This window comes from Mytilus californianus, unplaced genomic scaffold (assembly GCF_021869535.1).
Source record: "Mytilus californianus isolate M0D057914Y unplaced genomic scaffold, xbMytCali1.0.p SCAF_11, whole genome shotgun sequence".
Taxonomy (NCBI): Eukaryota; Metazoa; Mollusca; class Bivalvia; order Mytilida; family Mytilidae; genus Mytilus; species Mytilus californianus.
The window spans coordinates 1,399,167-1,521,062 of record NW_026262593.1 but is presented as its reverse complement, the minus strand read 5'-3'; the positions used below and the strand labels follow the sequence as shown (position 1 = coordinate 1,521,062).

Below are 121,896 nucleotides of genomic sequence, written 5' to 3'. Positions count from 1 at the left end.
TTGTTATTTTTCTTTCATATTATTTATTTATTGGAATGATTGGGGTTTGTCAATGGAAAAGAAAATGTCGTATGCAGACGTCTAAAAATAGACGAAATGAAATCGTGCAAAATACCGAAAATAATATAAACAGTAATTCAACTATGCGATTCAGGGAACTGGAGGAACGACAACGATTGACCAACCCAGTATGTTCAATTGAAGAATCACGCATTTAAAAACGCATTTAAAAACGCGTGTCTATATCTACCCAGTATGTTCAATTGAAGAATCACGCATTTAAAAACGCGTGTCTATATCTCCTCAGGGTATACCAGCTTACCAGTAATAAGTCAAAAATTTCGTGTCATAGTGTCATCCGAAAAGCAATTTGCATTTGATATCTGGCGTGTGAATATACATAATGTTGTTTGTAATGAGTAAGATATTATTTGTTGTCAACTTAATTGGAAAAGGAACTTGATGAATTTGAGAAATGAACAAAGATTTACGTTTTTGTATTGGACTATATATACTCAAGAAACCCAAGATATATGAGTTCAGTTATTCCTAATACTACAACAAAAAATATTTTAATTTGAAGTATTGATTTCTTGGATCACCTCTACGCAGTAGTGGGACGAGACTCAGATGTGCAGTTTCCGTAGTCGACGACGACGGTTTGTTAAAGTTTGTGATTAGGTCATTTTAGGGGAACCACTGAATGTAAGGCAATGATATTTAGTATTATTGGTATAGGCATTGACACATATTATTTCCAAGGCGATTATTTGGTTTTGCTCCATCAGTCATGCTCTATCGCCCTTGAAAATTTTGTTGAGGTTAGATACAAAAGTTTGTGATTAAGTCAGTTTAAGGTGAACCGTTAATGGTAGTTCAATGATATTTGGTATGCTTCTATGTTATTTGGTCTCTTGTGGAGAGTTGTCTCATTGACAATCATACCACATCTTCTTAGTCTCATAGTCATATCAGCATTTTTAGATATCATTTCCATTTGGATTAAATGGTTCTGCCCCTCAGTCGTTGTCTATTGACTTTGAATTTTTTGCCTAGTTTTCATGTAAATTGTAGTGATTAGGTTAGTTTAAGATGAACCACTTATGTTAATTAAGTCAATGATATTTTGTCTGTAGTTGTACAAGTATAGTATATCGTATTTCCAGGGCGAATATTTGGCCATGCACCTTCAATCATGTTAGATTGGCCTTGAGTGTTTTGTATAGTTTACATGTCAACGATTGCCATTTTAATTTCAACATTTGAATTTTCGATAAAAATTCATACAGGCGAGACCTATTCCTTTGTCAACAGTTCAATATTTAACTATTTTAAAAGTTTCATTGAAAGAATATTAGTACGATTTACACACAATTTTTTTATGATCAAACTCAATTTAGATAATTTATTGTTTTAAGGCTTAGATGCATTGCTTTTATTGAATTTTAACAAATCGGATTCATTTTAAGAATGTAAGTTTTAAACGGATTTATCCAGATGGGTAATCAGTATATTTATAAAAAAAAATGTTCTGTGTTAATCATTGTGGATAATGTTTCCTAGTTAAAACAAAAAGCCATCAATGGTTGCAGTCAATATACAAATGTATGTTATCAAAGTATCCATTTTGTCGTTCATTGTTCTTGATATAATTTAAGCATGATATAGTTCAAGATATTTAGTGGCCTTCATTGATTTACGGATGTCTAGACTCAATTTACTTTGGGATGTTACTTCAATGTAAAATACATTAATGTATTTAATGCATAAAATGGCCTCATAGGAAAGTTTCAGCATGTATTGACTAAGATAATAGACACTGTACATACTGATACCATCAGCGATTTATATGACAATCATCATGCAGATATATATGACAACATACAACAAAATAACAATGTACTAATATTTTTATATTGTCTATAACCTATAAATGTCGTTGTCTCTAACATAATATTAAAAAAATGCAGTATTAAATTAAGTGAAAGTAATTGGTTATTTTTTTTGTAAAAAAAGTGGAATTGGAGTTATACATTATTTCCCGAAACTGGCATATATTATGTGAATATTTCTTAAATGATAGGTCGAATTAATACAACTTTCCTTCTATCTGCTTTTCACAGTTTCGGACATGTGCTTAAAAATAACAACATACATGGAACAGTAACAAAAACATTGACGGTAAGAGATACGAAGGGGCACGGCGATATGAATTAGAACATTAGGTTTCTGGTTGAAGGTTGTCTTATTGGCAATCATACCACATTTTCTTATTTTAAAAAATTAAACCATAAATACTATACCGTGAAGTTGTTTGTAATAACGTTATTAGATTGTTCGATATTCTGATAATTGCCATATTTAGTCAAACTCAGTTCTCTGGTGTTTTAATCTTGTAAATCGATAAAGGAGAGACAAATCAAGGTAACAATCACAAACCCCAAAAGAAGCGAGCCCGAGTGTGCCGACAGTGTAAATGTCTCCTGTTATGCATGCATACGATAGCCCACCATTTACTAAAAGTCAACAAAAAATGAATACTGTTTATCAGAAGAAAAAAAAATAATTGTCATCTCTGTTGATGAGATTATAAAATTCTTTTGTATGAACAGCGGTATACTACTATTGCCTTTATTTATTCATGTTCATGGCATACATTTCTTGCATATTGACGACGATAATAAATTAACAAATAATCCAAAAATTTTGGTTATTAAGCCTGACCGGGAAAAAAATGTTGAATTACCACGAGCAAATAGGCAGATAGTTGTGGACATTTAACCTTGGAAAAGAGAGGCGAAGGATATCAAAGGGACATTCAAACTAATAAATCGAAAACAAACTGACAACGCCATGGCCAAAAAAGAAAAAGGCAAACAGACACACAAAAGTACACAAAACAACATAGAAAACCAAAGACTGAGCAACACGAACCCCATTAAAAACTGGGAGGGATCTCAGGTGCTCTGGAAGGGTAAGCAGATCTTGCTCCACATGTGGCACTTGTTGTGTTGCTAATGTAAGTACAAACCCGGTGATATGTCTAATTCGGTAGGTCACATTCGGGTGAAAAGTAACGATATTGTAGTTACGACAATTTGAACATATCCGTTGTCATCTGTTTAACAGATATTCCGTAACGGTCAACCAACTCGTGATGGAGTCCGTAAAATTTACGTAGAAATGATTTCAACTTCACTACTTGGTGCTCTTGGTTTAATAGCTTCTTTGTGAGCAGCAAACCTCTATCAAGGAAATCACGATAGGCATCATACAAGACCCTCGACGACATGTTTGACTGGATCATGAACATGTAGATAACATGGCATATTAACTACATTATGCATTGCATCTGATTGGACGATACTGCGTATTTATACATCTTGCAAAGCCAATTGGCCGCCCAATCTGCCACGAGTGAAATACCGGACGGGAAATTGTCATGGGAGCATATGTTTACACCAAAGTCAACCTTTGGCGTCTTTTGAGTACACAGGCGTGCCTACAGACTAACAGGCCAACTATTTTCTTATCTCCTTTATGCTATAATTAATTTATGAACTGCCTGTGGAACCATAATTCACTGATACAGTTTGATTTTTCTCCAGAGAAAAACGAATAAAATATCTAAAATACTATAATGTCATGTTTAATGCTAAATTCGAAATGTACATATGTTGCATCGAATTAATGATGCAGTTTTGTAATATCAATAGTGGTGGTTATAGAATTTATATAATACCTAAATGTACCAGATGTCAATCAAAACACGATGACTAACAATTGAACATCAGAATATAGCGCAATTATAATTTAGTAAAGTACGAATTCCAAAGTATGAATGGAACTTTTAAAGAGTAATTTCTGCAAAGTAAATTCTTTTCCCAATTGAGAAAGGTTTGGCGTTTTCAATGCAAAATGTTATCAATGTAGAATATCATTGAAAGATTCAAACATTGGATGTTTGACACGTGTTGATCTATTATAAAAATAAGAAGATGTGGTATGATTGCGAATTAAACAACTATCCACAAGAGACCAAATGACACAGAAATTTATGACTATAGGTCATCGTACGGCTTTCAACAATGAATAAAACCCATACCGCATAGTCAGCTTTAAAAGGCCCCGAAATGACAAATGTAAAACCATTCAAACGAGAAAACAAACGGCCAGATTTGTGTGTTCATTATTCTATTGTGCTGTATTTGTGTTGTGTCGTAAATTAATTTTAGGTGTTCGTTATTATTCTGTGGTTAACATGTTGAAATGTACTTTTATAATATTTATTTATGTATTTCTCTGCCCTAATTGTTCTTGCATTTATTTGTACTGCATTCCTATAACGTATTATGTCATTTTATCGGTATTTTTAACATTGCCATATAAGCGGGAGGTTTGGCTAGCCATAAAACCAGGTTCAACTCACCATTTGTTCTTAAAATGTCCTGTACCATGTCAGGAATATGGCAGTTGTTATCACATTGCCGTTTCTATGTATGTTGGCGTCTGTTTTTGTAGCAGTTCAGTGTTTCTGTTGTTCCGTTTTGTTTCCTCTCATAGTTGATGTGTTTCCCTCAGTTTGGTTTTTGATCCGGATTTGTTTCAGTTAAATCGATTTATGACTATTGAACAGCGGTATACTACTATTGCCTTTATTTATGTACAAAATAATGTACGAAAAACAAATATGATATACAGCAACAAACGACAACCACTGAATTTACAGGCTCCTGACTTGGGACAGGCACATATAGAATGTGGCGGGATTAAACTAGTTTAAAGGCGTCAACCATCCCCTAACATAGGACGGTTGTGTTACAGTACAACATAAGAACAAACTATAGAAATCAATTGAAAACTCGTCAGATGGATACAAAGCAGAAATACATCTAACATCAACATAGGCTGGACGTGGCAGGGTACTTATACACCCCCACAAGTAAAAATAAGTTTGCATTGTGAAAAAAAATAACACTATCGACAATATATATCATGTAGTCCTCAAAAAGGTGTCCAAACAATATGTCAACTCTAAATCGTACCGAGTCTATACACGGTTGTGAATGAATAGCAGTACAAAAGATCTGCCATCAAGTTACAAAAATATTTAATTATGACATAAGACAACCACTGACGAGGATCCGGACTTTGGACAGGCAAATGAATTTAAGACGGGGTTAACCTTGTTGTTACCCTCTTCCTATTACTTAGATCAGTGGAACTGAAAAAATACACACAAGAACATTTGAAAATGCTCTTTATCATGACAACATCCGTTCTGTCCGAGGATGAATATTTCGCAATCTGAAGAGTTCTCTGAATTTTCTGATTTTAATGCCAAATATGCTTATTGTTAGACCTTTCATTTAAATTAGAATATATAAAAGATTTTATTATTTCTTATCTCAAAAATACAGAAATTTTGTTGGTTGATTACACATTGAATCAGATAAGTTTTTTCTGAAAAGCAATCTTCATTTCTATGTATATTTTTAACAAGAACTCTTTTTCTTTTATTTCTTGCAAACAAGTTATCAGAGTTACCTTCTCATATTTTGTTTCAAACTTCTGTAATTGAAGATTCATTGTCAATAAAAGACAAATGTTATTTTTTAAATATCGATATATGCGTGACAGCATAGCTTTCGAAAATGAAAAATGGTAACCTGATGTATGATTCACGCAATGTCACAGCTTGAAGAATATAGAAAAAGTTTTATTAACAATTTATATTTTTTTGACTTTTTAAAAAGACATATCCAACTTCATCTACTCCTTCACACTGGTGCAATCTTCTAAAATATTTATAATCTTTATTAAAATTGTGTCCTGTGTTTACTGTGAGGTCCTTACAACAGTATATCATATTTCGGAAAGCAGATAGTAAAAACGTCTATTAGTAGACACCCAGCAACAGGTTGTTTACGCGCGTCTGGCGCTAATACAAAATTTCTATACTGGTATCTATGATGAGTTTATTCAGATAACGTTGTATTGATGAAGACTGTTCTGTGAACTTTATTTTTTATGTGTGTCGTTAGGTTGCTGTTTCATTGATATATATCCTATATCTATAAAAAAAAGTATATTAAACCGTTGCTACGTATAATTCACAGAATGTGTTCCCAAAGATGTTTTATTCTAAATACCAAAACATATACGTTTGTTAGTGTTTTAGAGTCATCTAACCACGATGATTGTTTGCGTAAGATGTGAACATAAAATATGGAGTTGTCGCATCAATCCCACTGAGACAACTACCCAACATAGAAAATAAAGTAAAGAACTGCATTTATTATTAAGAATCTAAGGTTCAAACTCCCTCAAGGAAACTTGACCTAAGATAAAATCGCCTATTATATGAAGGTCCAGTTTTGTCATACATATAGATTATACATATCGTATTTACACATCACTGGCTGTTAAATGTTTGTGTTTGAGTGTCCTTGATGAAGGTTAATACAGAAAAACGCGTCGTAAGCACGCCATTGATAAAGTGTTTTTTTTTTCATGTAACAGAACTTGGTCGATACCGCTGCTGGTTAACTGTTTGTTTCCGAGAGTATTATCAGCTAAGAAGTTAGTGGTACGTACTAGAATGATATATAACTTTCTTATTTGAAATTCCCAGTAGATAAATTCAGTATCACGAAACGAAGGTTCCAATTTCCCCAAGGAAAGTTAATCTTAGATACATTGACTATTCTGTCCAGGTCCTTTTTGGTCATATAGCTCCTAGAGTTTCTTCCTGTTTACACATCCCTGAATTTTTTATGCTTAGGTTTTGGCGTTCCCGATTAAGGTAAATATTGAAGAAAGCTTCGAACGCAAGGAAAGAATCAATGATTGTTTCATCTACAGGTCATTATACGGCCTTTGACCATTGGCAAAATTCATACCATATAGAAAGCTACAACAGGCACATATATTACAAAATTTGAAACAATTAAAAGTAAAATCGAAAGGTCTCAAATTAGCTAACAACGTTAAGCAAATAGATATGTCAGATAACAATTAACGACAACCACTTGACTACACCTGACTCGGGACTGGCACATTGAAAATGTGGCGTTAGCAAATATGTTTGTAAACGCTCAGCCTTTGACAGTAATGTAACGTTTTGTTGATATCAGTTGTCAGTTTTCTGTGACTTATGGCGTTTAGGACGCGTGGTAACCCGCAGATATCTATTTTGGTTGAGTTTTATTGTTTATTTGATAAGCCGTTGACCGAAAGTGTTCACTGTACATATCCGTTTATCAATAATCATAACAATATACTTTGAAAGCAGAACCGTTTATTCTCATGGAAACAAAGACTTAAAAAATCTGGATGATGAGAACAAAACGTTCACAAAACAGACTAAATTAAAAACAAACTAATTGGAATTTTTATATTCACGTGCACATTCATGGTTCTACAATCTGTCGATACCTATATCTTGGCATTGCACAAGCTCATGTCGTTCTCAGACTGTTAATGAAGTCCTTACATTAAATAAATTGGATGTTGGATGTGTACTGATTGATATTTTAGTCTTAGACGTATGATATGTTTATTGATTGTTATTTGCTTTGAACTAGCTGCTAGTAACTGTGAGTACTCTCAGATTTGAACGTAGTATCTTTTTTAGTTGTGGGATGTATAAAAACCCTGCCACGTTCACTCTGTGTTTTTGTTAAATGTTTTTCTGCTTTGTATCGATCTGATGAGTTTAGCCATTTTCAACTGATTTTTATAGTTTGTTCTTATGTTGTGATGTTACATCAATGTCCCAGGTTAATGAGGGTTTTGTGTCAACAAACTATTTTAACCCTGTCACATTATATATGGGCCTGTCCTAAAGCAGGAGCCTGTAATTCGGTAGTTGTCATTTGTTGCTGTATATCATATTTATTTTCGATATTTTTTTGTATATAAATCAGGCCGTTAGTTTTCTCGTTTGCATTGTTTGACATTTGTTCTTTCGGGGCCGTTTATAGGTTACTATACGGTATGCGTTTTGCTCTTTGTTGAAGGCCGTACGGTTACCTATAGTTGTAAACTTCTATGTCTTTTGATCTCTGGTGGAGGGTTGTCTACTTGGCAATCATACCACATCTTCTTATTTTTATAAACTTAGCTTATTTATCTTTACTTGAGATAGAGGACTGGAACATGAGGAAGCAGTTTGTTACATATTATAATACGTTAGATTGATCGATGAACGGTCTCTAATCGATGTCTGTTTCTTGAAATCGCAGTCTATTCTGACGTAACAGGTTCAAATCGAGGTCAACAAATTTAATTCTCTAATAGACTTCAAATTGAATGTCAGTGTTGCACCAGAACAAAGACTGGTTGTATTCTCCAAAAAATGAGACCCACAAAGCTTAAATATTTATATCATAGTAGTAATGATTTTAATATTTTTAATTTTCTCAATCTTTTATGCCAAAGGCTTGAGTAAAGGTGATCTTGGGATCAATCAGTTTAAATCGAAGACTTTAACACTAGTATTTGCAGCTTCTCTTTCTTTAACGCGGCGGTGTTTGGGAGTTAGAGCATAGGCCTATTGAATCAGGGTTATGCTAATGTGTCCAAATGTGTTAAAGTAAAATAACAAAAATACTGAAGTCCAACGAAAATTCAAACTGGAAAGTCCCTTTACAAATTTCTAAATCAAAAGGTCAAACACATCAAACGAATGGAAAACAGTTGTCATATTCTCGACTTGGTACGGGCATTTCCTTATGTAGAAAATGATGGACTAAACCTAGTTTTATAGCTAGCTAAACCTCTCACTTGTATGACAGTCACATAGAATTCCATTATATTGACAACAATGTTTGAGCAAACCAAACAGACATAATAGATAAAAATGTCAAAATTCGGGTACAGCAGTCAACATTGTGTTATAATTTTAATCCTTATAAAAACAAAGAACTATGTCAACAAAGAAAAACAAATTGGCATGCAGATACTCTATAGAAAAAGCACTTGAACAAAAATGAAAGACATTAATACCAAAAATGACCATAGCACAATAACACAATGGCGGAATGTGTAAATACCGAGCCACACGAAAAGGATATTACCAAAAACAGTAAAGGTTAAAAATATACAAAGACAAATAAAAAGATCACTTTAACACGTAATTAAGATGATGAACAACGTCAGTTCCTAGAATCTATACTTTAAGACCATCATGTATTATGTGTGAAGTTGATACGGAACAAGATCTTGGTATCGTCCGATGGACTTTTTTTTTCGCAAAAAAACGAGACGTTCTTTGACATAACCCTGGTTCATCGACTTGTATGCCCAGACACTGGTGACGTTTTATAAAGTCTGAGTAGCAGCTGCAAGCTCTTGAATACCGAATGAGTTGGGAAATGCATATCCAAATTGCAGGTGAAGTTGGTATGCTGCTAAGGTGGGGAAAATTTTTAATTTCAAAATTAAAATCGTCTCGTTTGTCATAGATTCTGGTACTGAGATGACCGCTTATGTCAAATTCGAGATATAAGTATAAAAGTTGTTTCTTGAATTTCTAGTTCTGAAGGATATATTAATGGAACCCAATCAGAAAAGTTTAAATTGTTAATGGAAAGAACATCATCAGCATATCTGAATGTGAAATTAAATGATTTGGTTCTTAAATCATTTTGTTTTTGACAAGTGTCTGAAGGAACTCACTCCGACTCATACGAAAATAAGAAGAGGTCAGCAAGGAGAGGCGCACAGTTGGTTCCCATAGAAATGCCAACAATTTGTTGATAAAGTCTACCACCAAATTCAACAAATACGTTGTCAATAAGCAACTCCAGCATACTAATCACTTGTTCCTCGGTGTATCATGATTTACCTTTTTGTTCACTATTAACATGTAATAATATTCTTATGTGTCTGTAATCTATCAATATCGTTGTCCCTAACATGATATTAAAAGAATAGGCGTATTTGATTTAATGAAAATAATCGGTAATAGTTTTCTCTCGTAGAAATAGGTTAAATCAGACAATTTTTTTATCCATCAAAACTAGTATATACTATGTGAAAATTCATGTATCAGATCGCTAAGTTAAAGATAATTTCTGAAATGTGAGGGCGAATTATAAACTTTCCTTCTATCCTGCTTTACAAAGTTCTGTCAACGTGCTTGAAAATAACAACGGACATGGAACAACAACAAATAAATTGACTTTAAAATATTACGACATCTGTAGTCAGTAATTGGAAATGAGATATAAGATAAAGAGTTGTTTGAAGGAATCATGAACGTGTAGAGAGCATGGCACTCTCACTTCATTATACATTGAGTTTGATTGGAGAATACTGCGTATGTATACATCATGCAAAGCCAATATGCAACGATTGAAATTTCATTTTGTATAAATATAAGGAGATGTGGTATGAGTGCCAATGGTATGAATATATTTTTTTTACCAGTTAAGTTAAACTTTACAGTGTTTTGAGTACACAGGGGATGCCCACAGGCAAACATGTCATTTATTTTCCTTCCGCCTTTATGCTGTAATAATTTATGAACAGCTTTTGGAAACATAATTTACTGATAAAGTTTGAAGACACTCCAGAGTCATCTACTATTTTGGTTTGAATCTCTATAATTTTAAATTCAGTGTCATTCATGGATAAATATAATGCTCTGAACTAAAATAAGTGTGACAACATAGCTTTAGAAAATAATAAATGGTAACTTGATATTACATGTAAGATTCACTCACTGTAACAGCTGGAAGAACATAGAGAAGGTTTCATGTGGAATTTACATATATATTTTGTGACTTTTGAAGAACGAAAGAGACAATTTCACACTATTGCAATTTTCTAACAGCATTGTATGTAGTTTGAGGTTCTGATAACATTATGTCTAATTTCTAAATAGCTGACGAAAAAATATTTAAAAAAAACCACCTAACGTTTTATCGTATTTATTGTTGAAACTGAAACTGTTGATTATTTTTTTTACTAGTATTTGTACCGTAAAATGGATGTCTCATTGATATGTAACCCGTATTTTAAAAAAAAAAAGTCCATTAAATAGTTACTCGGAATACTACCTGAATCAGTCAACCTTTTCAACTCTAGATACCACAATATTCTGACGTTTTTGTTTTAACCATGATGTTTGTTTGCATAGGATGTAAACATTAAAATCAAGGAGATGTAGTATGATGCCCACTGAGACAACTATCCAATGAAAAATAAGGATCTAAACGACTGTAGGTTAGTAAAAAGTCTCGACAATGAACAAAGCTTATATCGTATATAAAGCTACAACAGCCACATATATAACAAGGTGTGAAACAATCAAAGAAAGAAAACCTAAGACCGCATAAAATTAAAAGCACCAAGGGAAAAATAAAAATGTCTTATAACAACAAACGTAAACAACTTGACTGCAAATCTCTGGCTTTGGGATGGTACATTAAAAATTTGGTTAAGTCAAATATATTGTAAACGCTTCTCCAAAGCTTTGAAAGTGATTTTATGATTCTTTTATATTTTGACAGTTTGTTTTACCTTATGGCGTTTAAAGCTAGTTACGCAATGTAGTTATAAATAATTGTTCTTTGCGAACGTGTGGTGACATGTATTTGGTTACGTTTTGTTTTTTACTTGATGCACCGTTGACCGAAAGTGTTCCTTGTACATCTTCGTTTACTCATGATAATACGATTTATTCTGAAAGCGGTACCAGTTATTCTCATGGCAACAAAGATGTAAAAAATTAGAGAATGAAAACAAAACCTTCATTAAACAAACTGAATCTAATTAAATCATGTTAACTTGAGATATAGTACAGGACCTGTGAAAACAGATAGTTTATCTATGACTGATCTCTAATCGACGTCCGTTCGTGAAATGGAGCCCTATCCGACGTTAGAGTTAGAAATCGTGGTCCAAACCTTTATTCTCCAATAGACTTCAAGTGTATTGTCAATGTCATACAAAAAAAAAAAAAAAAAAAAAAAAAAGAAGTAAAATAACAAAAATACCGAACTCCAAGGAAAATTCAAATCGGAAAGTCCCTTATCTAAAGAGTCTCCCAAAAATAGTTTCTGAATTTAATCTATTAGCATTCTTTTTATTCTGCCTTGAAATAATTCGATACGTTAAGGTTTCTCTACACAAAAGCATATATATGATTTTGACGTATCTGGTACAAATTTTCAGAATCATTGGTTTTAAATGTTTTAGATTTAAGCGCCACTGATCAGTCTTATGTAGACGAATCGTTAAAAAAGGAGAAGAAACCAAAGGAGCATTCACAAATCATAAATCTTATAAAAACCGACAATACTATGGCCAAAAAGCAACCCTGACGAAATGAAAACAACAAAAACCTAAATCACATAGAAAACTAAAACACGAATAAGACGAACCATACCAAAAATCGGGCGAATTATAAGCCTAGTTAATTTGATGATTATTTTTGGCTTTTCAATACAATAAAACAAAATAAATACTTTGTAAGGTTTTATTTAGCAATAAGATATCCAGAGAAGGTACTGTAGTTATGATCATTACTAAAGATTTTTTGACCGTCATGACTTTTACACCTTATATAGATGCGATCACCTTTCTTTAAATTCAGCACAACATCAAAGGTACCAGTTTTATAACCATCGCCTTTCGTATAACTTCCAGCGGTCGTTGTATCATTGTGCCATAAATGGAGAAACAGTGATTTACCATCTACTGACATAACAACTGCTGAGAAGTGGTAAAGACCAGGCATTGAAGCAGTAAAGACACCTGTAGTAACGTCGTAAGCATTCAAATTATTTGTCCATAGCTTATCAAACTTTACAATAGCATTGGACGATAGAGTTTGTTGAGTATTCCTGTATGCTGTGAAAGCAGGTGTATCTTTTTTAGTCGATATATTTCCTTGTCCTCCATGCCCTGAAATTAGATTACAACAATTATTATTTTTATTTTGATATGGTCTTTTAAAGGAGTATAAAGTTGTCTTGTATAGTTATTATCCTAAGAATACATTCGTCTGATTTCCTTTACAGATAAACACTAAATCTGCTAAATGCTTTTTACTCAGCACGAATAATCGTTTATTTTCTCAAATTATATGCAACTTATTAATAGCGATTAGTATCATTTTTGATATTAAATGGCATTTTTTGAAAACAAACGTCGAAAAAGAGATTATGAAAAAGATGAACCAAATCAGAATTCGGTGTTTGATATAGGAATAAGGCATATCAGACATGATAAGGAAAAAGACAAGGAGAGGGGGATATGACCAAAATATATGAATTAAATCATTAGTACCTGTTCCTTTCAACTTTAACATCATTCCAATAAGGTCATCAAACAGTGAGTTTTCTGCAAATATTGAAACAAATGTTCAAAGATCAGAATAGTCAACATTCGTATTTGATTTGTTAAATAATATTTACGTTTATGCTTTCAAAAGTGATATTTCTTTACCTTAAAACTTCAATTTCTTTTGTTTTGCTAGACTATATCTTGCACAGTCTAGTAATTAAGAATACATATATTACTTGCACTTTGAAATATAAGATTAAAACTCATGATATAAATCCATCATGAAAACTATAGGTTATTTTATTATAAAACGCAATACTTTAAACCCGTTATACCCTAAGCAAGCTTACCGCTACATGGGCTGCTCACGAATCATATAAATAACCAAGCTAAAAGGAACACGAGCTGCTCATGTGACATATAACTTACCAAGCTTAGAGCTACAGGGACTGCTCACGACACATATGACTTATCAAGCTTTGAGCTACATAAGCTGCTCCCAATTCATATAATTAACCAAGCTTACAGCAACACGAGCTACTGACGACACATATAACTTACCAAGCTTACAGCTACACGAACTGCTCACGACAGATATTACTTACCAAGCTTAGAGATACATTAGCTAATTACGATACATAAAACTTAGCTTAGAACTACATATGCTGCTCAAGGCATATATAAATTATCCAGCTTAGAACTACATAAGCTGCTCAAGACACATATAATTTACCCAGCTTAGAACTACATAAGCTGCTCAAGGCACATATAACTTACAAAGCTTAGAACTACATAAGCTGCTCACGACAGATATAACTTACCCATCTTAGAACTACATAAGCTGGTCAAGACACATATAACTTACCCAGCTTAGCATTACATGAGCTGGTAACGACACATATCTGTCCGCTTAAAACAAGACATATTATTGGTAGATGCTGTAGTATGAACATTATTTCATTGGTCGACTGTACAGAGAATTAAACTGACGAGGTTATAACTTATCATTTCATTTTTGAAGAAGAGCTCTTTTATACATATGTACCTGTCTAAAGCTTTACTGTGTCATTAAATTGTAATTTGATATATATACCCTTTCCGTGTTTATTTGGAACAGCTGTAAAAAGATACTAGTATAGTTTGTATGGCACGTGTTTCCTGAATATCGGTCTCCAAATTACGGTTAAGCCTGAAAGTCAAACAGACTGTAAATTATTTGGTTTACAATATAAATAAACTCATCAAATAGATAACCACATTAAAATTATGTACGCCAGACGAACGTTTCGTCTAGAAAAGAATCAGCAGAGACACTCGAATCAGAAAAAAATATCAAGGCAAAATAAAATAAGAAGTTGATGACATAATGCTGTGAGGACCAAATATAATTGCTCTAATTAGTTCAGCGAAACTAGTTAGAACCATCATCTGCTTACCCTTTGGTGGTTTTACGGAACACTAGTTTCTGGGCTAGAGTGTCCATGTACTTTTACGTCCGTTAAAATCAGTACCGATCACTTGGTAGTAAGATAAACCGTCTTATACTTGTTACAGTACATGCGACATGTGTCATTTTGCATTTTACTTCATTAGATCGTCTGCAAAAGCAAAGGAAGTCAAATATATTAACTTTTAAATATATTAAACTTAATAGTTATATTAATACAGAGAAAAAAACTTTAAAGGTGAACTTTGTCTGATGGAGTTGCAACCCTTATTTAGGTCCAGTAAAATAATCGTCAACGCCATTACGCATTGTTTATAACAGTAAGACCAACATTATCAATGGTCATCTTTGCAAGGAGTTAACACTTTTATTTTAGTACATTTGTTTAATTTATGCTATGAATATACTAGATATGAAAGAATAAAACAGAAACGTTGTTGTGTTTCTATCTTATTATTTCTATGTATTATATGCATATCATGATATAACAATGATGCATGTACAATTAATTTGTCAACATTGTATATATCCTATAAGATGTACTTGATTTTGGAATAAAGTATTATTATTATTTTGTACGTTACATAGATCTTGAAAACATTAACTAGGAAGACTCGCGATAAAAAAATCTAATTCAAAATTATATTTTCCAAATTAAAGGGCCCATTGAGATTATATAAAATACAAATCAATACAATATTCAAACAAACATCACATGCAAGAAAACATTCATACTGGTTATTAAATGAGAATTTTGAAGATGGAAAATATTAGGAGAAGCGAGAACAAGTACAAAGAGGGATAACGCTAAATTTAATGTGTATCACTTTTTCCTGTCTCAAATAAAAGATTCTTTTCATACCAGACTAAGTATTGTATTAAATACTTAATCTTCTTTTGTATAGATCCAGATAAAAAGGTTGTCGAGATTGATGTTTCTCGTGTTTTGAAAACTTTTGAAATAAAGGTATTATAAAGAGGACACTTAAAACAAAAATAATTCAATTCAACTTCTTCAATGTTAAGTGAACAATGTTGATACAGTCGTTCACATCAGGACAGCAGCTCAAGTTTTTCAGAGCTATTGAGCTTTTTCCTATGCCTCCCAGGCTTTATTAGCGAACTGTGATTACTCAGACTAAATAAAGGTAAAATTCTAGGGTTGTTAACATTGTTCGTTTTTATGTTACTTTCGGATCTGAAACTTAATTTGAATTTTATTGATTGATTTTTGTTTGCTTTACGCTCAGTGGCAAGTATTTCATTCATGTTCAAGTCCAAACTGTTAACAATAGATATAATAGAACGGTCTTGAACATGACAGGCGGGTAATGTTTACTGACGATTGCAAAATATGATATATTAGTAAATTCAATAGGGAGAGAAATTTAGTTTTTCAATAGGCCACCTATGAACCCCCGAAGAGTTGTTGCAATGGTTCTCAACATGCTGAGACCGTTGCACTCTCTCACCAAGAAGCATCGGATTCTCAATAATGACCGGACATGATAATAAATGAACTCGTAATATATATCAGGCTTAAGATTATTTAAGCCAGACGCGTGTTTCGTCTACAAAAGAGTCATCAGTACCGCTCGAATCAAAATAATTAAAAAGGCCAAATAAGTACGATAAGTTATATGGTTTAGTAATATTGAAATAAGTGTTTAGAAAACACAGAAGTGTGAGCACAAAAACAACTAACTGAAATACTTGTGGAAACAATAAATATATGGTGACAGAAAGGTTAAACAACAACATAATAAATAAAAAAAAAAGATAAAAACGGTACAGCTTGTAACATTTGTCATTTTTTCACGAATATTGTGGCGATATTGATAAGGTCTCTTTGTCTGTGATGTCCAGGGAATTTCCTGATATTTATCTTTCTCAGCATTCTAATACTAATTTTGACCAAATTTGCAAGATACTAATATTATACATAAAACGTAAATATATTGTTGATTACATTCTTGTTTTCAAATGCAAAATGTTAACTACCTAAATTCTGATGACAAAAGGTTGTGTGCCTGCTTGGAACATTTAGACAGATCTATACCTGTTTATTTAATTCAAAAACTAATTTTATTCTAGCCTTTTCACAATTTGTATAAATGATCCTACCAGCATCACGAACGATAACGCAGATTCTATTTGATCAGATTACGAGATAATTCCAGGTTTTTTTTGTGCAAATGAAATCATTTTATAATCTGACACCAAACATGGATTTCAGCAAAAGCAAGCTAATTTATATGATTATGTCTTACTGGTTAGAATATCACACTGGAAACTTTATAAATACAAGAACCAAATTGTTAGTCTTTAAGTTGTCTGTCCTAGTTATTTGTCATAACATTCTAGTTTTCATCTACTAATGGTTATTTATTGACCATGTGTTATCTTCTCTAAAATTCTCTAAACATATTTAAGAATGATCTTAACTCTGATCAAATAAAGCAGTCATATCAGATTTTTGGACATTCCGATTATAATTAGATTTATTTGGTAAGGCCATTATTGTTTTAATAAAGCAGTCATATCAGATGTTTGGACATTCCGATTATAATTAGATTTATTTGGTATTGCCATTATTGTTTTAATAAAGCAGTCATATCAGATGTTTGGACATTCCGATTATAATTAGATTTATTTGGTAAGGCCATTATTGTTTTAATAAAGAAGTCATATCAGATCTTTGGACATTCCGATTATAATTAGATTTATTTGGTAAGCCCATTATTGTTTTAATAAAGAAGTCATATCAGATCTTTGGACATTCCGATTATAATTAGATTTATTTGGTATAAGGCCATTATTGTTTTAATAAAGAAGTCATATCTGATGTTTGGACATTCCGATTATAATTAGATTTATTTGGTAAGGCCATTATTGTTTTAATAAAGAAGTCATATCAGATCTTTGGACATTCCGATTATAATTAGATTTATTTGGTAAGGCCATTATTGTTTTAATAAAGCAGTCATATCAGATGTTTGGTCATTCCGATTTTAATTAGATTTATTTGGTAAGGCAATTATTGTTTTAATAAAGAAGTCATATCAGATCTTTGGACATTCCGATTATAATTAGATTTATTTGGTAAGGCCATTATTGTTTTAATAAAGAGGTCATATCAGATCTTTGGACATTCCGATTATAATTAGATTTATTTGGTAAGGCCATTATTGTTTTAATAAAGAAGTCATATCAGATGTTTGGACATTCCGATTATAATTAGATTTATTTGGTAAGGCCATTATTGTTTTAATAAAGCAGTCATATCAGATGTTTGGACATTCCGATTATAATTAGATTTATTTGGTAAGGCCATTATTGTTTTAATAAAGCAGTCATATCAGATGTTTGGACATTCCGATTATAATTAGATTTATTTGGTAAGGCCATTATTGTTTTAATAAAGAAGTCATATCAGATGTTTGGACATTCCGATTATAATTAGATTTATTTGGTAAGGCCATTATTGTTTTGATAAAGCAGTCATATCAGATGTTTGGACATTCCGATTATAATTAGATTTATTTGGTAAGGCCATTATTGTTTTAATAAAGAAGTCATATCATATCTTAGGACATTCCGATTATAATTAGATTTATTTGGTAAGGCCATTATTGTTTTAATAAAGCAGTCATATCAGATATTTGGACATTCCGATTATAATTAGATTTATTTGGTAAGGCCATTATTGTTTTAATAAGGCAGTCATATCAGATGTTTGGACATTCCGATTATAATTAGAATTATTTGGTAAGGCCATTATTGTTTTAATAAAGCAGTCATATCAGATGTTTGGACATTCCGATTATAATTAGATTTATTTGGTAAGGCCATTATTGTTTTAATAAAGCAGTCATATCAGATATTTGGACATTCCGATTATAATTAGATTTATTTGGTAAGGCCATTATTGTTTTAATAAGGCAGTCATATCAGATGTTTGGACATTCCGATTATAATTAGATTTATTTGGTAAGGCCATTATTGTTTTAATAAAGCAGTCATATCAGATGTTTAGACATTCCGATTATAATTAGATTTATTTGGTAAGGCCATTATTGTTTTAATAAGGCAGTCATATCAGATGTTTGGACATTCCGACTATAATTAGATTTATTTGGTAAGGCCATTATTGTTTTAATAAAGCTGTCATATCAGATGTTTGGACATTCCGATTATAATTAGATTTATTTGGTAAGGCCATTATTGTTTTAATAAAGCAGTCATATCAGATATTTGGACATTCCGATTATAATTAGATTTATTTGGTAAGGCCATTATTGTTTTAATAAAGCAGTCATATCAGATCTTTGGACATTCCGATTATAATTAGATTTATTTGGTAAGGCCATTATTGTTTTAATAAAGCAGTCACTTATCAGATGTTTGGACATTCCGATTATAATTAGATTTATTTGGTAAGGCCATTATTGTTTTAATAAAGCAGTCATATCAGATGTTTGGACATTCCGATTATAATTAGATTTATTTGGTAAGGCCATTATTGTTTTAATAAAGCAGTCATATCAGATGTTTGGACATTCCGATTATAATTAGATTTATTTGGTAAGGCCATTATTGTTTTAATATGAAACAGTCATATCAGATGTTTGGACATTCCGATTATAATTAGATTTATTTGGTAAGGCCATTATTGTTTTAATAAAGCAGTCATATCAGATGTTTGGACATTCCGATTATAATTAGATTTATTTGGTAAGGCAATTATTGTTTTAATAAAGCAGTCATATTAGATGTTTGGACATTCCGATTATAATCAGATTTATTTGGTAAGGCAATTATTGTTTTAATAAAGCAGTCATATCAGATGTTTGGACATTCCGATTATAATTAGATTTATTTGGTAAGGCCATTATTGTTTTAATAAAGCAGTCATATCAGATGTTTGGACATTCCGATTATAATTAGATTTATTTGGTAAGGCCATTATTGTTTTAATAAAGCAGTCATATCAGATGTTTGGACATTCCGATTATAATTAGATTTATTTGGTAAGGCCATTATTGTTTTAATAAAGCAGTCATATCAGATGTTCGGACATTCCGATTATAATTAGATTTATTTGGTAAGGCCATTATTGTTTTAATAAAGAAGTCATATCAGATGTTTGGACATTCCGATTATAATTAGATTTATTTGGTAAGGCCATTATTGTTTTGATAAAGCAGTCATATCAGATGTTTGGACATTCCGATTATAATTAGATTTATTTGGTAAGGCCATTATTGTTTTAATAAAGAAGTCATATCATATCTTTGGACATTCCGATTATAATTAGATTTATTTGGTAAGGCCATTATTGTTTTAATAAAGCAGTCATATCAGATATTTGGACATTCCGATTATAATTAGATTTATTTGGTAAGGCCATTATTGTTTTAATAAGGCAGTCATATCAGATGTTTGGACATTCCGATTATAATTAGAATTATTTGGTAAGGCCATTATTGTTTTAATAAAGCAGTCATATCAGATGTTTGGACATTCCGATTATAATTAGATTTATTTGGTAAGGCCATTATTGTTTTAATAAAGCAGTCATATCAGATATTTGGACATTCCGATTATAATTAGATTTATTTGGTAAGGCCATTATTGTTTTAATAAGGCAGTCATATCAGATGTTTGGACATTCCGATTATAATTAGATTTATTTGGTAAGGCCATTATTGTTTTAATAAAGCAGTCATATCAGATGTTTAGACATTCCGATTATAATTAGATTTATTTGGTAAGGCCATTATTGTTTTAATAAGGCAGTCATATCAGATGTTTGGACATTCCGATTATAATTAGATTTATTTGGTAAGGCCATTATTGTTTTAATAAAGCTGTCATATCAGATGTTTGGACATTCCGATTATAATTAGATTTATTTGGTAAGGCCATTATTGTTTTAATAAAGCAGTCATATCAGATATTTGGACATTCCGATTATAATTAGATTTATTTGGTAAGGCCATTATTGTTTTAATAAAGCAGTCATATCAGATGTTTGGACATTCCGATTATAATTAGATTTATTTGGTAAGGCCATTATTGTTTTAATAAAGCAGTCACATATCAGATGTTTGGACATTCCGATTATAATTAGATTTATTTGGTAAGGCCATTATTGTTTTAATAAAGCAGTCATATCAGATGTTTGGACATTCCGATTATAATTAGATTTATTTGGTAAGGCCATTATTGTTTTAATAAAGCAGTCATATCAGATGTTTGGACATTCCGATTATAATTAGATTTATTTGGTAAGGCCATTATTGTTTTAATATGAAACAGTCATATCAGATGTTTGGACATTCCGATTATAATTAGATTTATTTGGTAAGGCAATTATTGTTTTAATAAAGCAGTCATATCAGATGTTTGGACATTCCGATTATAATTAGATTTATTTGGTAAGGCCATTATTGTTTTAATAAAGCAGTCATATCAGATGTTTGGACATTCCGATTATAATTAGATTTATTTGGTAAGGCCATTATTGTTTTAATAAAGCAGTCATATCAGATGTTTGGACATTCCGATTATAATTAGATTTATTTGGTAAGGCCATTATTGTTTTAATATGAAACAGTCATATCAGATGTTTGGACATTCCGATTATAATTAGATTTATTTGGTAAGGCCATTATTGTTTTAATAAAGCAGTCATATCAGATGTTTGGACATTCCGATTATAATTAGATTTATTTGGTAAGGCCATTATTGTTTTAATAAAGCAGTCATATCAGATGTTTGGACATTCCGATTATAATTAGATTTATTTGGTAAGGCCATTATTGTTTTAATAAAGCAGTCATATCAGATGTTTGGACATTCCGATTATAATTAGATTTATTTGGTAAGGCCATTATTGTTTTAATATGAAACAGTCATATCAGATGTTTGGACATTCCGATTATAATTAGATTTATTTGGTAAGGCCATTATTGTTTTAATAAAGCAGTCATATCAGATGTTTGGACATTCCGATTATAATTAGATTTATTTGGTAAGGCAATTATTGTTTTAATATAAAACAGTCATCAAAGATACTAGGCTTATAATTTATTTGTGTGGACGAAACAAGTCAGGAAAATGGCCATTGTTATATTATAGTTCGTTTCTGTGTGTGTTACATTTTAATATTGTGTTTTTGTTGTGTCGTTGTTCTTCTCTTATATTTGATGCGTTTCCCTCAGTTTTAGTTTGTAAACCGGATTTGTTTTTATCTCTATCGATTTATGAGTTTTCGAACAGCGGTATACTACTGTTGCCTTTATTTATAGGTTTAATCATTCGCAATCATTACCTGTTGAGTATAACGAATAAAAATAATTTGCCAGTCAAAATATTTACGATTTTCGAAAAAAACTTGATACAGTTAACAATTGAATAAGATATAAATAGTTGCAACAAATTACACCATTTGCATTTCTGGGTATTTAAGTGAGCTTGTATATTTAAGGGAAAATGACTCCATTGTTCTTTCAAAATGTTTCGGAACTGAAACGATACTATACATTCGTAAAAATTCTATTTTAGTTCTTGTTATTTTACTTTCATATTATTTATTGATGGGAATGATTGGGGTTTGTCAATGGAAAAGAAAATGTCGTATGCAGACGTCTAAAAATAGACGAAATGAAATCGTGCAAAATACCGAAAATAATATAAACAGTAATTCAACTATGCGATTCAGGGAATTGGAGGAACAACAACGATTTACCAACCAAGTATGTTCAATTGAAGAATCACGCATTTAAAAACGCGTGTCTATATCTACTCAGTATGTTCAATTGAAGAATCACGCATTTAAAAACGCGTGTCTATATCTACTCAGGGTATACCAGCTTACCAGTAATAAGAAATAAGTCCAAAATTTCGTGTCATAGTGTCATCCGAAAAGCAATTTGTATTTGATATCTGGCGTGTGAATATACATAATGTGGTTTATAATGAGTAAGATATTATTTGTTGTCAACTTTATTGGAAAAGGAACGTGATGAATTTGAGAAATGTACAAAGATTTACGTTTTTGTATTGGACTATATATACTCAAGAAACCCAAGATATATGAGTTCAGTTATTCTTAAAACCTCAACAGAAAATATTTCAATTTGAAGTATTGATTTCTTGGATCACCTCTAGGCAGAAGTAGGACGAGACTCAGATGTGCAGTTTCCGTAGTCGAAGACGATAGTTTGTTAAAGTTTGTGATTAGGTCATTTTAGGGGAACCACTGAATGTAAGGCAATGATATTTAGTATTATTTCTATAGGCATTGACACATATTATTTCCAAGGCGATTATTTGGTTTTGCTCCATCAGTCATGCTCTATCGCCCTTGAAAATTTTGTTGAGTTTAGATACAAAAGTTTGTGATTAAGTCAGTTTAAGGTGAACCGTTAATGGTAGTTCAATGATATTTGGTATGCTTCTATGTTATTTGGTCTCTTGTGGAGAGTTGTCTCATTGACAATCATACCACATCTTCTTAGTCTTATAGTCATATCAGCATTTTAAGATATCATTTCCATTTGGATTAAATGGTTCTGCCCCTCAGTCGTGGTCTATTGACTTTGAATTTTTTGACTAGTTTTTATGTAAATTGTAGTGATTAGGTCAGTTTAAGATGAACCACTTATGTTAAGTCAATGATGTTTTGTATGTAGTTGAGTTAGTTTAGCATATCGTTTTTCCAGGGCGAATATTTGGCCATACACTTTCAGTCATGTTAGATTGGCTTTGATTGTTTTGTATAGTTTACATTTCAAAGATTGCCATTTTTATTTCAACATTTGAATTTTCGATAGAAAAATTATACAGGCGAGACATATTCATATGTGAACAGTTTAAGAGTTAACTATTTTAAACGTTTCTTTGAAAGAATATTAGTACGATTTACACACTTTTTAATGATCAAACTCAATTTAGATAAATTATTGTTTTAAGGCTTAAATGAATTGCTTTTATTGAATTTAATAAATCGGATTCATTGACCATATTAAGAATGTAAGTTTTGGACGGATTTCTCCAGATGGGTAATCAGTATATTTATAAAAAAACAAATGTTCTGTGTTAATCATTGTGGATAATGTTTCCTAGTTAAAACAAAAAGCCATCAATGGTTGCAGTCAATATACAAATGTACATTATCAAAGTATCCATTTTGTCGTTCATTGTTCTTGATATAATCTAAGCATGATATAGTTCAAGATATTTAGTGGCCTTCATTGATTTACGGATGTCTAGACTCAATTTACTTTGGGATTTTACTTCAATGTAAAATACATTAATGTATTTAATGCATAGAATGGCATCATAGGAAAGTTTCAGCATGTAAGATAATAGACACTGTACATACTGATACCATCAGCGATTTATATGACAATCATCATGCAGATATATATGACAACATACAACACATTACAATATACTAATATTTTTATATTATCTATATCCTATAAGTAACCTATAAATGTCGTTGTCTCTAACATAATATTAAAAAATGCAGTATTATATTAAATGAAAGTAATTGGTTATTTTTTTTTGTAAAAATAGTGGAATTGGAGTTATACTTTATTTCCCGAAACTGGCATATATTATGTGAATATTTCTTAAATAATAGGGCGAATTAATACAACTTTCCTTCTATCTGCTTTTCACAGTTTCGGCCATGTGCTTAAAAATAACAACAGACATGGAACAGTAACAAAAACATTGACGGTAAGAGATACGAAAGGGCACGGCGATATGAATTAGAACATTAGGTTTCTGGTGGAAAGTTGTCTCATTGGCAATCATACCACATTTTCTTATTTTTTAAAAATAAACCATAAATACTATATCGTGAAGTTGTTTGTAATAACGTTTATTAATTTGTTCGATATTCTAATAAGTGCCATATTTAGTCAAACTCAGTTCTTTGGTGTTTTAATCTTGTAAATCGATAAAGGAGAGACAAATCAAGGTAACAATCAAAAACCCAAAAAGAAGCGAGCCCGAGTGTGTCGACAGTGTGCCGACAGTGTGTCGACAGTGTAAATGTCTTCTGTTATACATGCATACGACAGCCCACCATTTACTAAAAGTCAACAAAAAATCAATACTGTTTATCAGAAGAAAAAAAAAAAACAGTTGTCATCTCTGTTGATGAGATTGTAAAATTCTTTTGTATGAACAGCGGGATACTACTATTGCCTTTATTTATTGATGTTTATGGCATACATTTCTTGCATATTGACGACGATAATAAATTAACAATTAATCCAAAAATTTATGTTATTAAGCCTGACCGGGAACAAAATGTTGAAATACCACGAGCAAATAGGCAGATAGCTGTGGACATTTAACCTTGGAAAAGAGAGGCGAAGATACCAAAAGGACATTCAAACTAATAAATCGAAAACAAACTGACAACGCCATGGCCAAAAAAGAAAAAGGCAAACAGACACACAAAAGTACACAAAACAACATAGAAAACCAAAGACTGAGCAACACGAACCCCACTAAAAACTGGGAGTGATCTCAGGTGCTCTGGAAGGGTAAGCAGATCCTGCTCCACATGTGGCACTTGTTGTGTTGCTAATATAAGTACACACCCAGTGATATGTCTAATTCTGTAGGTCACATTCGGGTGAAAAGTAACGATATTGTAGTTACGACAATTGGAACATATCCGTTGTCATCTGTATAACAGATATTCCGTAACGGTCAACCAACTCGTGATGGAGTCCGTAAAATTTACGTAGAAATGATTTCAACTTCACTTCTTGGAACTCTTGGTTTAATAGCTTCTTTGTGAGCAGCAAACCTCTATCAAGGAAATCACGATAGGCATGATACAAGACCCTCGACGAGTTGTTTGAATGGATCATGAACATGTAGATAACATGGCCTTTTAACTACATTATGCATTGCATCTGATTGGACGATACTGCGTATTTATACATCTTGCAAAATCAATTGGCCGCCCAATCTGCCACGAGTGAAATACCGGACGGGAAATTGTCATGGGAGCATATGTTTACACCAAAGTCAACCTTTGGAGTCTTTTGAGTACACAGGCGTGCCTACAGACTAACAGGCCAACTATTTTCTTATCTCCTTTATGCTATAATTAATTTATGAACTGCCTGTGGAACCATAATTCACTGATACAGTTTGATTTTTCTCCAGAGAAAAACGAATAAATTATCTAAAATACTATAATTTCATGTTTAATGCTAAATTTGAAATGTACATATGTTGCATCGAATTAATGATGCAGTTTTGTAATATCAATAGTGATGGTTATAGAATTTATATAATACCTAAATGTACCAGATGTCAATCAAAACACGATGACTAACAATTGAACATCAGAATATAGCGCAATTATAGTTTAGTAAAGTACGAAGGTATGAATGGAACTTTTAAAAAAGTAATTTCTGCAAAGTAAATTCTTTTCACAATTGAGAAAGGTTTGGCGTTTTTAATGCAAAATGTTATCAATGTAGAATATCATTGAAAGATTCAAACATTGGATGTTTGACACGTGTAGATCTATTATAAAAATAAGAAGATGTGGTATGATTGCGAATTAAACAACTATCCACAAGAGACCAAATGACACAGACATTTACTATTATAGGTCACCGTACGGCTTTCAACAATGAATAAAACCCATACCGCACAGTCAGCTTTAAAAGGCCCCAAAATGACAAATGTAAAACCATTCAAACGAGAAAACAAACGGCCTGATTTGTGTGTTCATTATCTATTGTGCTGTATTTGTGTTCTGTCGTAAATTAATTTTAGGTGTTCGTTGTTATTCTGTGGTTAACATGTTGAAATCTACCTTTATATTATTTATTTATGTATTTCTCTGCCCTAATTGTTCTTGCATTTATTTGTACTGTATTCCTGTCACATATTATGTCATTTTATCGGTATTTTTAACATTACCATATAAGCGGGAGGTTTGGCTAGCCATAAAACCAGGTTCAACTCACCATTTGTTCTTAAAATGTCCTGTACCATGTCAGGAATATGGCAGTTGTTATCACATTGCCGTTTCTATGTATGTTGGCGTTTGTTTTTGTAGCAGTTCAGTGTTTCTGTTGTTCCGTTTTGTTTCCTCTCATAGTTGATGTGTTTCCCTCAGTTTGGTTTTTGATCCGGATTTGTTTCAGTTAAATCGATTTATGACCATTGAACACCGGTATACTATTATTGCTTTTATTTATGTACAAAATAATGTACGAAAAACAAATATGATATACAGCAACAAACGACAACTACTGAATTTACAGGCTCCTGACGTGGGACAGGCACATATAGAATGCGGCGGGATTAAACTAGTTTAAAGGCGCCAACCATCCCCTAACATGGGACAGTGGTGTAACAGGACAAAATAAGAACAAACTATAGAAATCAATTGAAAAGGGCTTAACTCGTCAGATGGATACAAAGCAGAAATACATCTAACATCAACATAGAGTGGACGTGGCAGGGTACTTATACACCCCCACAAGTAAAATTAAGTTTGCATTGTGAACAAAAATAACACTATCGACAATATATATCAGGTAGTCCTCAAAAAGGTGTCCAAACAATATGTCAACTCTAAATCGTACCAAGTTTATACATGGTTGTGAATGAATAGCAAAGAAGTACCAAAGATCTGCCATCAAATTACAAAAATATTTAAGTGTGACATAAGACAACCACTGACGAGGATCCGGACTTTGGACAGGCAAATGAATTTAAGACGGGGTTAACCTTGTTGTTACCCTCTTCCTATTACTTAGATCAGTGGAACTGAAAAAATACACACAAGAACATTTGAAAATGCTCTTTATCATGACAACATCCGTTCTGTCAGAGGATGAATATTTCGCAATCTGAAGAGTTCTCTGAATTTTCTGATTTTAATGCCAAATATGCTTATTGTTAGACCTTTCATTTAAATTAAAATATATAAAAGATTTTATTATTTCTTATCTCAAAAATACAGAAATTTTGTTGGTTGATTACACATTGAATCAGATAAGTTTTTTTCTGAAAAGCAATCTTCATTTCTATGTATATTTTTAACAAGAACTCTTTTTCTTTTATTTCTTGCAAACAAGTTATCAGAGTTACCTTCTCATATTTTGTTTCAAACTTCTGTAATTGAAGATTCATTGTCAATAAAAGACAAATGTTATTTTTTAAATATCGATATATGCGTGACAGCATAGCTTTCGAAAATGAAAAATGGTAACCTGATGTATGATTCACGCAATGTCACAGCTTGAAGAATATAGAAAAAGTTTTATTAACAATTTATATTTTTTTGACTTTTTAAAAAGACATATCCAACTTCATCTACTCCTTCACACTGGTGCAATCTTCTAAAATATTTATAATCTTTATTAAAATTGTGTCCTGTGTTTACTGTGAGGTCCTTACAACAGTATATCATATTTCGGAAAGCAGATAGTAAAAACGTCTATTAGTAGACACCCAGCAACAGGTTGTTTACGCGCGTCTGGCGCTAATACAAAATTTCTATACTGGTATCTATGATGAGTTTATTCAGATAACGTTGTATTGATGAAGACTGTTCTGTGAACTTTATTTTTTATGTGTGTCGTTAGGTTGCTGTTTCATTGATATATATCCTATATCTATAAAAAAAAGTATATTAAACCGTTGCTACGTATAATTCACAGAATGTGTTCCCAAAGATGTTTTATTCTAAATACCAAAACATATACGTTTGTTAGTGTTTTAGAGTCATCTAACCACGATGATTGTTTGCGTAAGATGTGAACATAAAATATGGAGTTGTCGCATCAATCCCACTGAGACAACTACCCAACATAGAAAATAAAGTAAAGAACTGCATTTATTATTAAGAATCTAAGGTTCAAACTCCCTCAAGGAAACTTGACCTAAGATAAAATCGCCTATTATATGAAGGTCCAGTTTTGTCATACATATAGATTATACATATCGTATTTACACATCACTGGCTGTTAAATGTTTGTGTTTGAGTGTCCTTGATGAAGGTTAATACAGAAAAACGCGTCGTAAGCACGCCATTGATAAAGTGTTTTTTTTTTCATGTAACAGAACTTGGTCGATACCGCTGCTGGTTAACTGTTTGTTTCCGAGAGTATTATCAGCTAAGAAGTTAGTGGTACGTACTAGAATGATATATAACTTTCTTATTTGAAATTCCCAGTAGATAAATTCAGTATCACGAAACGAAGGTTCCAATTTCCCCAAGGAAAGTTAATCTTAGATACATTGACTATTCTGTCCAGGTCCTTTTTGGTCATATAGCTCCTAGAGTTTCTTCCTGTTTACACATCCCTGAATTTTTTATGCTTAGGTTTTGGCGTTCCCGATTAAGGTAAATATTGAAGAAAGCTTCGAACGCAAGGAAAGAATCAATGATTGTTTCATCTACAGGTCATTATACGGCCTTTGACCATTGGCAAAATCCATACCATATAGAAAGCTACAACAGGCACATATATTACAAAATTTGAAACAATTAAAAGTAAAATCGAAAGGTCTCAAATTAGCTAACAACGTTAAGCAAATAGATATGTCAGATAACAATTAACGACAACCACTTGACTACACCTGACTCGGGACTGGCACATTGAAAATGTGGCGTTAGCAAATATGTTTGTAAACGCTCAGCCTTTGACAGTAATGTAACGTTTTGTTGATATCAGTTGTCAGTTTTCTGTGACTTATGGCGTTTAGGACGCGTGGTAACCCGCAGATATCTATTTTGGTTGAGTTTTATTGTTTATTTGATAAGCCGTTGACCGAAAGTGTTCACTGTACATATCCGTTTATCAATAATCATAACAATATACTCTGAAAGCAGAACCGTTTATTCTCATGGAAACAAAGACTTAAAAAATCTGGATGATGAGAACAAAACGTTCACAAAACAGACTAAATTAAAAACAAACTAATTGGAATTTTTATATTCACGTGCACATTCATGGTTCTACAATCTGTCGATACCTATATCTTGGCATTGCACAAGCTCATGTCGTTCTCAGACTGTTAATGAAGTCCTTACATTAAATAAATTGGATGTTGGATGTGTACTGATTGATATTTTAGTCTTAGACGTATGATATGTTTATTGATTGTTATTTGCTTTGAACTAGCTGCTAGTAACTGTGAGTACTCTCAGATTTGAACGTAGTATCTTTTTTAGTTGTGGGATGTATAAAAACCCTGCCACGTTCACTCTGTGTTTTTGTTAAATGTTTTTCTGCTTTGTATCGATCTGATGAGTTTAGCCATTTTTAACTGATTTTTATAGTTTGTTCTTATGTTGTGATGTTACATCAATGTCCCAGGTTAATGAGGGTTTTGTGTCAACAAACTATTTTAACCCTGTCACATTATATATGGGCCTGTACTAAAGCAGGAGCCTGTAATTCGGTAGTTGTCATTTGTTGCTGTATATCATATTTATTTTCGATATTTTTTTGTATATAAATCAGGCCGTTAGTTTTCTCGTTTGCATTGTTTGACATTTGTTCTTTCGGGGCCGTTTATAGGTTACTATACGGTATGCGTTTTGCTCTTTGTTGAAGGCCGTACGGTTACCTATAGTTGTAAACTTCTATGTCTTTTGATCTCTGGTGGAGGGTTGTCTACTTGGCAATCATACCACATCTTCTTATTTTTATAAACTTAGCTTATTTATCTTTACTTGAGATAGAGGACTGGAACATGAGGAAGCAGTTTGTTACATATTATAATACGTTAGATTGATCGATGAACGGTCTCTAATCGATGTCTGTTTCTTGAAATCGCAGTCTATTCTGACGTAACAGGTTCAAATCGAGGTCAACAAATTTAATTCTCTAATAGACTTCAAATTGAATGTCAGTGTTGCACCAGAACAAAGACTGGTTGTATTCTCCAAAAAATGAGACCCACAAAGCTTAAATTTTTATATCATAGTAGTAATGATTTTAATATTTTTAATTTTCTCAATCTTTTATGCCAAAGGCTTGAGTAAAGGTGATCTTGGGATCAATCAGTTTAAATCGAAGACTTTAACACTAGTATTTGCAGCTTCTCTTTCTTTAACGCGGCGGTTTTTGGGAGTTAGAGCATAGGCCTATTGAATCAGGGTTATGATAATGTGTCCAAATGTGTTAAAAGTAAAATAACAAAAATACTGAAGTCCAACGAAAATTCAAACTGGAAAGTCCCTTTACAAATTTCTAAATCAAAAGGTCAAACACATCAAACGAATGGAAAACAGTTGTCATATTCTCGACTTGGTACGGGCATTTCCTTATGTAGAAAATGATGGACTAAACCTAGTTTTATAGCTAGCTAAACCTCTCACTTGTATGACAGTCACATAGAATTCCATTATATTGACAACAATGTTTGAGCAAACCAAACAGACATAATAGATAAAAATGTCAAAATTCGGGTACAGCAGTCAACATTGTGTTATAATTTTAATCCCTATAAAAACAAAGAACTATGTCAACAAAGAAAAACAAATTGGCATGCAGATACTCTATAGAAAAAGCACTTGAACAAAAATGAAAGACATTAATACCAAAAATGACCATAGCACAATAACACAATGGCGGAATGTGTAAATACCGAGCCACACGAAAAGGATATTACCAAAAACAGTAAAGGTTAAAAATATACAAAGACAAATAAAAAGATCACTTTAACACGTAATTAAGATGATGAACAACGTCAGTTCCTAGAATCTATACTTTAAGACCATCATGTATTATGTGTGAAGTTGATACGGAACAAGATCTTGGTATCGTCCGATGGACTTTTTTTTTCGCAAAAAAACGAGACGTTCTTTGACATAACCCTGGTTCATCGACTTTTATGCCCAGACACTGGTGACGTTTTATAAAGTCTGAGTAGCAGCTGCAAGCTCTTGAATACCGAATGAGTTGGGAAATGCATATCCAAATTGCAGGTGAAGTTGGTATGCTAATGTGGGGAAAATTTTTAATTTCAAAATTAAAATCGTCTCGTTTGTCATAGATTCTGGTACTGAGATGACCGCTTATGTCAAATTCGAGATATAAGTATAAAAGTTGTTTCTTGAATTTCTAGTTCTGAAGGATATATTAATGGAACCCAATCAGAAAAGTTTAAATTGTTAATGGAAAGAACATCATCAGCATATCTGAATGTGAAATTAAATGATTTGGTTCTTAAATCATTTTGTTTTTGACAAGTGTCTGAAGGAACTCACTCCGACTCATACGAAAATAAGAAGAGGTCAGCAAGGAGAGGCGCACAGTTGGTTCCCATAGAAATGCCAACAATTTGTTGATAAAGTCTACCACCAAATTCAACAAATACGTTGTCAATAAGCAACTCCAGCATACTAATCACTTGTTCCTCGGTGTATCATGATTTACCTTTTTGTTCACTATTAACATGTAATAATATTCTTATGTGTCTGTAATCTATCAATATCGTTGTCCCTAACATGATATTAAAAGAATAGGCGTATTTGATTTAATGAAAATAATCGGTAATAGTTTTCTCTCGTAGAAATAGGTTGAATCAGACAATTTTTTTATCCATCAAAACTAGTATATACTATGTGAAAATTCATGTATCAGATCGCTAAGTTAAAGATAATTTCTGAAATGTGAGGGCGAATTATAAACTTTCCTTCTATCCTGCTTTACAAAGTTCTGTCAACGTGCTTGAAAATAACAACGGACATGGAACAACAACAAATAAATTGACTTTAAAATATTACGACATCTGTAGTCAGTAATTGGAAATGAGATATAAGATAAAGAGTTGTTTGAAGGAATCATGAACGTGTAGAGAGCATGGCACTCTCACTTTATTATACATTGAGTTTGATTGGACTGCGTATGTATACATCATGCAAAGCCAATATGCAACGATTGAAATTTCATTTTGTATAAATATAAGGAGATGTGGTATGATTGCCAATGGTATGAATATATTTTTTTTACCAGTTAAGTTAAACTTTACAGTGTTTTGAGTACACAGGGGATGCCCACAGGCAAACATGTCATTTATTTTCCTTCCGCCTTTATGCTGTAATAATTTATGAACAGCTTTTGGAAACATAATTTACTGATAAAGTTTGAAGACACTCCAGAGTCATCTACTATTTTGGTTTGAATCTCTATAATTTTAAATTCAGTGTCATTCATGGATAAATATAATGCTCTGAACTAAAATAAGTGTGACAACATAGCTTTAGAAAATAATAAATGGTAACTTGATATTACATGTAAGATTCACTCACTGTAACAGCTGGAAGAACATAGAGAAGGTTTCATGTGGAATTTACATATATATTTTGTGACTTTTGAAGAACGAAAGAGACAATTTCACACTATTGCAATTTTCTAACAGCGTTGTATGTAGTTTGAGGTTCTAATAACATTATGTCTAATTTCTAAATAGCTGACGAAAAAATATTTAAAAAAAACCACCTAACGTTTTATCGTATTTATTGTTGAAACTGAAACTGTTGATTATTTTTTTTACTAGTATTTGTACCGTAAAATGGATGTCTCATTGATATGTAACCCGTATTTAAAAAAAAAAAAAGTCCATTAAATAGTTACTCGGAATACTACCTGAATCAGTCAACCTTTTCAACTCTAGATACCACAATATTCTGACGTTTTTGTTTTAACCATGATGTTTGTTTGCATAGGATGTAAACATTAAAATCAAGGAGATGTAGTATGATGCCCACTGAGACAACTATCCAATGAAAAATAAGGACCTAAACGACTGTAGGTTAGTAAAAAGTCTCGACAATGAACAAAGCTTATATCGTATATAAAGCTACAACAGCCACATATATAACAAGGTGTGAAACAATCAAAGAAAGAAAACCTAAGACCGCATAAAATTAAAAGCACCAAGGGAAAAATAAAAATGTCTTATAACAACAAACGTAAACAACTTGACTGCAAATCTCTGGCTTTGGGATGGTACATTAAAAATTTGGTTAAGTCAAATATATTGTAAACGCTTCTCCAAAGCTTTGAAAGTGATTTTATGATTCTTTTATATTTTGACAGTTTGTTTTACCTTATGGCGTTTAAAGCTAGTTACGCAATGTAGTTATAAATAATTGTTCTTTGCGAACGTGTGGTGACATCTATTTGGTTACGTTTTGTTTTTTACTTGATGCACCGTTGACCGAAAGTGTTCCTTGTACATCTTCGTTTACTCATGATAATACGATTTATTCTGAAAGCGGTACCAGTTATTCTCATGGCAACAAAGATGTAAAAAATTAGAGAATGAAAACAAAACCTTCATTAAACAAACTGAATCTAATTAAATCATGTTAACTTGAGATATAGTACAGGACCTGTGAAAACAGATAGTTTATCTATGACTGATCTCTAATCGACGTCCGTTCGTGAAATGGAGCCCTATCCGACGTTAGAGTTAGAAATCGTGGTCCAAACCTTTATTCTCCAATAGACTTCAAGTGTATTGTCAATGTCATACAAAAAAAAAAAAAAAAAAAAAAAAAAAGAAGTAAAATAACAAAAATACCGAACTCCAAGGAAAATTCAAATCGGAAAGTCCCTTATCTAAAGAGTCTCCCAAAAATAGTTTCTGAATTTAATCTATTAGCATTCTTTTTATTCTGCCTTGAAATAATTCGATACGTTAAGGTTTCTCTACACAAAAGCATATATATGATTTTGACGTATCTGGTACAAATTTTCAGAATCATTGGTTTTAAATGTTTTAGATTTAAGCGCCACTGAACAGTCTTATGTAGACGAATCGTTAAAAAAGGAGAAGAAACCAAAGGAGCATTCACAAATCATAAATCTTATAAAAACCGACAATACTATGGCCAAAAAGCAACCCTGACGAAATGAAAACAACAAAAACCTAAATCACATAGAAAACTAAAACATGAATAAGACGAACCATACCAAAAATCGGGCGAATTATAAGCCTAGTTAATTTGATGATTATTTTTGGCTTTTCAATACAATAAAACAAAATAAATACTTTGTAAGGTTTTATTTAGCAATAAGATATCCAGAGAAGGTACTGTAGTTATGATCATTACTAAAGATTTTTTGACCGTCATGACTTTTACACCTTATATAGATGCGATCACCTTTCTTTAAATTCAGCACAACATCAAAGGTACCAGTTTTATAACCATCGCCTTTCGTATAACTTCCAGCGGTCGTTGTATCATTGTGCCATAAATGGAGAAACAGTGATTTACCATCTACTGACATAACAACTGCTGAGAAGTGGTAAAGACCAGGCATTGAAGCAGTAAAGACACCTGTAGTAACGTCGTAAGCATTCAAATTATTTGTCCATAGCTTATCAAACTTTACAATAGCATTGGACGATAGAGTTTGTTGAGTATTCCTGTATGCTGTGAAAGCAGGTGTATCTTTTTTAGTCGATATATTTCCTTGTCCTCCATGCCCTGAAATTAGATTACAACAATTATTATTTTTATTTTGATATGGTCTTTTAAAGGAGTATAAAGTTGTCTTGTATAGTTATTATCCTAAGAATACATTCGTCTGATTTCCTTTACAGATAAACACTAAATCTGCTAAATGCTTTTTACTCAGCACGAATAATCGTTTATTTTCTCAAATTATATGCAACTTATTAATAGCGATTAGTATCATTTTTGATATTAAATGGCATTTTTTGAAAACAAACGTCGAAAAAGAGATTATGAAAAAGATGAACCAAATCAGAATTCGATGTTTGATATACGAATAAGGCATATCAGACATGATAAGGAAAAAGACAAGGAGAGGGGAATATGACCAAAATATATGAATTTAATCATTAGTACCTGTTCTTTTCAACTTTAACATCATTCCAATAAGGTCATCAAACAGTGAGTTTTCTGCAAATATTGAAACAAATGTTCAAAGATCAGAATAGTTAACATTCGTATTTGATTTGTTAAATAATATTTACGTTTATGCTTTCAAAAGTGATATTTCTTTACCTTAAAACTTCAATTTCTTTTGTTTTGCTAGACTTTATCTTGCACAGTCTAGTAATTAAGAATACATATATTACTTGCACTTTGAAATATAAGATTAAAACTCATGATATAAATCCATCATGAAAACTAAAGGTTATTTTATCATAAAACGCAATACTTTAAACCCGTTATACCCTAAGCAAGCTTACCGCTACATGGGCTGCTCACGAATCATATAAATAACCAAGCTAAAAGGAACACGAGCTGCTCACGTGACATATAACTTACCAAGCTTAGAGCTACATGGACTGCTCACGACACATATGACTTATCAAGCTTTGAGCTACATAAGCTGCTCCCAATTCATATAATTAACCAAGCTTACAGCAACACGAGCTACTGACGACACATATAACTTACCAAGCTTACAGCTACACGAACTGCTCACGACAGATATTACTTACCAAGCTTAGAGATACATTAGCTAATTACGATACATAAAACTTAGCTTAGAACTACATATGCTGCTCAAGGCATATATAAATTATCCAGCTTAGAACTACATAAGCTGCTCAAGACACATATAACTTACCCAGCTTAGAACTACATAAGCTGCTCAAGGCACATATAACTTACTAAGCTTAGAACTACATAAGCTGCTCACGACAGATATAACTTACCCAGCTTAGAACTAAATACATAAGCTGCTCACGACAGATATAACTTACCCATCTTAGAACTACATAAGCTGCTCAAGACACATATAACTTACCCAGCTTAGCATTACATGAGCTGGTAACGACACATATCTGTCCGCTTAAAACAAGACATATTATTGGTAGATGCTGTAGTATGAACATTATTTCATTGGTCGACTGTACAGAGAATTAAACTGACGAGGTTATAACTTATCATTTCATTTTTGAAGAAGAGCTCTTTTATACATATGTATCTGTCTAAAGCTTTACTGTGTCATTAAATTGTAATTTGATATATATACCCTTTCCGTGTTTATTTGGAACAGCTGTAAAAAGATACTAGTATAGTTTGTATGGCACGTGTTTCCTGAATATCGGTCTCCAAGTTACGGTTAAGCCTGAAAGTCAAACAGACTGTAAATTATTTGGTTTACAATATACATAAACTCATCAAATAGATAACCAGATTAAAATTATGTACGCCAGACGAACGTTTCGCCTAGAAAAGAATCAGCAGAGACACTCGAATCAGAAAATATATCAAGGCAAAATAAAATAAGAAGTTGATGACATAATGCTGTGAGGACCAAATATAATTGCTCTAAATTGTTCAGCGAAACTAGTTAGAACCATCATCTGCTTACCCTTTGGTGGTTTTACGGAACACTAGTTTCTGGGCTAGAGTGTCCATGTACATTTACGTCCGTTAAAATCAGTACCGATCACTTGGTAGTAAGATAAACCGTCTTATACTTGTGTCAGTACATGCGACATGTGTCATTTTGTATTTTACTTCATTAGATCGTCTGCAAAAGCAAGAGAAGTCAAATATATTAACTTTTAAATATATTAAACTAAATAGTTATATTAATACAGAGAAAAAAACTTTAAAGGTGAACTTTGTCTGATGGAGTTGCAACCCTTATTTAGGTCCAGTAAAATAATCGTCAACGCCTTTACGTATTGTTTATAACAGTAAAACCAACATTATCAATGGTCATCTTTGCAAGGAGTTAACACTTTTATTTTAGTACATTTGTTTGATTTATGCTATGAATATACTAGATATGAAAGAATAAAACAGAGACGCTGTTGCGTTTCTATCTTATTATTTCTATGTATTATATGCATATCATGATATAACAATGATGCATGTACAATTATTTTGTCAACATTGTATATATCCTATAAGATGTACTTGATTTTAGAATAAAGTATTATTATTATTTTGTACGTTACATAGATCTTGAAAACATTAACTAGGAAGACTTGCGATAAAAAAAATATAATTCAAAATTATATATTCCAAATTAAAGGGCCCATTGAGATTATATAAAATACAAATCAATACAATATTCAAACAAACATCACATGCAAGAAAACATTCATACTGGTTATTAAATTAGAATTTTGAAGATGGAAAATATTAGGAGAAGCGAGAACAAGTACAAAGAGGGATAACGCTAAATTTAATGTGTATCACTTTTTCCTGTCTCAAATAAAAGATTCTTTTCATACCAGACTAAGTATTGTATTAAACACTTAATCTTCTTTTGTATAGATCCAGATAAAAAGGCTTTCGAGATTGATGTTTCTCGTGTTTTGGAAACTTTTGAAATAAAGGTATTATAAAGAGGACACTTAAAACAAAAATAATTCATTTCAACTTCTTTAATGTTAAGTGAACAATGTTGATACAGTCGTTCACATCAGGACAGCAGCTCAAGTTTTTCAGAGCTATTAAGCTTTTTCCTATGCCTCCCAGGCTTTATTAGCGAACTGTGATTACTCAGACTAAATAAAGGTAAAATTCTAGGGTTGTTAACATTGTTCGTTTTTAGGTTACTTTCGTATCTGAAACTTAATTTGAATTTTATTGATTGATTGTTGTTTGCTTTACGCTCAGTGGCAAGTATTTCATTCATGTTCAAGTCCAAACTGTTAACAATAGATATAATAGAACGGTCTTGAACATGACAGGCGGGTAATGTTGACTGACGATTGCAAAATATGATATATAAGTTAATTCAATAGGGAGAGAAATTTAGTTTTTCAATAGGCCACCTATAGACCCCCGAAGAGTTGTTGCAATGGTTCTCAACATGCTGAGACCGTTGCACTCTCTCACCAAGAAGCATCGGATTCTCAATAATGACTGGACATGATAATAAATGATCTCGTAATATATATCAGGCTTAAGATTATTTAAGTCAGACGCGTGTTTCGTCTACAAAAGAGTCATCAGTACCGCTCGAATCAAAATAATTAAAAAGGCCAAATAAGTACGATAAGTTATATGGTTTAGTAATATATAAATAAGTGTTTAGAAAACACAGAAGTGTGAGCACAAAAACAACCAACTTAAATACTTGTGGAAACAATAAATATATGGTGACAGAAAGGTTAAACAACAACATAATAAATAAAAAAAAAAGATAAAAACGGTACAACTTGTAACATTTGTCATTTTTCACGAATATTGTGGCGATATTGTTATGGTCTCTTTGTCTGTGATGTCCAGGAAATTTCCTGATATTTATCTTTCTCAGCATTCTAATACTAATTTTGACCAAATTTGCAAGATACTAATATTATACATAAAACGTAAATATATTGTTGATTACATTCTTGTTTTCAAATGCAAACTGTTAACTACCTCAAATCTGATTACAAAAGGTTTTGTGCCTGCTTGTAACATTTAGACAGATCTATACCTGTTTATTTAATGCAAAAACTAATTCTATCCTAGCCTTTTCACAATTTGTATAAATGATCTTACCAGCATCACGAACGATAACGCAGATTCTATTTGATTAGATTACGAGATAATTCGAGGTTTTTTTTTGTGCAAATGAAATCATTTTATAATCTGACACCAAAAATGGATTTCAGCAAAAGCTAGCTAATTTATATGATTATGTCTTACTGGTTAGAATATCACACTGGAAACTTTATAAATACAAGAACCAAATTGTTAGTCTTTAAGTTGTCTGTCCTACATGTAGTTATTTGTCATAACATTCTAGTTTTCATCTACTAATGGTTATTTATTGACCATGTGTTATCTTCTCTTAAATTCTCTAAACATATTTAAGAATGATCTTAACTCTGATCAAATAAAGAAGTCATATCAGATCTTTGGACATTTCGATTATAATTAGATTTATTTGGTAAGGCCATTATTGTTTTAATAAAGCAGTCATATGAGATCTTTGGACATTCCGATTATAATTAGATTTATTTGGTAAGGCCATTATTGTTTTAATAAAACAGTCATATCAGATCTCTGGACATTCCGATTATAATTAGATTTATTTGGTAAGGACATAATTGTTTTAATATAAAGCAGTCATATCAGATGTTTGGACATTTCGATTATAATTAGATTTATTTGGTAAGGCCATTATTGTTTTAATAAAGCAGTCATATCAGATGTTTGGACATTCCGATTATAATTAGATTTATTTGGTGAGGCCATTATTGTTTTAATAAAGCAGTCATATCAGATGTTTGGACATCCCGATTATAATTAGATTTATTTGGTAAAGGCCATTATTGTTTTAATAAAGCAGTCATATCAGATGTTTGGACATTCTGATTATAATCAGATTGATTTGGTAAGGCCATTATTGTTTTAATAAAGCAGTCATATCAGATGTTTGGACATTCCGATTATAATTAGATTTATTTGGTAAGGCCATTATTGTTTTAATAAAGCAGTCATATCAGATGTTTGGACATTCCGATTATAATTAGATGTATTTGGTAAGGCCATTATTGTTTTAATAAAGCAGTCATATCAGATGTTTTGACATTCCGATTATAATTAGATTTATTTGGTAAGGCCATTATTGTTTTAATAAAGCAGTCATATCAGATGTTTGGACATTCCGATTATAATTAGATTTATTTGGTAAGGCCATTATTGTTTTAATAAAGCAGTCATATCAGATGTTTGGACATTCCGATTATAATTAGATTTATTTGGTAAGGCCATTATTGTTTTAATAAAACAGTCATATCAGATGTTTGGACATTCCGATTATAATTAGATTTATTTAGTAAGGCCATTATTGTTTTAATAAAACAGTCATATCAGATGTTTGGACATCCCGATTATAATTAGATTTATTTGGTAAAGGCATTTATTGTTTTAATAAAGCAGTCATATCATATGTTTGGACATTCTGATTATAATTAGATTTATTTGGTAAGGCCATTATTGTTTTAATAAAGCAGTCATATCAGATGTTTGGACATTCCGATTATGATTAGATTGATTTGGTAAGGCCATTATTGTTTTAATAAAGCAGTCATATCAGATGTTTGGACATTCCGATTATAATTAGATTTATTAGGTAAGGCCATTATTGTTTTAATAAAGCAGTCATATCAGATGTTTGGACATTCCGATTATAATTAGATTTATTTGGTAAGGCCATTATTGTTTTGATAAAGCAGTCATATCAGATGTTTGGACATTCCGATTATAATTAGATTTATTTGGTAAGGCCATTATTATTTTAATAAAGCAGTCATATCAGATGTTTGGACATTCCGATTAAAATTAGATTTATTTGGTAAGGCCATTATTGTTTTAATAAAACAGTCATATCAGATGTTTGGACATTCCGATTATAATTAGATTTATTTGGTAAGGCCATTATTGTTTTAATAAAGCAGTCATATCAGATGTTTGGACATTCCGATTATAATTAGATTTATTTGGTAAGGCCATTATTGTTTTAATAAAGCAGTCATATCAGATATTTGGACATTCCGATTACAATTAGATTTATTTTGTAAGGCCATTATTGTTTTAATAAAGCAGTCATATCAGATGTTTGGACATTCCGATTATAATTAGATTTATTTGGTAAGGCCATTATTGTTTTAATAAAGCAGTCATATCAGATGTTTGGACATTCCAATTATAATTAGATTTATTTGGTAAGGCCATTATTGTTTTAATAAAGCAGTCATATCAGATGTTTGGACATTCCGATTATAATTAGATTTATTTGGTAAGGCCATTATTGTTTTAATAAAGCAGTCATATCAGATGTTTGGACATTCCGATTATAATTAGATTTATTTGGTAAGGCCATTATTGTTTTAATTAAGCAGTCATAACAGATGTTTGGAAATTCCGATTATAATTAGATTTATTTGGTAAGGGCATTATTGTTTTAAGAAAGCAATCATATCAGATGTTTGGACATTCCGATTATAATTAGATTTATTTGGTAAGGCCATTATTGTTATAATAAAATAGTCATATCAGATCTCTGGACATTCCGATTATAATTAGATTTATTTGGTAAGGCCATTATTGTTTTAATATAAAGCAGTCATATCAGATGTTTGGACATTCTGATTATAATTAGATTTATTTGGTAAGGCCATTTTTGTTTTAATAAAGCAGTCATATCAGATGTTTGGACATTCCGATTACAATTAGATTTATTTGGTAAGGCCATTATTGTTTTAATAAAGCAGTCATATCAGATGTTTGGACATTCCGATTATAATTAGATTTATTTGGTAAGGCCATTATTGTTTTAATAAAGCAGTCATATCAGATGTTTGGACATTCCGATTATAATTAGATTTATTTGGTAAGGCCATTATTGTTTTAATAAAGCAATCATATCAGATGTTTGGACATTCCGATTATAATTAGATTTATTTGGTAAGGCCATTATTGTTTTAATAAAACAGTCATATCAGATGTTTGGACATTCCGATTATAATTAGGTTTATTTGGTAAGGCCATTATTGTTTTAATAAAGCAGTCATATCAGATGTTTGGAAATTCCGATTATAATTAGATTTTTTTGGTAAGGCCATTATTGTTTTAATAAAGGAGTCATATCAGATGTTTGGACATTCCGATTATAATTAGATTTATTTGGTAAGGCCATTATTGTTTTAATATTGCAGTCATATCAGATATTTGGACATTCCGATTATAATTAGATTTATTTGGTAAGGCCATTATTGTTTTAATAAAGCAGTCATATCAGATGTTTGGACATTCCGATTATAATTAGATTTATTTGGTAAGGCCATTATTGTTTTAATATAAAGCAGTCATATCAGATGTTTGGACATTCCGATTATAATTAGATTTATTTGGTAAGGCCATTATTGTTTTAATAAAGCAGTTATATCAGATCTTTGGACATTCCGATTAGAATTAGATTTATTTGGTAAGGCCATTATTGTTTTAATAAAGCAGTCATATCAGATGTTTGGACATTCCGATTATAATTAGATTTATTTGGTAAGGCCATTCTTGTTTTAATAAAGCAGTCATATCAGATGTTTGGACATTTTGATTATAATTAGATTTATTTGGTAAGGCCATTGTTGTTTTAATAAAACAGTCATATCAGATGTTTGGACATTCCGATTCTAATTAGATTTATTTGGTAATGCCATTGTTGTTTTAATAAAACAGTCATATCAGATGTTTGGACATTCCGATTATAATTAGATTTATTTGGTAAGGCCATTATTGTTTTAATAAAGCAGTCATTTCAGATGTTTGGACATTCCGATTATAATTAGATTTATTTGGTAAGGCCATTATTGTTTTAATAAAGCAGTCATATCAGATGTTTGGACATTCCGATTATAATTAGATTTATTTGGTAAGGCCATTATTGTTTTAATAAAGCAGTCATATCAGATGTTTGGACATTCCGATTATAATTAGATCTATTTGGTAAGGCCATTATTGTTTTAATATAAAACAGTCATATCAGATGTTTGGACATTCCGATTGTAATTAGATTTATTTGGTAAGGCCATTATTGTTTTAATAAAGCAGTCATATCAGATGTTTGGAGATTCCGATTATAATTAGATTTATTTGGTAAGGCCATTATTGTTTTAATATAAAGCAGTCATATCAGATGTTTGGACATTCCGATTATAATTAGATTTATTTGGTAAGGCTATTTTTGTTTTAATAAAGCAGTCATATCAGATGTTTGGACATTCCGATTATAATTAGATTTATTTGGTAAGGCCATTATTGTTTTAATAAAACAGTCATATCAGATGTTTGGACATTCCGATTAGAATTAGATTTATTTGGTAAGGCCATTATTGTTTTAATATAAAGCAGTCATATCATTTGTTTGGACATTCCGATTATAATTAGATTTATTTGGTAAGGCCATTATTGTTTTAATAAAGCAGTCATATCAGATGTTTGAACATTCCGATTATAATTAGATTTATTTAGTAAGGCCATTATTGTTTTAATACAAAACAGTCATCAAAGATACTAGGCTTATAATTTATTTGTGTGGACGAGACGCACGTCTGGCGTATTGAATTTTAAGCCTAGTACCTTTTGTTAGCTATTATTCGTGTGTTTCTTTGTCCTATATGTTCACCCATTTATTTGTATTGTGGTCCTGTCATGTGATGTTGTCGTTTTGGTGTTGTGTTTGACGTTGCCATAAAAGCGGGAGGTTTGGCATGCCACAAAACCAGGTTCAACCCACCATTTTTTTCTTAAAATGACCTGTACCAAGTCAGGAAAATGGCCATTGTTATATTATAGTTCGTTTCTGTGTGTGTTACATTTTAATATTGTGTTTTTGTTGTGTCGTTGTTCTCTTATATTTGATGCGTTTCCCTCAGTTTTAGTTTGTAACCCGGATTTGTTTTTATCTCTATCGATTTATGAGTTTTCGAACAGCGGTATACTACTGTTGCCTTTATTTATAGGTTTAATCATTCGCAATCATTACCTGTTGAGTAGAACTTATAACGAATAAAAATAATTTGCTAGTCAAAATATTTACGATTTTCGAAAAAAACTTGATACAGTTAACAATTGAATAAGATATAAATAATTGCAACAAATAACACCATTTGCATTTCTGGGTATTTAAGTGAGCTTGTATATTTAAGGGAGAATGACTCCATTGTTCTTTCAAAATGTTTCGGAGCTGAAACGATACCATAAATTCGTAAAAATTCTATTTTAGTTCTTGTTATTTTTCTTTCATATTATTTATTTATGGGAATGATTGGGGTTTGTCAATGGAAAAGAAAATGTCGTATGCAGACGTCTAAAAATAGACGAAATGAAATCGTGCAAAATACCGAAAATAATATAAACAGTAATTCAACTATGCGATTCAAGGAACTGGAGGAACGACAACGATTGACCAACCCAGTATGTTCAATTGAAGAATCACGCATTTAAAAACGCGTGTCTATATCTACCCAGTATGTTCAATTGAAGAATCACGCATTTAAAAACGCTTGTCTATATCTCCTCAGGGTATACCAGCTTACCAGTAATAAGAAATAAGTCAAAAATTTCTGGTCATAGTGTCATCCGAAAAGCAATTTGCATTTGATATCTGGCGTGTGAATATACATAATGTTGTTTATAATGAGTAAGATATTATTTGTTGTCAACTTTAAAAGGAACGTGATGAATTTGAGAAATGAACAAAGATTTACGTTTTTGTATTGGACTATATATACTCAAGAAACCCAAGATATATGAGTTCAGTTATTCCTAATACTACAACAAAAAATATTTTAATTTAAAGTATTGATTTCTTGGATCACCTCTACGCAGTAGTGGGACGAGACTCAGATGTGCAGTTTCCGTAGTCGACGACGACGGTTTGTTAAAGTTTGTGATTAGGTCATTTTAGGGGAACCACTGAATGTAAGGCAATGATATTTAGTATTATTGGTATAGGCATTGACACATATTATTTCCAAGGCGATTTTTTGGTTTTGCTCCATCAGTCATGCTCTATCGCCCTTGAAAATTTTGTTGAGGTTAGATACAAAAGTTTGTGATTAAGTCAATTTTAGGTGAACCGTTAATGGTAGTTAAATGATATTTGGTATGCTTCTATGTTATTTGGTCTCTTGTGGAGAGTTGTCTCATTGACAATCATACCACATCTTCTTAGTCTCATAGTCATATCAGCATTTTTAGATATCATTTCCATTTGGATTAAATGGTTCTGCCCCTCAGTCGTTGTCTATTGACTTTGATTTTTTTGCCTAGTTTTCATGTAAATTGTAGTGATTAGGTTAGTTTAAGATGAACCACTTATGTTAATTAAGTCAATGATATTTTGTCTGTAGTTGTATAAGTATAGCATATCGTTTTTCCAGGGCGAATATTTGGCCATGCACCTACAGTCATGTTAGATTGGCCTTGAGTGTTTTGTATAGTTTACATGTCAACGATTGCCATTTTAATTTCAACATTTGAATTTTCGATAAAAATTCATACAGGCGAGACCTATTCCTTTGTCAACAGTTCAATCCTTAACTATTTAAAAAGTTACATTGAAAGAATATTAGTACGATTTACACACAATTGTTTTATGATCAAACTCAATTTAGATAATTTATTGTTTTAAGGCTTAGATGCATTGCTTTTATTGAATTTTAACAAATCGGATTCATTGATCATATTAAGAATGTAAGTTTTGGACGGATTTATCCAGATGGGTAATCAGTATATTTATAAAAAAAAATGTTCTGTGTTAATCATTGTGGGTAATGTTTCCTAGTTAAAACAAAAAGCCATCAATGGTTGCAGTCAATATACAAATGTATGTTATCAAAGTATCCATTTTGTCGTTCATTGTTCTTGATATAATTTAAGCATGATATAGTTCAAGATATTTAGTGGCCTTCATTGATTTACGGATGTCTAGACTCAATTTACTTTGGGATGTTACTTCAATGTAAAATACATTAATGTATTTAATGCATAAAATGGCATCATGGGAAAGTTTCAGCATGTATTGACTAAGATAATAGACACTGTACATACTGATACCATCAGCGATTTATATGACAATCATCATGCAGATATATATGACAACATACAACAAAATAACAATGTACTAATATTTTTATATTGTCTATAACCTATAAATGTCGTTGTCTCTAACATAATATTAAAAAAATGCAGTATTAAATTAAGTGAAAGTAATTGGATATTTTTTTTGTAAAAAAAGTGGAATTGGAGTTATACATTATTTCCCGAAACTGGCATATATTATGTGAATATTTCTTAAATGATAGGTCGAATTAATACAAATTTCCTTCTATCTGCTTTTCACAGTTTCGACCATGTGCTTAAAAATAACAACAGACATGGAACAGTAACAAAAACATTGACGGTAAGAGATACGAAGGGGCACGGCGATATGAATTAGAACATTAGGTTTCTGGTTGAAGGTTGTCTTATTGGCAATCATACCACATTTTCTTATTTTAAAAAATTAAACCATAAATACTATACCGTGAAGTTGTTTGTAATAACGTTTATTAGATTGTTCGATATTCTGATAATTGCCATATTTAGTCAAACTCAGTTCTCTGGTGTTTTAATCTTGTAAATCGATAAAGGAGAGACAAATCAAGGTAAAAATCACAAACCCCAAAAGAAGCGAGCCCGAGTGTGCCGACATTGTAAATGTCTCCTGTTATGCATGCATACGATAGATGGATGTTTGACACGTGTTGATCTATTATAAAAATAAGAAGATGTGGTATGATTGCGAATTAAACAACTATCCACAAGAGACCAAATGACACAGAAATTTATGACTATAGGTCATCGTACGGCTTTCAACAATGAATAAAACCCATACCGCATAGTCAGTTTTAAAAGGCCCCGAAATGACAAATGTAAAACCATTCAAACGAGAAAAACAAACGGCCAGATTTGTGTGTTCATTATTCTATTGTGCTGTATTTGTGTTCTGTCGTAAATTAATTTTAGGTGTTCGTTGTTATTCTGTGGTTAACATGTTGAAATGTACTTTTATAATATTTATTTATGTATTTCTCTGCCCTAATTGTTCTTGCATTTATTTGTACTGCATTCCTGTCACGTATTATGTCATTTTATCGGTATTTTTAACATTGCCATATAAGCGGAAGGTTTGGCTAGCCATAAAACCAGGTTCAACTCACCTTTTGTTCTTAAAATGTCCTGTACCATGTCAGGAATATGGCAGTTGTTATCACATTGCCGTTTCTATGTATGTTGGCGTTTGTTTTTGTAGCAGTTCAGTGTTTCTGTTGTTCCGTTTTGTTTCCTCTCATAGTTGATGTGTTTCCCTCAGTTTGGTTTTTGATCCGGATTTGTTTCAGTTAAATCGATTTATGACTATTGACCAGCGGTATACTACTATTGCCTTTATTTATGTACAAAATAATGTACGAAAAACAAATATGATATACAGCAACAAACGACAACCACTGAATTTACAGGCTCCTGACTTGGGACAGGCACATATAGAATGTGGCGGGATTAAACTAGTTTAAAGGCGTCAACCATCCCCTAACATAGGACGGTTGTGTTACAGTACAACATAAGAACAAACTATAGAAATCAATTGAAAACTCGTCAGATGGATACAAAGCAGAAATACATCTAACATCAACATAGGCTGGACGTGGCAGGGTACTTATACACCCCCACAAGTAAAATTAAGTTTGCATTGTGAAAAAAAATAACACTATCGACAATATATATCATGTAGTCCTCAAAAAGGTGACAAACAATATGTCAACTCTAAATCGTACCGAGTCTATACACGGTTGTGAATGAATAGCAGTACAAAAGATCTGCCATCAAGTTACAAAAATATTTAAGTATGAAATAAGACAACCACTGACGAGGATCCGGACTTTGGACAGGCAAATGAATTTAAGACGGGGTTAACCTTGTTGTTAAAGTCTTTACCCTCTTCCTATTACTTAGATCAGTGGAACTGAAAAAAATACACACAAGAACATTTGAAAAATGCTCTTTATCATGACAACATCCGTTCTGTCCGAGGATGAATATTCCGCAATCTGAAGAGTTCTCTGAATTTTCTGATTTTAATGCCAAATATGCTTATTGTTAGACCTTTCATTTAAATTAAAATATATAAAAGATTTTATTATTTCTTATCTCAAAAATACAGAAATTTTGTAGGTTGATTACACATTAAATCAGATAAGTTTTTTTCTGAAAAGCAATCTTCATTTATATGTTTATTTTTAACAAAAACTCTTTTTCTTTTATTTCTTGCAAACAAGTTATCAGAGTTACCTTCTCATATTTTGTTTCAAACTTCTGTAATTAAAGATTCATTGTCAATAATAGACACATGTATTTTTTTAAATGTCGATGTATGCGTGACAGCATAGCTTTCGAAAATGAAAATGGTAACCTGATATTACATGTACGATTCTCGCAATGTCACAGCTTGAAGAATATAGAAAAAGTTTTATAAACAATTTATATTTTTTTGACTTTTTGAAAAGACATATCCAACTTCATCTACTCCTTCACACTGGTGCAATCTTCTAAAATAGTTATAATCTTTATTAAAATTGTGTCCTGTGTTTACTGTGAGGTCCTAACAACAGTGTGTCATATTTCGGAAAGCAGATAGTAAAAACGTCTATTAGTAGACACCCAGCAACTGGTTGTTTACGCGCGTCTGGCGCTAATGCAAAATTTCAATACTGGTATCTATGATGAGTTTATTTAGATAACGTTGTATTGATGAAGACTGTTTTGTGAACTTTATTTTTTATGTGTGTCGTTAGGTTGCTGTTTCATTGATATATATCCTATATCTATAAAAAAGTATATTAAACCGTTGCAACGTATAATTCACAGAATGTGTTCCCAAAGATGTTTTATTCTAAATACCAAAACATATACGTTTGTTAGTGTTTTAGAGTCATCTAACCACGATGATTGTTTGCGTAAGATGTGAACATAAAATATGGAGTTGTCGCATCAATTTCATTGAGACAACTACCCAACATAGAAAATAAAGTAAAGAACTGCATTTATTATTAAGAATCTAAGGTTCAAACTCCCTCAAGGAAACTTGACCTAAAATAAAATCGGCTATTATATGAAGGTCCAGCTTTGTCATACATATAGATTATACATATCGTATTTACACATCACTGGCTGTTAAATGTTTGTGTTTGAGTGTCCTTGATGAAGGTTAATACAGAAAAGCGCGTCGTTAGCACGCCATTGATAAAGTGTTTTTTTCATGTAACAGAACTTGGTCGATACCGCTGCTGGTTAACTGTTTGTTTCCGAGAGTATTATCAGATAAGAAGTTGGTGGTACGTACTAGAATGATAAATAGCTTTCTTATTTGAAATTCCCACTAGATAAATTCACTATCACGAAACGAAGGTTCCAATTTCCCCAAGGAAAGTTAATCTTAGATACATTGACAATTCTGTCCAGGTCCTTTTTGATCATATAGCTCCTAGAGTTTCTTCCTGTTTACACACCCCTGATTTTTTTATGCTTAGGTTTTGGCGTTCCCGATTAAGGTAAATATTGAAGACAGCTTCGAACGCAAGGAAAGAATCAATGATTGTTTCATCTACAGGTCATTATACGGCCTTTGACAATTAGCAAAATCCATACCATATAGAAAGCTACAACAGGCACATATATATTACAAAATTTGAAACTATTAAAAGTAAAATCCAAAGGTCTCAAATCTAAATTGGGCAAATAGATATGTAAGATAACAATTAACTACAACCACTTGACTACACCTGACTCGGGACTGGCACATTGAAAATGTGGCGTTATCAAATATGTTTGTAAACGCTCAGCCTTTGACAGTAATGTAACGATTTGTTGATATCAATTGTCAGTTTTTCTATGACTTATGGCGTTTAGGACGTGTGGTAACCCCGCAGATATCTATTTTGGTTGAGTTTTATTGTTTATTTGATACACCGTTGACAAAAAGTGTTCACTGTACATCTCCGTTTATTAAGAATCATAACAATATACTCTGAAAGCAGAACCATTTATTCTCATGGCAACAAAGAATTAAACAAACTGGACGATAAGAACAAAACCTTCACAAAACTGACTAAATTAAAATCAAACTAAATGGAATTTTTATATACATGTGCACATTCATGGCTCTACAATCTGTCAATACCTATATCTTGCCATTGCACAAGGTCATGTCGTTCTCTGACTGTTAATGACGTCCTTGCATTAAATCAATTAGATGTTGGATGTGTACTGATTGATATTTTAGTCTTAGATGTATGTATTTTTATTGATTGTTATTGACTTTGAACTAGCTGTTAGTAACTGTGAGTACTCTCTGATCTGTACGTAGTATCTTTTTTGTTGTGGGGATGTATAAATACCCTGCCACGTCCACTCTGTGTTTTTGTTAGATGTTTTTCTGCTTTGTATCGATCTGATAAGTTAAGCCCTTTTCAACTGATTTTTAAAGTTTGTTCTTATGTTGTGATGTAACATCACTGTCCCAGGTTAATGAGGGTTTTGTGCCAACAAACTAGTTTAACCCTGCCACATTATATATGTGCCTGTCCTAAAGCAGAAGCCTGTAATTCGGTAGTTGTCGCTTGTTGCTGTATATCATATTTATTTTCGATATTTTTTTGTATATAAATCAGGCCGTTAGTTTTCTCGTTTGCATTGTTTGACAATAGTTCTTTCGGGGCCGTTTATAGGTTACTATACGGTATGCGTTTTGCTCTTAGTTGAAGGCCGTACGGTTACCTTTAGTTGTAAACTTCTATGTCATTTGGTTTCTGGTGGAGAGTTTTCTATTTGGCAATCATACCACATCTTCTTATTTTTATAAACTTAGCTGATTTATCTTTACTTGCGATAAAGGACATAAACATGTGGAAGCAATTTTTTACATATTATAATTAAAGGCAACAGTAGTATACCGCTGTTCGAAACTCATAAATCGATAGAGATAAAAACAAATCCGGGTTACAAACTAAAACTGAGGGAAACGCATCAAATATAAGAGGAGAACAACGACACAACAAAAACACAACATTTAAATGTAACACACACAGAAATGAACTATAATATAACAATGGCCATTTTCCTGACTTGGTACAGGACATTTTAAGAAAAAAATGGTGGGTTGAATCTGGTTTTGTGGCATGCCAAACCTCCCGCTTTTATGGCAATAATACGTTAGATTGGTCGATGAACGGTCTCTAATCGATGTCTGTTTCTTGAAATCGCAGTCTAATCTGACGTAACAGTTTCAAATCGAGGTCAACAAATTCAATTCTCTAATAGACTTCAAATTGAATGTCAGTGTTGCACCAGAACAAAGACTGGTTGTATTCTCCAAAAAATGAGGCCCACAAAGCTTAAATATTTATATCATAGTAGTAGTGATTTTAATATTTGTGATTTTCTCAATCTTTTATGCCAAAGGCTTGAGTCAAGGTGATATTGGGATCAATCAGTTTAAATCAAAGACTTTAACACTAGTATTTGCAGCTACTCTTCCTTTAACGCGGCGGTTTTTGGGAGTTAGAGCATAGGCCTATTGAATCAGGGTTATGATAATGTGTCCAAATGTGTTAAAAGTAAAATAACAAAAATACTGAAGTCCAACGAAAATTCAAACTGGAAAGTCAAATTTCTAAATCAAAAGGTCAAACACATCAAACGAATGGAAAATAGTTGTTATATTCTCGACTTGGTACAGGCATTTCCTTATGTAGAAAATGATGGACTAAACCTGGTTTTATAGCTAGTTAAACCTCTCACTTGTATGACAGTTACATAGAATTCCATTATGTTGACAACAATGTTTGAGCAAAACAAACAGACATAATAGGTAAAAATTGTCAAAATTTGGGTACAGCAGTCAACACTGTGTTATAATCTTGATCCCTATAAAAACAAAGAACTATGTCAACAAAGAAAAACAAAATGGCATGCAGACACTCTATAGAAAAAGCACTAGCACAAAAATGAAAGACATTAATACCAAAAATGACCATAGCACAATAACACAATGGCGGGATGTGTAAATACCGAGCCACACGAAAAGGATATTACCAAAAACAGTAAATGTTAAAAATATACAAAGACAAATAAAAAGATCACTTTAACACGTAATTAATATGATGAACAACGTCAGTTCCTAGAATCTATACTTCAAGACCATCATGCATTATGTGTGAAGTTGATACGGAATATTGATCAACAAGATCTTGGTATCGTCCGATGAACTTTTTTTTTCGAAAAAAAAACGAGACGTTCTTTGACATAACCCTGGTTCATCGACTTTTATGCCCAGACACTGGTGACGTTTTATAAAGTCTGAGTAGCAGCTGCAAGCTCTTGAATACCGAATGAGTTGGGAAATGCATATCCAAATTGCAAGTGAAGTTGGTATGCTGCTAAGGTGGGGAAAATTTTTAATTTCAAAATTAAAATCGTCTCGTTTGTTATAGATTCTGGTACTGAGATGACCGTTTATGTCAAATTCGAGATATAAGTATAAATTGAGTCAAATTCGAGATATAAGTATAAAATTGAGGCGGAGGAAGCCGTGTATGTTGTTTCTTGAATTTCTAGTTCTGAAGGATATATTAATTGAACCCAATCAGAAAAGTTTAAATTGTTAATGGAAAGAACATCATCAGCATATCTGAATGTGAAATTAAATAATTTGGCTTCTTAAATCATTTTGTTTTGACTAGTGTCTGAAGGAACTCACTCCGACTCATACGAAAATAAGAAGAGGTCAGCAAGGAGAGGCGCACAGTTGGTTCCCATAGAAATACCAACAATTTGTTGATAAAGTCTATCACCAAATTCAACAAATACGTTGTCAATAAGCAACTCCAGCATACTAATCACTTGTTCCTCGGTGTATCATGATTTACCTTTTTGTTCACTATTAACATGTAATAATATTCTTATGTGTCTGTAATCTATCAATATCGTTGTCCTTAACATAATATTAAAAGAATTGGAGTATTTAATTTAATGAAAAAAATCTGTAATATTTTTTCTCTCGTAGAAATAGGTAGAATCAGACAATTTTTTTATCCATCAAAACTAGTATATACTATGTGAAAATTCATGATTCAGATCGCAAAGTTAAAGATAATTTCTGAAATGTGAGGGCGAATTATAAACTTTCCTTCTATCCTGCTTTACAAAGTTCTGTCAACGTGCTTGAAAATAACAACGGACTTGGAACAACAACAAATAAATTGACTTTAAAATATTACGACATCTGTAGTCAGTAATTGTAAATGAGATATAAGATAAAGAGTTGTTTGAAGGAATCATGAACGTGTAGAGAGAATGGCACTCTCACTGCATTATACATTGGGTTTGATTGGACGATACTGCGTATGTATACATCATGCAAAGCCAATATGCAACGATTGAAATTTCATTTTGTATAAATATAAGGAGATGTGGTATGATTGCCAATGGTATGAATATATTTTTTTTACCAGTTAAGTTAAACTTTACAGTGTTTTGAGTACACAGGGGATGCCCGCAGGCAAACATGTCATTTATTTTCCTTCCGCCTTTATGCTGTTATAATTTATGAACAGCTTTTGGAAACATAATTTACTGATAAAGTTTGAAGACACTCCAGAGTCATCTACTATTTTGGTTTGAATCTCTATAATTTTAAATTTAAGAAATAATTCATGGGGGCTTGAATATATCGTGATTTTACCACGGGTTGGCCCTTCATGACAAATATTTTACCCTGAGCGATAGCGAGGGGTAAAATATCGGCATAAAGGGACAACCCGTGGTAAAATCACGATATATTCAAGCCCCCATGAATTATTTCGATTCTAATAGGACAAATACGGCTATTGTTTTGGATCGAAGCGCTCTAGATGAAGGCATTATTTGCCGTTCCTATAAATAAACGCACTATTAAATTGACGTAAAAGACCGGAGCAAACTGAATAAATGACATGCTTAAACTATTTCCGATAACATATTTAGATAGGTTTGGACGAATCTAAATGATAATTGTACTTATATGTCTTATATGTATACAAAAAATGGCTTATATAACACATTTTTGCATCGATTGTTTACGTTTTTTTGTTGTGATGATTTATGGTTTCACAAGCGTGTATTTTCCCGTAAAATGCTTATATTCTTACGTCATCGTTCTATGACGTCGGGTAGCTCATTCATAAAAAAAACAACATATGACGCGGGAGTACGATTGGAACAGCCCAAACAATATATTCATATTTTACCACGGATGTGTAATCAAAGCGTTTGAAGAACGTCATGTTAGAATCAGTGTAAATCATGGATAAATATAATGCTCTGATCTAAAATAAGTGTGACAACATAGTTTTAGAAAATAAAAAAATGTTACTTGATATTACATGTAAGATTCACTCACTGTAACAGCTGGAAGAACATAGAGAAGGTTTTATGTGGGATTTACATATATATTTTGTGACTTTTGAAGAACGAAAGAGACAATTTCACACTATTGCAATTTTCTAACAGCGTTGTATGTAGTTTGAGGTCCTAATAACATTATGTCTAATTTCTAAATAGCTGACGAAAAAATATTTAAAAAAAATCACCTAACGTTTTACCGTATTTATTGGTGAAACTGAAACGGTTGATTATTTTTTTTTACTAGTATTTGTATCGTAAAATGGATGTCTCATTGATATGTAACCCGTATTTTCTTTAAAAAAAGTCCATTAAATAATTACTCGGAATACTACCTGAATCAGTCAACCTTTTCAACTCTAAATACCACAATATTCTGACGTTTTTGTTTTAACCATGATGTTTGTTTGCATAGGATGTAAACATTAAAATCAAAGAGATGTAGTATGATGCCCACTGAGACAACTATCCAATGAAAAATAAGGATCTAAACGACTGTAGGCTAGTAAAAAGTCTCGACAATGAACAAAGCTTATATCGTATATAACAGCCACATATATAACAAGGTGTGAAACAATCAAAGAAAGAAAACCTAAGACCGCATAAAATGAATAGCACCAAGCGAAAAGTAAAAATGTCTGATAACAACAAACGTAAACAACTTGACTGCAAATCCCTGGCTTTGGGATGGTACATTAAAAATTTGGTTAAGTCAAATATATTGTAAACGCTTCTCCAAAGCTTTGAAAGTGATGTTATGATTCTTTTATATTATGACAGTTTGTTTTACTTTATGGCGTTTAAAGCTAGTTACGCAATGTAGTTAAAAATAATTGTTCTTTGCGAACGTGTGGTGACATCTATTTGGTTACGTTTTGTTGTTTACTTGATGCACCGTTGACCGAAAGTGTTCCTTGTACATCTTCGTTTACTCATGATAATACGATTTATTCTGAAAGCGGTACCAGTTATTCTCATGGCAACAAAGATTTAAAAAATTAGAGAATGAAAACAAAACCTTTATTTAACAAACTGAATCTAATTAAATTATGTTAACTTGAGATATAGCACAGGACCATGTGAAAGCAGACAGTTTATCTGTGACTGGTTTCTAATCGAACTTCCGTTCGTGAAATGGAGCCCGATCTGACGTTAGAGTTTCAAATCGTGGTCCAAACCTTTATTCTCCAATAGACTTCAAGTGTATTGTCAATGTCATACAAAAAAAAAAGAAAAAAAAAAGTAAAATAACAAAAATACCGAACTCCAAGGAAAATTCAAATCGGAAAGTCCCTTATCTAAAGAGTCTTCCAAAAATTATTTCTGAATTTAATCTATTAGTATTCTTTTTATTCTGTCTTGAAATAATTCGATACGTTAAGGTTTCTCTACACAAAAGCATATTTATGGATTTTGACGTATCTGGTACAACTTTTCAGAATCATTGGTTTTTAATGTTTTTCAACATTATATTTGTTTTGGCGTTCTTACTGTTTTAGATTTAAGCGCCACTGATAATTCTTATGTAGACGAATCGTTAAAAAAGAGAGAAGAAACCAAAGGAGCCTTCACAAATCATAAATCTTATAAAAACCGACAATACTATGGCCAAAAACAACCCTGACGAAATGACAAACACCAAAAACTAAAATCACATAGAAAACTAAACATGAATAAGACGAATCATACCAAAAATCGGGCGAATTATAAGTCTAATACATTTGATGATTATTTTTGTCTTCCAATACAATAAAGCAAAATAAATACTTTGTAAGGTTTTATTTAGCGATAACATATCCAGAGAAGGTACTGTAGTTATCACCATCACTATAGATGGTGATAACTACAGTACCTTCTCTGTAGTTATCACCATCACTATAGATTTTTTGACTGTCACTACCTCCTTTACACCTTATATAGATGCGATCACCTTTCTTTAAATTCAGCACAACATCAAAGGTACCAGTTTTATGACCATCGCCTCGCGTAAAACTTCCAGCGGTCTTTGTATCATTGTGCCATAAATGGAGAAACAGTGTTTTACCATCTTCTGACATAACAACTGCTGAGAAGTGGTAAAGACCAGGCATTGGAGCAGTAAAGACACCTGTAGTAACGTCGTAAGCATTCAAATTATTTGTCCATAGCTTATCAAACTTTACAATAGCATTGGACGATAGAGATTGTACAGTATTCCTGTAGGCTGTGAAGGCAGGTGTATCTTTTTTAGTCGATATATTTCCTGGTCCTCCATGCCCTGAAATTACATTACAACATGTTTTATTTTTATTTTGATATGGTCTTTTAAAGGAGTATAACGTTGCCTTATATATATTTTATTATCCTAAGAATATATTCGTCTGATTTCCTTTTCAGACAAACAAAAAACCTGCTAAATGCTTTTTACTCAGCACGAATAATCGTTTATTTTCTCAAATTATATGCAACTTATTAATAGCGATAAGCATCATTTTTATATTAAATGGCATTTTTTTTAAAACAAACGTCGAAAAAGAGAATATAAAAAAGATGAACCAAATCAGAATTCGGTGTTTGATATACGAATAGGACATATCAGACATGATATTGAAAAAGACAAGGAGAGGGGAATATGAACAAAATATATAAATCAAATCATTAGTACCTGTTCCTTTCAGCTTTAACATCATTCCAATAAGGTCATCAAACAATGAGTGTTCTTCAAATATAGAATCAAAGGTTAAAAGATCAGAATAGTCAATATTTGTTTTTGATTTGTAAAAAAAAAAAATGATGTTATGCTTTCAAAAGTGAATTTCATTATATGATTCAAGCTTTAAAACACCAATGTCTTTTGTTTTACTCGACTATCTTTTACAGTATATTAATTAAAAATACATATTTCACTTGCACTTTGAAATATAAGACTAGAAGATAAGAATAGACCTAAATCCATTATAAAAAATAAGCTGATTTTATTATAAAACGCAATACTATGAACCCTTAAAACTCTAACCAGGTTTACCGCTACATGAGCTGCTCACAACTCATATAACTTACCAAGCTAAAAGGTACATGAGCTACTCACGACTTATATAACCTACCAAGCTAAAAGGTATATGAGCTAATCACGACTCATATAACTTACCAAGCTAAAAGGTATATGAGCTGCTCACAACTCATATAACTTACCAAGCTAAAAGGTACATTAGTTTCTCACGACTCATAAAACTTACCAAGCTAAAAGGTACATGAGCTACTCACGACTCATATAACCTACCAAGCTAAAAGGTATATGAGCTAATCACGACTCATATAACTTACCAAGCTAAAAGGTATATGAGCTGCTCACAACTCATATAACTTACCAAGATAAAAGGTACATAAGCTGTTCACGACTCATATAACTTACCAAGCTAAAAGGTATATGAGCTGCTCACAACTCATATAACTTACCAAGCTAAAAGGTATATGAGCTGTTCACGACTCATATAATTTACCAAGATAAAAGGTACATGAGCTGCTCACGACTCATATAACCTACCAAGCTAAAAGGTACATGAGCTAATCACGACTCATATAACATACCAAGCTAAAAGGTATATGAGCTGCTCACAACTCATATAACATACCAAGCTAAAAGGTACATGAGCTGTTCACGACTCATTTAATTTACCAAGATAAAAGGTACATAAGCTGCTCACGACTCATATAACTTACCAAGCTAAAAGGTACATGAGCTGTTCACGACTCATATAACTTACCGAGCTAAAAGGTACATGAGCTTCTCACGACTCGTATAACTTACCAAGCTAAAATGTACATCAGCTGCTCAAGACACACATTACTTACCAAGCTTAGAGCTACACAAGCTGCTCAAGACACATATAACTTACCCAGCTTAGAACTACATGAGCTTCTCAAGACACATATAACTTACCAAGCTTAGAGCTACATAAACTGGTAACGACACATAACTGTCCGCTTAAAACAAGACATACTATTGGTAGATGCTGTAGTATGAACATTATTTCACTGGTCGACTGTAAAGAGAATTAAACTAAGGAGGTTATAACCTATCATTTCATTTTTGAAAAAGAGCTCTTTTATACATATGTACCTGACTATAGCTTCATTGTGGCATTAAATGGTAATTTGATATATTTACCCTTTCCGTGTTTATTTGGAACAGCTTTTAAAAAAAATATAAGTTTAGTTTGTATGACACGTGGTTCTCGAATGTCTCTCTCCAAGTTACCAATGAGTCTAAAAGTCAGACAGACTGTAAATTATTTGGTTTACAATATACATAAACTCATCCTGATAGATAACAGGATTAAAATTTGGTATGCGTTTCGTCTATAGAAGAATCATCAGTGACGCTCCAATAAAAAAAAGAAGGCCAAATAAAGTACGAAGTTTAGCATTGATGTTATAAAGCTGTGAGGATAAAATATAATTGCTTTTAAACAGTGCAGCGAAAATAGTAAGAACCATCTTAGTCTTGCTCTTTGATGGTTATACCGTGCTCTAGCTTAGGGCTAAATGTAGATTTACGTCCTTCAAAATCGATACTGATCACGTGGTAGTAAGATAAAATATCTTTCATTTTGCATTTTACTTCATCAGATCGTCTGCAAAAGCTGATCGAGAACTATTGAGAAAAATATAAGGGGAAGAGAAAACAAGTTCAAAGAGGGAGAACTCATTAATAAATATAATGTGTAGTTCTTTTTCCTGTCTAAAATAGAAGATTCTATCCATATCCAGACTAAGTTTTGTATAAGTAACTTAATCTTCTTTTGTATAGATCCAGATAAAAAGGCTCTCGAGATTGATGTTTCTCGTGTTTTGAAAACTTTTGAAATAAAGCTATTAAAAAGAGGACACAAAAAACAAAATCCAATTCAATTTCTTTAATGTTAAATGAACAGTGTTGATACAGTCGTTCACATCAGGACAGAAGCTGAAGTTTTTTTCTGGATTATTGAGCTTTTTCTGATGCGTTCTAAGCTTTATTAGCGAACTGTGATTACTCAGACTAAATAAAGGTCTAGGGTTGTAATTACTTTCGTATCTGAAACTTAATTTGAATTTTATTGATTTGATGCAGATTGGTGTTGTGGTCTCCCTTGAACAGTCTGATTATTTACATTTTACTGATTTACATTGAATTCAATGTTTAATCATTACAAATTATTCATATCTTTTTTTTTATGACATTTGCATTCTGCGTGTTTATTGTGGCAGACAGTATTATTATGTAATCGTTATTTCTCTTGTTTAAAAATATAAATTTCACATTTCTCCGTTTAATAATTTACATGATGCTTATTCAGTACATATTTGTTAAATTTGATAGATATTGGTTTTTTGAATTCTTTGGTAAATATATTTATCTATATTCTAAAGTTTAGTAATTGCATTGTCGCAAATCATTTATAACCTTCTTTGAAAAACTTATACATTTTATATAACTGGTTTGGAATTATTGTGTTGAATTGTCTGAAGACTGATGTTCAGTCCAACCTAGGAAAGCTGTGCATCTACAAATCGCCCTTTAAGGTTAGTACATCTGCCATATGCCTTCTTAATACGGGTAATATTGAAGTCATTGAATGCTCCATGTCTATACATTTGGATTTCATGATAAAAGTTGTACACTGTTTTGGGTTTCATTTACTTGGATATTTAGATAGCGCTTTTACACTTGGCATCCGTCGTCTCCGTTTAAATCAGTTAACTAACTAGAACAAGCTGCGGTCTGCATCCCCAAATCTCCAGCAGAAGTTTCCCTGTCTTTAACAATGCCATACTATCTGTTCCTGTTGGAAAAGATATTCTATACCCTTTTTTTCGTTATGAACAAATATTGTAGTATTTGTTCCAGTGGAAATAACTTTACAGAATATTTCTTTCATGGTGAACCTATTTCATTAAGGAACTTCTATTTCAAGACAACATGACTTAAGTTTTTAAGCTTTTTAAATTTAATCATCGACATTACGTACAGTTTCTAGAAACCAACAAGTGAATTAGTGTGTAAATAAACCTGAATATCCCTTTGGCATCTTTCGGCTACCTTTTACTAGCATCTAATATTCATTCTTACTAAGTTAAGTGCAAAATCATAGTTTGAGTATTACACATATATATTTTGATTAATTACTAGGCTTTGCCTTCCTTTAAGGAGCACCATTGATACTTCTGGTTTTCGGAATCGTGTTGCTTACACTTTGTTTTCTATGTTGTAATTTGTAGACGGTTATAAGTCTTTTCGGCATGCTCTGTTTTTATTTTTTGCCATGGCGTTGTCTCTCTTTTACACTACATCGATAGATTGATATTCGTTATAAGCTCTTGTAGACAAAACAAAACTGGTAATGCTCAAGTCTATTCTGTAAACAAAACTGGTAATGCTCAAGTCTATTCTGTAAACAAAACTGGTAATGCTCAAGTCTATACTGTTAACAAAACTGGTAATGCTCAAGTCTATTCTGTAAACAAAACTGGTTATGTTCAAGTCTATACTGTAAAAATGACTGACTTAAAAAACTGTACATGCTGTATAAACAATGGGCATCTTCCATGTTCTAAAAGTACTACTACTATGCATGAAGAAAGTTAAAAAATCGTAGAATATGTTAACATGATCTGGGATTAAGCTTTTCAATACCGATTTCTTTAAAAAAAAATAGGTTGAAGATACCAAAGGAAAATTCAAAGCTCGAAGTGTTGTTGAAAACGTCTAATTTTGAAAGAGTTTTTGCCTTTGAGATAGTTGTTAACTCCCAAGTTCTCACAAACGTATACTATTATGGGTTTAATACAATAATAAAGTATGCAAACAAAGGTGGACGCTTTATAAAGTCTTATTTTCAATATATAATACAATTTGAGGCTCTGAAGTCTTCAAACATGGACACTCTCCAACGTTGTAGACTAGAATATAATTCATGAATTAAGTCTCTTCTTTTTATCTTGTATTGCTGATAACTTATCTGTTAACAGACTCTCTCTATTTTCTATAGTTTTACCCAAAACACAAAAAAGGGTAAAAGATAGGCGAAAGATACCAAAGGGACATTCAAACTCATATGTCGAAAATAAGCAGACAACGCCATTGCTAAAATGGAAATGGAAATTTTCAAGATAATAGGAAAAAATGCCAAAATTGGTTATAATCGTCATGTAAGGACAATAACTTCATTAATGAGTCTTTTGTAGACGAAATTTGCATCTGGCGTACACAACTATAAGCTTGGCCTCATTGACGAGTTTTTTTTCTGAAAAAAAGGAGTCGAATGACGATTTCCTTCATTGGACTAATATACAAATCTTATCTTGTTGATCACTTTTGATATTTAACGTTTTTTTCTATATATTATAAGTTTCAATTTGATAGGCAAAAATTCAAAAAAAAAATATAAAGATTAAAGCAATAACTCGTATTAAAAGTTGTACAAAGACATCCGGTTGCTGTTTTGACCCTGTCAGATTTCTCTATCTGTAGTGGTTTTCAAGATAATAGACAAAATTTTTACCCACTTGTTTTATTTTCAGTCATGTCGGCAATTGTGGTTGACAAGCGGGGCCATTTGGGATATTTTGTTAAACAAGATACCCAAATGATCATTTTGGCAAAGTTTGGATAAATTTGGCGCAGTAGCTTTAGAGGAACAGATAATTGTAAAAGTTAACGGACGACGACGGGCGTCAAAGGATGAGAAAAAAGTACTCAGCCAATTAGACAACTATCCACCAGTGACCAATTATCTGATATTATTGATTTTCAAGTTCATACGATGTCAAATGTTATATTTTGATTTGGTATAGCTGGCCATCATGGTTAGAACCAATGATATCAACGCAAGCTGTAAACATTGACCTGGTTTACCATTAAAGTGAATACGTTTTCAAAGCGCCAATGAGATTTAGTTATTATGGACCTGTTTTCAGAAGATCCTATGAATAAATTTTTACAAGACACTATAATTTTACGCTTTAAATCGGCGGCATAGCGATGATTCAGCTTGTAATGCAGTTCAAAATGTTTTGGATTCCAAAATTGAACTTTTTTGTAAAACCATAAGCAACATATTCAAAACAATGGTCATCATAAAGGTGTTCAAAGACAATATTTGGAAAATGAGCTCAAAAAGTTATGGAATAAAAAATGCAAAGTTGAAAAGGATTGGACACGTTCCAAAACGAATAATATGTAGTTTTGTTTTCTAATTTGGTAGTCTTTTTGTCGTCTTTCATTTTTTGACGGAAATTTTGCAAATTAGTGAAATCTTTTTGCTTGGCGTGTTGTTGGGTTGGGGGAATTCTGCTGAATGATTGACTTGCGACTTTGTTTGTCTGAATGATGTGTATTGGAATACAGATAACCACCGACTGGTTGACTGGAAAAATAGAGACAAATAGAAATATGAACTTTCTTTATTGACGGTCACTTTGCAAGTGACCACCAATGCTACAAGAAATACCAAAGTCATGTGTCTTTGTTTCCAGGTGAGGTACACTAAAGGTTTATTATTTATTCCAATAAAGGTTTATGTGATTGAGAACACTGAACGATCCTCTAGCCTTATTACATAAGAACAATCTGTCGGTTGGGTTTTAGGCTGAATTAGCGCTAACTGAAATGACTAAAGGATAAATTATTCTTTACATAAGAAAACAAGAACTATGTAAAGCTGTGACTATCTCTCATTTATCAAAAGTATTATCTCGAAACAAATTTCTGTCTTTGTGAAAATATACTGACACTCAATTGTTACTTATAACACAGAATGCTTTGTAAACAAAAATCGTTACATGTTAATAATGTTGAAAAATTTATTTCTTTACCCAATTTTTCAATAAATAATAGAATTTAATCTAATTCCAATATAACATAGGTTGCACGTGATTGACGTCACAATTGCAACTTCAGTTGAATTTTGAACAACGCCGTAGATTAAAATGGACATTTCTGTTGGTGCTGCGCGCTAGGAAATTAAATAAAATCATTCTAAATGTATTTGTTCATTTTTCATCGTTAAAATGTTGATTTTCTATAACGATTTTGGTTCATCAAATCAAAATGACTGCCTTTCGAGTGTGTATCATAGGTCCGATTCGAAGTACAAAAGTTCAAAATTTTCTTTTTAGAATCGAAATAATTCTATCATGCCATGCTCTATGTCAATTTTAACATGGGTAGGCATTATATTTGTCAACATTTTACACCTCACTAACGCTCTGTATAAAGATATTGACAAATATAATGCTTAAAATGAGCATAGAGCATGGCATGAAAGAATAATTTCTTAAATAGAACACTTAAGTACAGACATGGATATACATAAGCTCTGCTTCATAGAAAACTTAAATCCAGCTTGTTAATACATGACCTTGTATTATTCAAATAAATTAAATAATTTTAAAATATTTGTGGTGTGCGATCAAAATATATGAAGTAAACGTGGTTGACAAAACACTTTTCAAGATTATGGCTTTTATCGGATTGATTGGAATTGTGTCAGGGATAAGGATTTCTTGTTTTGTATTGATATTGACTATATAAAATCAACATGAAATCTGGTTATAAAAGATTCTACGCAGTCCTTGTTGTTATAACTCAACTGTCATCACCTGTGAAATTTTAGAAATGTACCAGTTAATATCGCAAATTTTTTTGTTAGAAGCATGTCTATGCAGTCTCTAATACCTAACCTACGACATTTTTGAAGTTTTAGAATTGTACAAGCGTTGTTCGGTTTTCATTGTATAAATTTAAAGAAAGTTTCAGTTAAATCAGAATAAAGTGATATGATTCATTTTACATCATAATCATATTGATGAAGGATATCTGTTATTCGAAATATTTATAGATACTTACATTTAATGTTTCCTTTTTTAATATTGGTGTTGTTTTTGTACACTTTTTAGGGGCTATATAATTTATTTATTGTAAAATTGAGAATGGAAATGGGGAATGTATAGATATCGTTACTCATAACGATTCAGCACCCTCGTAAGCAAGATCAATGACTAATATATAGACGTGTTTCTCTCTCACAAACACAGAAATATGTTTGGTTGATTAAAAAATAAATCCATCTTCTTTTCTATGTACATGTTGCATCAAAAAAGGAAACGTGGCCCATTTTTCTTTTATTTCCTGAAGTCATAGTAAAAAAGCTATATTCTCATATTGTGTTTTAAACTCTAAGGAAAATTCAAAACAAAAAGTCCCTAAACAAATTGCAAAATCAAAAGCTCAAGCACATCAAACGAATGGTAGCATAGTATAGTATAGCTACCTATCTATATATATCTATAGAATAGCTACCTATCTATTGTTTAAGACTGTATGTTGAACTTTTGATGAATATACAATATGTGTACTTTGTTCTGTTGAGTAGCGAGTACAAATACATTTTATATTTTCGACAATATAAAAATAAGAACATGTGTTATATGATAATAGATAATGCCAATAAGACAACTCTCAACTAGAACCCAAATGGCATAGACTAAAACAACTATGGTTCACCGTACGGCCTTCAACAATGCGCAAAACCCATACCGCATAGTCAGCTTTAAAAGCCCCCAAATAACAAATGTACATATATTGTTTTTATCCTACAATTTACACGCGGCATTTGAAGCGTTAGTTGTTTAAATGCAAATAAAAAAAATCAACATAGTTTAAACGCTGATCGCGAAGAGGACCCCACATTGAATTGTTGCGCAAAAAGAAATATCCATATTACCGCATGCTCAACAAGGTAGCGGGGTAAAAGGAGACTTTATTTGTACAAGTACAAACAATTTATTTGTGTACCTGTTATTTGTACAATAGTTGGCTGATTGCAGGATAAATTTATTTATTTGTGTCGTTAAGTTGTTATCTCATTGATTTATACCCCATAGTTCTTTTGAAAAAGTTCATCAAACGGTTGCTTAGTAACATACCTGCATGTGTTGTCAGTCACCACTTTCGATTCTAAATATCCCAATATTCTTATGTCTGTGTTTTGAACTTGATGTTAATCGTACCACGATGTTTGTTTGCATAATATGTTAACATAAAAATCAAGTGGTATGATGCCCACTGAGACAACTATCAAATAAAAAAAGATGTAAACGACTACAGGTTATTAGACGGTCAATGAAAAAAACCCATACCGTATAGAAAACTACAGCAGGTTTAAATATAACAAGATATGAAACAAGCACAGAATAAATGAAAATGTCACATAAAGCAAACAGAAAGAGAAACAAACAACTTGACTACGTGGTCATGGCTTAACAGTGTTGTAGAAATGAATGAGCGCTCTCCCTAACCTTGGAGAGTGTTGTGACGATTTTCTTTATTAATATTAAGTTTGTTTTATCTTATGGCGTTTAGAACTAGTTGCGCAATGTAGTTATGCATAAATGTTCTTTGCTAACCCGAAAGCATCTGTTTTGGCTGAGTTTTACTGATTATTTGTTTTATCCATAATAATAACTCGGAAGGCATAACCAGTAATTCTCACGGTAAAAAATATTTATTTTAAAAGTGGAAGACAAAACAAACTAAACCTAATTCAGTCATCTTTACTTGAGATAAGGACAGGAACATGTGGTAACAGGTCGTTACTCAATTTTATATATTAGACTAAGATCGACTACCGGTCATTAATCGACGCTTATTCCTGAAATTGGAGTCCGACCTGACGTAACAGATTCTAATCGAGGTTCCAGAATGTTATTTTCGGATAGACTTCAAATTTAAAGTCAATGTTTAACTAGAACATAGTCTGATCGGAGGCGCCTCCAAATGACGCCCAAAAAACTTAAATATTGAAATTATATTCTGTAGTAATATTTATGTACTCTTTTTCCTTAATAGAAAACATGACAAAACATCATATTTGTCGACTGAAACCAAAGACTTTGACTCTAGTATGTGCTGCCTTTCCGTATTTTGGAGTTACAGCATAGAATGATTGACTCAGAGCTAAGATACTGTGTCTGCGTAGAAAGAAAGAGAATATACCAAGAGGCAATACAAAAACTAATCCAATAAAAGCAGATAATATGCTAATATGTATGTAACATATGCATTGACTATTCAGATCTTACTGTAAGGAACATACATACTAACTATGTATATATTACTTCATGGAGCATATATATTGACTGTGTAGATCTTACTTCATGGAGCATACATATTGACTTTGTAGATCTTACTCTAAGGAACACCTATTTTGACTGTGTAGATCCTACGGAAGGAACATATATATTGACTTTGTATATTTTACTGTAAGGAACATATATATTGACTGTGTATTATTATTCTAAAGAACATATATGTTGACTGTGTAGATCTTACAGAAGGAACATATTTATTGACTGCTTAGACCTTTCTGCATAGAACATATATATTGACTGGTAGATATGACCTCATTGAGCATATATATGGACAGTGTAAATCGTACTGTCAGAAACAGATATATTTAGAGTGCAGATCTTACGGTCAGAAATAGATATATTGACAGTGTAGATCTTACTGTTAGAACCAGATATATTGACAGTGTAGATGTTACAGTCAGAAACAGATATATTTAGAGTACAGATCTTACTGCCAGAAACAGATATATTGACAGTGCAGATCTAACTGTCAGAAACAGATATATTGACAGTGCAGATCTCGCTGTCAGAAACAGATATATTGACAGCGCAGATCTTACTGTTAGAAACAGATGTATTGACCGTGTAGATCTTACTGTTAAAAACAGATACATTGACAATGCAGAACTCGCTGTCAGAAACAGATATATTGACAGTGCAGATCTCGCTGTCAGAAACAGATATATTGACAGTGCAGATCTAACTGTCAGAAACAGATATATTGACAGTGCAGATCTCGCTGTCAGAAACAGATATATTGATAGCGCAGATCTTACTGTTAGAAACATATATATTGACCGTGTAGATCGTACAGTTAAAAAAGAGATATATTGACAGTGTAGATCTTACTGTTAAAAAAGAGATATATTGACAGTGCAGATCTTACTTTTAGAAACAGATATCTTGACAGTAGAGATCTTAATGTTAGGAACAGATATATTCACAGTGCATATCTTACTGTTACAAACAGATATATTGACAGTTCAGATCTTACTATTAGAAAAAGATATATGGACAGTGCTGATCTTTCAATTAGAAACAGATATAGTGACAGTGCAGATCTTACTGTTAGAAACAGATATATATAGACAATGCAAATCTTACTGTCAAAAACAGATATAGTGACAGTGCAGATCGTACTGTCAGAAACAGATCTGTTCACAATGCATATCGTACTGTTAGAAACAGATATATTGACAGTAAAGATCTTACAATCCAGAAACAGATATATTGATAGTCCAGATCTTACAGCCAGAAACAGATATATTGATAGTCCAGATCTTACTGTTAGAAACAGATATATTGACAGTGCAGATCTTACTGTTAGAAACAGATATATTGATAATGAAGATCTAACTGTCGGAAACAGATATATTTGCAGTGCAGGTCTTACTGTTAGAAACATATATAGTGACAGTGCAGATCTTACTGTTAGAAACAGATATATTGACAGCGCAGATCTTACTGTTAGAAACAGATGTATTGACCGTGTAAATTCTACTGTTAAAAACAGATATATTGACAATGCAGATCTCGCTGTCAAAAACAGATATATTGATAGCGCAGATCTTACTGTTAGAAACAGATGTATTGACCGTGTAGATCTTACTGTTAAAAAACAGATATATTGACAGTGCACATCTTATACTGTTTGAAACAGATATCTTTAAAGTGGAGATCTTAATGTTAGGAACAGATATATTCACAGCGCATATCTTACTGTTACAAACAGATATATTGACAGTGCAGATCTTACTGTTAAAAACAGATATATTAATAATGAAGATCTAACTGTCGGAAACAGATATATTGGCAGTGCAGGTCTTACTGTTAGAAATATATAGTGACAGTGCAGATCTTACTGTTAGAAACAGATATATTGACCGTGTAGATCTTACTGTTAAAAACCAGATATATTGACATTGCAGATCTTACTGTTAGAAACAGATATATTGACAGTAAAGATCTTACTGTTAGAAACAGATATATTGACAGTGCAGATCTTACTGCTAGAAACAGTTATAGTGACAGTGCAGATCTTATTGTTAGAAACAGATCTGTTCACAATTCATATCTTACTGTCAGAAACAGATATAGTGATAGTACAGATCTTACTGTCAGAAACAGATATAGTGATAGTACAGATCTTACTGTCAGAAACAGATATATTGGCAGTGCTAGAAACAGATTTATTGACAGTGCAGATCGTACGGTCAGAAACAGATATATTGACAGTGAAGATCTTACTGTCAGAAACAGATATATTGACAGTGCCCATCTTACTGTCAGAAACAGATATATTGACAGTACAGATCTTACTGTCAGAAACAGATCTGTTCACTGTTCATATCTTACTGTTAGAAATAGATATATTGACAATGTAGATCATATGATCAGAAATATATAGTTTGACTGTACAGATCGTGTTGAAAGGTACAGTTTTATAACCTACACACTTTATCGCTTCTTGTTCCATAGCTTTATACGTTATAAAAAGTATATATATATTGTATATTTCTTCTAATGTTCATTCATTTGTAAATTGTGTATGTGTTGTAGAAGTTTTTACTTATTTGTATAACTTGGAATTTGTCTGTTTGTTTTATTTTCTGAACATTAAGACATGTTTTAACTTTATTTTGTGACTGTTTAGATCTTACAGTATGGGATATATGTATTGCCTGTGTTAATATAAAGTGTGTTTCGAAACTTATAAAGTCTGAGATTTGGTGCATGCTGGTTCACTATGTAAGAGACTCTCGTATTATACAGAATACAATTAAGTCAAACCAGAGTTATAAATTACATACACGAAGGATAAAGGTGTAAAGAGGCTTTTTTTTTCATCGTACACACTTTTGGTCTCTCTGGAAAGACCAGTATTTTTTGTTCGGACATTACGTATTTAAGTATACCCTCAAATAATAGAAAAAAAATCAAAGCAGTGATTATATTAATAAAGTATACCGATGGTCATTTTACAAATCCTTATTAATGCTTTTTAAGTGTAGAATTTGCACATGTTGCACTTTCAAAACTTTTTCAAGAATCAAAAATTATAAAACTATCTGTACATTTTTTTTAGATATAAACATGATAAATATCTTTTATTTAAACACAACAATTTGAAATAATCTATGATGCTTAAAATCCACACGAAATCCAAAATAACAAATTAAAATAGGGGGTCACAGGTCTTATTTTTCTTGTGAAAATCCCCAAAATAGGGCCTAGCAAATTCAGTATAATTATTTGTCCTTGATGTTACAAGGATTTTTTTCTGCAATTTAAATTACGCTTTAAAACATGCTAAACGACTCTTATGTTTTATAGTTTAATCTTATAATTTTAAGTTTAAGATTTTTCGGTTGTATATTGAATGATATATGGTAAAATATATTCAAACAAAAAGTTATTTTTGCAACATGCCCAGATGTGATGCTCAGAAAAGACACCAAATTTACCTGATCTAGGCAGCTTATAACTAACATGTGTAATATAGACAAATTTGCAACATGAAAATTTGGTTTTATATTTATTGACCCAATAATGCATTTGTTATTATAATTTATGCCTTCATTATTTATTTCAGATTATGTTACTGCTTGGTGTAAAAACAACAACAATTTAACAGATGTATGCAGGACTGCCAATTTTGATCAAATTAATGATGCTGTAACAGAGCAAGTTAGCTACACAGGAAAGAAATAAAAGAAAATTGTGATTTTAACAGAAGAAAATGTGCACCAAACACTGAAAAGACACTTAAATTGTGACTGTAACAACTGAAAATGCTCAAATTGCGAAGAACTAAAAATGTCAAAATGATGGTTGCTTAAATAGAGTAAATTAAGTTAACAATATCAGTATTCTATTTATAAGAAGGCCTCATTTTTCTTAACAAAAAATGAAAAAAAACCTAAACAGATGGAATGGAAATATTTCCACCTTGTAAGGCGGAAATTTTTTCAACCCCATAAGGCGGAAATTTTTAACGCCTAAATTTAGCAGGAGAGAAATATTTTCCCTTTAATCAGACGGAATATTTTCCTCCCAAGACAAGCGGATAAATTTGCATATTTCGGCCATATTCCGCCCTGAATCCGCCTGGAATCCATGTATAGAAAAATTCTATGTTTAAAGAGGCTTTAATACGGACTCCCTCTAAAAAATCCGTCTGAAATTCAAGTAAATTCCATGTGGTTGTTTTCGTACAGGTAGTAAGTACATGCAGTTACCAGCCTGCCAAATATGATGTTTGAATTATAATTCTCACCCATTTCACAGTTTTATGTATATATCCAAAATTATCTCAATAACTGCCATATGATGAATAATGATATGAACATTTCCTTTTGTGTGTTGATCTTACAGGAAAGAAGTGCACAGTCATTTCCTCTGGTATAATACTTTTATTTCTTTGTCTTCAATGTTTCAGAGTCAGTTTTAACAGTCATGTAATTCTTCCTTTTGTTGTCCTACTGAAAATTGCTTCATTCCAAAAGTCATATGACATGTGACATGGCATGGGGTTATTTCATATTCAGCACTTGTTATAGTTTTGTTATATGTCCTCTAGCTTTTATCTTTAAAACATTCATTTCACTTTCTTTTCATGCATAGATCTAAAACTATCCCCATATATGGTTATAAACTCTCTGACAATTTCCTTGTGTGTGTTGATCTTCAAAAGAAACAAGTGGTTACTCTTTTTCTCTGATTACTTTTTCCAATTTCAGTTAGTAAATACTTGTATAACACCATTGGCTCCAAGTCAGCTGAATACCTCTACTGAAAAAAAAATTATGTAAACATTTAGTGGCATTTTAAAGTTATTGGTATTGAATGTTATGATACAAAAAGAAAACTTCAGTCAAAATTTTGTGTTCCTAAATTATTATTGAATTAAAAGTAAAATTGACAAAAAGTTTTACATTGATTTAAAATGAACTTTTAATTTATGAATTTTCTGTAAAAGTACAATAAAGTTTTTAAGTACAACTTACTTCAACTGGTACTTACCCATCAATTTGTTATCTATATTGAGTGGGTATGACTCAATACAACAGACAACTTATATATACACATAACCTGAGGGGCTGGATGGTGTTTACAGAATAGATAATAATCCTTATGGGCAAAAAATGCAGAATAAAGGGCTAAAAAATTAAAGAATAAAAAATGACCAATAATAAAAGAGAATAATGGGGTGTTTTAATACAAAGAACAGAGAATAATGGGGTGTTTTAATACAAAGAACAGAGAATAATGGGCAAAATAGATAAAGAGTGGTTGAAATTGTATAACGAAAGAATAAGGAACTGTAGGACCCCAGCAAGACTCATACATTATAATATTAATACTTACATTGTGTAGACCTCATATTTGATATTATAGAAACTACACTCTTCAGACATTGACATGTCAATGTAATGTGTGCATAGTGTACATAAATCTGCAAAAGAAGTAACAATAATTACTGAAAGGTTTCAAACTAAATTTTATACACAACAGATTGTAAATAAACATAATTAAGATTGATGTGAATTGTTTTGAAACATGATTGTCAAAATTTGAAAATATCTACACAAAGAAACATAGACTTCGGATTTCCCTTCTTTTTTTTTTTTTTTATAGTGAATCAATATTACAAATAAACATTTTGTATAATCTAATGACTATACACATAAGAAAAATGAACAAATTAATAAAGACAAAATTTAAATGTACACTAAAAGGGATGATTTAAAATGATAGTATGATGACTATCAGATTTAAAACCATAAATGAAAAGTTGTTTATTAATTATGGCCATGATAATAACCAATAGTTCTCACATATCATAACATCTCATGTGCCTGCCTAAACAATTTGATTAAATGCAGGCAAGCCATAGGCATTAGTATGATTGCATGCACAGTGACATGCATGTATGCATATATTTTTTTTATAATTTTTTGGGAGGTTTTGTTATATATTATAAATTGGAATAAACACCTAGAAAAGAAATGATTTTGCATGACTTTTGTGCAATTAGGGCAATCTGAAGATTCATGTTCAAATATACATAATAGATCTTTAAAAAAATGTTTTGGTGTTTGCCGCCAACATAAAATTCGAATCATATGACATGCATACGTCGAGACAAATTAGGGGGAGAGGGTAGAATTAAAGGGAAAGCTGGCGGGCATGGTGTTCGGACTTTTTAACAAATTCTACTCCTTACGTTGCATTGTTGCTGACCATTAACAGCTTATACTTGAAAATATTAGACCCGCATCTGTGCATGGCAGGTCAGTCTGCAAAATGTCCGACATAAAGTAATTTAGTCAATGGTCAATGAAGATATGATTGTTTATAAGATAGTAAAATAGTGTTAAAAAGAGGGGCGAAAGATACCAGAGGGACAGCCAAACTCATAGATCGAAAATAAACTGACAACGCCATGGCTAAAAAATAAAAATAAAAACAATAGTACACAAGACACAACATAGAAAACTAAAGACTAAGCAACACGAACCCCACCAAAAACTGGGGGTGATCACTTGCATAAATCATTCATAGGAAGTTTGTCCTATACTGTATACAGACTGCCCTCGTCATGTTGACAGCGAAACGTGAAACGAATAACCCCAGTTTTAAGTAAACAATGCGGCTTTCTCAATCGTGAATGAAATGAATATCGATGATCCGCGGCAGTAGAAGGCTAAAATAATTTAAAACAAACTACAAACTTACCTCAAAATATAAGCAACACACTTCTATATTAACGTGTTTTTGTTGGACTGATGACACTGACGTCTATCATAACAAGGTGCCCGATCAGCTGTTCGTGACAAGCTCAAAATTGACGTCGACGAAACGTTCTAGCCAATTACGTGTCGAATAGTTTAGCAAATGACGTCATTTTTAAATTGCGATGCAAACACCGAAAATCATTGCCTTATTTTTTAAACTGCATTAACCTTCCTGCGAAATATAAGGATCAATAGTTTATGGATGTTCAAATCTCGATATCAATGAAGAAGAAACAAATCAAGTAACCAAAAACTTAGGGAAACCGCATGAACTCCAAGAGAAGAAATACTAAGCATGTCGACAGGGTCATAGTTCCGCTATGCATGCATCATCCGTCAAGAGAACCCATGCTCTGTGTTAGAATATCGTAATCGCGAATAAGACAAAATCCGTAAAATTATAGAACAAACGACCATACTAGTATACTAAGATCTAAGACTGCTTAAGCTTGTTGCTAGATGACAGTGACTAATTTTCCATGAAGGCTTATGTACTTTGAAACAAATCATTGGTCCGGGCATTTTGGATCATTTAACTGGGATAGAACTGCTAGAGCAAAAATTATTTTGAAAAAGAACTTGGTTTCCTTTTCACACAGGACTATCTGAATTTCAAAAATCGAAACTCGAAACTCGAAAAAATTATATTATAATTAAGATTGTATAAAAAAAGACAACGCTCCGAAACCCAAGTGCTAATTATCTGAATCAGATAAAGATATTGAGAGAAAGTCAAAGGGAATATGCCAAAACAAACCCGACATTTGTCAATTATCTTATTTTGAGTCATTGAAGTGTATGAGATAAAAGTAAAGAAAATACTAAACAACATAAAAAAAAAAAAAAAAATTGTATTGCAAAATATAGGATTTGACAGCTCTGTATATGCGACTAACATACAAGTGAGAGGTTTAGCTAGCTATAAAACCATGTATAATCCATCATTTTCTACAGAATGAAATGCCTGTACCAAGTCAGGAATATTACAGTTATCCGTTCGTTTGATGTGTTTGAGCTTTTGATTTTGCCATTTGCTTAGGGACTTTAGAATTTTCCTCAGAGTTCGGTATTTTTGTTATTTTACTTTTTATTGAAGGGCCATCTTAGACATTTTTGTAATTTACCAGGTAATCTATTTACTCATGAAAGATTTAGTAAAAAATCTTCTTAAAAGAAAAGAGACAACGGAAGAAACGATTTGGTTCGTTTCAAATACCAATGTTAAATGCACAAAGACATTATCCTAACGTTCTGTTTCAATTTAGCGTGTTTAAAGAGCATTGGATCCTATATGCGCTTCTTATCAGCTTAAGTTATCTCAAAGATCGTATTCTGAATATTCTGAAAGTTAGCAAAATTTAAGTGCAAGAGAAACAAAGTTTTTACGCGATAATGTTGTTGAATAAAATAAATAAAAGATACCAAAGGCAATACTAAGAGAAACTGTCAACACCATGGCGAAAAATGCTTATTCAACTGATTTTTGTAGTTCGTTCTTGTGTTGTACTGTTACACTACTGTCCCAGGTTAGGAGGAGGGTTGGGATCCTGCTAACATGTTTCACTCCGCCACATTCTGTATGTATGTGCCTCTCCCAAGTCAGGAGCCTGTAATTCAGTGGTTGTCGTTTGTTGCTGTGTTACATATTTGTTTTTCGTTCATTTTTTTGTTCATTAATTAGGCTATTAGTTTTCTCGTTTGAATTGTTTTACATTTGTGTTTAAGGGGCCTTTTATAGCTGACTATGCGGTATGGGCTTTGCTCATTGTTGAAGGCCGTACGTTGAGCTATAGCTGTTAATTTCTGTGTCATTTAGTCTCTTATGGAGAGTTGTCTCATTGGCAATCATACCACATCTTCTTTTTTATATTTAGTAATGTTCGTGCGCCCAAACAAACATTGCAAGCCAGTGATGTATAAATACGTAAAACGTTAGAAGCTATATAACCAACAGGGACATACACAATTAGCCAAATTCAACGAAAGGCAACTTTGCCTCAGGGAGTTGGAACTTAAGTTGCTAAGTTATTTCCTAATTTATCTAATTTTTATCAAGCGAATTTCAGATAATTTTTTAAAAACTGTTGTACCAAGTCAGGAATATGACAGTTGTTATCCATTCGTTTGATGTGTTTGAGCTTTTGATTTTGCCATTTGTTTAGGGACTTTCCGTTTTGAACTTTCCTCGGAGTTCAGTATTTTTGTGATTTAACTTTGTACCCCTATTTTGACATTTTTACCTATTATGTCTGTTTGTTTTATTCACACATCGTTGTCAATATAATGGAATTTTATGCCATACAAGTTAGAGGTTTAGCTAGCTGTAAAACCAGTTTAAATCCATCATTTTCTACATAAGAAAATGCCTGTACCAAGTCAGGAATATGACAGTTGTTTTCCATTCGTTTGATGTGTTTGAGCTTTGGAGTTTGCCATTTGATAAGGGTCATTCCGTTTTGAATTTTCCTCGGAGTTCAGTATTTTTGTGATTTTACTTTATATGTCAGTATATAAGAACTGACTACTGTAGTTGTATCGTTGCAGTGCTAATAGATAAAAATAACATCTTATACGTTTCCTACGTCCGTAGTGTTTTTTTTTTTTACCTCATTAGGATCGACCAAACTCAAACATTTGAAATACATGGATGTATATAAATACGTATAAAGGTAAAGAGCTGTATGACGAAAAGGGACCTAAAAACAAGTTAAAATCTAAAATTCTATATTCAGCCACTAGTGAATGAATTTTAGTTTTAAACTGTCAGTTCGATCTTAACATCATATGAAAACGTTGAAACAAAAAACGCAAAGTCTTGTTAGGTGTTTAAGTAATTTTTTAGATATGTTCTGTTTGTAAAATCAGTACTGTTCAGACATTTCATGTTCGTGCTTATGTCGCAAGGTTGTTGAAACACAGATACATCGTTTATGTCGCCTGGTTGTTGAGACACAGATACATCGAGTATGTCACAAGGTTGTTGAGACACATATACATCGTTTTTCTCACAAGGTTGTTGAGACACATATACATCGTTTTTCTCGCAAGGTTCTTGAAACACAGATAAATCGTTATGTCGCAATGTTGTTGAGGAAACATCGTTTATGTCGTAAGGTTGTTGAGACACAGATACATCATTTATGTCGCAAGGTTGTTGAGGATACATCGTTTATGTCGCAAGGTTGTTGAGGATACATCGTTTATGTCGGAAAGTTGTTGAGGATACATCGTTTATGTCGGACAGTTGTTGAGGATACATCGTTTATGTCGGAAAATTGTTGAGGATACATCGTTTATGTCGGAAAGTTGTTGAAACACAGATACATCGTGAATGTCAATCTGTTCGTGCTAATGTCGTCAGGTTGTTGACAAACAGATACATCGTTTATGACTCAAGGTTGTTAAAACACAGATACATCGTTTATGTTACAAGGTTCTTGAAACACAGATAAATCGTTATGTCGCAAGGTTGTTGACGATACATCGTTTATGTCGTAAGGTTGTTGAGACACAGATACATCGTTTATGTTGCAAGGATGTTGAGACACAGATATATCGTTTGTGTCGCAAGGTTGTTGAGGATACATCGTTTATGTCGGAAAGTTGTTTAGGATACATCGTTTATGTCGGAAAGTTGTTGAAACACAGATACATCGTGAATATCAATCTGTTGGTGCTAATGTCGTCAGGTTGTTGAGAAACAGATACATCGTTTATGACTCAATGTTGTTACGACACAGATACATCGTTTATGTTACAAGGTTCTTGAAACACAGATAAATTGTTATGTCGCAAGGTTGTTGAGGATACATCGTTTTTGTCGTAAGGTTGTTGAGACAAAGATACATCGTTTATGTCGCAAGATTGTTGAGACACAGATATATCGTTTATGTCGCAAGGTTGTTGAGGATACATCGTTTATGTCGGAAAGTTGTTGAGGATACATCGTTTATGTCGGAAAATTGTTGAGGATACATCGTTTATGTCGGAAAGTTGTTGAATCACAGATACATCGTGAATGTCAATCTGTTCGTGCTAATTCGTCAGGTTGTTGAGAAACAGACACATCGTTTATGACTCAAGGTTGTTAAGACACAGATACATCGTTTATGTTACAAGGTCGTTGAAACACAGATACATCGTATATGTCGCATGGTTGTTGAGACACATATACATGGTTTATATCAACAAATTTGTTGAAACACAGAACCATCGTTTATGTCGCAAAGTTTTTGAGACACAGATACATGGTTTATGTCAACAAATTTGTTAAAACACAGACACATCATTTATATGAAAAGGTTGTTGAGACAGGGATGCATCGTTTATGTCGCAAGGTTGGTGAGACACACATATACACGTTTTATGTGGAAAGTTTGTTGAGACACAGGTACATCGTTTATGTTGTAACGTTGTTGAGACACAGATACATCGTTTATGTCGCAAGGTTGTTGAGTTTATGAGACGTTTGCAAAACTTTGATTGGTACATTGAAATAAAAATCATTATCTTGAGAAATAAAAAAAAACCGCTTGGTACATTTGCAAAACAGTCTTCCTATATTTTGCATAACTCAATTCATTACTTTTGGTATTATGAAATTTTGTATGATTAACGGAGACTTAGTTATGTCAATGAGACAACAACACCACGACACATCAGTTAAGAAATAAAAAGGTTAACTTGCGATCTTTACTGAAAGACAAATATATATTTAAATTTCTAAATCGCCCCGACTTTTGTAAATAATCAATATGAAAACTATAATAATATAGTTTGATATATATCGTTAAATACCGACTTTTAATGGTTGATTATACATGTCGTCGAAATTGAAAAAAAGTAAAATAACAAAAATACCGAACTCCGAGGAAAATTCAAAACGTAATCAAACGGCAAAATCAAAAGCTCAAACATATCAAACGAATGGATAACAACTGTCATATTCCTGACTTGGTACAGGCATTTTCTTACGCACCGCAGTCGTGGTCTATTGAATTTGAATGGTTTGCCTAGTTAATGCAGTATGAAATTTAGTGAAAGTAATTAGTAATAGTTTTGTTTTGTATAAATACTTAAATAGGTTGCTTCTGAGTATTCATTATTTTTCCAACGGGTATCAACAATTATGTAATGCATCGCATGTTAACTTCTCTTAGGGCGAGTTTTTCAAAGTTCTTGCTACTTTCTTGAACATAACAACTGACCTGGTACAATCACAAATACATTGACGGTAAAAGATACAACACCTTGAGTCACTATGGGGAAAGGCTATATAAAATAGAACATTATGTCTCTGGTGGAAAGTTGTCTCATTGGCAATCCTACAACATTTAAAAAGAGACTAAACAAGGTAACAATAAAAAACTCCAAAATTAGCAACAGAGTGCGATAGTGTAAACATCTTTTGCCATGCATGCTTAAAACAGCCAATCATCCACTAAAAGTAAACAAAAATGAGTTAACCTGTTTATCAGGAAACAAAACAGTTGTCATTTCTGTTCATGTAATTATAAAATGATTTTGTGCGGTTAATGGTCATGTCATACATTTCTTGCATTTTGACGACTATAATAAATTCATAATTAATTAAAAAAATTTTCATTGATATGGTCATAATTATAAATAAACTGTTTACAAAAGTTTGAATTTTTGAAATACTAAGGCTTTTCTACCTCAGGAATAGATAACCTAAGCTGTATTTGGCAAAACTTTTTAGGAATTTTCGGTCCTCAATGCTCTTCAACTTCGTGTTTTATTTGGCCTTCTAAACTTTTTTTGATTCGAGCGTCACTGATGAGTCTTTTGTAGACGAAACGCGCGTCTGGCGTAAATACAAAATGTTAATCCTGGTATCTATGATGAGTTTATTTGGAGTCTTTTGAGTACACAGGCGGGCCTAAAGACTAACATGCCAATTATTTCCTACGCTCCTTTATACTATGATTAATTCATGAACAGATTTTGGAACCATAATTCCTTTACAAAGTTTCAATACACTCCAGAGAAAACAGAATAAAAATATCTAAAATACTAATATGTCATAGTTAATGTTTTAATTCGAAATGAACATATGTTGCATCGTATTAATAGTGATAGTGATTGTTATAGAATATTATGTAAAACTTAATGTACCATATGTCAATTAAACATAAGAATATAGCGATACTATAATTCAGTCAAGTACAAAGGTATTAATGAACCTTTTTAATGTTAATTCTGTGAAGAAGAATTTGAATACAACTAAAAACATGGGCTTTTACCAATGCAGAAATGTTATCAATGAAAAGAGAACATTGTAGAAAGATACAAGTAATGTATGTTTGACACGTGATGATAAGGTTTCCATTGTAAAAAAAATCTAAAATATGTTTAATTTCGGTTGTTTTATAAGCGGGATGTTAGGCTAGACATAAAACCAGGTTCAACCCACCATTTTTTCCTAAAATGTCCTGTACCAAGTCAGGAATATGACAGTTGTTATCAAATAGTCCGTTTCTATGTATATTGGCGTTTGTTTTTGTTGCAGTTCAGTGTTTCTGTTGTTCCGTTGTTTTCCTCTTATAGTTGATGTGCTTCCTCGGTTTTAGTTTGTAACCCGGATTTGTTTTCGCTTTATCGATTTATGACTATTGAACAAAGGTATACTACAGTTGCCTTAAAATAAAAAAAATACCGAACTCCAAGGAAAATTCAACTAGTTGTCAAACTTGTTTTTGATATCTTAACCTTCTTCCCTTTTAATCAAGATAGATGGAACTGTTAACAGTTCAAACAAGATCATTTGTTTTGAAAAATGGTTTTAACATGACAGAAAACCTGCTGTATGAGAACGAATATTTCGCAATCTGTAGAGTTGACTGAATGCCAAATATGCAACCATTTGTTGGACGTTTCATTTAAATAAGAATATATCTATGAGATTTCATTTATTCTTATTACCTTTTTTCTTCAATAAATACAGAAACATTTATGATTGATTAAAAGAAAATCAGATAATTACTTCTGAAAATCAATGTTTTTGTCAGGTTCCATTTTAATCAAAAAGGTAAATGTGACCCATTTTTCCTTTATTTCCTGAAGGCATTGGATAAGAGCTTTCTTCTTTTATTTTGAATCACAATTCTGTAATTTGAGATTTATACATCAATGTCATATTTGTTTTAAATTATCGGAACTAACATTTACGTGACAACATAGCTTACGAACATAATAAATGGTAACCAGATATTACATGACTTGTATGATTCACCCGCTGTCACAGCTGGACGAATATACATATATTGTGTTTGGGAATTAAAATATATATTTAGTGACTTTAAAAAAGACAGAGCTAATTTTTGATTTATCTTTAGTTTTCTATGTTGTGTTTTGTGTACTGTTGTTTGTCTGTTTCTTTTTTAGCCATGGCGTTGTCAGTTTATTTTTGACTTGTGAGTTTGAATGCCCCTTGGGTATCTTTCGCCTCTCCTATACACGATGTTTATTTGCGTTAAAGGTCAATATCACATTCAGGAAATTTTGTATGATTCCCACAGAGACAACTCTCCAACAAAGACAATAATGTAAATCACAACACTATAAGGTAAACAACAAGACAAAAAAATATACCGTATAAAAAACAACAAACGAAAAGAATATAGATGTGACTATTCTTAGGAAAGAGGCGACAAAATCAAAAGATTGTGTAGGCGCGTAATGCTGCTGATTTAAAGTTATTTCAAGACCATAATCGTACATTTTTCAAGATATTATCTGTTAAACAATGTTATTTGAAATAAACATGCAAATACGTAATGTCTTATTTTCAATATTTATCAGAATAATTGCAAAAGAGCTTACTGAACTGATATTTAAATAATAACAATCTTTCCAGCATATATATATTGATTACAAAAAACTGAATAAAACAATGTTAATACCAAATCTTAATTATTATCTGAATTTATTCGCATAGCATTATTACACGAAACTCATTAGCTTCTTAACTTAAACGATCAAGTTTTCAGTGTTGCAGGGGATGTATTACTTTGTACATCAAATTTCCCACTGACAACAACAGGCTTAGATAAAACAAAATATAAAACAAATAAAGAACGACAACAAAAGGCCTGTATTAATTAATAATGTCAAACAACAACAACCACTTGACTACACGCTTAGAACAGGCACAATAAAAATATGGTGTCAACGATTCCTTACCTTGGAGAGTGGTGTAACTAATAGACGTGTTACGAAATGGTATATACTCGACGGTGAGGTAGACAATTTAGACTTTAAATGTGTTTCAAAACACAAAAGTGCTTTAAAGATTTAAATTACCTTTGTAACAATTGAATCTTGTGTTTAAACTGCATAGTACTGATGTCCACGTATATTTGTTCCTTATAACAGACGTCCCTATGAAAACTTTTTTAGACATAGACAATGCCATTATAACTATTCCTCATAGAACAAATATTCCATGACAGTTATTCTGTGAGGAATAAAAATTATAATATTTCTTCCTTTTGGAACACCGACAGGAGGCAAGGGTATTGCAGAAAGGATACAAAATCTAGAAGAAAAGAGAGAAGGTAAGCCGAGAAAAAGGAGTAATGGATGACAGAAACAAATTCCCACCAACCCTTATAAATTAAAGCAATATGTACTTGCTATTTAAATAGTTTGCGTTTTCGAAATCAATAGCGACGGACCATTTAACTTAAAGGGGTGTTTACCCGAAATCAGAATTTTTTTCCTAATCTAGGAGCTTTTTAACTTTGCACAATGTATGTATATAGATAGAAAATGTGCAGCTCCTTCTTTTAATGGATTTATTTTGGATATAGTTTGCCGTTTTTTTCGGATGTTGAAACTTCGTGAAATTTTGGCATCGTTATGGCCTCGCTAGCCCTTATTAGACCATGGCAATGATTTTATCTATAATAATCTGTTTTAAATACCTACTCAGGAAAAGCCCCTCATACTATTTCCATTTAAGATATGACTGGTTCGACCGAACAAATATCTTTGAAAAAAAACCATCCTATACATATTCATGCAAAGTGTCAAAACATTTCGCATTGTTATTTCTGAGGTCCAATCTTACCCATTTGACCAGCCTTTCAAAGAGTCCGAAATATACTCCCTGTCATATACCCTCTTATGCATGTATTTCATTTGTTTATTTCTTTAACTCTAACTTTAACGAAGTCTTTAAAAATAAAAATGAAAAACAAGTTTAAACTGAAATTGAGATTTTTCTTGTAAGGGTTCTCTGTAAAATTTGACTTGTTTTTCGCCGGTTTGGCATCCTAAATACATATTCCTGCATATTTCTCTTTGGGTTTCTGTTCGTGCTGTGAGTGCACAAATACATGCTTAGATACCGATTCTTTGTGAAATCTATGCACGATATACTTCTTAGTCGACCGTAGAAAATAGGCGACAACTACGTGACATGTGGCATTTAAAGCCCACAGTGTTAGCGGCCATTGACAGCAGTTTTCATGCCATTTACAGTCCATACACGAAGCTTTGGGAACAAATTTACTCCAGATATCGACATTGCATACATACGCTGGTGTTTGTGGGCAATAGGAATCATATAAGATTCACACGCAGTAGTTTCCTAGGACAACAGGAAGATGCTTAACAGTTTAATATACTGCCTTTAATAGGCAAGGTATGGTATTATATTTCCCAAAGGATTTTGTCATTTTAGGTAATAGAATATACCGCATGTCGTTCTCTTCTCGTTACCGTATATAGACTAAGAGCAGAAAGAATATAATGTAAAAAATGAACTTGCGATTATCGTTCTGATGTCGGTTATATGTGGATAGAAATATAAGTGCAAATGAGACAACTCTCCATCCAAGTCACAATGTGTAAAAGTAAACAATTATAGTTCAGAGTACGGCCTTCAACACGCTTTTAGGCGCTCATAAACTTTCAAAGTCAGTGAAAGCCTATGGAGACTTCTGAAATAAAATCAGCCAGACTGTAGAGCTTTGTGCAGGTTTAGTAAAGATTGATTGATTGTTGTTTGTTTTTCGTCCAGTAACATTTATTTCATGCATTTTCAGGACGAGGTTTAGTAATTGAGTGACAGATTGATATGTTCGAAGAACAGTAATTAATATAAAAAAAAATCAAACTGGCTTATAATGTAATTTTTTTTCAAATCTAGAAGTGCATACTTGAATTTCCATCAACCCTTATAAATTAAAGCAATATGTACTTGCTATTTAAATATTTTGCGTTTTCGAAATCAATAGCGACGGACCATTTAACTTAAAGGGGCGTTTATCCGAAATCAGAATTTTTTTCCTAATCTAGGAGCTTTTTAACTTTGCACAATGTATGTATATAGATAGAAAATGTGCAGCTCCTTCTTTTAATGGATTTATTTTGGATATAGTTTGCCGTTTTTCTCGGATGTTTAAACTTCGTGAATTTTTGGCACCTCTATGGCCTCGCTAGCCCTTATTAGACCATGGAAATGATTTTATCTATAATAATCTGTTTTAAATACCTACTCATGAAAAGCCCCTAATACTATTTTCATTTAAAATGTGACTGGTTCGATCGAACGAAATGAGTATCTTTGAAAAAAAACATCCTACACATATTCATGCAAAGTGTCAAAACATTTCGCATTGTAATTTCTGAGGTCCAATCTTACCCATTTTACCAGCCTTTCAAAGAGTCCGAAATATACTCCCTGTCATATACCCTCTAATGCATATATTTTCTTTGTTTATTTCTTTAACTCTAACTTTAACGAAGTCTACAAATACATGCTTAGATACCGATTCTTTGTGAAATCTATGCACGATATACTTCTTAGTCGACCGTAGAAAATAGGCGACAACTACGTGACATGTGGCATTTAAAGCCCACAGTGTAAGCGGCAATTGACAGCAGTTTTCATGCCATTTACAGTCCATACACGAAGCTTTGGGAAAAAATTTACTCCAGATATCGACATTGCATACATACGCTGGTGTTTGTGGGCAATAGGAATTATATAAGATTCACACGCAGTAGTTTCCTAGGACAACAGGAAGATGCTTAACAGTTTAATATACTGCCTTCAATAGGCAAGGTATGGTATTATATTTCCCAAAGGATTTTGTCATTTTAGGTAATAGAATATACCGCATGTCGTTCTCCTCTCGTTACCGTATATAGACCAAGAGTAGAAAGAATATAATGTAAAAAATGAACTTGCGATTATCGTTCTGATGTCGGTTATATGTGGATAGAAATAAGAAGATGTGGCATGAGTGCAAATGAGACAACACTCCATCCACAATGTGTAAAAGTAAACAATTATAGTTCAGAGTACGGCCTTCAACACGCTTTTAGGCGCTCATAAACTTTCAAAGTCAGTGAAAGCCTATGGAGACTTCAGAAAAAAAATCAGCCAGACTGTAGAGCTTTGTGCAGGTTTAGTAAAGATTGATTGATTGTTGTTTGTTTTTCGTCCAGTTACATTTATTTCATGCATTTTTAGGACGAGGTTTAGTAATGGAGTGACAGATTGATGTTCGAAGAACAATAATTAATATAAAAAAAATCAAACTGGCTTATAATGTAATTTTTTTGCTAATCTAGAAGTGCATACTTGAATTCCCACCAACCCTTATAAATTTAAGCAATATGTTCTTGCTATTTAAATATTTTGCGTTTTCGAAATCAATAGCGACGGACCATTTAACTTAAAGGGGTGATTACCCGAAATCAGAATTTTTTTTCCTAATCTAGGAGCTTTTTATAATGTGATTTTTTTTCAAATCTAGAAGTGCATACTTGAATTACCATCAACTCCCTCCCCCCGCATACACGTACACCTTTTCCGTCCTATAATCACAAGCAATGATATCAGAACATGATTCTTCTAAATTAATTTTATTTAAAAAGAACCAAGAAGCGTGTAGGATACCTGGTTAACATCACGCAAATTGAATTTTACCTGTTTTAATCGATAATTAATGTTTTGACACAGTCCTCAAATGTAAAGTCTAATTTGTCAACATCAGCGTCGAGTATATACCTTTTCGTAACACGTCTAATAGTTATAATTTTGTTCGGTGTTTAGCGCTTCTTACGCAATGTAGCTATAAATAAATGTTCGATGCGAATGTGTGGTGTGCCGTAAACATATATTTTGTTTCTTTTGTTTAGTTTTGATACGCCATTGACCGAAAGTGTTCACTTGAAATCTCCTTTTGTTAATTATAGTAACAATTTACTTTCAAAGCAGAACCAATAATTCTCATGGCAAAACAAGACTTAAAAAACTGGAAGATGAAAACAAAACCTTCATTAAACAGACTAAACCTAATTAAGTCATTTTTAATTCAAATACAAGACATGGACATGTTGCAACAAATCGTTACTCATTGTCATATATTAGATAGATCGAAGTCCGGTCTCTTATCGACGTCCGTTCCTGACATTGGAGTCCGTTCTGAAGTTAAAGGTCAAGTCGAGGTCGCTAAATGGTATTCTCTTATAAACATTAAATTTAACGTCAATTTTACACCACAATAAAGATCGACGACAAAAAATAAATTTAAACATTCATGCTCTTAACATTTGTATAAGAAATTATATGTGGTAAATGACAATGTGATTGACACATTATACCGACATTATCATTTTCTCTCAAGACCCGAAACAGTCGACTAAGTTTGATCGTTTTGTTCTTTTTTATTTTTCGTCACGAACAATCGCCATTCCTATGATAACCAACTGTGCTCCTCTTCTTGCCGATTTATTCCTTTATTCACATGAGGCTGACAAAATACAGGAACTTCTTAGGGAGGAAGAAAAGAAGTTAGCAGTATCCTTTAACTTCACTTTCTGGTATATAGATGATGTTCTCTCACGAAATAATAAAAAAAATTGGTGACTATGTTGAACGCATCTATCACATCGAACTTGAGATAAAATATACAACAGATGCACTTAGGTCTGCCTCATATCTAGAATTACATCTAGAAATTGACAATGAGGGTCAGTTAAAATCAAAACTTTACGACAAAAGAGAGGATTTCAGATACCCAATTGTGAACTTTCAATTTTTATATAGCAACATTCCAGCAGCGCCTGCATACGGAGTATATATCTCCTAGTTGATACAATATTTCAGGGCTTGTATTTCCTATCATGATTTCCTTGATAGAGTGTTGCTGCTCACATGAAAGGTAATAAACCAAGAGTTCCAAGTGGGGAAGTTGAAATCATCCCTACGGAAATTTTACGGACGCCATCACAAAGTGGTTGATCGTTATGGAATACCGTTTCACAGATGACAACGAATATGTTCCAATTGTCGTAACTACAATCCCGTCCACTTTTCTCCGAATGTGACCTACCGAATAAGACTAATCACCGGGTTTGTACTAACATGAGCAACACGACGGGTGCCACATGTAGAGGAGTTTACTACAAATCAAATTAAACTTATTTGTTCAGTGTATGTTTACTTGTTTTTGTTTAAATGTCTTTTTGATCGAACTAAGCCATTTCAATTGATATTTTATAGTGTGTCTTTTTATGTTGTAATGTCACACTACTGTCTCGGAGTAGGGTGAAGGTTGGCGCCTGTTAAAACGTTTAAACCCGTTGCTTTTTTGTGCACCTGTCCTAAGTCGGGAGCCTGTTGTTCAGTGGTTGTCGTTTGTTGGAGTGGTTCATAAGTGTTTCTCTTTTCTCGTTTTTATATAAATTAGACCGTAGGTTTTCCTGTTTGAACTGTTTTACACTTATCATTTTGGGGCCCTTTATAGCTTGCTGTTCTGTGTGAGCCAAGGCTCCGTGTTGAAGGCCGTACTTTGACCTATAGTTGTTAACTTTTTATACATTGTGACTTGGATGGAGAGTTGTCTCATTGGCACTCATACCACATCTTCTTATTTATATAAAATAGAGTTCCAAATTTAAAACTAATGATATTATACCGATATTCAGGTAAAATTAAAGAAGTCCATGGAAAACAAAGCTATGGCTGAAAAAAAAACAAGAATTTCGTTATTAACCTTTTTATTTAGCGATAAGATATCCAGAAAATGTACTGTAATTATCACCATTACTGTAGACTGTTTGATTCGAAACACCTTTACACCTTATGTAGATGCAATCACCTTTCTTTAAATTCAACACGACATCAAAGGTACCAGTTTCATAACTGTTACCATAAGTTAAGCTTCCAGCGTTCTTTATATTGTTGTGCCATAAATGGAGCCACAATTGCTTCTTAGGCTCTGACAAGACAACTGCAGAGAAGTGGTAAAGACCTGCCATTGGAGCAGTGAAGACACCGGTGTTGACATCATATCCATTCAAGTTATTTGTCCAAACCTTATCAAATTTTACATTAGCCTTTGGGTATAGATTTTGTACGGATGTCCGGTAGACTGAGAAGGCAGGTGTTTCGTTTTGCTCTGAAAATAGAGGACAATAATATACAGCTTTATTAGTGATATGATCTCCGTAAAGGAAATATAATAGTGACCTAAATAAAAGTATCCCCAGAATAGATTTTTCTTATTTCTTTTTTTGTTAATTAACATAATGATATTCATTCAGCACTACGACGGTAAATCAGTTATTTAATACTGTACTTAATTAAGGTAAAAATAACAAAATATCGAACTGCATAGACAACTCAAAACGGAAAGTCCTTTATCAAATGGCAAAATCAAAAGTCCTTTATCAAATGGCAAAATTAAAAGCTCAAACACATCAAACGAATGGAAAACAACTGTCATATTCCTGACTTGGTACAGGCATGTCCCTATTTAGAAAATGGTGGATTAAACCTGGTTTTATAGTTAGCTAAACCATTGTGTCTAAACTACCCCGGCAAAATATTTTTGGACTCAATGGTATCTAATATTCGGTACGGTGACGGACCATCAACACATAGAGAAAAGGTAGGATTTCTGTTTATTTATTTGTTATTTTTATGATATTGAAGAATATAAATACATATATGACTATTTTCGATTGTGAGATGAAATATTTTCTACAACCGTTCTAGATAAACGGAGAAATAAGTAAAAAGGCACGTCGAAATGGCGAATTGAGTGAACCTTGCCTCGAATTTGTTTAATTTCTCGTTAAATTGTGCACATTGTACGGAAAGTGTGGTACAAATAGAAAGATATTAACATGGAGATTGCAAAACTAGTTTCTTTGAGCACCTCAATATTTGTGTTATTGTGCATGGAACGAAACAATTGGGTCATGTCAAAATGAAAGGACCCGGTTTTATCAATGTAAACGACCCGGTTTCGTACTAAAATATCACGAAGCAGGACCCGGTTTTGTCATAGAAAATAATGCATAATCGCATAACGTAAATTAAACTCTCGCGTTCAAAAGGAGTTTGATGGCTCGTTGGAAAACGATTTCTTTCAGAGGACAACTTACTATTTATTTGAATCCGTAAACACTTGAGTTCCTGCTTTATTGGAACAAAAATAATTTAAATTTAGCTTTGTATTAAAACAAATACTTTAACTGCGAAACACAAAGAATGAAGGTTGAAACGCAATTTGAGGTTTAAGTCGTCTATACGTTGATTGATATGAATTATGTAAATTTAAATGTTCAAACTTGGAGTGTACGGCCTTGAAAATTGAAGGACGCACATTTGATATGTGATTTTCTTGCACAACAGGATGGTTATCCTAATAAGTACTCCACTCTACCTAGGGGAGGGTTGTAATCTTTCCTATGATCGTTTGAAAATAAACATTCTGAACATTAAATATTCATTATAAAGCAAGAGAATAAAACAAATGTATATGCATGCAAAATCGCCATAGAATATGAGTTTTCATGCGGCGCAAAAGATCACAATAACCACGTTCGCCCTTTTAGCCCCCTGAATCCGCCGCTGATACAATATAACTTTATCGTATACCATCGTAAAATTTTATACGAAACGAGAAAACAGAGACACCTGCTACATTGGATTTATGTGAGTTGGATTATCATGTTTATTCTCAAAATTCACATCAGTTGGTATTTTGTCTCGTCGGAATGCGAGACCAAGCGGTGCAAATTCGCGGCGGATTGAACTATTTGTATAAAGCTTCATATTTCACAAGTAAGAAGACCTGAATGCGCAATACCTTGCACACAGATCTCTTATATTACGAAGATTCTATCTATCATATGTTCATTGTTCTTGACCTCATTTTTATAGTTCCGCGTTGTCCTAAAAAATTAATAGCTGTTTTTTATCAAGTGAATTTCACACTAATAATGGTTGATAGGATCATATTTTTTAATTTTGGGATTCTGCTTGTCCTTGCCCGTCCGGCAGGGTTCACCTTATCTTTACCTCATTTCATGATCAAGGTTAACATTTAGTTGTCAAGTCCGTATTTCTTATACTACAAGTTGTAGGTCAATTATATTTGGCTGTATGGTGTACATGACTCTTTAGGGTTCATGTGACCTTGACCTTATTTTCTTGGTTTATTGGATATTAATGTTAATTTTTTGGTTGGTTATAAGGATTGTAATGTGTACATGTCCGTCTGGCAGGTTTAATCTGACTTTAACCTTTACTTTTATCATTGTTCATTGAACAATGTTAAGTTTATGTGATACTTTTAGTAAAACCTTTATCTTACGGTACCAGAATATTTAACGGGGTTGCATGCATGATTAATTCGTGCAGAACAGTTTTTTCTGACTGTCCGTCAATGAATGAATGAATGAGTTTATGATAGTCAATATTATAAAGAAAGCGTATAGTATAGTAAAGCATATTGATATGATGACACAATCATACTGCATCTTCTTATGTTTACATCATTACAGACTAGTATAGTAAACAAACAAACATCATAATGTTATAAAACAATTAATGTAATTGTATGCTATAGAGTATTTATATTCCATTTAAACTTATTTCGAAGATAAGTGCAATAAGATATACTTTTGCTTTCGAAAAAGGTGTCCTCTCTATATCGAAAAGTGCCCGTTTAAAATAAATTTTAACACGACAGGTTTATTTTACAATAACATATATATTGAATCTCTTTCGACGGATAATGTTCAGATGCGTGTTAACGTTGCTTTTCATAAATTTGTGGTTTAAAAAAGAAATAAAACCGGGTCCTATACAAAGACAAAACCGGTTCTTTATGTAAAAAACAACATTGTCAAAACCGGGTCCTTCGATTTTGACATGTTCCATGTACACATATACAAATATTGACGTTCTCAAAGTGACTAGTCTTGCAATATCTTTATAAATATCTTTCTTTCCGTGAAATGTGCAAAATATAACGAGAAATTAAACAAATTCGAGGCAAGTTTCACTCAATGCATCATTTTGACGTGCCTTTTTACTTATTTCTACGTTAATCTAGAACGGTTGTAGAAAATATTTCATCCCACAATCGAAAGTGGTTATATATGTACTTATATTCTTCAGTATCATAAAAATAACAAATAAATAAATAGAAATCCTACCTTTTCTCTGCCTGATGATGATCCGTCACCGTACCTACTATTAGATATCATTGAGTACACACGTTTTTTGCCGAGGTAGTTTAGACAGAGTGTAAACCTCTCACTTGTATTAATCTTTTTAACCGAATACCATGTTACAAAAAACAAACGTCGACATAAAGATTTAAAAAATAAGAAACATCAGAATTTTAGTTTGATATACGAATGAGGCATATCAGACAAGACAGATGTGTGAAAATCCACGAAAAGGGTAACATGAACAGAAATGTATGAATAAAATAATTAGTACCTAATCCTTTCAGCTTGAACATCATTCCATTAACGTAATCAAACAAGGAATTCTGTGTAAATACTTTGTAGAAACTCACTTCCGAATGCCCGAATCTGATTTAAATATCACAATTAAATACGAATTATTTTCTTTGTTGGGGAGTTTAATGGTATAAAAACTGTTTCTCTGCAGTGCATAGCAACGATAAAAAGTAAAATAGAACACAATATGTTACTTTAATTGACAAACATCTTGAGCATTATAATCGAATTTGATTACGAGTATGTTGAAAGACAAAATATCATTAACAATCCTTAAGATAAACATTTATATAAATCAAATGTTATCTTTAGATTAACAATGATTAAAAACCGCTAATTGTTGGCTCTATTGTGAGTTTTATTGCTGCAAAGCATTACTACTCCTATAAAAGGGATTTAACCAACTTCAAAATATATTTTTTAGTAAAATTCGTCTTTTTTGGAAATGAGTTTCTAGAAAGGGCTATAGTAATAAGTGTCTTAAAGATCAGCATAGTCTTTGTGTTTATTTCTGTTTTGATAAATGATATTACATCTAGTAATTCTGAAAATATTTATTACTTGTATTGTCATTTTTAAGATCAATAATCATGATTTTATTGCATAAAACACAATATTTAAAAATATTTGTGAGTAACACTTACCAAGCTTAGAACTACATGAGCTGTAAACGACACATATCTGTCCGGTTAAAACAAGACATACTATTGGTAGGAGCTGTAGTATAAACATTTCTATACTTGTCGACCGGACACAAACAGACATTGAGGATTTGGAGCTCTGTTATTCCGGTATTATACCAGACTTCTGTTACTTTAATACACATTTACCTGCCGTGTTATCATTAAACGGTAATTTGATATATCAATAATATTTGTGTTACTATGGAACAGCTTTAGCAAGTACAGCATGTGTTTCTGGAATATTTGTCACCAAGTAACGCTCGTGAATATCAGTTTGATATACTGTAAATTAGATGGATAACAATATAAATAAAAAGTTTATGAGGAGCAAATAATCAAAATCAAAATTATGTATTTCTTACTAAAGCGTCCATTGAGAGCATAAACAAAAAAATAAATCATAAAAACTCAAATAAAAACAATATTGATTATCATATGAAGATCAAATATATTAGAATATCAAGGAACCAGTACAAAGAAGGAGAACTCTATTGGATTAATCTAAATTGTCTTCACCCTTTCTCAACTAGAAAATGTTTATTTAGATGCAAACTACATGACGTATTATGGTGTAAATTCTAATATAACGTGCTTCTTTCGCTTTGTAAACAACAGCGTGATACAATTATTGATATATCTATACTTAGAGCAGTACATATTAATGGCTGTTATATTTTACCTTCGACGTAATTCCACATATATCGTAACCTATGTGCGCACACTATGTCGATTTCGCTGTGTTGAAATTGAAACTGAAAAAAAAACAAACTACAGAACCGTTAATCCTATTCTTATTCATTAAAAAACGAATATATGCATAAGAACTTAGAAAAATGTTATATTATAGTTCGTTTCTGTGTGTGTAACATTTTAATGTTGTGTTTTTGTTGTGTCGTTGTTCTCCTCTTATATTTGATGCGTTTCCCTCAGTTTTAGTTTGTAACTCGGATTTGTTTTTATCTCTATCGATTTATGAGTTTCGAACAGCGGTATACTACTGTTGCCTTTATTTATACAATCAAAATAAAATAAAATTCCGTGAATTTCAATGAGTTATATTGGCGCATTAATGTCACGTCAAAACATGACGTGATACGAATGGAAATTCCCAAGCTGATAGTTATTCCATAACGCGTACGCTCCAAATTCGGATAATATCGCAATACAATGGAGTTTTGAAGAAGATGATGTTTCATATTCTGTTGTATCGCATTATTCGCATTCATGGATTTCGGTAAGTCAACATGGCGGCTCATTCCTTTGTACGACAAGTCAACTGTGAATTTGACAGTAAATAGTAGCCAAAGAAAACAAATGTTTATGCTAAGAATTATCAGGATTAATCACATGTTTGCAGAGGTTATATCAGAAATAATTCATGCAAGCCATAGATTTATTTGAATTGTTTGTGCTGAGTATTCTAGTATCTTGTATATAATATTTCTATTATATAGCCATGTAAGTGCCTCTGTAAACATTTCTATAAGTACATTTAACATTCGTTCTTATTGATCTTAGTGCAAATAGATAATATCTAGTTGTTCATCGTAAAAAGTATATTTGAACATTATGAATTATTTGACTGGTTACATTGGTTACTGCTAGATTCATATTATATACAAGCTCTTCTAAATAGGAACATTGGAAATACTCAACAAGTCTATACCAGTATAAATTATTGATTTTATCAGTTTGAAAGGACTGCTAGACTTGAAAAAACGTTGATAGACATCTGATCAAATATGTTTTTTGAAGGAGACTGGTAGACAGATTTGAGTACACGTTTTAGTTTGAAAATTGCTTTAATTTGTTTTTAATACCATTAGTTTCTGGTTTTATTAAGCGTCTTAAATTTTAATTATATGAACTAAATACTTATCCGGTTTACACTTTATAAAGTCTCATTTCCAATAATCAACCATCATTCAACAACTTTTTTAAAACACAATGATCACTGTCTTTTTCTCCTTTAACTTTTAAACACCGATAGACTGAACAACAAGAACCCAATAAAAAACCAGGTTGATCTCAGGTGCTCCGGAAGGGTGAGCATATCCTGCTACACATGTGACAACCGTCGTGTTACTCCTATGAAATACGTTGATGAGCTATACTAAGTGATAAGACTTCACACAATAGCAGATTAGTAATCGACTCTTATCTAACCCTGAGACATCAACAAATTAGTAAACCATCAGTTATGTAAATTTTACCTGAAACTTAACCAAATGTGAAATTTTGAAATTGAAAGGTTTTTAATGACAAAAGATAGACAAGATTGTTACCGGTATTAACAATACAGACGTTATATGTCTTTGACAGGCTATTCGTTTGGTAGCTGTCATTAACAAGCAAAGTCGAATGATATTTTACAAACATTTTTTATGTAAACGACACTATTTGAACTCTGTTAAACATGTGATAACATCTTTTTTATACACACTTAAGAATGACTCTCCTTATATTTTGATTATCCCATGCATCTTTGTAATGTTTACTTGGATACATGTATTTTTCCCATATGCTCTCTTTAAACAGGTATTAAGATTACCAAACACGGACCAGTTCACAAAATACAGTTTTTGGTCATTTTTTTTCGTTTATCGTTTTGTCATGAATCAGGCCATTGTTATTTTCGTTTAAATTGTTTCTCATTTTGTCAAGTCGGGGTCTTTATATAGCTAACTTTACGGTATGGTTTGTTTTCTCATTGTTGAAGGCCATACGATGACTTATGGCTGCTTGAATCCGCTTCATTTGGACTCTGTTGGATATTCATCTAATTGACAAACATACCACATCTCCTTATTTTATTAGTACTAGTTACTTATTTTTAAAAGGAAACTACAACCAATATGTTAGATTAAAGAACATTTATAGTAAAAACAGCTATAAACCATCATTTTGGGAAAGTGTGGATATTGTAGAATGCTATACAAGGGATGCAAATCCGGCTGCATCTACGGCATAGACGGTTCCTTTACGGATTTTTCTTTATTGAGGGGTCATAGTTTTCTCTGTTGAAAAACATTTTTTTCACCTTAAAAAAACAAACAAGCTATATATTTTAGTAACATACAGTTAACTAGTAAATTATTTCGAAACGCAATGTATTATCCCTTTATCCCTAATTTTCAATGGAAACAAAATATTTTGATCACTTTCCTTCTAAACAAGGAATAATTAAAAGTATCTTTTCAAAGTATTTAATTCAAACAAAAAATTTTAAATAAAAAAAACCCCACAAAAGATGTATGGTCGGTTTTTTATTGAACTTTTGAAAATTCGTCCTTACAACAAATAAGACATCAAAACAGTAGAAATGGTATAAATTCAAGAAATTCTTAGCTTGTTTATTTTTTTTTCTCCTTTCTCTCCTCTTCGTTGGTACCCAATTTCCGGTAGGGATGATACACAGTGGTTACTGATTAATAAATATCCTGAACCCTAGGAAAGCGACTGGAGTTTTGTATGAAGCCCAAAAGTCAGCTATTACATTTACAAAGATGTTACTATTACAAAGATTTGTTAGAGTGGGTGGCACATGTTGGGCCGGATCTGTTTACCCATCCGGAGCACCTGCGATCCCCTCGGTTTGTGGTGGGGTTTGTGTTGCTCAGTCTTTAGTTTTCCATGTTGTGTTTTGTATACTGCTGCTTGTCTTTTGGTTTTTTTCCTTTTTTGCCATGGCGTTTTCAGTTTATATTTAAGTAGGTATTGACTTTTAACTTGGAAACTCAACATATACCCACACGACACTTCCCAAGCAGGAAATCCTGAATAGTCATTAGTCTTTTTCGGAATTTCAACCAAAGATGAAGAAGCGGATCTTCCTTCACTATATTGTATATCTAATTTACATAAGGGTCCTTATAAACAACGTTATATTGCTGTGTCTTTACGAAACCTTTTTCTAAATAATTAACATCAATTTTATATACAAAACAATGACGGACCATGGTTTGACAACGAGCTAAGGAAAGAAATTCGTAGAAGAGACCGATTTCGTAAAAAAACACCTTAAAAACTATAAAAGATTCTGACATTAATGAATACAAAAAGCAGAGGAATAAAGTAAATAATTTGAAAAAAGCTGCCAAAGAAAAATTTGAAAGAAGCTTGGATAATATCATCTTAAATAACGTGGCTAACCCAAAAACTTATTGGAAGATAATGAAAATGCTTATAAAATCCAATAAGGGTTCTGGTTATTTACCCCCACTTAATAATATTATTCACGATGAAAGCATGTAAGATGTAGTGTACGGAAACGACGAGAAATGTAATCTGTTGAATAAATATTTTAGTTTGATTTCTTCCCTATGGGAGGAAGGTGTTCCCATCCCTGAAGTTAAAATTCAGTGATCAGTCAAGACCTGAGTGAGCTGAGCGATTGGTCTAAGAAATGGCTGATGTCCTTTAACCCAGAAAAAACAGAAATTATGTTGTTTTCATACATTGAAACTCCGGAAATGAATTTTATATTCAAAGGTAAGAATATTAAAATTACAGATTTTCATAAACACTTGGGTGTTTCATTTAGTAGAGATGCTAAATTGAACACTCATGTGAAAAGTATCATAAAAAATGTATCGAAACATTTGAATGTACTTAGAAAACTAAAGAACAGATTAGGTAGGAATAACTAAGAAAAGCTATACTTGACTTTTATAAGACCGTTACTCGAATACGCCTGTGAAGTTTGGGATAATATGGGTGTGGGTTATTGTAACAAATTAGAGCAGTTGCAGCTTGAGGCAGCCAGAATTGTAACAGGTCTTCCTATTTTTACTAGTAGTAGAATTATTTATGATGAGATTGGTTGGGAAACTCTAGCTGAACGAAGAGAAAGGAGGAAGGTTCAATTATTTTATAATATTCAACATAATAATGCACCAGCCTATCATTGTAATTTAATTCCACCAACAATCCAAAGTTCAGCTGTTTACTCCTTACGTAATGGGAATGATATAATGACTTATTCCCGATTGTGACTGTTTTGCTGAGTGTGAAACCGCATTGCTATAAGACGTGTCACGGAACTTTTCTATCCCAAATTCATGTATTTAATTTTGATGTTATATTTGTTATTCTTGTCGGATTTTGTAAAATGTCTTAACGTCTTTTCTGTTATATTCGTGTGTTAAGGTAAAGATAATTAATCACCCCCTTCATTTATTAGATTTTAGTTTGGTTCAACGAAAATTATACGATATATTTGGTTTAGTTTGATTCAGAAGAAACACCGACATAGCTAGATAATATAATTAATTATCTAATTACTACCACAATTTGATATAAATAAGTATTGTAATTTTCATTGTTATTATATTAAAAGTAATGTCAGTATTACAAATCTAATCTTGAATCAATCCTAATCCTATCTTATTTTTGGGAAATATTTTTACAAATTCAAATGTGACGTCACTTTGTGTGTTTTTTTAGAATTTCAAATGTGACGTCACTTTGTGCGTTGAGGCTTTGGCTAACTCGGCTGTGTATTTTTATGTGTTGGATTAAGTTGTTTTATGTAATGTATCCGTTTTTATTCTGTAGTTAGTCCCCACTTCGGTTTTATCATGTATATCTATTATATAGTCATTTTATAAAATTTACTGTTTGCAAAATTATAAATTATTCTAAATAATAAGGATGTTCTTGTCCCAGGCAGAAAATCCTGGCCGAGTTGGGCGCAACTTTTTGGAAGTTTTAGTCCTCAGTGCTCTTCAGCTTTGTACTTGTTTTGGCTTTCAAACTTTTTTCATCTGAGCGTCACTGGTTAGTCTTGCTTGGACGAGACGCACGTCTGGCGTATTGGATTTTAAACCTGGTGCCTTTTGTTAGCTATTATTCGTGTGTTTCTTTGTCCTATATGTTCTCCCATTTATTTGTATTGTAATCCTGTCATGTAATGTTGTCATTTTAATGTTATATTTAACATTGCCATAAAAGCGGGAGGTTTGGCATGCCACAAAACCAGGTTCAACCCACCATTTTTTTCTTAAAATGTCCTGTACCAAGTCAGGAAAATGGCCATTGTTATATTATAGTTCGTTTCTGTGTGTGTTATATTTTAATGTTGTGTTTTTGTTGTGTCGTTGTTCTCCTCTTATATTTGATGCGTTTCACTCAGTTTTAGTTTGTAACCCGGATTTGTTTTTATATCTATCGATTTATGAGTTTCGAACATCGGTATACTACTGTTGCCTTTATAATATACCCTTTTTGTAGACTTTCATTGACCCAAGAATCCTTCATACCTTCAACTTTACGACTGTGGAATAACTTTAATGTGGTGACCCGCAACATTGACTCTTTAGGTAAATTTAAAGTCGAATTAAAAAATCTTAAACTGAATGTCCTAATTATACGAACATAACAATCAAACTATCTAATAATCTGAACTGGTTACCAGAGAGCTCTCTACTAAATTTGAACATCTTAACCTCCGGTGATTCGTCATTAACAAATGATGAAAATGAAAGAACTTCAAAGAATGTATATGAATTTATTAAAGAGTCAAAGAGGTTTATAATTGTGTAATAAAGCACACTAAACTGCATATACATGTATATTGTGTACAACCATTCACATCATCACACATCATCTTTTTACATATCCAATATACATAATGTATTGTTTTCATGCATGCTTTGTAAAAAGTTCTATTGTTATAAATTGTTCATGGGAGAAGACTTCATAAGTTTGATTAACTTGTATCTCATCCCTTTTGCATATTTGAGCAAATAAAATATGTTTTAACTATCAATATTATCATCATTTAAAGGCAACTACCTATTCTAGAGGCGGCGTGATTCAGATGTGGATACTAAAAAAATTCAAAGATTTGTTAGAGTTGGTGGCACATGTGGGGCCGGATCTGTTTACCCATCCGGAGCACCTGCGATCCCCTCGGTTTGTGGTGGGGTTTGTGTTGCTCAGTCTTTAGTTTTCCATGTTGTGTTTTGTATACTGCTGCTTGTCTTTTGGTTTTTTCCTTTTTTGCCATGGCGTTTTCAGTTCATATTTGACTTTTGAGCTTGCATGTCCCTTTGGTATCTTTCGCCTCTCTTATATAAATACGTATCTATTGTTGAAGACTGTATTGTGAACTTTAGATTATTTTTTCAATTGTGTCATTTGGTTGCTGTCAGATTGATATTAACCCCATATCTATAATAAAAAGTATATTAAACCGATGGTCAGTATAATTCACATAATCTGTTCCCAATAACCCCTTTTGATTCTAAATGTTCGTTTATTGTTGTTTTAGGGTCGTCTAACCACGATGGTTGGTTGCTGAAGATGTGAACATAAAGCTATGGAGATGTTGCATTAATTTCACCGAAACAGCTACTCAACATAGACAAAAAAGTTAATAACTACATTTATTATGAAGAATCTAAGGTTCAAACTCCCTCAAGGAAAATTGACCTAAGATAAATTTGGCTATTATATGAAGGTCCAGCTTTGTTATATAGCTCATATATATCGTATTTACACATCACTGGCTGTCAAATGTTTGTGTTTGAGTGTCTTTGGTAAAGGTAAATCCAGAAAAGCGCGTCGAACGCACGCCATTGATAAAGTGTTTATTTCATTTACCAGAACTGGGTCGATACCACTGCTGGTTAATATGTCTCCGATAGTATTATCAGCTAAGAAGTTGGTGATACGGTACTAGCATGATTAAAAACATTCTTATTTGAAATTCCTAGTAGATAAATTAAAAAAGTATCAAGAAACGAAGGTTCCAACTTCCTTAGGGAAAGTTGATATTAGATAAATTTGGTTATCCCGTTTAGGTCCTTCTTTGTCATATAGCTCCTAACGTTTCTTCCTGTTTACACACCTCTGATATTTAAATGTTTAGATTTTAGCGTTCCTGATTAATGTAAATATAGAGGACAGCTTCGAACGCAAGGAATGTATCAATGATTATTTCGTCTACAGGTCATTCTACGGCTTTTGACAATTAGCAAAATCCATACCGTATAGAAAGCTACAACAGGCACAGATATTACGAAATTATAAAACCAAAAGTTTCATTTTAGCTAACAACGTCGAACAAATAATTATGTCAGATAACAATCAACGACAACCAATTGACTACACCTGCCTTGGGACAGGCACATTGAGAATGTGGCGGAATAAATTATGTTTGTAAACGCTCCGCTTAACCTTTGACAGTAATGTAACGATTTGTTGATATCAGTTTTCAGTTTTCTATGACTTATGGCGTTTAGGACATTTATAGAAACACAAAATAAAAAAAAAAAAAAGAAGGGTGCTTTGAAACACCCAAGACATGTGTTTATGACTCAGAATTTTTTTTTATTGCAATGAAATGTAGGATTAATTTCCTACGACTGTCAAATTCAAGGGAATATTTTTTTTCGACCCTTTTTTCGTGTGCAACCGGATGTGACGTACTATGATTTGGTGGTATTACACCTGTTACATCAGAACAAAGACCGATTGTATTCTCCTCAAAATGACGCCCTATAAAACTTAAATATTTATATCATAATTTGTAGTGATTTTTATGCATTCATTCAATTTGCCTTAAAAGACAACATGACATATCATCATATCATCACACATATGACTTGTATCAATTAAAGTTAAATAATGTATATTGGGTAAATAACAACGAGATTAACAGATTGAAATAAAAATTTCCCCTCAAGAACTGAAAGAGTTTACCTAGTTTTATCGTTTTGTTGGTTCTTTTGTCTTCTACGTCACAATGTTAAACTCACTTCATATTTTTGATTTCCTCAATCGTTTATGCCAAAGGGTCAAGGTGATCTTGGGATCGATCAGTTTAAATCGAAGACTTTAACACTAGTATTTGAAGCTTCTCTTTCTTTAATGCGACGGTTTTTGGGAGTTAGAGTATAGGCCTATTGAATCAGGGTTATGACAATAAACTCCAAAGAAAATTCAACTGGAAAGTCCCTTAACAAATTTCAAATTCAAAAGCTCAAACACACCAAACAAATGGAAAACAACTGTCATATTCCTGACTTGGTACAGGCATTTACTTATGCAGAAAATGGTGGATTAAACCTGGTTTTACAGCTAGCTAAACCTCTCACTTGTATGACAGTCGCATAGAATTCCATTATATTGACAACAATGTGTGAGCAACACAAACAGACATAATACAAATTGGGGTACAGCACTATAAAAATAAACAACTATGTCAACAAAGAAAAACAAAATGGCATTTAGACACTCTATAGACAAAGCACTTGCGCAAAAATGAAAGACAATAATACCAAAAATGACCATAGCACAATTACACAATGGCGGGATGTATAAATACCGAGCCACACTAAAAGGATATTACCAACAGTAAAGGTTACAAATATACAAAATTTATTTTCAATGTAGAAATTGTTTTATCTATGCATAACATCATACATATTTATTATAAGGTTAAATCCTAACTTTCCTACTGCCTGTCGTTACTTTTATTTTGGCATTGCACAAGTCATGTCTTCTTTGACTGTCCATGGCGTTAAAACACTAAATCCCTGCTTAGGATGTGTTTTAATTGATTTTAGTCTCTGATGCATGATTTTTTTATTATTAATTGTTTTTTTGGCTTTTAACTAGCTTTCAGTAACTGCGAGTACTCTCAAATCGTACGTTCGTGTTTAATTGACATGTTGACACAATTTGTAATGCATTTCTGTTATTCAATGTTTACATATTTTATTTTATATCTCGTCTTTTTTTCTTCTCTTTTTTTTTAATAATCTATTTTTATTAAAGAATATATTTCATTACATTACACTGTGTAGATAAAGTTGTTGATAATGTTAAATAAGTTGCAGATATTAGTTTGTGACAAATGAAAGAAAAATATTGGGAACTATTAATTATATATATAAAGTTTGATTACACTAAGTGTTTTTAAGATAACAAAGCATGTGGTAATATTATCAATCGCAAAATTATAATTGGAGTGACAGATTTATTTGAATATTTTGTGTTTCCTAAGTGTTGTTGATGATAAGCTCTGTAGGACGGTATAAATATAGTTTGAAATTTACTGTTCATTATTAGACTTTTTGAAGATAATTACAGATAAGTTTTATAGATTTTTAAAAGACATTGTATTAATGATAAATGATATTTTGGAAAAAAAAAATTCTTTTCTTTGGTAAATTGTTTGAAGAATTTTGTGGTAGGTTTGTTTGTTATTCTGTATAAACTAATGTTCTGAATACTATATATATTTTTTTTACTTGATCCTGTTTGGGGGTTATATCTCGTTTTACTATTTTTAATATGTACCACCTTTGATAAGTATTTAGAATGACGAAAAAATGTTCACTTCTGTACTTGACTATGAATAACAAATTTATTTTGTAAAAAATGTTTCTGTACTCCTAACAACAAAATTATTATATTTCAAATTAACTGCGTACGTTACTTTTTTTAACGCCATTTTGCCCTAGGTTAAAGTTGTCATTTTGACATTGAAACATCTTTTTTATTTATATTGTGTCATATATCAAACTTATTCGTTCAGTGTATATTTACTTGTTTTGTGTATTGTCTTTTTGATCGAGTTAAGCCATTTTAATTGATATTTTATTGTGTGTCTTTTTATGTTGTAATGTTATACCACTGTTTCAGGTTAGGGTGAAGGTTGGCGCCTGTTGAAACGTTTAAAACCGCTGCATTTTCATGCACCTTTCTTAAGTCAGGAGCCTGTTGTTCAGTGGTTGTCGTTTTTTTGGTGGTTCATAGGTGTTTCTCGTTTCTCGTTTTTTATATAGATTAGACCGTTGGCTAGTTTAAACATATTTTATTGTTCAAAATGACAAATGGATCAGACACAAGTTTAACAACTTAGTAACGTCTTCTCCAAAACAACAAGAAATATACACATTAATTAATGAACACATCAAATATTTCATACTAACAAATAATTTAAGCATAAAGACATGAAGACAAAAGGAAACTTGTTGAAACGAATCAATGGATTTCAATCGAGTGCATCTTTTTACAATATAAATAAAAAACAAACACACCGAATTGTCAATGTGGAATTATTAATGCGTAAATCTTGTCTTGTGTAGACATAACTTTAAGATTAATAAGTGTGTGTGTTTCTCATAATTCTGCGTGGGATATATATAAAATGCAAGTTTAAGGAAAGGATGTAAACTACATAATAATGTGTATATAAGTATTGATTTATAATGTAATCGTTAAAATTCATTGCACCGTTATTGATAACATAACATAATAGTAGTTATTCATCAAGATCATTCGGTTATTGCCATTACATGTATATAGAAATATTTTTAATCACATTTGTTGTTTACAGAGTTAAGGTTGTCAATGCAGAGAAAAACGTTTGGTATTTTTTATATACTTTTGAACAGATAAATAAATAATATCATTTTGGTTTTCCTGTTTGAATTGTTTTACACTAGTCTTTTTGGGGCCCTTTATAGCTTGCTGTTCGGTGTGAGCCAAGGCTCCGTGTTGAAGGCCGTACTTTGACCTATAATTGTTTACTTTTTACACATTGTGACTTGGATGGATAGTTGACTCATTGGCACTCATACCACATCTTCCTATTTATAAAGACAAATAAAAGGATCACTATAACACGTAATTAAAATAACAACGTCAGTTCCTTGAATCTATACTTCAAGACCATCATGTATTATTTGTGAAGTTGATACGGACAATTTATCAACAAGTTCTTGGTATCGTCTGATGAACTTTTTTAAAAAAAATAAGACCAGACGTTCTTTGGCATAACCATGATTCATCGACTTTTATGCTCAGACACTGAAGACGTTTTATAAAGTCTGAGTAGCAGCTGCAAGCTCTTGAATACTGAATGTGTTGGGAAATGTATATCCTAAATGCAGGTGAAGTTGATATTGCTGCTTAGGTTGGGGAAATTTATAATTTCAAAATTAAAATCGTCTCGTTTGTCATAGATTCTGGTACTGAAACGACCGCTTATGTCAAATTCGAGATATACGTATAAAAATGAGGTGGAGGAAGCCGTGTCTGTTCTGGAGGATATATTAATGGAACCCAATCAGAAAAGTTTAAATTGTTAATGGAAAGAACATCATCAACATATCTGAATGTGAAATTAAATACTTTGGCTTCGCAAATCTTTTTGTTTTTGACTAGTGTCTGCAGGAACGCACTCCAACTCATATGAAAATAAGAATAGGTCAGCAAGAAGTCTACCTCCAAATTCTATAGGAAACTCCAGCATACTGATCACTTGTTCCTCTGTGTATCATGTTTTACCTTTTGTTCACTATTAACATGTAATTATATTTATATATATCGTTGTCTCTAACATGATATTAAAAAAATTGCAGTATTTGATTTAATTTAGTAATCGGTAATAGTTTTATATTACAAAACTGCAACATTAATTCGATGCAACATATGTACATTTTGAATTTAACATTAACCATGACATTATGATATTTTAGATATTTTATTCTTTTTTTCCCTAGAGTGTATTCAAACTTTATCAGTATATTATGTTTCCAAAAGCTGTTTATAAGTTATTACAGCATAAAGTCGGTAGCAAAATAATTGGCATGTTTGCCTGCGGGCATCGCCTGTCTACTCAAAACACTGTAAAGTTTAATTTTGGTAAAAAAAAAGTATACTCATACCATTGGCAATCATACAACATCTCCTTATTTTTTATAAAAATGAAATTTCAATCGTTGCACATTGGCTTTGCATGATGTTTACATACGCAGTATCGTCGGACTCAATGTCTAATATAGCGAGAGTGCCATGCTCTCTAAACGTTCATGATTCCTTCAAACAATTCATTATCTTATATCGCATTTCAAATTACTAACTACAGGTGTCGTACTATTTTAACGTCAATTTATCTGTTTTTGTTCCAGGTCCATTGTTATTTTCAAGCACGTTGCCAGACATTTGTAAAGCAGGATAGAAGGAAAGTTTATAATTCGCCCTCACATTTCAGAAGTTAACTTAATCTTAGCGATCTGGTACATGATTTTTCACAAAGTATATACCAGTTTTGATAAATCAAAAAATACTCTGATTAAACCTATTTCTAAGTTCTACGCATTAAAAAAGAGATCTTTATTGCTTTTTTTTTTATACATATATAGATTTCAGCAAGGCAACATGGTGACTCACTTCTCAATTACGACATGTCAACTGTGGATTTGACGATAAATAGTAGCCAACGAAAAAACATGTTTGGTTTTGTGAAATATAAGTATTTAAACATTTTGTTCATGCAAGCCAATGCTTTATTTGCAAGTTTTAGATTATCGCATAGGGTGTAAAATATTTGTTCTAATAGAATCGAAATGATTCATGCAAGCCATAGAATTGTTATCATTTTCACATGGCTGCCTGAGTCGTTATATTTGTTAATTTTATCTTTCGCTAACGCTCGGGATAAACTCAAATATAATGGCCTAGGCGATGTGAAAATTTCTGTTGCTTACATGAATTATTTCTTAATTTTACACACTCAATCTATACAATTTTAAAGTCGAATCGGATGAAAAAAATAAAACACAAAACACATATAAAAGTATTGGGTTGTCGGTACGTTTTACTTGGCGAGACCTATATACTATATTGTTTATGCCAAAACAATATCATAAGAATCCCGAACAAAATAAAGGTAATCTGCCATATTCAATTTTTTAAGATCGGGCGATAACAATAAATTGAACGACACTAATCCGACTGCATAAGAAGCTCATTTCGATTATCAAAGTCTGTTTAGAGAAGCTCGATGCCGTAATATTTTAAAATCTCGAAACAAATACAACATGAAAAGCTGATATAGCCAAAAAGGACCATAAGGTAAAGCCACATCAGTCATTGTCATGGAATACAAAGCTATGACATACTCAGGGCAGCATCACGGACTATAAAGATTTTATGATTAAACAAGTAACTTATTGTTAAATTATTTTTATTTAGCAATAAGATAACCAGAGAAGGAAATGTAGCTATCAACATTACTGAAGATTCGTTGATTGTCATTTCCTCTACATCGTATATAGATGCGGTCACCTTTCTTTAAGTTAAGCACAATATCAAAGGTACCAGTTTTATAACCGTCGCCATGAGTGTAACTTGCAGCCGTCTTTGTATCATTGTGCCATAAATGTAGAAATAATTTTTTTCCAGCTTCTCACATTAAAACTGCAGAAAAATGATAAAGTCCTGCTATTGGAGCAGTAAAGACACCTGTAGTGACGTCATATGCGTTTAATTTGTTTGTCCAAACCTTATCAAACCTCACAATTTCCCTGGACGATAAATATTGTACGGAGTCCCGATATGCTGTGAATGCAGGTATTTAGTTTTGACTCAATTCTATACCCGTTCTATGTCCTCCTGCAAATAGAAACATTAACACAAAATAGCTAGCTCATTAATATTGACCTTTGCAATGAAATATTATCTTGACCAAGCATAATAATTTTCCGTATTATCTAATCGCTATTCCCCTTATTTAACCTTGACTTGAGGATACAGGTATATCAATAGAACGTTATGATAAGCATAGAATAACAAAGGGGAGTATGAAGGTCTAATACCGATTTCAAGTTTCTATGTCAAACTACAAATTAAAATTCAGAGTGTGAGATACGCTTGCATTGATAGAAATTACCCTAATAAAAAAAGAAATAAAAATATAAAAATAACATTTATAAAAAATACCTGTTCCTTTAATTTTTAACATCATTCCAATTAAGTCGTCAAACAGGGACTTTTCTGTGAATATAGAAATACAACAGTCATTTTTATACATCGATTGTGAAATACTAACTTTATCAAGCCCTAAAAAAGATGCGGTTTTAGATCTTGCATCATTTAAATAATTAGCAATCGTGTAAAATATCAGCTTAAAAAATTCCAACAAACAGAAATAAATATTTACTATTATAATCTTTCAAAGTGTTATAGAAAAAACGTATCATGATTTATAAAACCAATTAATTCGAGATAGGTTTCATGATAACGTTCCAAGCTTCGAGCTGCATGAGCTGCTCGCGAGACATATCTGTCCAGTTAAAAACAACAGAAGTAACGATAGGCTGTTGTCTGTTCTATGGTCGGGTTGTTGTCTCTTTGACACATTCCCCATTTCCATTCTCAATTTTATAGGAACTACATTATTCCACTTGAAGACTGGTTAAGACTTATTATGGTGATAATCTGTGATTCCGTTCTTGTGGAATATATTTTTTATACATCTATGCATAAGTGCAGTTTCTCTTTGTCATTAAATGGTAACTTGATATATTTAACATATTCGTGTAACTATGTAACAGCTGTTAAAATGTGTTTTACGGATTTTGAAAATCTGGTTAAAGTAAAGCTCGAAACTACAAGCTAGATTTACTGTAAATTATAAGCCTTATATCTTTGATGAGCCTTTTATACAGATTGCATAATATATAACGCATGTGAGCCAAAACTATTAAATATAAAATCTGAAAATTTGGTATGAGGCAATTCTCCACCAGAGATTGAAACGGTAAACTACTGTCGACTTAATTCAACAGTACAACCAACCAAAGTTATAAAACGTCATCTTTGCAAAGAGTTTACACTTTTATATTAGTTCACTATAAAAATAAAAAGTGTTTTGATTGCAAATGAGACAACTGTCCACCAGAGACAAAATGACATAGAGGTTAACAACTATAGGTCACCATACGGCCTCCGACAATGAGCAAAACCTATACTGCATAGTAATCTATTAAAGACCCCCGAAATAACAAATGTAAAACGATTAAAACCTGATTTGTGTACAAAACAATGAACGAAAAACAAATACAGCAACAAACGACAAACACTGAAAAACAGGCTCCTGACACTAGCTTGATTGATAATTAAAATACAATGATATGATAATGTAATAGAAATGCGGGATAATGATATTCTATGTACTGCAATTGTCTCTAGAAATTGTTCTAAACCAGGTAGGCTCGCAATCTAATAAAAAAGTATTAAACATTATGTGTTCCTAATTATAGGGCTCAATTTAGATCATATACATAAGAACAAATGATAAAAAACAAAATACATACAATATTGAAATAAACATCACATGCAAGCAAATAATCAAAGTGATTATCCAACGATTGATAATCATTAAGGTCAAGTACAAACAGTAAAAATAGAGAGAACTCTATTTGATACATCTAATTTATATTCATTTTTCCTTGGTATAACATAAACGGTACCAATTGTACTGCACCTGATGCGCATTTCGACAATAAATGACTCTTCAGTGATGCTCAAGGCCAAAATATTTGAAAAACTAAAATTTATTAAAAATTGAAGAGTTGATAAAACCAAAAAGGACAAACATATAGCCAAAGCCTAGCATGGAATCAGAGCTTTGCATGAGTGAGGAAATATGTTTCTCAATGTAGAATTTGTTTTTAATTTTGTTTCAGAGACGACAGCAGTAATTCTGAGCGGTACAAATAAATGGGACCAATAGTTTATGGATGTTCAAATCTCGATATCAATGAAGAAGAGACAAAACAAGTAACCAAAAACTTAGGGAAACCACATGAACTCAAAGAGGAGAAATACTAAGTATGTCGACAGGGTAATAGTTCCTCTATGCATGCATCATCCGTCAAAAGAACCCATGCTCTGTGTTAGAATATCGTAATCGAGAATAAGACAAAATCCGTAAAATTACAGAACAGACTACCATACTGGTATCCAAAGATCTAAGACTGCGAAAGCCTGTCGCTAAATGACAATGACGAATTTTCCATGAAGGCTTATGTACTTTGAAACAAATCATTGGTCCAGGCATTTGGATCATTTAACTGGTATAAAACTGCTAGAGCAAAAATTATTTTTGAAAAAAAAACCAGGTGGCAGATAAAATGAAGGACGTGAATACGTGTAGTTCTAAACAGAGAGAACTGAAGTTTCATGACGATCAGCTAAATCTGATAACTCGACTTCCGTTTCACGCAGGCTTATCTGAATTTCAAACATCGAAACTCGTCAAAAATTTGATATTAAGATTGTATAAAGAAAGAAAACGCCCCAAAACCCCAGTGTTAATTATCTGAATCGGATAAAGATATTGAGAGTAGGTCAAAAGGAATATGCCAAAAAAAACCAACATCTTAGATATTTGTGTAATTTAACAGGTAATTTATTTACTCATGACAGATTTAGTCATAAATCTTTAAAAAAAAAAAGTCCAGACAACGGAAGAAACGATTAAGTTTATTTCAAATACCATAGTTAAATGCACAAAGACATTATCCTAACGGTCTGTTTTAATTTACCGTGTTTAAAGAGCAGTGGATCCTATATGCGCTTCTTATCAGCTAAAGTTATCTTAAAGATCGTATTCTGAATGTTCTGAAAGTCGGCAAAATTTAAATGCAAAAGAAACAAAGTTTTTACTCAATAATGTTGATGAATAAAATAGATAAAAGATACCAAAGGCAATACTAAGAGAAACTGCCAACACCATGGCGAAAAAACAGAAAGAGGAAAAAACGACAAACAAGTTAACAAACAAATAAATAGAAAACTAAAGACTGAGCAACACAAACCTAACCTAACTGGGATTAATCTATTTTTTTCCGAAAGGGTAAGCAGATCTTATTGCATAATAAAAACAACGCATAAGGTGAGAGGTACGTAAATGAACGCCTCTAGCGGATAACGGGAAAATTTGCGTTCGTTGGTATGAGAGTTATCTCCCTTACACCAGAAAAATATTTTCAAGATGTCGGAAGGTATTCCGCTTCGTCGAAAAAATGGTCAATTCGGTGGAAAAGTATTGAATGCTTCTCATCAAAATATAACAAAAAATTTAGTAATTGTAAATGAAATGTCTTGTCCGAATAAAACATTGCTTCCCTTCCAAGAAAATGAAAGTAATTTGGCATGGCGTGATGGTCGAAGAGTGGTTGAGTTGGGTTTACTAGCTGACCAACTTAAAGCTTGCAAGAACTGCTATGCACCATTGTTTCTACACAACTGTTTAAAAGAACAAAAATACGGTCTCGAAAGTATTTTGTATATACCTTGTGGTAGCTGTCCCTACACAAACTTAATAAACACTGGTAAACGGCACAGATCAGAGACTTCAAAAAAAGGGAATGTTGACATGGGACGTGAATACAAAATGTAGTATTTTTTATTTTTATTTTATTTATTGAAATTCCATAGGAAATAGCCTATAGTCGAAGACGCACACTTACAGTTGCATTCAAAGAAATAAATTCGTTTCTCAAAACAACTGTCAACACTAAGAGATATTCAACTCTCGACAAAAAAGAGGAAATACACTGTTATAAGCTTAATAATGATATTCTTGATTTGATATTCGTGTTAGATAATCACTTTCTCACATAAATATAAACATTTGGATGTTTACACAAACAAAAAAAACGTTGTTAACAGTGCTTTCTTTCACGTCCGCAATATGGTCTAAAAATAGAAGTGGAAAGTGCTAGTACCGGGTGTGAAAAATAAAGGATTAAAGCAAATAATTTTTAATAAAAATATTGAACAAGAGTTTTAAATTGCTGCGTGACATGACATTTGCAGAATTACATCAGAAGGGTAAGCAAGAGAAAAGGAAAAGAAAATTGAATGCGAATCGAAATGGGGATGGAACCTTGTGAACGGACAAACGGGAAGTAAAATGGTCTTTCAAAATGAACGAAAAATTATAAAAAAAAAAACAGTTCACACGTTGCTCTTTAGTCAATTTGAAATCAACATTGTGAATAATGAGTTTCAAGCATGAAAATACGCGAAGGAAAAATTACAAATCCACTGGTCGAAAATTACCCTTTAGGTGGTAATATCACCATTGATTTCCCCTATAAGTCTTTGTTAAATTTGCACTTTTCAAAAAATTATGCAGAATTTATCTTTGTTTCAAATAGAGAAATACTTGGCATGAGTAAAGTTTTATCCTGTCCAGTACTATAGAAAACATTTCACATAACATTTCATAGCATATAGGAAAATAACCATCACTGGATAATAACCAATAAAATTTTCACCTCTATTTTTACCTGTGTACAAGCTTTAGTAACCATGTAACCTCAAGTTTCCAAAATATTCTATAGAAACACAAATAAAAAATAATGGTGCTTAGAAACACCCAAGATATATGTTTATGACCCAGAATTTTTTTTACTGCAATGAAATGTAGGATTAATTTCCTACAACTGTCAAATTCAAGGGAATGTTTTTTTTTTCCATTGACGTTAACCCCACACTGATTGAAGAAATAAGTTATACATGTCGAGGGTCTCATATAATCCGTAAAAAAAAATAATAATCGGTAAATAATACTTTTTTTCAGACAGGATAATTATTCCATAGGCGCTATAGCGCATATAATATTAGTTTAGAGGACCACATTATAATCAAAGAGACACCTTTATGAAGCGGTCGTTGTCTTTGTGTGACAATATTTCTATTTTGGTAGACGACGATTCTGCTGATGGAGATTTGACGTTGCGTAATCTTTTTCGGCGACGTCATGCAATTTCTATCTTTTCCCGTCGACAACACTCTTTCAACGGCTGATATATAAAAAGGGAGTTCGGTAACCATAGGAAAACTATATATCAACAGAAAGGAAAATTTTATCATAAAAACATTTAATTTTTATAGAAAAATCGTAGGAATGGTTTTAACTGCAGATTAAATTAAGCTTGAAATTTCTCATTTTTGGCGTAAATTTGACGTTATGTTTATGTACTTTATGGTGTTTTCCTTACATTTTCAAATGACTGTAACTTTGAAAGTAGATTGGTTACCCACTTAAATTTTTCGATTTTTCTTTGTATTTTAAAAAGTTCTACGTGAATACAATTTCTTTAATAAATCGCTGGACAAGCCATTTACGTACCTGTTACCTTAACAAATTTCGTGCGGCCAAACAAACATTGTAAGCCAGTGATATATAAATACGTAAAACGTTAGAAGCTATATGACCAACAGGGAAATACAAAATTAGCCAAATTCAAAGAAAGACACCTTTGCCTCAGGGAGTTGGAACTTTAGTTACTAAGTTATTTCCTAATTTATCTTATTTTTATCAAGCGAATTTCAGAAAAAATTGTAAAAACTGTTTGATGTGTTTGAGCTTTTGAGTTTGCCTTTGATAAGGGACTTTCCGTTTTGAATTTTCCTCAGAGTTCAGTAGTTTTGTGATTTTACTTTATATGTCAGTATATAAGAACTGACTACTGAGCTGATGATATCATCGGAGACCAACTGTTCACCAGTAATTGTCTCGTTTCAGTGTTAATAAATAAAAATAACATTTTATACGTTTCCTACGTCCGTAGTGTTTTGTTTTTATTTACCTCATTAGGAACGACCAAACTCAAACATTTGAAATACATGGATGTATATAAATACGTATAAAGGTAAGGAGCTGTATGACGAAAAGGGACCTAAAAACGAGTTAAAATCTAAAAGAGGGGCGAAAGACACCAGAGGGACAGTCAAACTCATAAAATTCCATATTCAGCCACTAGTGAATGAATTTTAGTTTTAAACAGTCAGTTCGATCTTAACATCATATGAACAGGTTGAAACAAAAAACGCAAAGTCTTGTTAGGAGTTTAAGTAATGTTTTAGATATGTTCTGTTTGTAAAATCAGTACTGTTCAGACATTTCATGTTTGTGGTTATGTCGCAAGGTTGTTGAAACACAGATACATCGTTTATGTCGCCAGGTTTTTGAGACACAGATACATCGTTTATGTCACAAGGTTGTTGAGACACATATACATCGTTTATGTCGCAAGGTTGTTGAAACACAGATACATCGTTTATGTCGCAAGGTTGTTGATGATACATCGTTTATGTCGGAAAGTTGTTGAGGATACATCGTTTATATCGGAAAGTTGTTGGGGATACATCGTTTATGTCGGAAATTTGTTGAGGATACATCGATTATGTTGGAAAATTGTTGAAACACAGATACATCGTGAATGTCAATCTGGTAGTGCTTATGTCGCCAGATTGTTGAGAAACAGATACATTGTTTATGACTCATTGTTGTTAAGACACAGATACATCGTTTATGTTACAAGATCTTTGAAACACAGATACATCGTGTATGTCGCATAGTTGTTGAGACACAGATACATAGTTTATATCAACAAATTTGTTGAAACACAGAACCATCGTTTATGTCGCAAGGTTGTTGAGACGCAGAAAACTTGTTTATGTCGCAAAGTTGTTGAGACACTGATACATCGTTTGTGTCAAAAGGTTATTGAGACACAGATACATGGTTTATGTCAACAAATTTGTTGTAACACAGATACATCATTTATATGAAAATGTTGTTGAGACAGGGATATACATGGTTTATGAGACGTTTGCAAAACTTTGATTGGTACAGTGAAATAAAAATCATTATCTTGAGAAATAAAAAAAACCGCTTGGTACATTTGAAAAACAGTCTTCCTATATTTTTCATAACTCAATTCATTACTTTTGGTATTATGAAATTTTGTATGATTAACGGAGACTTAGTTATGTCAATGAGACAACAACCGCACGACACATCAGCTAAGAAATAAAAAGGTTAACTTGCGATCTTTACTGAAAGACAAATATGTATGTAAATTTCTAAATCGCTCCGACTTTTGTAAATAATCAATATGAAAACTAGAATAATATAGTTTGATACATATCGTTAAATACCGACTTGTTATGGTTGATTATACATGTCGTTGAATAACAGACTTGTTATGATTGATTGCTGTTTGAAATTGAAAAAAAGTAAAATAACAAAAATACCGAACTCCGAGGAAAATTCAAAACGGAAAGACCATAATCAAATGGCAAAATCAAAAGCTCAAACACATCAAACCAATGGATAAAAACTGTCATATTCCTGACTTGGTACAGGCATTTTCTTACGTCCCGCAGTCGTGGTCTTTTAACTTTGAATTGTTTGCCTAGTTAATGCAGTATTAAATTTAGTGAAAGTAATTAGTAATAGTTTTGTTTTGTATAAATACTAAAATAGGTTGCTTCTCAGTATTACATTTTTTTCCCAACAGGTATGAACAATTATGTAATACATTGCATGTTAACTTCTCTAAGGGCGAGTTTTTCAAAGTTCCTGCTACTTTCTTGTACATATTAACTGACCTGGTACAATAACAAATACATTGACGGCAAAAGATACAACACCTTGAGTCACTAAGGGGAAATGCTATATCAAATAAAACATTAGGTCTCTGGTGGAAAGTTGTCTCATTGGCAATCGTTCAACATTTAAAACTTGTAAAACGTTTAAAAATGGAAAAAAAAACAAGGGAACAATCAAAAACTCTAAAAGTAGCGAGACTGAGTGCGATAGTGTAAACATCTTGTGAGTTTGACTGTCCCTCTGGTATCTTTCGTCCCTCTTTTGTGCCATGCATGCTTAAAACAGCCAGTCATCCACTAAAAGTAAACAAAAATGAGTTAAGGAAGCTGGCTCGTGATTTTTAAAGTTATGGTTTACTTTTATAAATTGTGACTTGGATAGACAGTTGTCTCATTGGCACTAATACCACATCTTCTTATATCTAACCTGTTTATCAGGAAACAAAATAGTTGTTATTTCTGTTCATGAAATTATAAAATGATTTTGTGCGGTAAATGGTCATGTCATACATTTCTTGCATATTGACGACTATAATAAATTCATAATTAATTCAAACTTTGGAGTCTTTTGAGTACACAGGAGGGCCTAAAGACTAATATGCCAATTATTTCCTACGATCCTTTATGCTATGATTAATTCATGAACAGATTTCGGAACCATAATTCCTTTACAAAGTTTCAATACACTCCAGTGAAAACAGAATAAAAATATCTAAAATACCAATATGTCATAGTTAATGTTTTAATTCGAAATGAACATATGTTGCATCGTATTAATAGTGATAGTGATTGTTATAGAATATTATGTAATACCTAAATGTACCATATGTCAATTAAACATGAGAATATAGCGATGTTATAATTCAGTCAAGTACAAAGGTATTAATGAACCTTTTTAAAGTAAAATTCTGTGAAGAAAAATTTGTATACAACTGAAAACATGGGCGTTTACCAATGCAGAAATATTATCAATGAAAAGAGAACATTGTAGAAAGATACAAGTAATTTATGTTTGACATGTGATGATAAGGTTTGCATTGTAAAAAAATCTAAACTATGTTTGATATTGGTTTTTAATGTGGTATGGTTGATCGCATGGACCTAAGTGAACGCCAAAAAAACTACAAATATGAAGTGGGGTCAATCGTTAAATAACAAAATACCAAACTCAAAGGAAAATCCAATACGGGGTCAAACATAGTCTCTTCCCTTTTATTCAAGATTTGTGTAACTACAAACAGCTCAAACAAGATCATTTGTTTTGAAAAATAGTTTTAACATGACAGAAAACTTGCTGATGATGACTAATATTTCGCAATCTGCAGAGTTGACTGAATGCCAAATATACCATCATTTGTTGAACCTTTTATTTAAAATTAGAATATATCTATGATATTTCATTTATTCTTATTACCTTTTTTCTCCAACAAATACAGAATTTTTTTTGGTTGATTAAAAACAAATGAGATAATTACTTCTGAAAATCAATCTTTTTTCAATGTTCATGTTTAATTAAAAAGGTGAATATTACCCACTTATTCTTTATTTCCCGTAGGCATTGGATAAGAGCTTTCTTGTCTTATTTTGAATCACAATTCTGTAATTTGAGATTTATTTTCAGTTATACATCAATGTGATGTTTGTTTTAAATATCGGAACTAATATATGCGTGACAACATAACTTACGAACATAATAGATGGTAACCAGATATTACATGTATGATTCACATGCTTGCTGTCACAGCTGGAAGAATAGACATTTAGTTTTATTGGGACTTAAGATATATAATTTGTGTTTTTAAAAAAGACAGAGTCAATTTCAAAATATTGCAATTTTTAAAAGACTTTCAATCTATATTAGAATGTACAGTATCACAACGTCATATGTGTACTGTGAGGTTCTTATAACAGTATGTCCAATTTGTAACAATATCTGTATATTGTTGAAATTGATGTATACCCCATATTTCTGATTAAAAGGTTATAAAACTGTTTCTTAATAAAACCACTGCACCTGTTGTCATTCCTATTTCGATTCTAAATACCACAATATACTTGTGTTTTTAGGGTCATCTGTATACGGTGTATGTTTGCATTCAAGTCAATATCACATTAAGGAAATGTATGATTCCCACTGAGATAAATTTCCAACAAAGATAATAATGTAAACCACAAGACTATAAAGGAAACAAAAATACACGAAAATACCGTATAGAAAACAACAACGAGAACATTAGGAATGTGAGTCTTTTTATTAAAGAGGCGACAAAATCAAGTATTTTTTTACACCGGGAATCATACTGATTTAATATTATTTCAAACCGTAATTGTACATTTTCAAAAAAATTATCTCTTCAACTATTTTATTTGAAATAAACATACAAATACAGAATGTCTCATTTTCAATATTTATCACAATTTTTGTGTTAAAAGCGTTTTAAACTGAAATTGATAAGATTAATATCTTTGCTGCAAATTGATAATATAAATATTAAAGAAATCAAGTGCATATCAAAACTTAAGTTCTGTTCCACACTGTCCTCAGCACCATGGCAGAACAAAAAAGACCAAAAGACAAACAACTGTACACAAAACACAACATACCATAGATAACTAACCAACACGAACCCCTCCAAAAACCGGGGGTGATTATACATATTTTGCTCAACTAAAAGTTTTCGCACGCGCCAGTCCGTTCATTGACACAAGCACTTCCAATACACAACTATTGTCTTCCGTAAGTACATTTTTCAAGTTGTGTCTGATCAGATCTTTTTTTTTAGAATAGCTGTTAACAAGTTTCAAGAATAGGTCGTCTCGAATGTTGAACATGTATTTGTGGTCTAGATTTATTTGCATTAAATGTCTTTAGAACAAGATCCGTTTGAATTTGACTAGTATTTTAATTTTAGAATTGTAAATATTTGCTGCATATTTGCGATTTTATTGGTTTATTTCCCTGACACTATCTGACCAAACTGCATACATACACGGCTTGTTCCATTGAGGAATACAGCACGCAGAAAAATGAATTAATGTTTTACTAGAGGAATATGTTCGCACAGCATTATTTCTCAAAACTCCTATAGCCTGCTGTACTCTGCTGTTTGCTATATTAAGAGAGAAATGATAACAGTATAAAGTAATATTGTTTTTATTTCAATATATTTCTATAATTATGATTTTTACCAGAACGTTTTCCTGTGAATTTATAATTAAAATTGTCCTTACTAAAATGTGACAAATATTGAAAGAATCTCTGTTTTCAGTGTTTGCAGGGAAGGTTTTTTTTTGCAAATGTGTAGTGAGCTGTAGATATATATATATTGGTTTTGTTTTTATTTGATGCGTTATTGGCCGAAATTGTTAACTGAACATCTCACTTTAATAAATAATAATAACAATTTACTCTCAAAAAAACTTTAAAAGCTGGAAGATGAAAACAAAACCTTCATTAAACCAACTGAACCTAACTATGTCATCTTTACATGAAATATGATATGAACATGGTGCAACAGATCGTTTCACATTGACGTCCGTTCCTGCAACTTGAGTGCGATCTTACTTTTCAGTTTTAAATCGACGTCCCTTAAATTTTATTCTTCACATTTAATGTCAATGTTATGATAAAACTAAGACCGATTGAAATATCCTCAAAGTAAAGCAAAAAAACTTAAACATTAATATGATATTATGTAGTTATCTTTTTGTGTTCATTTTATTCGGCCAACAAAGACGAAATGACAAATCATCAAATAATCAAACAGATGACTTGTAAAACAAAGGTTAAATAATCTATATGGGTCAAATGACAACATTAACAGATTGTATAGACATTGATATTTTCATCTCAAGACCTGAAATAGTGGACCTTATGCTATTGTATTGTTCTTTTTGTCTTCTACGTCCCAATGTTTCACTAACATTTATACATCTTTTCTAATGCAAACTTATTTTGAACAATCTGTGATGGGAAATATTCAAGATGATAGCTGTAAGTTTGTATTGATTATGATAGACATTTTTGAAATGGTCTTTCAAACATAGTTTGTATAAGGAATTTAGTTTTGAAATTGATAGGGAATATAGTTTCATGCGGATGTAAAGGTGCATTTTAAAGGCTTTTGTATAAAATGTAGAAAGTCATGTATACAGACAACAGAAAGAGAAGATGGTGCATAATAAAGACGACAATGCGCCTGGTGGCAAAGGTGAAAATGACCTTCACATTGAATTAACTGTAGGAAGGACTAGAATGAATACATGTAACATAGATTGTGATGTTGAATGATCAGACTGATTAAAATGTATGTTAATTTTATACCTGTTCACTGTTGCCTTTCGAGCTAATACGTCTATTAAGATTCAATGTGTCGGTCTACTACAAAGCCCTGTATAAATTCTTATTCAATTTTCATTTTTACTTCCTCAATGTGCATTTTATTCTAGCCGCTGGACATAAAGTCAATAAAGATTAATCAATCAATCAAATGAAAGCATTTTTTAAAATTTGATCAAAACATCTCTTAATTCAGAGATCAAGATTGCATTACCTAATCATATGCTAAAAAATCAAAATCAACAGAAAGTAGAAACAAGATAAAAATATATCATCATCACAAAAGATTAGTAGATGTCGTTCATTTTTATTTTGGTAAAAACCAAAAAGTATTCAAAACGGAAATTTTATGTCCTTACTAGTTGTTAAAATAATGAGCCAAATCTATTATCAGTAATTAAATTGATGAGAGTCTATAATTAATATGTCTTAAATGACTAGTCGCAAGGTATCAACTTGTATTTTGAATTCACATTGTTTTTTTTCGCTATTCGTTTAACTTCAGAAAGAAACCTGTATTGTGTTCTAATGTTAAATTACAAATAATTTACAAATCGAGACGCGGTTAAATTTATACATGCAAGGAAGCCAAGTTTAACGCCGTTTATTTCAGTTTTTGAGGTTTCAATATAACCAAGAAACAATACTTGAAAAACAAAATATAAGCTGAAAATGTTTAATACATATAAAGGACCAATGCAAAACAATTTTTGAACAGAAACTAGTTCACGAAGAAAACCAAAATCAAGAATTGTTTCCAGAAATAGAGGCACCACCCCATTTATTATAAAGTTGGTCTATTAGTATAGATTACGGTCAAAGCAATAAACATGTATAAATATATTACCATAAAACAGCTTAAAAGATAACAATTCCAAGATTACTTCGCGGCACATGTAGACAGAATACTTTTTAAAAATGTATTACACTAATACGGCTTTAAAAGTAAACAATTCCAATATTGCTTTGAGACAGATGCCCTCTCCGCACTATCACAGTGGATTGCTTTGAATTTTTGAAATTCTAAGGCTTTTCTACCTCAGGAATAGATTACCTAAGGTGTATTTGGCAACACTTTTAGGAATGTTTGGTCCTCAATGCTCTTCAACTTCGTATTTTATTTGGCCTTTTTAACTTTTTTTTATATATTAGAGCGTCACTGATGAGTCGTTTGTAGACGAAACGCGCGTCAGGCGCAAATACTAAATTTCAATCCTGGTATCTATGATGAGTTTATTTGCCTCATCGCATTAAGTAACTTAATGATGAGTGTGCTTTATAACGACCTTGATCACTCATGGGGTCTTGTACGGTCGGAAGAAATGATAACGTAATATGTAACTAAATAATATTTTCGAAATAATGAAAGGTTCTTTATATTGGGAAATTATAATTTTAAACGTTTCAGAACAAATAAATTAAAATATTGATATACATAAATGTCTTTAATAAACCAATGATAAATGCGAAGATTCATAAATATAAATTTTGTAATGATTTAAAATAAAATAAAATAACTATAAGTACTTGTAAAGATGGAATTATGAAATTGTTTAAAGGAGACAATAAACGCATTGATAAGATAGACTTTTTGAAATTGAAACATAGTACAAAAGGATGTCAGTCTTGCATACAAATGACACATCAAACGAATTATTTAACACAGCATTCCTGCTCCAGCTTCAATGAAGATTCTTTAAAATCAATATAACCAACAGTTGTATATCTACAGGATAGTGACAGCTATTGAATGCTTACCCACAGTATTTGTTTGAAATTTATTAAAACCTACTCGGAAAAATGTACGAAGTCGACTTTCATAGCTCATAATAAAAGTGTTTACACATTAATGATATAGTTGCTAAACATTATATGTCTCTTACAGTATAAGACGCAATATGCTTGCATCAACTTATCCAAATAAAGATGTATTTAAAGCCTGAACACTTTGAGATTGTTTATTTTATTTATCCGTGTCCTTTTTTTTTTATATTATTACATCTTTCTGTTAAGATTTGACTAAATACCCATCTCCCGATATCGTCAAGTAAATACGCTACGTTCACAAATATTGTTTTCATTTGTTTGAGTAGCTGTCTTATTGACATATACTTTACCTCTCCGTTTATTCGTTTGATTTATGATTTCAAGAAAAAAGAATAGTTCATGTCATCGTAAAAAGTCAAACGAACATGCCTAACTTCTGATTAAATCATGAAAATAAGGTTCAATTCCTGGTAAGAAGTGCCTGATCAATTGTCTTTTAAAAATATTTATTGAATGTCTAAGATTTGTTACATGTGTTGCGTTGTTCATTAAATAATGTCATGAACATGTTTTGATGATTAATATGCAGTTTTACAACGAAAAATTTATAACAAATACCTTAGTCATAATGGAGGAAAACATTGTACAATGAAATTTTGATTTAGGGTGTGAGGAATTTTTACCAGTCGTATCAGATAGTATCTTTTATTCCCTAACAATAAGAAAAACCTAAATAAATGCATTGTAACTTTTTATTTAGCTATGAGATATCCAGAGAAGGTACTGTAGTAATGATAGCCACTGTAGATTTTTTGACTATTACAACCCGAAGCACACCTTATATAGATGCGATCACCTTTCTTTAACTTAAACACAACATCAAAGGTACCAGTTTTATAACCATTGCCATGCGAAAAACTTCCAGCGGTCTTTGTATCATTGTGCCATAAATGGAGAAACAGTCGTTTACCTTCTTCTGACATGACAACTGCTGAGAAGTGGTACAGACCAGGTAATGGAGCAGTAAAGACACCTGTTGTAACGTCATATGCATGCATGGTATTTGTCCATAGCTTATTAAACTTTACAATAGCATTGGTCGATGCAGTTTGTGCAGAGGTCAAATAGGCTGAGAAGGCAGGTGTATCTTTTTGTGTCGATGTGTTTCCTTGTCCTCCAAGCCCTGAAATGAGATTAATACTTTTTTTTTAAATTTTCTATGTATAAAGTTGCCTTATATAGTCATTATCATAAGAATAAATTCGTCTGATTTCCTTTTCAGATAAACACAAAATCTGCTAAATGCTATTTTACTCAGTACGAATAATCGTTTATTTTCTCAAATTATATGCAACTTATTTATTAATAGCGATTAGCATCATTTGTTATATTCAATGGCATTT

At 32.0% G+C, this 121,896-nt stretch overlaps 4 protein-coding genes and 1 long non-coding RNA gene across 5 annotated transcripts in view; 1 reads left to right on the top strand and 4 right to left on the bottom strand.

Annotated features, from left to right (window-relative positions):
* Positions 1 to 1,490: 1,490 nt before the first annotated feature.
* Positions 1,491 to 24,615, top strand: LOC127719350 (uncharacterized). Its single transcript, XR_007990232.1, has 2 exons — positions 1,491 to 2,083; positions 24,399 to 24,615. It is a non-coding gene; the product is annotated as an uncharacterized LOC127719350 (long non-coding RNA).
* Positions 12,474 to 14,307, bottom strand: LOC127719343 (complement C1q-like protein 3). Its single transcript, XM_052225410.1, has 3 exons — positions 14,162 to 14,307; positions 13,300 to 13,353; positions 12,474 to 12,915 (listed from the first exon to the last, which is right to left on the bottom strand). Exons 1-3 carry the CDS (start codon positions 14,247 to 14,249, stop codon positions 12,488 to 12,490), a joined length of 570 nt encoding a protein of 189 aa, XP_052081370.1. The 5' UTR covers positions 14,250 to 14,307; the 3' UTR covers positions 12,474 to 12,487.
* Positions 24,616 to 34,816: 10,201 nt separating the features above from the next.
* Positions 34,817 to 58,649, bottom strand: LOC127719348 (complement C1q-like protein 3). Its single transcript, XM_052225417.1, has 3 exons — positions 58,619 to 58,649; positions 57,388 to 57,441; positions 34,817 to 35,258 (listed from the first exon to the last, which is right to left on the bottom strand). Exons 2-3 carry the CDS (start codon positions 57,410 to 57,412, stop codon positions 34,831 to 34,833), a joined length of 453 nt encoding a protein of 150 aa, XP_052081377.1. The 5' UTR covers positions 57,413 to 57,441; positions 58,619 to 58,649; the 3' UTR covers positions 34,817 to 34,830.
* Positions 58,650 to 106,159: 47,510 nt separating this feature from the next.
* LOC127720747 (complement C1q tumor necrosis factor-related protein 6-like) lies at positions 106,160 to 114,145 on the bottom strand. The gene is given in 4 exon segments (XM_052227502.1): positions 106,160 to 106,587; positions 106,915 to 106,970; positions 107,223 to 107,257; positions 114,140 to 114,145. Coding segments are annotated over 4 exon segments (525 nt in total).
* A 7,093-nt stretch (positions 114,146 to 121,238) lies between these two features.
* The window catches only part of LOC127719342 (complement C1q tumor necrosis factor-related protein 3-like), a 3,636-nt gene continuing 2,978 nt past the window's right edge, over positions 121,239 to 121,896 (bottom strand). The window contains exon 3 of the mRNA XM_052225409.1: positions 121,239 to 121,676. Coding sequence (XP_052081369.1) covers positions 121,246 to 121,676 — 431 coding nt within the window. The 3' untranslated portion in view covers positions 121,239 to 121,245. The remainder of the gene's footprint in view (positions 121,677 to 121,896) is intronic.

Excerpts from the sequence above, each read along its gene's own strand:
- LOC127719348 (XM_052225417.1), bottom strand. The coding sequence starts at position 57,412 with ATGATGTTAAAGCTGAAAGGAACAG. Across the intron at positions 35,259-57,387 it reads GTTAAAGCTGAAAGGAACAG|GGCATGGAGGACAAGGAAAT; the intron begins GTACTAATGATT and ends ATCTAATTTCAG.
- LOC127719343 (XM_052225410.1), bottom strand. The coding sequence starts at position 14,249 with ATGTTCATACTACAGCATCTACCAATAATATGTCTTGTTTTAAGCGGA. Across the intron at positions 13,354-14,161 it reads CTCATGTAATGCTAAGCTGG|AAAACTCACTGTTTGATGAC; the intron begins GTAAGTTATATG and ends CAATATTTGCAG. Across the intron at positions 12,916-13,299 it reads GTTAAAGTTGAAAGGAACAG|GGCATGGAGGACAAGGAAAT; the intron begins GTACTAATGATT and ends ATCTAATTTCAG.